The 144,179-nt window shown below is 41.9% G+C and overlaps 7 protein-coding genes and 1 long non-coding RNA gene across 11 annotated transcripts in view; 4 read left to right on the forward strand and 4 right to left on the reverse strand.

The window, feature by feature from the left end:
- Positions 1–5,292: 5,292 nt before the first annotated feature.
- On the reverse strand, positions 5,293–10,876 carry LOC121858622. Its single transcript, XR_006087473.1, has 4 exons — positions 10,466–10,876; positions 9,233–9,261; positions 6,448–6,577; positions 5,293–5,417 (listed from the first exon to the last, which is right to left on the reverse strand). It is a non-coding gene; the product is annotated as an uncharacterized LOC121858622 (long non-coding RNA).
- Positions 10,877–13,334: 2,458 nt separating this feature from the next.
- Positions 13,335–72,515, reverse strand: LOC121858623 (mucin-5AC-like). Its single transcript, XM_042355140.1, has 2 exons — positions 71,914–72,515; positions 13,335–18,141 (listed from the first exon to the last, which is right to left on the reverse strand). Exons 1-2 carry the CDS (start codon positions 71,941–71,943, stop codon positions 15,253–15,255), a joined length of 2,919 nt encoding a protein of 972 aa, XP_042211074.1. The 5' UTR covers positions 71,944–72,515; the 3' UTR covers positions 13,335–15,252.
- Positions 72,516–83,084: 10,569 nt separating this feature from the next.
- On the forward strand, positions 83,085–89,704 carry LOC121858624. Of its 3 annotated transcripts, none has more exons than XM_042355141.1 (6): positions 83,085–83,695; positions 85,660–85,796; positions 86,156–86,421; positions 87,657–87,862; positions 88,090–88,240; positions 88,857–89,704. In XM_042355141.1, the coding sequence occupies exons 1-6, from the start codon at positions 83,622–83,624 to the stop codon at positions 89,067–89,069; spliced, it is 1,047 nt and encodes a 348-aa protein (XP_042211075.1). In that variant the 5' UTR covers positions 83,085–83,621; the 3' UTR covers positions 89,070–89,704. The 3 variants fall into 3 exon arrangements, with proteins under 3 accessions (XP_042211075.1, XP_042211076.1, XP_042211077.1); XM_042355142.1 differs by having other exon boundaries at positions 86,159–86,421; XM_042355143.1 differs by having other exon boundaries at positions 83,085–83,181.
- Positions 89,705–90,436: 732 nt separating this feature from the next.
- On the forward strand, positions 90,437–97,982 carry LOC121858625 (glycerol-3-phosphate phosphatase-like). The gene is made up of 6 exons (XM_042355144.1): positions 90,437–90,657; positions 92,767–92,927; positions 93,717–93,854; positions 94,976–95,195; positions 96,023–96,164; positions 96,852–97,982. The coding sequence occupies exons 1-6, from the start codon at positions 90,495–90,497 to the stop codon at positions 97,045–97,047; spliced, it is 1,020 nt and encodes a 339-aa protein (XP_042211078.1). The 5' UTR covers positions 90,437–90,494; the 3' UTR covers positions 97,048–97,982.
- Positions 95,124–106,434, reverse strand: LOC121858626. Its single transcript, XM_042355145.1, has 4 exons — positions 105,936–106,434; positions 102,598–103,049; positions 101,652–101,868; positions 95,124–95,236 (listed from the first exon to the last, which is right to left on the reverse strand). The coding sequence occupies exons 1-4, from the start codon at positions 106,015–106,017 to the stop codon at positions 95,214–95,216; spliced, it is 774 nt and encodes a 257-aa protein (XP_042211079.1). The 5' UTR covers positions 106,018–106,434; the 3' UTR covers positions 95,124–95,213.
- A 21,518-nt stretch (positions 106,435–127,952) lies between these two features.
- LOC121858627 lies at positions 127,953–135,587 on the forward strand. The gene is made up of 6 exons (XM_042355146.1): positions 127,953–128,055; positions 128,975–129,125; positions 129,615–129,867; positions 130,626–130,745; positions 130,960–131,160; positions 131,399–135,587. Exons 2-6 carry the CDS (start codon positions 128,975–128,977, stop codon positions 131,604–131,606), a joined length of 933 nt encoding a protein of 310 aa, XP_042211080.1. The 5' UTR covers positions 127,953–128,055; the 3' UTR covers positions 131,607–135,587.
- Positions 135,588–136,869: 1,282 nt separating this feature from the next.
- On the forward strand, positions 136,870–139,570 carry LOC121858628 (oplophorus-luciferin 2-monooxygenase non-catalytic subunit-like). The gene is made up of 4 exons (XM_042355147.1): positions 136,870–137,645; positions 138,059–138,211; positions 138,424–138,528; positions 138,752–139,570. Exons 1-4 carry the CDS (start codon positions 137,018–137,020, stop codon positions 138,889–138,891), a joined length of 1,026 nt encoding a protein of 341 aa, XP_042211081.1. The 5' UTR covers positions 136,870–137,017; the 3' UTR covers positions 138,892–139,570.
- A 554-nt stretch (positions 139,571–140,124) lies between these two features.
- LOC121858629 (ELMO domain-containing protein 2-like) overlaps positions 140,125–144,179 on the reverse strand; it is a 10,609-nt gene continuing 6,554 nt past the window's right edge. For both annotated transcript variants that reach the window (XM_042355148.1, XM_042355149.1), the window contains exon 7: positions 140,125–144,179. This exon is cut by the window's right edge and continues 1,510 nt beyond it. The gene's annotated coding sequence lies outside the window, so the exon portion shown is untranslated.

A 144,179-nucleotide genomic window follows, 5' to 3' on the forward strand; every position in this document is an offset into this window, starting at 1 on the left:
CTGCAGCAGTATGATTTACAGGCTGGTGCTACTGTAGCATGTGGTCTGCAGGCTGGAGCTGCTATAGTATGTGGTCTGCAGAGCTGGAGCTACTAGCCTTTATGTGGTTGCAGAGCTGGAGCTACTGTGGTATGATTTAGGCTGGTGCTACTGTGGCATGTGGTCTACAGAGCTGGAGCTACTATAGTATGTGGTCTGCAGGCTGGGCTACTGTGCTATGTGGTCTACAGAGCCCTGGAGCTACTGTGAAACCCTTGATTTGCAAGAACTGGTGCTGCATGTGGTCTACAGAGCTGGAGCTACTACTTAATATGTGGTCTGCAAGTGCAGGTGCTACTGTAGCATGTGGTCTGCAGGCTGGTGCTGCTGTGGCATGGGGTCTGCAGGCTGGGCTTCTGCACTGTGATGTGGTCTGCAGGCTGGGGTGCTGCTGTGCTGTGTGGTCTGCAGAGCTGCAGACTGCTGTGTATGTGATATACAGGCTAGGTGTTGCTGTGGTATGTGGTCTGCAGGCTGGAGCTACTATGCGGTTTACAGAGCTGTGGCTTCTGTCATGTATACGGTCTACAGGCTGTTGGCTTCTTTAGTATGCAGTCTACCAGGCTGGAGCTACGGTATACAGTCTGCAGAGCTGGAGCTTCTGCCTATATGCAGTCTGCAGGCTGGAGCTACCTTAATATGCGGTCTACAGGGCTGGGCTTCTGTAATATGCGGTCTACAGGAGCTGGAGCCTGTAATATGCAGTCTGCAGGCTGGAGCTACCCATAATATACGGTCTACAGAGCTGGGCTTCTATATGTATGCAGTCTACAGAGCTGGAGCTTCTGTAATGTATGCAGTCCTATAGAGCTGGAGCTTCTATAATATGCAGTCTACAGAGCTGGGCTTCTATATTATGCAGTCTGCAGGGCTGGAGCTTCTGTAATATGCAGTCTCTGCAAGAGCTGGAGCTTCCTGTATGCAGTCTGGGCTGGGCTTCTATAATGTGCAGTCTATGAGGCTGGGCTTCTATAATATGCAGTCTACAAGAGCTGGAGCTTCTATAATATGCAGTCTACAGGCTGGGAGGGCTTCATAATATGCAGTCTACAGAGCCTAGAAGCTTCTATAATATGCGGTCTACAGAGCTGGAGCTTCTATAATATGCAGTCTACAGAGGCTGGAGCTTCTATAATATGCAGTCTACAGAGCTAGAAGCCTATATGGGTCTACCCAGGCTGGGCACCATATGGTATGCAGTCTGCAGAGCTGGGAGCTACATATTATGCAGTCTACAGAGCTGGGCTTCTATAATATGCAGTCTACAGAGCTGTTGCTTCTATAGTATGCAGTCTACAGAGCTGGGCTTCTATAATATGCAGTCTCTACAGAGCTGGAGCTTCTATAATATGCAGTCTGCAGAGCTGGAGCTTCTGCAATATGCAGTCTACAGGCTGGAGCTTCTGTAATATGCAGTCTGCAGGCTGGGCTTCTATAATATGCAGTCTACAGAGCTGGGCTTCTGTAGTATGCAGTCTACAGGCTGGAGCTTCTGATATATGCAGTCTAGAGCTGGGCTTCTGTAATATGCAGTCTGCAGAGCTGGAGCTACCAATATGCAGTCTACAGGCTGGAGCTTCTGTAATATGCAGTCTGCAAGAGCTGGAGCCTGTAGTATGCAGTCTCTGCAGAGCTGGGCTTCTATAATATGCAGTCTACAGGCTGGAGCTTCCTAGTACTGTATGCAGTCTACAGAGCTGGAGCTTCTATAATATACGGTCTACAGAGCTGGAGCTACTATAGCTATGCAGTCTACAGAGCTGGAGCTTCTATAGTATACGGTCTACAGGCTGGGCTTCTATAATATGCAGTCTACAGGCTGGGCTTCTGTATATGCAGTCTACAGAGCTGGAGCTTCTATAATATGCAGTCTACAGAGCTGGGCTTCTATAATATGCAGTCTACAGAGCTGGGCTTCTATAGTATGCAGGTACCACAGAGCTGGAGCTTCTATAATATGCAGTCTACAGAGCTGGGCTTCTATAATATGCAGTCTGCAGGCTGGAGCTTCTATAATATGCAGTCCTACAGAGCTGGAGCTTCTATAATATGCAGTCTACAGAGCTGGGCTTCTGCAGGTAGCCAAGTACAGAGCTGGAGCCTCTATAATATGCAGTCTACACAGCTGGGCTTCTGTGTATGCAGTCTACCCAGGCTGGGCTTCTAATATGCAGTCTACAGAGCTAGGCTTCTATTAGGTCTACAGGCTGGAGCTTCTGTAATATGCAGTCTACCCAGGCTGGAGCATCTATAATATGCAGTCTATAGGCTGGGCTTCTATAATATGCAGTCTACAGAGCTGGAGCTTCTATAATATGCAGTCTACAGAGCTGGGCTTCTGTAATATACAGTCAACAGAGCTGGAGCTTCTATAATATGCGGTCTACAGAGCTGGAGATTCCTATAATATGCAGTCTACAGAGCTGGAGCTACTTTATAGTATAGTATGCAGTCTACAGAGCTGGAGCTTCTATAGTATGCAGTCTACAGAGCTGGAGCTACTATAGTATAGTATGCAGTCTACAGAGCTAGGCTTCTATAATATGCAGTCTACAGGCTGGAGCTACTATGGTATGGTATGCAGTCTGCCACAGGGCTGGAGCTTCTGGTATGCGGTCTGCAGAGCTTGAGCTCTGTAATATGCAGTCTACAGGCTGGAGCTTCTATAGTATGCAGGCTACAGAGGCTCGAGCTTCTATAATATGCAGTCTACAGAGCTGGGTTTCTATATTATGCAGTCTACAGAGCTGGGCTTCTATAATATGCAGTCTACAGAGTTGGAGCTTCTATAATATGCAGTCTACAGAGGCTGGAGCTTCTATAATATGCAGTCTACAGAGCTGGGCTTCTATATTATACTGTCTACAGAGCTGGAGCTTCTATAATATGCAGTCTCTACAGGCTGGGCTTCTGTAATATGCAGTCTGGAGGCTGGGCTTCTGTAATAATACGGTCTACAGAATTGGGCTTCTATAATATGCAGTCTACAGGCTGGAGCTACTATAGTATAGTATGCAGTCTACAGAGCTGGAGCTACTATAGTATGTAATTCTGCAGAGCTGGGCTACTATAGTATAGTATGCAGTCTACAGAGGCTGGAGCTACTGTGGTATGTGGTCTCTACAGGCTGGAGCTGCTGTATGTGGTCTACAGGCTGGAATACTGTAGTATGTGGTCTACCACAGAGCTGGGCTACTGTAGTATGTGGTCTGAGGCTGGAGCTACTATAGTGTGTGGTCCACAGAGCTGGAGCTACAATGGTATGCAGGTCTGCAGAACTGGGTTTCCTATAATATGCAGTCTACAGAGTTGGAGCTTCTATAATAGCCGGTCTACAGGCTGGAGCTTCTATAATATGCAGTCTACAGGCTGGAGCTTATAATATGCTGTCTGCAGGCTGGAGCTTCTATAATAGCCAGTCTACAACAGAGCTGGAGCTTCTATAATATGCAGTCTACAGGGCTGGACTTCTATAATGCAGTCTACAGAGTGGAGCTTCTATAATATGCAGTCTACAGGCTGGAGCTACTATAGTATGGTATGCAGTCTACAGAGCTGGAGCTACTGTAGTATGTGGTCTGCAAGGCTGGAGCTATAGTATGTGATCTGCAGGCTGGGCTACTATATTATAGTATGCAGTCTACAGAGCTGCGGAGCTGCACTGGCAGTGTGTGGTCTGGGCTGGAGCTACTATGGTATGTGGTCTCTGGAGGCTGGAGCTACTATGGTATAGTATGCAGTCATTCTGGAGCTGGAGCTGCTGTAGTGTGTGGTCTCTCGGCTGGAGCTACTATGGTATGTGGTCACAGGCTGGAGCTACTGGCAGTGTGTGGTCTGGGGGCTGGAGCTTTACTGTGGTATGTGGTCTCACAGAGCTGGAGCTACTGTGGTATGTGGTTACAGGCTGGAGCTACTATAGTATGGTATGCAGTCTGCAAGGCTGGAGCTGCTGCCTTGGTATGTGGTCCACAGGCTGGAGCTACTGTAGTATGTGATGCACAGAGCTGGAGCTGCTGTAGTATGTGGTCTGGGGCTGGAGCTACTGCTGTGTGCAGTCTACAGGCTGGAGCTACTGTAGTATGTGGTCTACAGAGCTGGAGCTATAGTATGTGGTCTACAGAGCTGGGCTACTATAGTATAGTATGCAGTCTACAGAGCTGGAGCTGCTGTGTGTGGTCTGCAGAGCTGGAGCTGCTGTAGTATGTGGTCTACAGAGCTGGAGCTGCTATAGTATGCAGTCTGCAGGCTGGAGCTGCTGTGTGTGTGAGATGCAGAGCTGGAGCTGCTATGGTATGTGGGTCTGCAGGCTGGAGCTACTATAGTATAGTATGCAGTCTACAGAGCTAGACTGCTGTGGTATGTGGTCTACAGGCGTGGTCCCCGAGCCAGGTTGTGTCTTCAGGATATTTACACCACAGCATCCATGAACCTGCCTGGCCTGGGGTGTGTTATGTTGTGGATGGCACAATGTGCTGTCGTGAACCTGGCTCATACTGAGCCACATGCTACAGTGGCTCCAGCTCTGTGAACCACTCCAGCTCTGTAAACTCTCTATAGTGGCTCCAGCTCTGTGAACTACAGCTCACAACTCCTGACAACTCCCAGCTCGACAACCACATGACTGGATGGCTCCAGCCACAGTGAGCTCCCGGCTCTTGTAGACTCCAGTGAACAGTGTGAGCCAGGTGGATCACTACTCCCCAGCTCTGTAGACTACTCAGACTCCCAGCTCTGTAGACCACTACTACAGTAGCTCCAGCTCTGCTGGGCTACATACTACAGTAGCTCCAGCTCTGTAGACTCTAGTAGCTCCAGCTCTGTAGACCTACTACAATGGCTCCAGCTCTGTAGACTGCATACTATACTATAGTAGCTCCAGCTCTGTAGACCACATACTACAGTAGCTCCAGCTATCTGGTGTTGGTGGTGATGTAGCCCTCTGTCATCTGGTGCTGGTGGTGATGTAGCCTCAGTCATCTGGTGGTGGTGATGTAGCCTCTGTCATCTGATGGTGGTGATGTAGCCTCAGTCATCTGGTGGTGGTGATGTAGCCTCTGTCATCTGGTGGTGGTGATGTAGCCTCAGTCATCTGGTGGTGGTGATGTAGCCTCTGTCATCTGATGGTGGTGATGTAGCCTTCTGTCATCTGGTGCTGGTGGTGATGTAGCCTCAGTCATCTGGTGGTGGTGATGTAGCCTCAGTCATCTGGTGGTGGTGGTGATGTAGCCTCAGTCATCTGGTGGTGGTGGTGATGTAACCTCTGTCATCTGGTGCTGGTGGTGATGCAGCCTCTGTCATCTGGTGGTGGTGATGTAGCCTCTGTCATCTGGTGGTGATGATGTAGCCTCTGTCATCAGTCTGTCCCTTGTTCTTCACTTCTGTAAGGTTAGATGATTTAAATAGTTATATAGATTTAATGATAAATAGATAGATTCACAGACTTACTAATTGGCAAAGCCATCAGATACTTATTTATAGTAGGGTACTTTGCTTAAGCTAGGTCTCTCATCAGTAATAGTATGTCTACAGGAGAAATAGTGAAAGTTTTCTGATAAATTTAACAAGCAATACATTGCACTTGGACTAACCGAGGTTGGCAGATCAATTTAACAATATAATATATTGGGGTTAATACAGAAACAGCTTCATCTGTTATGTATTTTTGACGTTTAGCTATGAATTGTTTTACACTATTACTGGTTTTGATGTACTGTAGTTTGGTAGCTGTAAAGAAGAAAGTGTTTTTTGCTTGACTGCAAACACCAGGTACGGTACAGTACTGTATACAGCACCACAAGAAGGTACTGTATACTTTTTTTGAGGTATGGAGCCTCTAAATGTTGACATAGCTTAGGGCTTCAGCATGTCTTAATACAGCCCTTCGTCTTGCACTGATTGTAGTGATTATATAGTTAGTACAATACAGTACAGTACAGTACAGTACAGTACAGTACAGTACAGTACAGTACAGTACAGCACAGTACAGTACAGTACAATACACTACAGTACAGGTAAAGTAAAGTAAATTTAAGTTTAGTGTAATACTGTACAGTACTGTACATATTTCTACTTTAATGTTAAGAATGTCAGAGTAGCCAAAGTGCAGTGCCTCTCTCCACCCACCAAAGCTCCAGCAATCATATAGGAAAGTAAGTGTCCTGGAGTGTTCAGTTGTTATTATGCTTTTAAATGGTAATATCAAATGAAGACAAGTTTTTAAAAGGTACTGGATACAGGGAAGTGTACAGATGAGGTGTGTGTGTGTGTAAGATAGGTGTAAATATGGAGAGAATGTAGAGATGTCTAATAAATATGTTAAAGAAGAGGTACTGCATTTAACCAACCTTCTGGAAAACATGTAACAACACACAAGTGAACATACTGGACGTGGCATGGTATATGTTTTACCTTAATAAGAAATGAGTTTATCTTGGGCCACTGCAGGATGAGTGAAGGAAGTGGGTGAACTTTTGACAGTTTCTCTAATGCATCTTTGTTGGTCGGTCCACTCAGTCTACTTCCCCGACCTCGCCTTCATCTGTCACAATAAAAAGTGAGTTAGTGAAATACTGTACAGGCATCCCTCAAAGTACAGAAGCTTGAGTAATGAAATTCACATTGAAGGAACTAAAAAAATATGGAATATTCTTTGCGATACAGAGGAAAAACTTCCATTAGTTACTGGGACACTGCACAGTACAGTACTGGTATTGGTTTGCTCATATCCCATGAAGGATCTCCACTCCAACTTATTACACCTAAAGATTAACCACCTGAATGCTATTTGTGGGGATGAGGTTAGGTTAGGTTAGCATTGGGTGGTCAATGTTAAGGTGAAATAAACTAGGGTGGAGATTCATCAGGTGATCCCACTATTACAAGGTGCAGTAAACTTGGTGTGGGGGGGGTGGAGACCTTTCAGGCTTATACTGTGTTTTCCTTTTAATTTGTATACACGCTAAAAGTTTTATAAGGTAAGTTTAAAATTTAAAGACCAAAATATTTTGTGCACAGCAAAGTTAGCCACAGATCTGTAATGTGCAGTTAAGGGTCCAGGAATTTTGAGTGTATGTTTTAGGGCTGCAGTCCCATACTGTACCTTAAATTTACCATTGAAATACATAGAATGATTTAACATGATTCATCACCACCCACACCTGCTGTGCTGATAATGAAGTGAAAGAATTAAACATAAAACTTTGAGATGACTATCACAGATTCATATTATTCTTGATGGCAATCTTTTTTTTTTAGAAAAGGTAATACTGTACGAGTATTATAACTAATTAAGATGAAACACTTTCAAATATTATTGATAAAGGTGGAGGAGACAGTTACCAAAATTCCTGGAGATATTATTTGCATGACACTGAAAACGAAAATGGAAGCAAGATTATACAGAACCTATTTGAACCTGACCTAGCCTAATCTAACATCCTAACTTGTGGACATTTTCAGCAGATGCTATACAGAAGTTGGAGGCCTTTTAATAGTGGTGTTATAGGAGAATGCTTAGAAAAGGCTACACTGAGAGAAAAACAAATTAAGAACTTCAAGAGAAATACTTGAAATGTAGAGAAAAAGAAAAATGAGATACTTGGTCATATAATTAGGGATGAAGGAATAATGACAAATATTAATGGGCAAAGTTGAGGATAGGAGGGCCAAGGAAAGGCAGAGACTGGGATGGATGAAATAAATTACTAACTGGGTTCCCAGAGAGATACATAACCTCAGAGGATTGGTAAAAACAGCCCAAGAACCTTTAGTGTGGAGGAGTCCTCCACTCTAAAGGTTCTTGGGCTGTAGTCGCCAACCCACAGATATGAGGAGAGTACTCTGTATAATTGATCTTTAAATTCTGTCACAACTGCAGTTGAAAATGTATAATTACAAACACAAAGTAATTGTTCAAGCACGATATCAATTACTATGGAAGGAAAATGCAGGGGTAAAAAGGTATTTGCTCCCGTGTTGGCAGAGTGACAGTCCTGTAACTACTGTGTAACCTAAAGTTACCATAAATGTGTGTGGCTATGTGCTTTCAACTGACTGATTAAATTGTAGTTTAAGACACCATGACACATTAAGAAAGTTGCTTTTATTGGTACCAGATATCAAAGTAAGAACTTTCTGCTTAATATGGCAAGAAGTTCGGGGAACAGAGCTTCCCCAGCTAGAAGTTAGGTAAGGTTTGGTAGGTTTCTTTGGTTGGTTAGGTCAGGTTCTATTAGGTTCTAGTAAATGTAGCCTCGTTTAAAATACTTACTATAATAATTATAACATCTGTGGAAAAATTAATCAAATCGAACAACTCCTTCTGGTGGTGCTGTTCTCAGAAATGACCCCATTATTTTCATCTTCATAAACTCCTAACACAGGCTCACAATACATGACTTTTTTTTAACTGACCAAATCTAATAATATTGAAAAAATTATATCTCGGTTATCGTTAATTTACGGCGGAAATGTCATAGGAAAAAAGTTCTTAGAATTGTCTAAACATCACGAAAAACACATTAATAACAGCGAGAGAAAGACCGGTGCACGACTGAAATTTCACCCCAATTTTCACTGATTACATTAGGGAATATTGTATTATGTTGGGGGAAAAGATTAAAATGAGGGTAATCATGTACTAACCTAACCAAACCTAATATAACCTGACCTGACCTGACCTGACCTAACCTGACCTGACCTAACCTGACCTGACCTAACCTGACCTGACCTGACCTGACCTGACCTGACCTAACCTACCCTAACCTATATCTTAACTCGCCTATATCTAGAATACTAAGCATTTGCACAAGAAAATTAATAGAATGAAAAGCATAATCAGTGAACAAAACTGTGGTATAACCGCAGTTTCGCACAATATGGATCTCGAGTTGAGCAATGTGTTTTTCCGATTGTTTAGATAATTTTAAGACACTTCTTTTATAACGTATCCCTCGCAAATTACTTAAATGTACCGGAATCATCATCGAAGAAAAGTGTCTTAAAATTGTCTAAACAATCAGAAAAACACATTGCTCAACTACTAGGGGTATTGTCCAAAAGTGCAGTTTAACCAAAACTCTCTTTTAAAAAAACTCATAATTACTTAACCACTGACGGTCACCAGCCGTATATTTGCCTTTGCTGCTTTATTAACTTTAGAAAGTTAGTTACTAGAATTAAAATAAGCACATACCTGAATCTGCTGTTTCCCATACACAGCATCTGAAAGGAGTGCCATTTTCGTTCATATAAGGAACAATAATCATCCCATAGATTGGGAAAACAGTTTAGAAGTGTATAAATCAAAATGTGTCACAGCTGGTACGAGTTCTCTTATAATTGTTTACAACTTGACATGTTCTGTTGAGTACGAGTTGTCCAACACCTCGCCACTGCTATGCTTTGATGAAGTACAGGTGAATCATAAAACTAAAATTTGCAATAAAATTAAATCATTTCTACTGACAACTGCAGTCCTCATCAGTTAAATAAAATAGTATACTATAATATATAATCAGGTTTAAATGTAAAAATGTTCCAAACATGCCACCTCAGGATATTTAAATTACGGTTACTAAATAAAAGGAAATGACAACAGAAACACATAATGAAAATTTAAATGATCTTAAAAGAAAACACAAAACGCTGGAGAGCTTCAAACAACGTCAGCTAGAGAAGGTACAGAAAAGGGCCTGCAGAATCATGCTCGGCGCAGAGTCATGCTCGGCGCAGAATACTCCAGCTACACCAACGCTCTCTCCACCCTGGAAATGCCATCCCTCGGTGACCTCCACCACCAAGCACTGGAAAGGTTTGGCCGTGGACTACTGCACCACCCTCGCCATCGCCACCTCCTGCCACCTGCAGCCCCCCACCCACCTCGCGCAGTCCGCCACTACAACAAAATTCAGCCCATAAGAGCCCACACCGATAGAAATAAGAACAGCACCATCCCATCTATTGTTAAAATAATAAACAACTCCTGATTTATGTACTGTACAGCCCTGTAAATGTATTCAATGCATATTATATCATTATGTCTAAATCTAATGTAAGTCTGTATATTTTCAGCCAACGGCTGCAGCTCTATTAATAAACCGTTTATTATTATTATTATTATTATATGAGCAATAGGGGTTGGGTGTAAATGGGTCTGCCCTGTATGGGCCATGGGCCAATGGGCCCGCTGCATCTTCCTAATGTTCTTATGTTAAAGTTTTAACCAGAATGTCATTAATAAGGGGTCTAAATCGTAGTTGTCAGAATTCAAGTTGAAGTTAGGAATCTTCTGTATATACGTATACTGACTCAACTAATTTTGAAATAAAGTGTGTGTGTGGTCATTAAAGTACAGGATGTGGTCGTCATCAGCCACACAGTTGTCTATCACAACACCTTACCATAAACTAAGTAAACTTTCACTCACCTGTTGGTTCAAGTGTCCCAGGTAATGTCGTCTGCCATCCTCCATCACATTGACGTAAACACAACTTCATATTTTCTTGGCTGCATCGTTCCAGTGTTGGCCCATCATCAACAAATATATTTTAAATGATTCTAACACACAAAATCCTTATAAGTCTCACATTACCACTGTTTTCAGGAGCGTTGAAGATCTTCCATTATTCCCTTTAAACTGACGACAGCAACTTGGGTACGGTGAATATTTTGGCCATTATTAAGATGTCCTTAACGTAACAACTTGTTAATGTATGTATATTCTTAGAGGTTGTAGTCACTACACAGTCAACTTCCCGGGCCGTTCGTTAGAAGAGTATTAAATGTCTCTCACTCTTCATGTTGACGTCTGGTGTGTTGACCACCTCGGGTCATGTAATAGCGATATATCGTTGTTTAGTCTAAACGAATTATATTATAAGTTAATTAAATAGTTACTAATATAGTAATTGTATCATATTATATTTTTAGTATTGAACTCTTAATAAAGCCGAAATATTAATTATTACAAGCAAAGTTCTCAACAATGTTAGCAGTATATAACTCACAGCCCGACTACAGGCTGGCTACTCTGGTTCATTGTTGTCAGCAGATCGTAGAACACAACAGGTATACAAACACAACAGGTATACAAACACAACAGGTATACAAACACAACAGGTATACAAACACAACAGGTATACAAACACAACAGGTATACAAACACAACAGGTATACAAACACAACAGGTATACAAACACAACAGGTATACAAACACAACAGTAAATTAAACATTATGGTAGAATAAATCAAGTTTTGGTCAGCATTATAAACTACATGAAAAATACCAAATACCATTAGAGTTATTTATTAAGGAGCAGTTGAGTTCAGCTGTGAACTAAGAGGAGATAACTTTATCAGACGGTTATTGTCAACAATGTGATATAGAACAGACTGTGGGGAAGACATCAAGATGTCACCATCCTGTATATTGTATAACCTTTTTTGGGTTACCTACAGGATGGTCCTGTATATATCCTTGGTGTCTCCAGGGGTCCTAGGGCCCTCCAGGGGTCCTAGGGCCCTTGGTGTCTCCATGAGGCCCTAGGGGTCCTTGGTGTCTCCAGGGGCCCTTGGTGTCTCCCCTAGTCCTTGGTGTCTCCAGGGGCCCTAGGGGTCCTTGGTGTCTCCATGAGGCCCTAGGGGTCCTTGGTGTCTCCAGGGGCCCTAGGGGTCCTTGGTGTCTCCAGGGGCCCTAGGGGTCACAAAAGTCATATGGTGTCCCAGAGATCCTAGTCTCCCAAGTTAAGGGATTCTGAGTGGTGCCAGGTTCACTTAGCATTACTGTAGATGGTTCTTAGCCGGGTCATTTAAATGCTATACTGCATCATTTATAATTATTGATGGACTAGTGAAGGGAGTCCTAACCTTTTTCATATTATTTGCCACTTGACATGTCCATGGGGTAACATTTCTTCCACAAAAAGTTATTTAAGTCTTTTATAAACAAAGTCAGTATTATTGGTAATACATTAATAAAGAAAGAAGGAAAACACTTCTATAAGACTCAACAAATAAAACATCACATATTTATCATAATCATTTCATTATTATATTTCTCGTCATCAATTACATAATTATTATTTAAAACTTGATCTTTAATTAACTGTAAGTGATATGCATCTCTATGAAACTACAATATCAAGTGAACATACGAGCTAACAATACAAACTTTTCATCATCATCATCATCATCATCATCATCATCATCATCATCATCATCATCATCATCACAATTCTGGCTCTAAACTTAATATTTCCCACCAACGACACTGTATAAAACCAAGGCATCTAGGAAAAAAAAACCAAAACTTTGAGGAAGAAGAACCAAGAAACCAAATATTATGTGAGAGAGAAAAAAATACAGTTCTTAGTTAACTTAGGTAAGGTGGAATAAAATTATCTCGAAGACTCTGATAAATTTGATACTTAAATGTGATGTGAGAAATGATGAACGTGTGTGTGTGTGTGTGTGTGTGTGTGTGTCTTAACCCCACGGGGAGGAGGGAACTGTATTCTGTGTGTGTGTGTGTGTGTGTGTATCAACTGTGTCTGTGTAAATATGACCTGGAAAATATACCCAATAACAGGCATTTATTTGTGTCTGTGTATGTGTATATGTGACTACCACACAAGTGAGTCATTAGAAGGCAGGTGTATTCACATGAGATGCATTAAGCTAAGATAGTGATGTCTGAAATCTGAATTGAGAGACTTGGGTTGAACGTACGACGCTACAGGTAAATACTGTTTACAATGTAGTGACTCGTTAAAAGCAACTTATGAACGGGCGTGGGTGTCTTGTAGATACTAAATGTGCTGTAAATGTGTAGATGTCTCTTTTTTTATTTATTTTTTCTTGAAGAGGAGTATTTATCTTACTGTCTCGACCATGGAATAGAGAATGGTCTGAAAATATATCTCCCGGGCTGAGTTTTAGTTTTTAATGTCGATCAAGAGGTTTTAGGTGAGTATGTGAGTGTTGGTGAGAGGTTTTGGAGAGTCTCTGTGTGTTGGTGAAGGCATAAGTGAGTGTTTGTGTGTTGGTGAAGGCATAAGTGAGTGTTTGTGTGTTGGTGAAGGCATAAGTGAGTTTTTGTGTGTTGGTGAAGGCATAAGTGAGTGTTTGTGTGTTGGTGAAGGCATTAGTGAGGGCTGGTGTTAGTGAGGGCGTTGATGAATCTGTGTGTGTGTAAGGAGGTTAGTGAGTGAAGCGTGTCTGTAGGCATCACAAGGCTGTACTGTTGTGTGTATAAAACAAATCTCATATTCAGTACAGCTGCTGCATAACCTGAGAGAGAGAGAGAGTCAACAAAGACACACACACAGGTCTTCAAGTGTGGGCTGGAAGACACAGGCCGACACTGGGGGACAAGTTACTCTCATCCTTAAGGGAGGGGAGGGGGGGAGATATTAAGTGAGCCTTGAACAAATTTCTCCAGGCTGTGTTTACAAGACTCCTGCTGTATAATGATGTTGTTGTTAAGTCTCTTGAGGCTCTCGTTCAGGAGATACTGGTGTCGTCAGAGGCTGATGTGTCTACTGAACGTTGTGCAACATTTATCGTTAACACAGTAATGCCCAAACTTTCAGTGAGTTAAAATAAGTGAGACTCACTCTAGTACACACGTAACACACAATACAGCGTCCCGGGTTTTGTTCGTGTGTTAAGTTTCTCCCTAAAATGAAGACCATGGAATATTATTTCAGGGGCTCACCTGACCTACAGCACGCACAGTTGACGCCCCCAAAAGGTGTTGATATTAGACTTAAAAACTTTACCACATATCTAGTTTTTTATTGTATTATTTTAAGGGCGAAAAATATCATTACGAATCTTTTTGGTGACGTCGACCTCAGAAACTGAATTCATGTAAGAGTCGTAAGTTTTCCCTCTGGTGTTTTACAAATTTCACTGAGTTACGGTAGAATGTCGTCAAAAATGTCAATTACGTCCTGGCAGCTGTCTCTCTCTGTCTCGTTACTTTAATGAACCGGTAAAATACGACTCTCACTGTCTTAGAAAAGGAATTTAGCCAGTAAATTTGTAAGAACCGGACCCTGTTTTGTGGTCATTGAGGTGACCGTGATGTCATTGATAGTGGTCATGGCGTCAGTGATAGTCATGAGGTGGAGGTGACGTCAGTGATAGTCGTGAGGTGGCCGTGACGTTGGTGATGGTTATGACGTCAGTGATAATCGTGAGGTGGTCGTGACGTTGGTGATGGTTATGACGTCAGTGATAGTCGTGAGGTGGCCGTGACGTCAGTTCGTACCTCCTGAACGTGTCCACTGCAAGGCAAACATCATCTCAACACAGGCGATCATAAACACCAACTAAACACAACAGACCTTGGCAACTAACCATGAAGGAGTGAGCTTCTCGTAAACACACAGTACTACTATGAGTCACACACACACACTGTGGTAACGATATAGTGTCTTCTACATAGGCTGAGCATCACAATATATAAACATCACAGATAAGACGGTACGGTATAGGCAGCATCCGGCCACTATAACCGGAGTTTAGTGTATCCAACATCCGTATATATATATTTGTCGCTAACTAAACGATCTATGGCTTTAAGGATGGTCATTTTTATTATTAATCTAAATGAAGAGGATTATCTATAGATACCAATTATCTGTTAACATGAAATATGACTTAATTCAATAGAGTTTATTAATGTTACAGTGAGATGACTCTAGTGGAGGGGAAAAATGAGTTGACTCATAAATACCGTTCAAATAAATAGCGACAACCGATGCTACACGTACACACACACTCAGGTGACTCCCACACACAGCGCCACCTCCTCCCTCCCGCCGCCCCACCACCAACCCCTCCTAATTCACTCATATATTCTATTAAATGCCGCAGATTGTCAAAATATTTTGAAAGTTTATATTTTTTATGACGTATAATTCCAATATTATCTTTTTGTTATTTTTTAAGGATATAAATTAATATAGAATAAGATATAGAGCGTAAAGGTTCATTATATAGGAGGTGAGTGAGTGGTGAGGTGTCTTGGGGCAACTCTGGCGGATTTTTTTTAATGCGCGAATACTTTTGGGTTCAGCAGGTGTGTGAGTGTTGATTAACGGTGTGTGATATTGCAGGTGTGTCTGTGCGGAGGGTGGTGGGAGGCGAGGGTGTGGTGTCAGGTATAAGAACAAGCGGGCGGGCCAGGAGCACCTGTTACTTGTTACCTTACAACTCCAGGAACTTCATGAGAGTCTCGTAGATGAGGTGAGGGTCGGCGGTGCCGTCAGCAGTGTATCGGACACCGTTCACGTCGCCGGTGCTGTGATCCACCACGCGGTACTCCCCGATGATGAACCCGTCTGGAGTCTTCTCCTCCAGCCTGCTACGTCTCACGTTGGGCTCCTCAACCACGTATCCGACGGTGCTGTTGGCGTCTGCGCCTCCCTCCACTACCGTCGCGTCCACGAAGGTCAGGCCGGTACCGTTGTCCTGGGTGGCGGTGGTGTTGATGGCCGTCTTATTTTGGCTGGGCAATTTGGCTCCTCTTCCATAGCCTTGAGGAGACAGCCCGTGGGGGTGGAGGCCCCCTGGCACTACACCGTGGGGCGCCATGCCCGCCGGAGACTCGCCAAAAGGTCTTAGACCTTCTGGAGACTGACCGAAGGGTGCCAGGCCCAGCGGCGCCAGACCCTGCTGAGCTCTAGGGGTCCTCATGAACGGTAGTCGTATTCTAAGTCGTGAGCTGTTACTGGTGGCGTTGACGGCGACGATGTCCTGCGTGGTGATGGAGGGAGGAGGTGTGGTGGAGGGAGGTGTGGTGGAAGGGGGAGGTGTGGTGGAGGAGGAGGTTGGTTGTGGCAGACGCTCGTAGATCTTAATACTGGACACTCGTTCAGCAGTGCGCGCCTCTGTCCGCGACACTGACGTGCTCACACGCTGAGTCTGGAACTGTTCCCCTGGACCTGTGAGCTGGGCCTGTGGGGTCCCTCTGTCCCGAGAGAGACTCGCAGGAGAACCTCGTAGTCGAGTTGTTGGTGTTGTGTCTTTAGTGTCAAGCTGTGAGTCTGAACCTACCGAGCCAGACACCTCGACCACAGAAGTCTCGAACTGCACCTCGCTGTTCCCTCCTCTGTTGGCCCCAAGTTTATCAACTTTATTTGTTGTAAGTCTTTCTGCTTCATCCAGTTGTGCTTGTTGTTGTGGTGGTGATGGTGAAGTGGCTGCCTCTGTGGTAGTAGTGGTAGTAGGAGTAGTGGTAGTAGTGGTTGTAGTAGTAGTTGGAGGAGGAGTTGTGGTTGTAGTGGTTTTCTCGGCTGTGGCCACAGGTGGAGGACGACGGGGCAGAGGTACTTGAGGGTTCTGGTCGCTGGTTGTTGGTTCAGCGACAACATCCACCATCAGAGGATCACTGAGGAGGAAGCTGGAGGTGTGATGGTCTGGGTGGACAGTGTGTACTGTTTTGGTGGGCGCTGGTGTCGCCTTGCTGGGTCCTCCCGTGACGGTCTGGACAAGTGGAGTAGCTTCAGCAGCCGTCATCAAGCGCGGCTCTCGGTGGGGAGACTCAACACGCACCTCCACCACTACTGACGAGGATGAGGTGCTCCCGAGGCTCTTCTTCGGCGTGTTGTCTTGTTGGGCTGACGGGTCCTGGGTCCTGTCGACACTCACTACAGAATCTTCCTTCGGTATTGGTGTAGTGTAACGAAAATGTCGGGGCGAACCACCTCCTGTACCCTTAGGCCTCTGATCCTCTGGCTCTGGCAACTCACTTGTGATGACCGCTGAAGGCTTGGTGATGACCGGAGCCGTCGTCTTGGTGTCGACAGTCGGTGGTGTTTGTGTGGTGAGAGGTGGTGATGATCTTGCTGAGGTCTTAACAGTCACTGACGTCCTCGGCTTTGGTGTTGGATACGACTCTGTGGGTTTCTTCGTAGTAGTGGTGGTGGTCCTTGGCGCCTCCTGGTTGGTGGAGAGAGACTCGGAAGGTCTCTCTGTCGCCGTGGTTCGTCTTGTATTGTCAGGGTCTACCGTCGGTCTGGAGGTCGTTGCTGAAGGGTTGTCTAGTGACGTTTTGTCTCCTGGTGTCGTCTCTGTCGTGCTGCGATATCTATAAGTCGACCTCTTCGTTGTAGGTCTTTTAGTTGTGGTGGACACGACGGACGTTCTTTGTGGTGCGATTGTGGCTGTTGAGTCAATCTTAGCGATGGCGGGAGAGAGTGTTGGTGTGGCGGAGGTCGTCTGCCTTGCCTCCACTCCATGACTCTGTGAGGAAGACGCAGAAAGCGCAGAGGTCGCGGTAGACGCACTTTGGGTAACTCTTGTAGATGACCCAACACGTGGGATGGCTTCCGTAAACCTCAGACCAGACGGTTTTGTTGTGTCTTCCGTGTTGCTGGTTGCTCTAACAGTCTCTTCTGGACCTGAGCTGGTGAGAGGATACAGGTCGTCCAGGTAATAGTAGTAGTTGTAGTCGTAATCATCGTAGGGTAAGTTGAAGGTATTTTCAGGTCGGTTCGTGGCGGCGGGTGAAGTAGCAGGTCTGAGGGGGTCGCTGTTGTCACGGTGGGAGGAGGTGAGGGTGTTGGCTGGGCTGATGGTGGGCTTGACACTGTTACTCCTCGGCGTGGTGAACTTCCCGTCAGGTATAAGATAATTGGAAGCTGCTGCTGTCTGGGGCAGCCTCCTGGCGTGAGGTTTAACTGTTACTGAATCTATGTGTTGAGATACATTCTCTTTTGATGGTGAAGAAGAGGAAGAGAAAGACGAGGAGGAAGAGGAAGTAAATTGTGAGGAAGAAGAAGAAGAGGAAGAAGATACGACAGGGTCGAGTTTCCGTAAGTTACGAGAACTCAACTTGGAGGCCTCGTGCGTCCCCCGGGTGTCGGGAGTCTCGAGGAAGGTGGCGGTATCGTCCCTGAAGGCGTGACGGCCTCCTGGTGGTCGCTGCTGCGTCCTGATGCTGGTCGTTGCTGCTCGTAGCATGTCAGAAGGGTCGTTGTGGGCCGGGGGTCGTGCGCGGGGGTCCAGGATGCGGAGGAAGTCGCTGCCGAAGATGACCCCGCCATGAGCCCTCAGCGGCAACGCGCGGCTCTGACTGCTCGCCAGCAACACCATCTGTAAGAACGGAGGTGAGATTAGACAAGGTCACCTCCCTAACTTGTACTGAATAATATACGTCCTCCATGACACACACACACACACACACACCTATGTGATTCCAGACCATCTCATTCCTCCATTTTAATTCAACATCATACACCTGGCAGCTCACACGGTCGTCTTGCCAACACGTGATGGGACATAAATATGTATTCTTATAATTAATTATTGTGGTTATTGTTGTCGTGCAGTGTGTCTATACGCGAGGATAAACAACACTATATCCTTTGCGATATTTGGACAATATACGATAGTTTATTTGTTCGTATATACTGTAAAGCTGATATAAAGTTATGGTTATCATAACTATTATCATTATTATTAACATACGATAACTTACAGAAATGTTCGACTCATCTACGTCAATGTAAACAACAGTTTTATATCAGATGGTATTTACACTTAATATATATTTTATATAATTAATGGTCCTTATAGTGTCCTAGAGTATCAAGTTTGATAATTAATGATGATAATTGATATATTTACATTACAAATTTATCCAAAATTTAACACCCACACAGGCAGAGAACCACATCTTCGCAGTTAACAATAAAAACGATAATAACGAGAGAGAGAGAGAGAGAGAGAGAGAGAGAGAGAGAAGAACAGTGTCCTTGTCAGCGTTGCCTTGATAATTAGTTAACAAATTGGTAACGTCATCCATTACTACAGCGAACAGTACTAGCGAGGTCTGTGATGTGAGATGAATAGTGAGTAGCTTGTGTGCGTTCATCCCTTCCTCCCCACCCACCTGCCTGCCCACCTTCCTTGACCGCCCACTTCCCTCCCACCCACCTGCCTGCCCACCTTCCTTGACCGCCCACTTCCCTCCCACCCACCTGAACACAACCTCTTCACCATCATCACCACTTTCCACTGATCTACAGGTTAGGTGACGCTCCCGGATGACGGAAAGAATGTTATGTTTATTTCTGGTGAGGTGAGATCGTACGAGAATTAATGCAACTCATTTAAGATGAAATGATTAGTCGTAACTGTTCTGAGGAGAATCTACGTTAAATAATTTAAGATGAAATGATTAGTCGTAACTGTTCTGAGGAGAATCTACGTTAAATAAAGATATACAGCACAACACAACACAACACAATATAGCACAATACAACACCACACAACACACTATAACACAACATAACACCACTCTACTACAACACACCACACTACAACACACCACACTACAACACAACACACATCTCCGGGAAGCGTCAATGAAGTGCTGGACCACCAAGGTGTAGAAGGCAGTACACTACACCTTTACCTGTACTAATTAACACCAGCTGCCTTAATTACCTGTCTGTATGTACCTCACGTCTCCCACCACACCTGTCACTGTCTGCCTTCACCGCCTTCCTGGTATTGTTGCCGTCAGTGATCCTGCTACTGGCCAATCTGTCACTGTCTCTCTCACTGTGCCAAATACTGTCTTTTCTGCCGTTGTCATTGTCACTGTCTACTGCCGCTGATAATGTCTCCTTTATCACTGTCACTGTCAGCCACTCACCTCTGTCACTGCCTCCCTTATCACCGCTTGCATCACTGTATTCTATGTCTACTTATTCAGACAATATTAAATAGGACTACAGTAATTCACAAACTACAGAAATTACGAAATGCTTAACAATACCAAAAACCATAGGAGCATTACATCAATTACCTGGTCACTCCACAACACCTGTAATTAAGGTTCATACAGGTAAGGGAACATTGTGAAAATAAACATCAATTTACTTTGATTGTTTTGTGTTATAATGTTGTTGTTTTTTTAATGTTTATTCTGATTTAATTTAGACTGAAATATATCGTTCATTATTTATTGTTGAAATTGAGGGCGTCATTCCCGTAGACTTTATTACACAATTATACCACTTAAAAATGTATTATTATTATTATTATTATTATTATTATTATTATTATTATTATTATTATTATTATTATTATTATTATTATTATTATTATTATTATTATTATTATTATTATTATTATTATTATTATTATTATTATTTATTATTATTCAGTATCAGTAGTAGTAGAAGTAGTAGTAGTGAATGGTGGTAGTGTGGTGTTAGTAGTAGTGGTGGCAGCAGTAGAAGTAGTAGTAGTGGTGGTTGTGGTAGTAGTGGTTGTGGTAGTAGTGATGGTGGTAGCAGGTAACCGATACAACTACCCAACACCATACACATTCTTGGTCGGTCCAGCTGACAGAACCATATATCATTGAGCTCATCGTTGATATTCATGAGGAAGTTGTTACGTTAGAACCGACCAATCGGCTTTTGTTCTACTCATAGATTCAACTAGCCAATCAGAGACATCCCTAACTGGCTAAACCCACATCACGTGACCAACACTAACGAGTCTCTATCATCACTAAACACAGAGTAGTAAACTTATGACAGAATATAAGATTATCGTAAGAATCTTTGTGAATCTAGACTTTGAGAGATAAAATACAACCTGTACTTAGTGTGGCAGTTCAACCTTCAAACCTTACCTTGTTGTCGCTGATACATAACCAGTCGTTAACACCTACTAATTACGACCTATCTCCAGTTTACGAGAGAACAGCTAAATTAAAACTACGATGAACACAAGGGTTATTTTTAAGATTAATGACTTTGATGATTGTGGGGGATAATGGCTATACTTAGATAAAATAATAGTTTCCGTGACCGGTATTTATGACGTCCTCTCATCTACTTCTGCATTACGAGCCTAAACTAAAATCCCAGATACTTCCATTAAATAAAATTCGTCGGTTTAAGAGATTCGTATCCCTCATTAGAGTCGTTAAATGTGGATAATCGGATTGGATAACATTAAGAGGAGAATCAAGCATGGATAAGGGTGTTTAACGCTACTTACAAGAGACAGATGAAGATAATAGTATTCAATGGTGTTACTCGGCAGGACTCAGACGCCGTCATGTCGAAGAATGTAAACAAGACGAAAATGCCCACGAGACTAAAACATTTTCTCGATAATCTGTTTTTTCCTCAGAGTGAAGATGTGATGGTATGTAGCTGAGGTGTTTAAGAGGAGGTCACAGAATCGTAAAAAGCAACAAAAGAAGTAGAAGCAGAAGGAGGCAGCAGAAGTAGAAGCAGGAGTAGTAGCAGAAGTAGTAAAATATCGTAAAACAGTGATAATAATAATTAATAGTGGTGATATATAATGTGGCTATATTTTAGAGTATATTTTACACATACATGACCATACCCCAAGTCAGACCCAAAACCACACTCACATATACACTTCACACACCCAGCCACACCCACAATACACTACACACACCTAGCCACACCCTAAGCCACACCCACATCCACACTACACACACTTGACCAGCACACACAATTGTTCTCCTGGTGATGAACAAGACAGTGTGGTCTATGATGGCAGAGGAAATCTTTCTGTTGGTCTTGTACTGAATGTTGGTGACCTTGGTGTGTGTGTGTGTGTGTGTGTGTGTGTGTGTGTGTGTGTGTGTGTCCTATCATTCTCTCTGTATCTCTTTAAGTCATCTCTCTCTCTCTCTCTCTCTCTCTCTCTCTCTCTGTTTCCCTCCTTCATCACCTCCCCCATCTCCTCCATCGTGTCTTTTAAACAAATTCATTCATTTTTATCTCCGCTGCGTCATCATTACCAACATAAAACACCAGAGTCATTGTGATAATTCATCGTCTTGTGACAGGCTAAGGCATTGGTAACACTGTTTAGGAGTGCTGAATAGATTGTATTAATGGTGTGACGTAATAACAACAAAAAACAATAAGACGTCCTGTTGTAATTAAGAAAGGGATCAGTTTTCTATGTAAGGTAAAGTCTCAACGCTATTTGGACACCATTTAAATAACTTCTCTCATCTGCAAAGGGGTGAGGGGTGGGGGTGAGGATGGTGGGGTGTGAGGAGTGGGGAGGAAGTGAGAATGGTGGGGTGTGAGGAGGAAGTGAGGATGGTGGGGCGTGAGGAGTGGGGAGGAAGTGAGAATGATGGGGCGTGAGGAGGGGGCAGTGGTAGTGAGGAGAGTGGGAAGAAAAGAGGGGATTTTTTTAACGCTACATACATATATTTTTTACAGACAGCTGCACAATTTTTTTTTAAAACTCAAAGAACGAAACAAATTTTAACTCAGGGAATGTTTACCAAGAAGAAATTTCCTCCGCTATATACGGATTTTGTTTCAAGATATATTCCCAAATTTGCTATATTATAAGACGTGTTTTTCTTGTCATGTATACCATTATTTTTTGTTCTCAGTAGATAGCATGTGAGGTATGGATCTCAAATGGGCCCCAGACATAATGGGGCCCCAGACATAATGGTGCGTCAGACATAATGGTGCCCCAGACATAATGGTGCCCCAGACATAATGGTGCCCCAGACATAATGGTGACCAGACTTAATGGGGCCCCAGACCTAATGGGGCCCCAGACATAATGGGGCCCCAGACATAATGGTGCCCCAGACAATGGTACCCCAGACATAATGGTGCCCCCAAGACGTAAATGGTGCCTTAGACATGTTTACCCAGACATAATCAGTGCCCCAGACATAATGGTGCAGACTTAATGGGGCCCCAGACTTAATGGGGCCCCAGACCTAATAGGGCCCCAGACCTATGGGGCCCCAGACATAATAGGGCCCCAGATTAAACAAACTTAACCATAAGAACTGTGTGTGTTAGTAATGGTAGTAGTAGTAGTATTGTGTGTGTGTGTGTGTGTGTGTGTGTGTGTACAACAAACAGAGGCAGTTGTTGTCTTGTAGAAATTGTTCTGTGACATATTTGTCCACTGTACCTAAATAAATTTTCATCACTGGCATCACATTACACCTGCAGTAAGAATGCATACTCAGCTCTCTCTCTCTCTCTCTCTCCTCCTCCTCTCTCTCTCTCTCTCTCTCTCTCCCCCTACTACTTTTACTACTATACATACCGCCACCACTAATACCCACCACCACACCTACAATAATCACCACCTATCACAACCACCACCACACCTACAACAATCACCACCTATCTCAACCACCACCACACCTACAACAATCACCACCTACCACAACAACCACCTACTATCACTCCAGCTACCACAATCCCCACTTACCACCAACACATCAACAAGTATATTACAATGTAGCCAAACGAGTCTAGATCATGAGTGACTCTCCTACCACAAATACTACCCCTACTTTTAGCTACTACCCCACACCACTGCCCCACTACCCACAACTACTTTGCCTACTACCTGATTACCCCACTACCCTGACTACTGCCCCTACTGCCACAACTACTACCTACTACTACAACTACTACCAATGCTCATCACAACTACTAACCCCATTACCACAACTACTACCCCCACTACCACAACTACTACCCCATTACCACAATTACTACCCTCACTATCACAATGACCACCACTACTACCAATTACTACCACTACCCCATTACCACAATTACCACCACTACTACCACGACTACAACCAAAACGCAAACTCGGGAAATGTTTATAATACACAGAAAACAACGAAAACAAAACAAGTGACGTCACAATCAACCCTGGAATCTTGAAAATCAATCATAATAAACAAGACAGACCAAGACCTCGAGGAAGACTAATCAAGGAAGCAAGTTAGAGACGCATATATATATAAGCCAGCGGGGGGTAGGGGGTAGGGGGAGGTAGGGGGGTAGGGGAGGTAGGGGAAGGTAAGGAGGAGTGAGAGAGAGAGAGAGTGAAGGTTAACAAAGGTGAGGGTGTGGTGGGTGGGCGTTGTAGTGGTGGTGGAGAACAGTAGACGTCACACACATTCACAAAATATGTCACACCTAACTAACCTAAAAGTGATGACCTAAACTCAATCTTGTCGACACAGGAGGAGGAGGAGGAGGAGGAGGAGAAGACCAGCAGATATTAAGTGTGTGTGTGTGTGTGTGTCCACGCCCACCTGGCCGTACCTACACACCTGTCCTTAATTAAATTTCCCGCCAAGTCCTCACAGTTTCGTTGATTGGCTGCCTCTCTCCCCACCCTTCTCTCTCCCTTCCTCTCTCTATCTTCTCCCCTTCTCTATCTCTTCTCTCTCTTTCTCTCACCCCCTCAATGACCACGCCCTACGCCAACCCCTCAGGCGTTGGCAAGATGACCCTGACACACACACACACACACACACACACACACACACACACACACACACGACATACATACTGTACATACCAGCATATAGACAAGCACATACACACACACACACACACACACACGTATACAGTACACGTACACACATACCCACATGAATATCACCGCAAAGTTGGTGGCTCACATATAAAGTATATAGACAGTACACACACACACACACACACACACACACACACACACACACACACACACACACACACACACACACACACACACACACACAGTTGGTCTATGGCGGCAATGTTAACATGTCAGACTGCGTTGAGATCGTCAGCATCCTCTCTCTCTCTCTCTCTCTCTCTCTCCCCCTATCACCTCACCCATCTGCCGCCGCACCTATCATCTCAAGGTTAGGTTAAGACACACACTCGACCAAGGTGCTGTGTGAGCTGGGGTACCAGGTGTACTGCTACTTGTTAAACTAATCAACGCTCAGGTGTCGTAGGCGAGTGTGTGGTGATCCCAGGAGGAGGAGGAGGAGGAGGAGGAGGAGGAGGAGGAGGAGGAGGAGGAGAGGAGGAGGAGGGGAGGAGGAGGATGTACCAGTGCGCACGTCATGCTTCACTTGTTTTATTTTTGTCGTTCCATCCTTTAAAATATGACTCTCCTTTCTTCTCCCCTTCCTCCCTCCCCCTTCCCTTCTCTCTTCCCTTCCCAAATCCTCTCCCTTTCTTCTTCTCCTCCTCTCTTATCCTTTCTATTCACTCTCCCCATTCTTTTTCTAATCTTTCCTTCCCCGTTTCTCCCTTCCCTCTCCTCTTCTCCTCCTTCCTCTCCTTCCCTCCACCTTACCTACATCACTTGACACTTACAGCCTCAGTTCTAACCCAGAAAGCAATATGGCCACCAAATTGCACAGAGACTCGACCGTAAGTGGGTGAATTCTGTCAATATCTCGGGTCAGGAAGATGAGTTTTACGCCTTAATTGTTGTTTGAGAGTTACCAAGTGCTCGTCCTAACACCAATAGCGAGGATAGGTTAGGTTAGGTTAGGGGTGGTTAGGTTAGGCTAGGTTAGGGGTGGTTAGGTTAGGGGTGGTTAGGTTAGGTTAGGTGGTAATTGGTTAGATTAGGTTATGGTCCTTTCTCTTACAAGTAAACGGTCTCAGGTGAGCTTCAGTCAGTTGGTCTCGGTAGGGGGTTGACTTTAACTTTAACTTTATTTAACCTAATCTAATCTACAATCTCTCTTTACCAACCTAACCTAACCTAACCTAACGTGTAGGAGAGAATGTGTGTGTGCGTGTGTGTGTGTGTGTGGGTAGACGCGCGTGTGTCCTTATATTAGTGAACGTGTGTGACTGCGTGTGTGTACGTGTGTAAGAATATCAATACAATAATTTAGACACTCACTACCTTGGTCATGTACACACACACACACACACACACACACACACACACCTGCTGGTCGTGAGAGATACATCACCTGTACACGCCACTAATTAGAGGTTGCCAACGAGATATATTTCTGGTATAATAATCATCGCCTTCAGTATTACATCAAGACAAAGGTTCACAATAGTTTAAGTAATGTCTATTTATCATTTTAATGATTCTCAACCAATAACAACAATCCATCACTGCTGACGTCATAAATCTCAACCAATAACAACAATCCATCACTGTTGACGTCGTAACTCCCAACCAATAACAACAATCCATCAGTTGACGTCATAAATCTCAACCAATAACAACAATCCATCACTGTTGACGTCGTAACTCCCAACCAATAGCAACAATCCATCAGTTGACGTCATAAATCTCAACCAATAACAACAATCCATCACTGCTGACGTCGTAACTCTCAACCAATAACAACAATCCATCAGTTGACGTCATAAATCTCAACCAATAACAACAATCCATCACTGTTGACGTCGTAACTCCCAACCAATAGCAACAATCCATCAGTTGACGTCATAAATCTCAACCAATAACAACAATCCATCACTGCTGACGTCGTAACTCCCAACCAATAACAACAATCCATCAGTTGACGTCATAAATCCCAACCAATAACAACAATCCATCACTGCTGACGTCGTAACTCCCAACCAATCCCAATAAGAGTATATTTATTAGACGCGCTAATGACCTTAATGACACGAGAATGGAGTTACGACCAAGACATAAGGCAATTAATTCACCTGGTTATCAATCTAGACGTTGAGGGAATAGTTATCAGGTGCACAAGTCTTTCTATCTATCTATCTATCTATCTAATGTGTATGGTTAGCCGTAGTTTAAATGCCTTGAGTATGATGATTTAGAACAATAACAACCACGATAACAATAACAAAAACAACAAAATAATAATAATAATCCTTCTTTCCACCTCAGGACAAGAAGGGCATCTCCAAGTCGCACGTGATTGGCTGGCTCTCCCGAACGTCAACAAACATGGCGCCTCAGAGCCAACATGGCCTCCTCCTCCTCCTCCTCCTCCTCCCAGCCAGTCTTAAATTACTAACTCAATAAATATTACCTAATTAATATGTGAATAATTGATTAATTAAAAAAAAGTGATAAATATGCATGTTTAAATGAAGATATAATGAAATATAGAAATAATTTATAAAAACAGATGTATATTTAAGGGTACCGTTTTGGTGGTGGTTAACGGTAGAGACAGAGGTTGGCAACAAGTGAACTTAACGAGACATAAGTGATACTGTATTCAAATAATCGCCATTACTACAAGGTCACCAAATGTCAAAGTACTAGTTTTTGTGGCCGCTGAACCCTGATAGTTTAAGTTAGTAACCGCTGACATTAACGCTCTCCTCGTCTTCTGTGATGCCAAATTGAGGTTCTATTTTAGGCACCGAGTCTCTGCTGGTGTTAACATTATTCTTGTTTTCTTTGATGCTAAATAGTTCCCGTTTTCTTTTATGAGTTACAGTGCAGAAACGTTGTGTGAATTATAGAACTTGTTTTACAGCAGTTAAGAGTGAATTTGTGACAGCCAAGGAGGTGAATTATGCAAAAAATAAACGATAAAACGAATTTACTGGCTTTAAATATGATGAAAGTATCACTAATATAAAAATAAAACTGCTTTAAAAGATTTACCGAGTTCTGATTGGCTAAACTACATTCTGAGGCAACGATGACGACACCTACAGCCTAGCAACGTCAGGTATGTTCATTAAATACATATTCTTACACCAACGGTAGTGATCATCAAGAAAAAGACCAAATTATCATAAAAACATCGCCTGGAGACTAGCACCAGACGACTATAATCTTGTCCATCCTGACCAAACAAAGCCTCAGTATGGACGAAGGTGGGGGCGTTTTTTGTTGGGTTTGTGGTGACGGGGGAGATAGGTAGGAGGATTCACATTTGCTGAACGTTAGGGAAAAATCCGGATTCATAACATTAAAAACAAAATACATCTCTAGACGTATCTCAAATTAGCGTGTTGGTATTCGTCACCATCTCTCTTGGTGGCCAAGACCCGTGACTCCGACGTACCGCAAGGTCGTGTTTATGGTCCTACTCTATTTCCTTACATCATTAACTCTGCCTCGACATCCTTGTACACCAACTGAATATATATTTCATATGATGAGTCTATAAACACCTGATTTATATGCCGTGGGTTGTAGACAGTCCAAATAAAGTGATAATAATTTACGATAAGGTGACAGGAGGGAATTGGAGTGTGACTGAGGTCGACTACTGGTGATATATAGTGGGAAGTACGGTTTGGTGTGCGTGTGTTAAGGACGCCGGGAAGGAATGGTAGGAGGGCCTGGAGGCCACCCCTGTGAATCCCTCTGAGTCACTAAGGCAAGACACCATCCTTCTGGTCATAAAGAATGTCTGAAGGACTCTCTGTAGGATCTGGATGCCTCAAAAACTAGGACTCTGTGTTGCTGGACGTGTTGTTGACCTCTTAAGAGTCAAGTGCTTTTAAGAATTTAATTTTCCCCTCCAGAATAAACAGTTAACATCCTCTCCTCTCTGGGCGTCAAAAGAGATAAGAATATATAGGTTCCTCCAGGTGTCAAGGTTTAAAGGTCAACCTCCAGGCACAATCTTGCCCTTACTGTTGTTGTTACTTGAGATAAAATGAATAAAACTTTTGTAATAGACCTTTTTTTCCCTTCCAACAGCCACAGTCTACGCCACTCAACCCTCTAACAGTCAATCTAGCCCAGTAACTCTTTCAACAGTCATTTCCTTTTCTAGTCATCCCTCCAACAATCAATTTGTACCACAGTCAGAGCCTCCAACAGTCACAGTCACCCTAGTTAACCTTCCAACAGTCACAGTCCACCCTCCAACAGTCAAAATCTAGCCCAGTCAGCCCTCCAGTTACCAGTCAAGGGGGCGTCCTCAGCTACACACTCTGGACACGGCCATGACCTCTAACCCCATCGACGCTACCAGAGAAAGGCGCGCATACAAATGACCTTACTTGTGATCACCTGTGAATAGTGATATAGGGTGCCACACGTCACTCGTACAGGTGAGAGAGAGAGAGAGAGAGAGAGAGAGAGAGAGAGAGAGAGAGAGAAATGTCACCACGAAAGAGGAAGAAAGATACATACAAAGAGTGAGTGAGATGGTGTTCCATATGCAGGGAGACAGATAGGGAAGGGAAGGGAGGAGGGCACAGGAACAGGTCCCGAGCGCCCTTGTGACCCCCATAATGGCGCCCTATATCATAAGTGGTGCTAGAGGTGCATTAGGCATGAAGGAGGAAGTGATGTATGGGTGGGGAGGAGGGAGGGAAGTAGGGCATACGGGAAGTGATCTCTGTAGTGTAGGGGCGAGGGAAGTAGGGCATACGGGAAGTGATCTCTGAAGTGTAGGGGCGAGGGAAGTAGGGCATACGGGAAGTGATCTCTGTAGTGTAGGGGCGAGGGAAGTGACTTGTATTGGTAAGGGCAGTATATATATATGGAGGAAAGTAGTGGAAGAGAGTCACTGTATTAACACACACACACACACACACACACACACACACACACACACACACACACTTTATCTCATCTGACAGGCAAAATAATCTAAAACACTTGCAGTAACTCTACTACCTCACAAAAGTCACCTAAATCAACAACATCCATGGAAACGCGTCTTAGAAGAACGAAAACAAACAATGACATTATAATCCAGTGTGTGTGTATATATGTGTGTGTGTGTGTGTGTGTGTGTGTGTGTGTGTGTCGTGACCAGGAAAAACACTCAAGGATGACAACTTGTTTGAGAAAAATACTCCGAGTGATGATCGATACCTTCTCGGGGAGTGAGACCAAGAATCCGACTTCACTGCACCGTGTCAACAAACTCATCACGAACGTCAACAAATCCTGACGTCATAATACCTCAAGAGATAAGTTTATAAACATTTGTCCTCTTCCTTTTGCAGTTGGTTGCATGATATACTAAGAGAGAATTATTTTTCACTTTATTTTGCTTACAGTTTCTAATGGACGAACAGATATGGAAAATTGAAGTTGATTTATGATAGGTGTCGGACGCAGGTGACCCAGAGTGACACAGCTGTTTACCTGTGTTAGAGGGGCTGTGTTAAACTGGTTTACTTGTGCATCTTTCCTTGACGAGTTGAGATGATAACAGCAAACTAGTGTGTCTGTGTGTGTGTGTGTGTGTGTGTGTTTGTGTGTGTGTGTGTGTGTGTCTGTGTGTGTGTGTGTGTGTATTCAACAATGTTAACAGCATAACACCGGACATTTAGTGGACGGGTATAAACCAAACATGGGTCCTGACCACAACACAACAAGGCATCGCCGTGTTGGGTGATCAGTAAATCATTGTACAGTTATGGTCCCGTCCTGGCCTGGCCTGGCCTGGTGGGTCTTTGCCACATAAGATGTAATTTTCTGTATGTAATGAGGCAAAAAATAACTGAATGACTTATACATATAACTGAACTGCATGTAAGTAAGCATATAAATACAGTATACATATGAACAGGTTAACATATACATTATTAAGTAACCTGTATATATAAGTAACAATAACAACTAGATACGGATAAAAACAAACAAAATAATATTAACCAAATTGATAATAATAATAATAATAATAATAATAATAATAATAATAATAATAATAATAATAATAATAATAATAATAATAATAAAAGTAGGTTTATGTAAATTATTATTAGTTAAAAAAACGATACGTCCATTAATGATAATTTATAAGAATATTATGAAAGTTTTAACAGTAAATTATTAATACCTGTACTAGAAAACTTGTGTGATCTATCTATCTATCTATCTATCTGTCTATCTATCTATCTATCTATCTCTTCCTCTAACATCTCCCTCCAACACCACCTCCAACACCACCTCCAACACCACCTCCCATCATCAACAGATCAAAGAAGAATGGAACACCTCTCCTCCCTCCCTCCCTCCAACACTCTCCAACATTCACCAACCATGACATTAACTCTCCATCTTTTTTCCTTCCTCCCCACCCCTCCCCTCGTGTGTGTGTGTGTGTGTGTGTGTGTGTGTGTGTGTGTGTCCCTTTAACATTTGGGGTCTAACGGGCCTTGGTACTGCAGCCGCTTGACATTTCCCAATTTGCTAGGCTAGGCTGGGTTGGGCTAGGCTGGGTTGGGCTAGGCTGGGTTGGGCTAGGCTGGGTTGGGCTAGGCTGGGTTGGGCTAGGCTGGGTTGGGCTAGGCTGGGTTGGGCTAGGCTGGGTTGGGCTAGGCTGGTGTGTGTTGGATGGATGGAGGGATGGATACAGAGAGAGTGAAATAGAGACAGATAGGGAGAGATATGATACATGGATAGAGAATAAAAAAAGAAAATAAAGAGAAAAGGATAAAATATAAGACAGACAGACAGACAGACAGACACAGACAGACAGATAGACAGACAATTACCCTCCAAATCAAGACATACCACAAGACATTACCTGCAAGTCACCAGACAGACAAACAGGCTTAATCTAATCTATCACCTTTATGGCTAACAGGTGAGACGGGATCAGGTGAACAAGACACTCTCTTCCCCCCCCTTACTTACCCTCTGACACCCTTACACCCTCCCTCCCCCCTTACACACCCCCTGACATGTGTACAAGACGGGTGTCGATAAGATAATGAACTGATATATTACATAATTAGTCTCTCTCTCTCTCTCTCTCTCTCTCTCTCTCTCTCTCCCCGCTGCCAGGTGTATGGTTTATTGGCGCCCTGTTGTTATTACCCAAGTTATCATACGGTACAAGGAGGTTATTTAAATGGCTGCCAGAGAAATGTACTGTGTGTATGTTATGTTTCGTGTTACTTACTGTGTTAAGTACAAGGTTAAAAGGCGTATCTGTGTTAGCGTGATTTAAGTTATTTTTTTATGATTAAGCAGAAGGTTATTTTACTTATTTATTATTATAATTATTATTATTATTATCATCACTACATAAAAACAGCTTTGAACGGTACCTTAACAACAATAAACTCGGACCTTCTAAATGATAATGATAATAATAATAATAATAATAATAATAATAATAATAATAATAATAATAATAATAATAATAATAATAATAATAATAATAATAATAATCAACCAAACCAGAATTTTCAAGAGTGTAGGATTCCCAGGGCTGAGCTTAGTACTGGTGAATTGAAGCAGCAATATGAAGGGGATACACTCACATAATTTAATACCCTTATCTACTGTCTACATCTATGACCATGACCATACTAACCTGAATTTTACTAAGATTATATAAACATTGAGAAGAATACTCACACACGTCTAAATTGTGGGAAGGAAGGAGAGGATTGAACCCAGTTTACGTCTTCAAAAACAAACCCGAAAAAGGCCGGATATCTTAGGCTAATTAAAATAACTCAAGTGGGAGTAATTTCTGATATGTGGTGGTGGTGGTGCTGTGCTGCCTTGAACTAAATATACCCACCACACTACATCCTGTTCAACCACACACACACAGAGCAAGATACAGTACCAGTGATTCCTAATACAATTTTAATCTTATTTTACACTCGCCATCTTCATGTGGCAGCTTAAGTGAACCAGATTAGAGTTATCTTTACGCCATTACTCAGATGCTAAACTTCAATGTACGATCCTTTAAGTACTTGGAATCTGGGTTGAGTACAGTGAACCTGGACTCTGGGTGTATGGGAGGCTGTGGGAGGGGGTACCATTGTTCGTGAACCATAAGACATGAAGGTTGTGTTTAGCGGCCAGCCACTGTGTACCTGAGTGTTGACAGATCACACTCCCCGCTGGTGCATGGTGGAGTATACAGTATAGATGACAGAATAAGACTGTGGCCTGTAGGGTTATTGATGGTCACTTGTTTTGGGTAATGTATGAAGAAAAGGTGACATCACACACACACACACACACACAAAGGCTGACATTGGCCGGATACAAGCAAACACACACACAAAAATTAGTCTATTCAGTGGTTGAGATCTCGCTTGGTTACAGTATAAACGAAACAATATTACCGATGCTCTTTTGTCACTGATAACACAAACAAAAGAACAAGCCAGACCCCCAGGAGAAAGAGATCATAGACGATAGAATAAACCGCGTCAGGTAGATTGATGCAAACTTGCCGGTAATAATATATTGTACACACCGCAGTTGTCAGACCCCCATCACGATCCAGAATACACGGAACACCGAGGCGCACCAGTGACACAGATGCTCACTTGTCACTGATAACATGTACAGAGAATAAAACCAAGACCTCCATGTTACCCGAGTATAGACGATGGAATAAGACCCATCAAGGAGACTGATGCTCACTTGTCATGGATAAAGTAAACCCAAGATAAGTTTCACAGCATTACCAAACAGTTATATCTATCTATCTATCTATCTGGTAGGAGTGAAATAAATGAGTTGTATTGTGGCGCGTCTCCTGATTCATCAACAGCTGACCCCCTCCCTTCCATTGTGCCATGACAAGTGAACATCATACTATGGCTTAGATAACTATAAACGTTTAGGTTATGACAAATGAGCATCATACTATGGCTTAGATAACTATAAACGTTTAGCTTATGACAAGTGAGCATCATACTATGGCTTAGATAACTATAAACGTTTAGGTTATAACAAATGAGCATCATACTATGGCTTAGATAACTATAAACGTTTAGCTTATGACAAGTGAGCATCATACTATGGCTTAGATAACTATAAACGCGTTTAACTTATGACAAGTAGGCATCATACTATGGCTTAGATAACTATAAACGTTTAGGTTATGACAAATGAGCATCATACTATGGCTTAGATAACTATAAACGTTTAGCTTATGACAAGTGAGCATCATACTATGGCTTAGATAACTATAAACGTTTAGGTTATAACAAATGAGCATCATACTATGGCTTAGATAACTATAAACGTTTAGCTTATGACAAGTGAGCATCATACTATGGCTTAGATAACTACCCTGTATAAACGTTTAGGTTATGACAAGTGAGCATCGTCAAGAAATATGTCGCTTGATTCACGAACAAGAAAACGTCATTCAACATTAAGCTAACTCCCGTTTGTCTCCCTAATAACAGCTTCAAGGCAGATAAACATCAGTCATCCGTCAGTACTTTATTCTTTCGTCTATTATGTGGTTGTGGTGGGATGGGTCTGACGAGGCCTTTGTTTACGTAATCTCAAGACAAGAGAGCATCGGTCTTCCTGGTGCGAGTAATTATTCTGTCATCTATACTTTTACTTAGCGATACAATGATATAACCTTCCCTAACCTGACTTAATTAAAGAAAAAAAAATAAATTATCTATAAAAAATGTATCTATCATCAACTTGAGTCCAGATAATAAAGCAGTTAATGGATAGCCACTCACACTACAGTATTCATCAACCAATTAGCTGCCAGAGATAACAGCTAAAACATATGGTCAGAACACGACACACGCTCAACCGAGGTATCTGAGCATCACCAATAACACCTCCAGGTAAAGAATCCAACCCTCTTGAACCTGAGTGTTGGAGGAGTGTAAGGGATCGAACCTTCCTAAACTTATATTCTGCCAAAGATCAATAGATGAAAGACTCTATTTATCACCAGAGGGACTGCCTAGCCCTAGTACCTACGTCATACGGTCATTACAGTCGACAAAAACAAAAGAACGTCGGGAAGTGGTTATAAACGCTCGTCTGTTCAAGTCTATTAAATAAACGAAAAAAAAAGAAAAACAAATAAAACGGACGATGATAATGATGATGATGATGACGATGATAATGATGATGATGATGACGATAATGATGACGATGACGTGAAAGTAATAATATATGTACCCTATAAGTAAACAAACGAGACTGAAATGTTGCTTCCCATATTAAACTTTTGCGAAAGCTACTGGTGATCTTCATGGAACAGCCCTTATGGCATAATGAGAGAGCTGCAAGTAATGCAAGATGAGTGGACTGTGGAGTGCAGATGAGAGGAGATTGGAGGGTGTGCTGGTTGGAAGGTATGGAGGGTAGATGGGAGGTGATGAAGGGGTAGGGAGGGGGTAAATGGGGGAGTGGAGGGGTAGATGGGGGAAGTGGAGGGGTAGGTGGAGGCAAAAGAAGATGGGTTGCTGAGGTAGAAGGAGTGAGGGCAGGAATGTGCTCCAGTAGGCGGTCGTCCTTGAACCATCCTCCTCCACACACCTTCAACCTATCAATACCTCTCTAGCTTCAACCTAACCTAACCCAGCACTAACCTTACCCAACGTAACCCAGCACTAACCTTACCTACATCTAGTACTCTACCGATTACCTACATCTAGTACTCTACCTGTTACCTACAACATCCAGTACTCTACCGATTACCTACATCTAGTACTCTACCTGTTACCTACAACATCTAGTACTCTACCTGTTACCTACAACATCTAGTACTCTACCTGTTACCTACAACATCTAGTACTCTACCTGTACAGCATCTAGTACTCTACCTGTTACCTACAACATCTAGTACTCTACCTATTACCTACATCCTAGTACTCTACCTATTACCTACAACATCCAGTACTCTACCTGTTACCTACAACATCTAGTACTCTACCTGTTACCTACAACATCTAGTACTCTACCTGTTACCTACAACATCTAGTACTCTACCTGTTACCTACAACATCTAGTACTCTACCTGTTACCTACAACATCTAGTACTCTACCTGTTACCTACAACATCTAGTACTCTACCTGTTACCTACAACATCTAGTACTCTACCTGTTACCTACAACATCTAGTACTCTACCTGTTACCTACAACATCTAGTACTCTACCTGTTACCTACAACATCTAGTACTCTACCTGTTACCTACAACATCCAGTACTCTACCTGTTACCTACAACATCTAGTACTCTACCTGTTACCTACAACATCTAGTACTCTACCTGTTACCTACAACATCTAGTACTCTACCTGTTACCTACAACATCTAGTACTCTACCTGTTACCTACAACATCTAGTACTCTACCTGTTACCTACAACATCTAGTACTCTACCTGTTACCTACAACATCTAGTACTCTACCTGTTGCCTACAACATCTAGTACTCTACCTGTTACCTACAACATCTAGTACTCTACCTGTTACCTACAACATCTAGTACTCTACCTGTTACCTACAACATCTAGTACTCTACCTGTTACCTACAACATCTAGTACTCTACCTGTTACCTACAACATCTAGTACTCTACCTGTTACCTACAACATCCAGTACTCTACCTGTTACCTACAACATCCAGTACTCTACCTAGCGACAAGTTGCGGTAATTTATAAAAACTGGTTAAACCGCAGGGGATTTTTTTCCCAACTGATAATGCGACGATTTATTTAACCAGTCACAAGAGCAAGTATATGTCTCCTGTTTATGTTCTTATCTCGACTGTAAGTATCTGTCAATATTAACTATAATGCCATCTAGCGGCATAAGAGAGATAGTAACTAGCATTGTAAAATTTAGTCTCTGTCGTGGTGATGTTTCGCCTCTTGATAGCAACCTGATTTTGCAAGTAAATCTCTATATATTTTGTCTTTAAATAAGTAAATATTATCTGTTTTTGTCTGTATAATGAATAAATTTCGTCATTATCAGCCAAAAGTCTATATATATAAAACAATGAAGTACTGTATACGAGCTAGTTAACACCTCGGAGGGATTTATCGTATTCCCTACCTTTTAGCAAGCCAATAATCCTATGATAATAATTTTACCCATTAGGAAGAACCTTTATTTGTTTCTCTCCTCTGTGTATCGTAAGTTAATATCGTGGGTGGCGTCGAGGAGTCTTTATGTCTTTGGGGAAGGTAAAAGAACTTGTTCCTTACCACAGAGATTGTGATTTTTTTGGGGGGTGTGTTGGTGGTCACGCGGCTCATGGCCTCCCTCTTGTTATCATATTCCTCCGCCATGTTATTATAGAAACTTGATAGACTGATAAAGACTAGAGAAAATTAATAGACTGATAAAGACTAGAGAAAATTAATAGACTGATAAAGACTAGAGAAAATTAATAGACTGACAAAGACTAGAGAAAATTAATAGACTGATAAAGACTAGAGAAAATTAATAGACTGATAAAGACTAGAGAAAATTAATAGACTGACAAAGACTAGAGAAAATTAATAGACTGATAAAGACTAGAGAAACACTTTTAGAGAGCGAGAGAGAAACACAACAATAATCTCAATCTAACAATAACTAAAACATTAATTCAAGCTATAACAACAAACAAAGACATAAACAAAACACAAACAAATAAACAAACACTCATAAACCTGCAGTAAAACAAAAGATACAAAAGTTGACTTAATTAATACAATCAAAAGGTGTTAAGACAACAAAACACCTGTTAATTAATGAAGGTCAGGTGATTATACAACACAGCCGGAGCTAATGACACCTTGTTCACTGATAAAACGAGTATCTGTGAGTAACTGTGAGTGTTTGTGAGTAACTGTGAGTAGTGGGAGTGTTTGTGAGTATCTGTGAGTAACTGTGAGTGTTTGTGAGTAACTGTGAGAAGTGGGAGTGTTTGTGAGTATCTGTGAGTAGTGGGAGTGTTTGTGAGTATCTGTGAGTGTTTGTGAGTATAGAGTGTAGTATACTCCCTCATTCATAGTACCGAAGCTTAACGACAAATAAACGATGAGATATTGACAGGTTATACCAAGATTAATGATTCGCTTGATGCTTAATAATGATCTCTCTCTCTCTCTCTCTCTCTCTCTCTCTCTGTTATATAATGCCAGACACACACACACACACACACACACACACACATACATTGCCAAGGACATCAACTGCATCAATCCAGGACCTCTGATCTTTTGACCTGCTGCAGCAACTCCTTCAGGATAGCCTTGAGGTCCTCCTGTAATGCCTTTGACCTTAAAATATTTCACCGAGACGCCACCGTCATGAAGTCCCCCCCAGGTGGTTTATGACCCTGACCTCTGACCTATGACTGAGGTGCTGACAGTCACACGAGGGAGTAGGTCAAGGATAATGGAAGTCTGACCGTGTGTGTGTGTGTGTGTGTGTGTGTGTGTGACTGAAAGTATCTGTGAGTGTATGACTGATCATTTGACTGAGTGACTGTAAATCTCATAAACGTAACACTAAGACTGTATTGTTAGTGTCAGTCCATTAGAAGGTTAAAATAGATAACAGTCAGGCAACACACAGGCAACACACAGGCAACACTCAGGCAACACTCGGGCAACACACAGACAACACTCAGGCAACACTCGGGCAACACTCGGGCAACACACAGGCAACACTCAGGCAACACTCGGGCAACACACAGGCAACACACAGGCAACACTCAGGCAACACAGAGGCAACACTCCGGAAACAACCTCAGCTGTGCTCCACCTCCTAGTACCAGTTTTTTCTACACTTGTGGCCTCACTCATCAGCTCTACGTCTAATGACTCTTGGAAGTCTTGCGAGAACACTACTGGATCCTCTCAGTGACCAGGTAACCCTTCTCAAGACTCCCTCCTAGCGATGCTCTTCTGTCTTCCTGAGTCTCCCTCCTAGCGATGCTCTTCTCTCTTCCCGCGTCTCTCTACTAGCGATGCTCTTCTGTCTTCCTGAGTCTCCCTACTAGCAATGCTCTTCTGTCTTCCCGTGTCTCTCTACTAGCGATGCTCTTCTGTCTTCCCGTGTCTCCCTACTAGCAATGCTCTTCTGTCTTCCCGCGTCTCTCTACTAGCGATGCTCTTCTGTCTTCCCGCTCCCTCTTGTATATGTAAACACGACACTTTCCCGCGTCATAACCACCCATCTTTCCTCACACCTCTGCCAAGCTCCCCGCCTCCCACCGCTTTACTCCCCATTTGTCTGCCGGTGATAAATGGGGGAGAGTAGTCGGCCGCCACCTTTAAAATCCCTCAGCGTTGCCCTAACCAGTCTAACCAGGATGCTATTATCAGTTTTTACACCGCTAGTTTGGGCTCAAGAATTTGAACACTTAAGCCCACTATGAGTAGCAGTCGAGCGCGGTCCAGTCAAGTTCGGTCCAGACAAGTTCGGTCCAGACTGGATTATATATATTATGACGTGATTGTGTGGAGGGTTTCTCTTTTATCTGCCCATCCCTAAATCTCTCTCTCTCTCTCTCACACACTCTCCTTCGTTCTCTTTTGGTTTCTCCTCTCTCTCTCTTTTTCTCTCCCCTACGGTCTGTTTATGTCCCCCCCTTCTCTCTCTCTCTGATTTATACAAAGAAAGAGATCCTCCGCTTAGCCATTACCAGCAAGCGCCTCAGTCTCTATATACACTGGCACCCTGGAACTTGCACTACCAACCTGGAACATGTACACTACCAGCCTGGAACATGCACTACCAGCCTGGAACACGTACACTACCAGCCTGGAACATGTACACACCAGCTGTACTAACACACACTACCAGCCTGGTACACTACCAGCCTGGACACTACCAGCCTGTACCAGCCTGAACACACTACCAGCCTGAACACTACACATGCACTACCAGCCTGGAACATGTACACTACCAGCCTGGAACATGTACCCTACACTGGCACCCTGGAACATGTACACTACCAACCTGGAACACGTACACTACCAACCTGGAACACGTACACTACCAGCCTGAAACATGTACACTACCAGCCTGGAACATGTACACTACCAGCCTGGAACACGTACACTACCAGCCTGGAACACGTACACTACCAGCCTGGAACATGTACACTACCAGCCTGGAACATGTACACATCCCTCCTCTCGTGTCGTATTTGCTCCATGGTGCACAAAGAGAGGAACGGGTTCTTGTGCATTACCTCCGTCTGGCTTCTTGTAGTTCCTTGGGGTAACGTACAGGGTGAGACACAAGGCCACACCCAAACACAGAATTCTCTCTCTCTTTTTACATTTATCTCAACTAAGAGTTCAAATTATATGCTATTAACTTCCATACATGCATCAACTCTTATATGTAATCCTCTCTTAATCTTTCTCTGCTGCTGTGTTTATTTTTGTTATACATTTATTTCGAAAAGATACACTTCAGTTCGTCCATATAGGAATATAAACTTCTGGGACACCCTGTATATCAACATGGCCGGGAGAGACAGAGAGAGAGAGAAGGTGTCTGGGATTTATAGTTTTCTGAGCTCTCGTATATTTTGATGCTATTTTGTTTCACCAGACATAAGAGACAACAGTTTTTTGTTCATTTGGCGGAGTACGTTTGTTTTTCTCTTGTGTTCTGTGGGTAATCTATTTCGTTATGTAAATGAGTTTTAATTAAATTACAAGCGCCAGTATCCTTACGTGCTGGGAACTAATTGCTTCGATGCTCACAAGATGGAGTCTGGTACTTATTTATTACCAGTTACGTTCATTTTCTCTCGTGATGCTAATTTGTTTCGATGTACACAGAGGAATACTTATACTTATTTATTACAAGCGTTGCTCATCTGTTATCGGTGCTAATTGTCTTTTTCTTCTGCTAATGATACTTTGCATAACTGGTGTCTCGTTACTGATGCGGATTTGTTTTATTATGCAAAGGGAAAGAGTCTGGTACTTATAGGAATTGTGTTCCTTACGTTGTTGATACTCATTTGTCACGTTATGCAGAGGTGGAAGAGTCTGGTACTTATGGGTATTGTATTCCTTATGATCTTGAGTTTCATTTGTTATGTTACGCAGGGGAGATAGTTTGATTACTTATACATTATATCGTTTACTAATATGTCTGGTGCTCATTTGTTTCGTAAACCTCAAAAGGGAGTTCCATCCTTATTCGTCAATATTTATTTGCTGCCTCCTTCTACGCATCATGCAAATACGTTTCGTCACTGCAGCAGAGTTGGGTGATTATTCTTCACTGGCGCTGAGAGTGTTCTGATCCATATGTTAATTTCCTTTGTTATGTAAATGAGAGTTTTGATACAAGTACCTCAATGTCTTCTGTTCCCGATGCTAATTTGTTTTGTATGACAAGTAATGGAGTTTGGCGCTTATATTTTACAAGTGACTTGGTTCTTTAGTTGCTGATGATCATTTTTTGTTAGCTATGCATAGGAGAGATTCTGTTACTTATATTGTGTTCCTTATGTTCTTAATCGAGAGAGAAGAGTCTGGTACTTATAGGTATTGTGTTCCTTATGTTTTTTATGTTCATTTGTTATGCTATGGAAGAGAGGAGAGTCTGGTACTTATACATTTCTATCATGTCCCTTCTTCTATGCTCGATGTGAATTTGTTTCATTACGAGGAGGAAAGAAGTCTAGTATTTATACCCCACTAATATATCTTCTATTCCTTCCCCGATACTAAATCATTCCGTTATGCTAATGAGAGATTCTAGTACTTAAACATCACATGAGTCTTGTAACTTATGCACGATGTTAATTCGCCCTTGTTATGCCCGGCTCTGCTGCTTATATTTTTACTGTCGTCTCATTAATTCTCTTCGCGATTATAATATTTCTTTCTCGTCATGATGAGGAAGGAGTCTGGCATTTATAGGTATTTTATTTTACTGTCATGGCGTTCATAAATTCTGTAAACGATGCTATTTTGTCTCTTGTACGGTTGATGCTATTTTGTTTTAATTACGTATAATTCAGAGTCTGGTATTTATACATTTCTGAAAGTGTTGTGGTTTGACCTACATTTCCCAGTCGCAATGCTACTGACTTACAGAGACATTTACCTAATAATCAGACAAAATTCAAAGGAAATAACCTCACCAAAGAAATTACCCAAACAAAAATAAATCACCAGGAAAGAAAGAAATCACAATGAACATACAGACGACGAGCAATTTTACATCAATCAAAAACAATAAATGCAACAAAACAGTAACTTATCTATAGACAAACAACTTTCTAATATAGACAAAATATAAATAATAGAATCGAATCGTAAATAAGATGATTGAGACGTAAGCACCTTACAAATTAAAAGGTGTTTATGATTTAATTAACACAGGTAAAATATAATGAATAAATAATCATTTCTCAGTGACTCTATATCACCTACGTATACGATATATTAATCAGTAACCATTATAGAGGTATAATATTCAGAACTGATATGGCAACTCACCCCAAGTGTCCTCCTGGTAAGCCAATCATAACGCATCTAGGCCTTGACGTCATCACTTACCTGCCAATAAGAAACATTGTTATTGTTTATGTTAGAAAGATAATAAAAAAAAAAAATAATAATAATAATAATAATAATAATATCAGGTCACAGTGTTAAGTTACGTTAACTCAAACTAGGTGCAGGCTAAGTTATGTTAGGTTAACTTAATTTGATGAATGTTAAATTAGGTCAGGTTAGTTTAAACAAGGTCAAGTTAAACTTGAACAGAACACCTTCGGGCGGTATACACATCTCCCGTCAGGTCAAGACAACATGTTACTGAGCTCATTAACACAGGTAAGAACAATCCAGGTGATAATAACGTATAAATTACATTGCCTAACCTTTAATATATTGATTTTTATTATTTTTATTTAATTATTATTGATTACTAGAAACATCATGATTTTTATTTTAATACATACAGAAATAATAAAACAATTAAGACTGTTAAATCAAAATAATGCAACTTCTATTTAAAAAAGAGTTATAAAAAATATATTTAATACTAACAATAGCTAAATATTACACAATAATAATAATATTACAAATAACAATTACAAAATATATTAACAATAAGAGTAGATTAATAATATAAAAATCCTGAGTTACTTAGTAGGAAAGGTGAAGTAGCGAGACACACACACACACACACACACACACACACACACACACCTGTATGAACTGGTAATTAGTATTCAGGTAGCCGTTGCTGGCTCGCTCGTGATTGGCGCTACTGATGAAAACATTCTCTCTCTCTCTCTCTCTCTCTCTCTCTCTCTCTCTCTCTCTCTCTCCGCGTGTTGACATTAACAACGAACTTAAAATGTTTTTCTTTTAACCACACAATGATTGTCTAACACTAGAAAAGAAAAAAAATCGAATACTTTTACAAGGAAAATACACTTTATTCTACCTAACAACGACTTATAATTATAAACTCAAATTAACATAACCACACGTAATTATATACAAGAAAATTATATCAGAATTCTTGATAAATTTTCGTTTGAATTTTTCTGATAAAAAAAACGTATCTAGTAGAATGTCAATGAACTTCTGACGCCACGGTAACCAAGGTAGAGTCTCAGTGCTGTATCGACGCCATTTACTCACCATCACTCTCCATGAACATACCAGTCAAGTCAGTGTGTAAATGTGACGAGCTTTTTTGAGAACTGTGCATCGTAAGTTCAGTAAGTCAGACACGTACTTAAGGCTTTAATTAAGGTACAATTATGTAGTAAACTTACGATCAATTGAAAATCTTGACCCAGTTTGTCCCTTAAGTGAAAAAAAAACGAAAAAAATTAAGTATTGAAATAAATTCTTCAACAAAACAGACTTAATTTTATCTTCATAATATAACGCCATCTATTGTGTGTCATTAAAACAAGTACTTTACTTTTATTTACACGACTATTGTTATATTCAACATCATGTGGGAGACAAAACAACAGAAAGTTAAAACAAAAGAAAGAATAGAGACGATTTACACCTATTTTGTCGTAGAGGAAAAAATATTACATTACTTTTATGAATTTTATTTAAATTTTCATTGTTTATATAAAGAAATGTACTGACACACATAGATGCTTTTATTATTATTATTACTGTTGTTGTTGTTGCTACTGTTATTACGGCTATCATTATCATCCCTACCATTATCAATATTAACACCAAGTTAATATATATAAACATTTAACATTTGCATAACATTCCTCGTGTTAATTAACCTGGTATATATCATCCATTCTCACCTGTCACACCGTTCTCACCTTTCGTCTTATAATTGATGTAAATTACCGTCTTCCTGTTGCCTAGTGACCACAAAGCATTAATTACTCTGTCTCATTTATGTGGTGAGAGGTGTTGTGTTTTTTCTTATGGAGATAGTTATTATAGAGAGATATTGAGCTATCTCTTGTGCCGATTAAATGGATATTATAGAGCCACCAACCTTCGTATCCTGTGCCGATTAAACGATTTAGTGCTAATTATGACTCAGTGGGTATCCTGTGCCGATTATATTATTTTATGGAGACACTTATAGTTTTCCTTGTCCCTATAAACATAATCGGCTCGAGGTGGCGTACTGGTTTCAATTAGGTGATATTAGCAAGTTTAATCAGAGGTGTGCCAATAAATTACCTGTCCCGGTTACGTGTGTTACCTGCAAGTTTATTCAGGGCTGTGCCGAATAAATCGCCTGTATCGATTAAGCGTGTTCCCAGTAAGTTTATTCAGAGCTGTGCCGAATAAATCACCTGTCCCTATTAAGTGTTAGTACCGAGTATTTGTAAAGGTTTGTACCGAATAAATTAATCGTCTCGTTAAGTAACTTTTATAACACCTGGCAACAGTTTCTTAAGGAGCCGGATCCATTAAATTAATGTCCTTAATGTGTAGTGATATTTCCCCATTAAATGTTTATATTGTTATTTATATAAGAGGGAAGAAGAGGAAGAGGAGGAAGAGGAGGAGGGGGTCATGAATAGGAGGAGGGAAGAGGAAGAGGAGAAGGGAGGAAGAAGAAGACCAGCAGGAGGATAAGGAGGAGGAGGAGCAAGAGGGTGTGGTCAGCAGTCAGGTTGTAGATGACCTTGTGAGGGGTCATCGACTCAGAGGAGAGAGAGAGAGAGAGAGTCTTGGGTATTTTTTTCATATGATATTTTCCACCTGAAAATATAATATAGAAAATAGATCCCCTGTTTAAACTGTTAAAAAAAGACGAATTTATTTAGTATAAGCGACAAGACAGATAGATCGATGTAACCCTCCAAGTTACCTGTGATTTAATTAACCAGGTAACTAAAAAGTAATTAGCCATACTTCATATTATATAACTCGTTTACAAATTAGATATATTAACACTATTTTATCTCTATCGTAATTATCGTTCATTTTAATTTAACCTCAATTTGTAATAGAAAAGTATATGGTGATTTACGAAGTGTTTTTTTTTTCCATCAAGAAAACAAATGAGCATCGTTAATCTTTTTCAGACGACATAGGTTTCGATCCTCTATACTTCTTTGACGACCTAACTTACGACCTGATGCTATCTTAGTAGTCAAAATGGCGTCGTAAGTGTATTAAGACTATACTATGGTTTATAATACAATCCGCGTATATGGTCACAACAACCTACAAAGAATGTCTCACACCTTTCTTCTGAACGTCAAGGGACAAGGTTACACCACTGACCCGCCACCAACCATTACACAACAAGTATTTTCAGTTATTTTATTACATGGTCTAATTTACCCCAGCCAGTGATACCAACCCTCACCGGTATCTTTGTTGATGATTGATGACAGGAGTACCAACCTCCACAACATGCACGCAGACAGATGGACATTTACTCTCTCTCTCTCTCTCTCTCTCTCCTTTTCACAAACACTACTACTCTTAATAACAACAACAATAACAATTAACAACAGCTAACAACAGGACCACCTAACAAACACAACAGCCAAGTTAATCAGCAGTTAGAGGTCATCCAACATTAATGCCTTTAAACCCATTATACACAACAATGTCAAGTAAAAAAAAACATATTTCATTTTTTTTCCATGACTCTTCGTTAATTACTACTGGTGTGAGACCTCAACCTAGAAACGATACCCTGAGAGAGAAACCGTTTAGACTTCCGTGAATGGCAGTAGTAGTAGTAGTAGTAGTAGTAGTAGTAGTAGTAGTAGTAGTAGTAGTAGTAGTAGTGGTAGTAGTAGTGGTAGTAGTAGTGGTAGTAGTAGTGGTAGTAGTAGTAGTAGTGGTAGTAGTAGTAGTAATAGTAGTAATTTTGTATCCGTGTGTGTGTGTGTGTGTGTGTGTGTGTGTGTTGTACTAGTAGTAGTAGTAGTAACTTCCAAGGCTCAACACACACACACACAGGTACTGACAGGTAAGACAAAACACCTGCCTCTCTACCTGTCATCACTACACCATTAATAAATACAACTACAACTATCTTCTATCCAACTTCATTATAGACAATTATAATTAGGTGAGTATAGTTTACCTGCCAAGACGCACCTTAATTACTCAAGAGTCATTAGGAGTAATTAGTGTAGGTCATTTGCATAGTGTCATTAATCATTTGAGTCATAATTAGGTCAGTTTTGTTATTGTCTGTTATGTTTAATTATTTCGGTGTTATTCTCCCTGTCTGTCTGTCTGTCTGTCTGTCTGTCTCATCAACTTAAAGCTTCCTCATCAAACATCCACTGCCTAACTACAGTCACCCCTCACCATCACCCCCACCATTACACCCACACCCCCACTGTCACCCACCCCCACCACCCCCACCCCACCCCCACCACCACCCCCACACCCCCCACCGTCACAACGAAAGTAGGACCTGGTCTGGACAAGTGATCTTTACAAACTTCTTTAAAATTACAGACCCGGGCAGGCGAAGGTCGGCGGTGGGGCCCTGTTGTCTCTTGACCTTACGATACCTAGCCTAACCTAACCTAGCCTAGCCTAACCTAACCTAACCTAACCTAACCTAACCTAACCTAACCTAACCTAATATAACCTAACCTAATCTTAAGGTGAAATAAAGTGAAGGTTATATTAGGTTACGTTAATTAGTGTCAGGTTCGGTTACGTTAGCAATAGGGTGAGTTAGGTTAGGTTAGGTTAGGTTAAGGTGAATTAAACAGGTGAGTGTAATCTACAGGTTATCCCCCAATACCGTTATGTGGTCAGGTGCGCCAGGTAAGCAGGTAGACTCGTCCTCTGAATCATATATTAAGTTACAACAGAAGGTAAAATTTTCCTCTTCCCGACTCAGGTGACTCACTGACGAAGGCGTAGGTGGTGAAGGTTGGGTTGGGTTGGGTTGGGTTGGGTTGGGTTGGGTTGGATAAAACACAAATCACCAAAAATACCTGTTATTGTCCACAGGTAAAATACAAATTATCTCACCTAACTTTTACAAAATCACAGGTAAAGATACACAAAACGCTCTCTAATTACCTCTTTGAGCCCTCAGGTAAAGAGAGCTGTGTGAGGCAGCGTGATGTACAGGTGTTATATGGAACAGCTTCACGCGGTTACCTGGAGATCTTCCCGAGATGTATATGTAAATGGTGGGGTCTAGGTGATGAAGGTAGTGGGGGAGGTGTGGTGAGGGTAGTGGGGGGGTGTGGTGAGGGTAGTGGTGTGGTGAGGGTAGTGGTGTGGTGAGGGTAGTGGTGGCGGTAGTGAGGGTAAGTAAATCAGGCAGTCGTAGTAGTGAACACAACACCACATTACCCCTACACCATAACACAACAAACCATCACCACTATACCCTCAGGTAACTCAACACACAATACGAGACGTTCACCTGCCTAGCTTATCACCATCACCTGTGGGCATGGTGCTAACCTTACCATTATATTTCACCTCAATCCTTCCTACCTGCGCCCCTACCCCCTCCCCCCTCTTCCTACCCCTCCCTCCCTCTCCTCCTTACCACCTATCCATATCTCACCTGGAGAATAGGTTCCTTAGCACTGTAATGACTCCAGGTAAAGGTGTGTAGATAACGAGTAAGTGTGTGATTTAAATACATAGTTTCGAGAGAGAGAGAGATGATGAGGTGGCCATTTTTAGTTCAAGGTGTGTGTGTGTGTGTGTGTGTGTGTATTATCAAGAGGAGGAAATTATACATCAGTACAAGGAAATGTTTCACAAGAGATGCGCATGACGTAAACGACCTTCTGCTGTTTCCTCTTATACACTCGCTCAGTTTTCCTAGCTCTCTGGGGCATCAATCGCTTCACGCTCTGTATTGGTTTGTTTATGGCGTCTATACTGATTTTCTTTTGTTTTTTCTTATATCTACCAAAGACTTACAGGTTTAAGTTATCTATTACCGATCTTCTTTTGTTTTTTCTTATATCTACCAAAGACTTACAGGTTTATGTTATCTATTACCGATCTTCTTTTGTTTTTTCTTGCGAGTTTACATAAATATACCTAAACAAACATAAACTTAACGTGAAAGCTCTTATGCCAACTCAAAAAAGGGACGAGGCAATAATACAAATAAAAATACTCAGAAAAACGATTGATTAATGTTTCCAGGAATAATTCTGTCCACATCTGGAATTGACAACACCCGACCACCACCGACCTATTGACAACACCCGACCACCACCGACCTATTGACAACACCCGACCACCACCGACCTTCCCTCAGGGTTTTACCGTGTCTTGTGTGTCAATTAAAATCTACTAACCGAGCTGGACGCCTTGGTTTCTCAAAGCTTCGTAGGTTAATATTTCCTCCTAACTAATGATATATAAACGTAACTATATAAAACGTAAATTTTTCCTCCTAACTGTTCATATATCAATGTAAATACTCAAAATATCTTCCAAAATAGAGATATTATGAACGTAGAAGAGTTGCCAGAATCTCGGAGCAAATTTAAAGCCATATTTAGCCAGTTACTTCACTCTTACAGTACCCAGAGTCCATCCAACCATAAATGGCTACCTATCCTGACTCTTGGGGATATGAAGGCTGTCAACTGATGTACTGGCTATTACTTCCTAGTTTCTGAATGTCACAAAGTCTTAAGCTTGCAGTGTACTATATCCGAACTGCCTCTAAAACCACCCAAAACAAATGACAATCAAAAGTGTCAGAAATACATCATTAATATCCGTAGTCTTAAAAATAATGTTAATGAAGGATAGATTGAGACAAATAAATAAACATTAGTGAATAAGGATGACGGTAACATAATTGTTTTACCCTTGCTTGGGCCGGTAGTCGAAATTTTTTACAGTTTTTTTTTTTTAATAGAGAACTTGTGGTCGCCAGGTGGTTATACAGCCTTTACCTGCCGACATGATATTGCTGGTTGGTCACTGTGAGGATTTTTCTGTGAGTTTGCCACCAGTATCTCTCTCTCTCTCTCTCTCTCTCTCTCTCACATTCACTGTCACACACAACTAGTTTTCCTAAACAAGGTAAAAGAGATCGAGGAATTGACGAAGAACTTGTTCTGGGTCACTACCAGTCAGTATGTGTGTGTGTGTGTGTGTGTGTCAACCTGTCTGCCTTGTAGGGTACTTCTTGGTACGTACCCTTACCCAGATGGTACATTCACTCTAAAAATATTCCACTCCCCCAAAATAGTCACTCGAAAACTCTACTTTCAAGACACCCAAAACCTACACTCGCTGTCATCTTAGGCTATTACATCATTCACTCATAATTTCACTCAAGAAACACGTAGTACTACTAATAATAATAATAAAAATAATAATAATAATAATAATAACAACATTAACAATAACTACAACAATAACAACAACAACAACAATAACAACAATAAGTACACCAAACTCCAGCCTACAATAAAACCTTTACCAATAAATTACAAAAAACAAAAGAGCATCAGACAGGAAGAGAAAACACTTTACACGACTCATATTTAACCTATTCTTTATCTCCTCAAAACACCTATGATAACACAGCTAATTTCCTCGATGTTCTAAATACGGGTTAATTCAGCTTAAAAGTCCAATGTCACTTAACTCCTAAACAGATGTAGAGAGATAATGTTACCACTAATTACATAATATTATCTGTCTCTTAGGTTTTTTTTTAATGTGTGAAACTTGGGACAGCTTTCACTAACTCAAGGGCTGTTTATTACCTTGTGCCACCTCTAGGTTTGGTTAGGTTAGGTTAGGACCACCTGGGCGCTAGCGTTAAGAAATATCGTAAATAATAATAATAATAATAATAATAATAATAACAGTAATCCAAGGAGAACTCATTACATTACAGTTATGACATAATTACATCACCTCAAACAACTAAGGTATTTGGGTGTTACAGCAAGGCCAGTAATTACACCAACACAGTAACAATTAAATATAAGAAATAAAACAGCTTACAATTATCAAGTCATAGAACAAATATAAATTAATACGGTAAATAAGAAACACGGTAGCTGTCTCGTGTGTGTAAACCACGGGAACATAAAACCGTAAGCAAATCAACACAAAAAAAAACACGGGAATTAAACCACATCTCTAAACCACAAAACCGTATTCAAATCAAACTGAGATCAAAATCGAATCTAACATCACTGTCATCAGGACCTCCTCAAGAATGAGTTTATGTCGTCGTTTTTCACCCACATAGTCCACCAAAGTCTCCAAATGTGGCTTCTGTTGGTCTATCACGACAAAAACATCAATATATCGGCACAGAAACGGACAAAAACAAGAATATTGGAGATAAGGAAAGGAATGCGGAAGTTCATAAGCTGGCGTGTGGGGGAGGTCAGTCAGTGATAATGGCATAATACTGGAACAATGAGAGGCTTGAATTCCACCCTATAGCGTTGAAATCTTTTAAAATATTATAAAATGGCGTGGTTTATTATTATTTTTTATTTAGTATATTAATGTGTATTTATTCACCTATATATTGATATATTCATCTACCTGGTGTGTGTGTGTAGGTATAAGATAGTCATCAGTTGCATCATCATCATCAGTCAACTATTCACGATGGCGTCTCGTACCGTCAACTAGCTGATCTTCGGTATTTTTCTATCTCGTGGGATCCAACACAGGCTAGTAGAGGCTAGTAGGTAATAGTATTTTTATCTACCTACTTGAGTTGTTCCTTTCCTATCTCGTGGGATCAGCAACGGGCCGGTGTGAAAGGGTAAGGTGGAACGGTGACATTTTCAACACGATTACTGAAGTGACAATGTTATGAATCAACCCCGGGTGCAGTAGAGAGAAGGGGGGAGGGAGGAGGAATGGATCGTGTGCCAATTAACGTCAACTACCAGTATTATCTCTCTCACTCCTCGTGCCAATTACAGGTCATCCACACTTCCTCTTAATAGGTCATTATCGGCACGCTCTCTGTAATTATAGGTCAAGTCTTATTAGTAGTGTTTCTGTACTCGCTGTATTGAGCCTGACATTTCTGTATCTGTACTTGTACTTGAACCTGTATCAGTTTTTGTATCTTGGTCTATCCTTGTATCGGTACCAGGAGCTGTACTTGAATCTGCACACAAACACAAAATATTTCCTCCTTTTTTTAAAACTATTAATATATATCAACCATTTCTTTCAGCCTAACGAGTGAATGAAAACAGCAATAACCTTTCTTCTTTCAACATTCCTAATAAAGAACTAAATTCCTGCAACTTTTTCTATAGTTTCCCCTCACAAAGAAAATATTATTAACATATACTCTCGTTTTCTGTTGTCAAACTTTAATAAAAACACGAACAGAAATCTATGTAAATATTCCTTCTCTCTTTATTGACAAACTAATTTATTTTCTTCTACTTTTATATTATTTTATTTAGTAATTTGTGGTTAAGTTTCTCACACTAGAACAGTAAATAAAGCCCCTCTTAATTAACCATGATTAGGTGTCTAGTTCAGGATAGTTAGTGATGTTTATGACCTAACTACCAATTCGTTCCATGGCGGTGTTATGGCTGGGGTGAATTTAATTAGCGTCGGTAGGTGGTAGGTGGTGGTAGTGGTATGTAGTAATGGTGGTAGGTAAGATGTGGTAGTGGTGGTGGTAGATGATGGTGGTAGTAGTGGGTAATGGTGGTGGTAAGTGGTAGTAGTGGTGGTAGATGATGGTGGTAGTGGGTAATGGTGGTGGTAAGTGAACCTGTCTCACTTAAAAGGTTAGTTGGATGAACCTTTAGACAAAACACAACAGTACTGAAGCAGGCGACTGTTACCACCTACTACTACTACTACCACCACCACACTACTACTACCACCACCACCACCACCACCACCACCACCACCACCACCACCACCACCACTACTACCACCACCACCACCACTACTACTACTACTACTACTACTACTACTACTACTACTACCACCACCACCACACTACCACCACCACCACTTACTACTACGACTACTACTACTACCACCACCACCACCACACTACCACCACACTACTACCACCACCACCAACTACTATTAACTACTACTACTATCGTACACCCAGAATCCAGATACCGTACGCATATCAACACAATGGTAGGCCGAGAATGATGCCAAATATGCGAGCAGGAATTAGGACGAGGAAAGACGAGCGAGGTTACTAAGGGGGGCGGGGGGGGGATGACCCTCACCTCGGGGAGAAAGTCCGGAGCGGAAGCAGTACCCCGCGGGGCATGTCAGGGGCGGGTTTATTGTGGGGTTTGGACGGGCGGGGGCAAAATTGGGTAGAGAGAGAGAGAGACTGTTTAGGAGGGAGATAGGAAGAAACTGGTTCACAAATAGGGTGGTGGACGAGTGGAACAAGCTTAGCAACTGTGTAGTAAGTGCGGGAACTCTGGAAAGTTTCAAAAGGAGGCTGGATAGATTCATGGATGATAGAGAGTGGTAGTAACTCTCGACAGGAGCTGCCATGCACAGGCCAACCGGCCTATTGCAGACTCCTTATTTTCTTATGTTCTTATGTTCTTATATGTGTGTGTGTGTGTGTGTGTGTGTGTGTGTGTGTGTGTTTTTAGGGGTAAAGACATTGTACTCAAGGGTGTCAAGATTTCGTACTCAAGGGTGTCAAGCCATAGTACTCAATACTTCAAGACTCAAGGTATAAAAAACATCGTACTCAAGGTATCATCGTACACAAAGTTTTAAGGCGTACTCAAAGGTATAAAAGACATCGTACTCAAAGCATCATTGTACTCAAACGGGTTAAACGAAAGATCAAATCAAAACTATATACGAATATTACTCGAGAGTACCTCAGCAGCATACCTCAACAGCATACCTCAGCAGCATACCTCAGCAGCATACCTCAGCAGCATACCTCACCAGCATACCTCAGCAGCATACCTCAGCAGCATACCTCAACAGCATACCTCAGTAGCATACCTCAGCAGCAGCATACCTCACCAGCATACCTCAACAGCATACCTCAACAGCATACCTCAACAGCATACCTCAGCAGCATACCTCAGCAGCATAGCAGCAGCATACCTCCAGCAGCATACCTCACAGCATACCTCACCAGCATACCTCACCAGCATACCTCAACAGCATACCTCAACAGCATACCTCAACAGCATACCTCAGCAGCATACCTCAGCAGCATACCTCAGCAGCATACCTCAGCAGCATACCTCAGCAGCATACCTCACCAGCATACCTCAACAGCATACCTCAACAGCATACCTCAGCAGCATACCTTTACTACACTACACCTGCAATCTGATATACCCCAGCATACCATTACCACCTGAAGTACTACCCGCCTACCACACATACCACAGGCAAATGTTACAGCTTCTACAACATTAAAACAGATCATATTTAGGTAATTAGTAGAAAAATAAAGATATGAATACTGAGTCACCTGAAGATTATAGCCCCCCCCCCCTCAGTTTATTTCACCTGAAGATAAAACACCCAAACGTTACCTGTGGGGTGGGGTTAAGTTACGTTAGCCTTTGAGATTAAAACCCTTATTTTTAATGTGATTAAATAGTTTTGTTTTTAGTTCTATCTCAAAAGTTTTCATTCCGTTAATAAAAATTACATAGTGTTTTATTTTAAATACTTTGTGGTAGAGAGAGAAATAAGAGCACTGTACAACAACATTATTGGAACGGGATCTTGTTTATAACGTTTTCAAACACTTTATCGTCAAGGGAGAAATAAGAGCACTGTACAACAACATTATTGGAACCATAATTTATCAATTTTTCAAAGACTTTAATGACGGGGCAGAAATACCAGCACAACAACACTGGAACTAATATATACTGTACTAACATTCCTCAATAATGTCGTAATATCTTAGTCTATAAATAATTTACCGTTTATATGTCCCAGTCAGACTACTGCACTTGTAAACCACAGAAAACAACTCACTAAAACACCCCAAAATTAAGCCAGTATCGTAAAATAAATCAAGACAAAATTTAGCCATTAAACCTGATTCTTATCTGAAGGTTTGATTTGTCTCGTGAATGTTAAAAGAAGAAGTGGGGGTAGTTTTGTTAATTAACCTGTGTTTATTTATATGAAGGTCTTACGGTAGTGTTAATTCTGGTCTCTCTCTCTCTCTCTCTCTCTCTCTCTCGCAGCCAGCACCACCACTACTACTATCATCACCATCACAACTACTACTATGACTACTATCACCAATCACTAGTACTATCACCACCATCTACCAATACCACAACAAACCTCTAGCACCAACTCCTCTCCACCACAACCACCACATTACCACCACCACACTACCACCATAATCAGCACTACCAACACCACCACCACCATCACCTCCACTACCAACCAACATCAACCCTACCACCATCCCCTACCACCACCACCACACTACCACCATAATCAGCACTATCAACACCACCACCACCATCACTACCAACCAACATCAACCCTACCACCATCCCCTACCACCACCACCACACTACCACCATCAATCACTACCAACCACAATCACCACCACCACCATCGGCCTTCGCCAAATGTCAACACGGTGAGGCAAGAAGTCGACCTACTCGTGTCAACAAAAAATTAAGTTAGACGTTAGACGATGGTTTAATCCTTTAAGTACGATGGTTTAATCCTTTAAGTATGCTGGTTTAATCTTTTGAGTATGCTGGTTTAATCTTTTTGGAGATAATAACTTAATACCTCGTACTCAGAGGGCTAAGAAAGACAGACAAAAGGATAGACAGACAGACAGACAGACAGACAGACAGACAGACAGACAGATAGACAGACAGACAGACAGACAGACAGTAACAATTAATACTAGAGTCCTTATTGGCCAAAAGATTCTCCCTGACAGCCATTCACAGTTCCTAAATATGGCCAACCATTACCATATCGTGTTCCTCCGACCCTTGTCCCCCCCCCCCCTAGGACACGCTATACCTATCCTTCCCCCCCTCACCCCCCTTTTGGACATGTCACCAGTATGCACACTATTTTGTATATGTATTTGGGTTATGTTCTCTCTCTCTGTCTCTCTCTGTCTCTCTCTCTACGCTAACACAAGGTAAATATTAAGTAAACATCAGGTGTACGCAGGTAAACTTAAACATTGGTAAATATTTATTGAATTTCAGGTAAGCGTAACATAAATATCAGAGGTGTGTGTGTGTGTGTGTGTGTGTGTGTGTGTGTGTGTGTGTGTGTGTGTGTGTGTGTGTGTAACATCAGGAAACACTTGTGGTAGAGACAGTCATATGTGTGTACGGGAAGGTATGGCGTTAATAACTAAGATGTACATGTTAACAGAAACAGACAACACACACCCCGTTATACAACACATAATTACACAAAGACGTAAACGGATACGTCAGTCAGTAGTACAGTACAAACCTTGAATCACCATCCCTTTGTTTACGCATGACGTCACGGCCTACCACGAGAGATGTAGTGTGGTCCTCCTCGCTTAATTCCCCAAGCTCCTTTCCCCTTTACGTGGGAAGTATGTATGGGTACGGGGGTAGTATGTATGGTACAGGGTAGTATGTATGTACAGGGGTATGTATGTGCATGTATGGGTACAGGGGTGTATGTATGAGGGGGTGCAGGGGTGGTATGTATGTATGGGTGCAGGGGTATGTATATGGGGTGGTATGTATGGGTATGTATGTATGGGTGGGGGTGGTATGTATGGGTATGGGGGTGGTGTGTGTGGGTGCAGGGGGTGGTGTGTATGGGTGGTATGGGTGCAGGGGTATGTATGTGTATGGGTGCAGGGTGGTATGTATGGGTGCAGGGGTGGTGTGTATGGGTGCATGGTGCAGGGGTGAGTGGTGGTATGGGTGTGGGTAGTTGCAGGGTGGTGTGTATGGGTGCAGGTGGTGTGTGGGTATAGGGGTGGTGTGTATGGGTGCAGGGGTGGTATGTATGGGTGCAGAGTATGTATGGGTGTGGGTGGTATGTATGGGTGCAGGGGTGGTATGTATGGGTGGGGGTGAGTATGTATGGGTGCAGGGGTGGTATGTATGGGTGCAGGGGTGTGTGTGGGTGCAGGGTATGTATGGGTGCAGGGGTGGTGGGTGTATGTATGGGTTGAGTATGTATGGGTGCAGGTGGGTGCAGGGGGTGTATGTATGTGGTGCAGGGGTGGTGTGTATGGGTGCAGGGGGTATGTATGGGTGCAGGGTGCAGGGAGTGGGGGTGTATGTATGGGTGTGGTAGTGCAGGTTATGGGTGCAGGGGTGGTATGTATGGGTGCAGGGGGTGATGGGTGGGTGTATGTATGGGTGCAGGGGTGAGTATGTATGGGTGCAGGGGTGGTGTGGGTGTGGGTGCAGGGGTGTGTATGGGTGCAGTGTATGTGGTATGCAGGGTGGGTAGTGTATGGGTGGGGGTGAGTATGTATGGGTGCAGGGGTGTATGTATGGGTGGGTGGTAGTATGTATGGGTGCAGGGTATGTAGTGATGTATGTATGGGGGTGCAGGGATGAGTATGTATGGGTGCAGGGTGGTATGTGGTGGTTGCATGGTAGTGTGTGGGTGCAGGGGTATGTATGGTGCAGGTATGGGTGCAGGGGGTAGTGTGTATGGGTGCAGGGGTAGTATGGGTGCATGGGTGCAGGGTAGTGTGTATGGGTTGTATGTATGGGTACGTGGGTGGTATGTTTAGTATGTATGTATGGGTATGTATGGGTGCAGGGGTAGTATATGTACAGGAAGTATGTATTAGGAATGTATATGGGAAATGGGACCACAATGGGAACCAACATAATGATGATTAAATTTTATATTCTAACAGCTTAGTGTTAATCCATAATGGGAAACACATGTATGTACTTTGGTAATTTATAACATTTAGCAGAATCATCCGCTAGGCCATGGTAGGACGCCACCTTCCGGGAGGCTCCACATTATCACACTGTTCAGTCCCCAAAACTTGTTCTTCCATCAATAGTTCATTAACGGTGTATGTAAGTTCCATCATGTTTTTCACTACAACGGTACAGCAAAGTATATTTTTTTTAGCATTAAACTGTTATTATTTTATTGTCTAATCATCACTACATATAACACCACCCATCATCACTACATATAACACCACCCATCATCACTACATATAACACCATCCATCATCACTACATATAACACCATCCATCATCACTACAGATCGGTAAAATAGTTTCCGAGATTCTCGTGTGGACACACTAACAAATAAACAAGCAGACAGAAAGACTTATATATATATATATATATATATATATATATATATATATATATATATATATATATATATATATATATATATATATATATATATATATATATATATATATATATATATATATATATATATAGATTACAGCTTTTATACAAAAAATTAAATGAAGACAAATTTGCAAATGTAATAAGAACAACACACTGACTAATTTTATGACCTAATGACCTATTCGAATTTACTGGGATTTCTGCTGCTGGATTTTCCTTTCAAGTACTGTATATTAAATCTGGGCTCAACAGTTTCTGTGGCAGCGAGCCTTACACAAGCCTGGTGAAAGTTTTGCGCGCTTTTTTTTATGTTCAAAAGGTCTGATAAGGCTCGCACTGACATATATGTACGATGAAAGCCAACAAGAACTTTAAGGGCCAATAATGCCAAGCTTTGGTGATACTGATCTTTATAAACTGTGGCCCAAAAGTCTGAATGTGATTTCATTATGAATAATGATTTCATTTTTGCATCACAGTGAACTTCAAGGAGTTTCTCTTCTTCTAAATTCGCTGGAAAGAAAGGATTAATGATCCAGTTCTGTTCCTTCATGTTTTCCTCAGATCTTTGGGAAAATACCTCTCAAAGTTTTCTCCCAAGTGTTCAAGAATCAGTGACCTCATTTGATGTTCAACACTTTCATCAGAAGCCTCTGTTAGGGCTATTGACAGTTGACTGAAAGCAGACAGACCTTATTTAAAAAATAAATAACTTAAAAATTTACCCAAAATCCGTAAGGGCGAAATTTTTCCCCGTAATCCGAATTTATTGGTCGCAATTTACAAAATCGGTAAGAGCGAATTTCCGTAACCAGTTTCCATAACCCTGGGATGTTATATTACATATGTGTACAAGGTAAGTTACATATTGGGTTAAGTTAATTTATGTTAGGTAAAACAATAAATAATATTCATATTTCATTTTTATATTTTTTTATACAAAACTCAAATTTTAATGTTTTACATAGACGCAAAATAATCAGTGGCGACGGACCCACTTATTTGCAGGTGTTGGCCTCTGGCGCCTGTAGCTGGAACAGTTGCGACGGGGGCGTGGTGAGTCGTCCTCATCTTCATACTGTTCGCCTCTGTACCTCTTGGAGGAGTACTCCTCTGCCTGGTACCTTTTGCGGCAGTGGTAGTCCTCCTCCAGGCACCTCTTGTGGGAAGTTGTCCTGGACACTTGAGGATCCTTGAAGGACGCACGAGAGTAGCGGAGATGATTCACGTGGAGGAACCGACGAGAATTTTTATAGTGGTCTTCACCACCGACAGGGTAGCCGTCCAAGGTAAGGCCGAGCTTTCTGGAATACTCGTTGCAGTACCTGGCTACAGCTGTACCGCCGTGTTTGCGAGGCATATAGAAGTGCATCAGACCTCCGTGACGACCGAACAGAGATCGCAACTCGTGGTAGGTCACCCCGGGGGGAATATTTTTGATGAAGAGACCAAACTGGTCATATCTGTGGAAGTCTTGATTACCTTTAGAGTTGGGGCGTGGCTGGGAAGGTCGGGGCTGTGGTGGGCAGGGCTGTGGTGAGCAGGGCTGTGGTGGGCAGGGCTGTGGTGGGCAGGGCTGTGGTGGGCAGGGCTGGCGCTCATTGCGCACTATGAAGTTAACCTCGGCCGTTTCCACCTTGACCTTGTGCTTACATCGCTGCAGGAACTTAGCCTTGGTCACCTCATTGTCCCATTTTACAGCAGTTTTTTTGTTGGCGTCTTCTTCGGGTTCAACCTTAAGATTACCTAAAATAAGATTAAAGGCGTTTGGCTTAACTTCTGAAGACCGGCCCTCGCCATTGTCCAGGTGAAAGTTGTCCAAACGTGTGCAGATGATATCCATCTCTTTTGGGAAGTTTTCAAACCCCATTTTTATCATAAAATATGATTAATTCGTTGGATCCTTCAACTTGTAAACAGGAGGGTAAAAAATTATTCGGGTGGTTTTGACGATTTATGACTTTTATCATAGTTGGATTTGTGATAGTGCAGTGTTATAGTGTAGTGAGAGAGTGTTATAGTGCAGTGTTATATAGTGTAGTGAGGAAGTGTAGTAGTGAACATGTGGTAGTGTTATATAGTGTACTAGTGTAGTAGTGTTGTAATGAACATACGGTAGTGTTATAGTGCAGTGTGGTAGTGTGGTAGTGTTATAGTGTAGTGTGGTAGTGTTGTAGTGAACATGTGGTAGTGTTATAGTGTAGTGTGGTAGTGAGGTAGTGTGGTAGTGAACATGTGGTAGTGTTATAGTGTACATAGTGTGGCAGTGAGGTAGTGTGGTAGTGTGGTAGTGAACATGTGGTAGTGTTATAGTGTACGTAGTGTGGTAGTGAGGTAGTGTGGTAGTGAGTGGTAGTGTTATAGTGTACGTAGTGTGGTAGTGAGGTAGTGTGGTAGTGAGGTAGTGAAACATGTGGTAGTGTTATAGTGTACGTAGTGTGGTAGTGAGGTAGTGTGGTAGTGAGGTAGTGAACATGTGGTAGTGTTATAGTGTAGTGTGGTAGTGTTATAGTGCAGTGTGGTAGTGTTATAGTGTAGTGTGGTAGTGTTATAGTGTAGTGTGGTAGTGATATAGTGTAGTGTGGTAGTGATATAGTGTAGTGTGGTAGTTTTATAGTGTAGTGTGGTAGTGAACATGTGAAACTATACTGTACTGTAGGGGTTCTTGGCCTTTTTAATTCTTGGCCACAGTTTTAACTTTTAGGAAATTCGTGGCCACACTTGACCTAAGAGCAATGTGAGTCCTATTGTCTGTCTTTGCAAACGTTCCCAAGGATTCCAGGGAAACTAAAATGTGAAGGAAATTAATATTCTTTCTTTATTTACTTTCCAGTGATGTAACCATCATATAATTCTCTATTATCAATACAATGAAACCTTTCATAAAATAACAGGAAACATCAATATAAACTTCCATAGTTTCCATAATAATCATAAAAAATGTCAGAAATAAAAACAAGGAATCGATAGTTCACTACTCCTTAATTTCATTGCAATAACTACGTTACTATAGCAGTGGTTTTAAACATTCAGACTCATTTGTTATAGACCCAACCACGGGATCTTGTGGGCGTGGTTGAGTGGGTAGTTCTTGATAACAAAGCCGCTGGTGTACTATTGAGGGAGGAAGATCGTAAATTAAACAGGTGAGGCGGGAGGAGCGGTTCACCTGGGCAGCACCAATACACTTTGTTTACATTAAGCTCAGGTAACTTGGGGCGGTGGCGAGCGTTCCATTACTACACAGGGATGAGTAAAAAACCTCCAGTCTTCTACACAACAGGTATCCACAGGTAACCAATTTGCAAACTAAGAAACAACAAGAGGCTGTCAAAACAAACATGGCGCACGAGAGGTCAAAATTATTAATAGCAATAGATGCATCACACAAATGGCGACAATAGGAATAAAACCATCAAACTACCAAACAAATTAGCCAATCACACACCCGCATTAGGTCAGTGGATACCTGTTGGCAAGGGACCTAACAACAGGGAACCAGTTTGATATCAGACATGCACAGCAATTAATGACCTGCCACACCTGTTCAGGCTTAAGCAGGTAACTGACGCTAACAACCCAACAGGGAATTCCCGCAGGCAGTTGTACGAGTATAATGAGGATGAATAGTCGTTACCCGTCTGTACAGAGCCCCTACAAGAGTACCCCGTACCCAGGAGGGGGTGGGGGGTATGGAGGGGAGGGGGAGGAGGAGGGGATAGGAGAGGGATAGAAAGGGGTATGGAGGATAGGAGAAAGGGGTAGGAGGAGGGGATAGGAGAGGGATAGAAAGGGGTATGGAGGATAGGAGAAAGGGGTAGGAAGTGTGAAAGGGGGTATGGGAGGGTAGAAGGAGGGGAGGAGAGGGTAGAGGGGAGGGAGGGATAGGAGGAGGGGGTCGGGATGTGGAAGGGGGACGTATGGGTAACAAATCTAATCTTCGGTGAATATTGGTGCAAGATATCACTCAGAGACCTAACCTAACCTAACCTAACCAAACCTAACCTAACCTAACCTAACCTATCCTAACCACCCATAACATCAGTAGCCCATTAAATTAGCATCATTATGGAGACACTCACACATACACAAATGAGAATAAAACACAGAAACAAGTTAAAACAACACACATAATATCACCTCAACAAACAGTGCTCTTACATCAGACTTTTATCCCACCAGCTATCTTCCTCACAGCTTCAAACACGTACAGTAAATATGTCTTAATGACTTAATGTTTACTGATAACCTAACCTAACCTAACCTCACCTACGTAACTCCTTAAGCTGTAGTTGTTTGTAAAGTAAACAAGATGGCGGCTCTGTTTATAGTCGGTCAGCTGTAATTTATAGAGGAGTATAATGGGTGATATGGCGCACAGTGTTGCCATCTTGGTGATCTTTATTTTTTTCTTGTTTTGGAGGTGGTATAATATTTATTTCATGTCTCTCTCTCTCTCTCTCTCTCTCTCTCTCTCTCTCTCTCTCGTAGCCTCACCCTCAGATAACCCCATAAATTCAGCACAATTACCGACCAATCAGATTCCTGTAATGGTAACGTGTTTAAAACAGGTTCTCTCAGTCTATTAACAAGAGCTTATCGGTACTATGCGGTCTTGATGGTAATATTGAGATCACGACCGCGACTAATTTGCTTAATCTCACCTTAGTAACTTAAACAACCGGTCTCCTGCAGCCGTGACACAGCAGAAACAGCAACAACAGTTAATCGTGAGAAAGAAATAATTGCTTTTCCGGCGAGAAATAGCGTAGTAATGATCGTAGTCTTGATGCGTGTCAGGATATTCAGGGTTGGGGTCAAGTACATGGGAGCTTAGTCGGACAAATTCATACTTGGTCAATAATGATGATGATGAAACAATAAAGGTGCACAACAAGGATAAAACTTAATTAATTAACACATCACGTAAAGGTAGGGAAGGTAGGTATCTAGTTATCAGGAGACTCACACCACCAAATACTACTAATGGCTTGTAATACGATAATATCTCCACTTCCCCCCCCGAGACCTCATAACCGCCCCTCACCAAGGTTCTGTCGTGTGATGATGTTTCCTGTTGATATTGACACACACACACGCAATCAAACAGCCCCCCACACACTCAAAACACCACCACAGACACACAAACACCCCCGCCCCCACACACACACGCACTTAACATCCACTCACTCACACCCCTTCGCTCACATACACTTTTTCACCTGTTGCCCTCAAGCGATTCATAGTTAAAAGGTCAGGTGCATCGCGGTCTAGTGCAGAGCAGGAGCCGTGGGAGACATAACCAAGGCCAGGGGTATAGCGTGCTCTGCTTTGTTTAAATAGATCAGCTGATTATAACCACGCCATGTTTACCTCGATCAGCTGACTGTCATCTGGCATTGTTTACCTCGATCAGCTGACTGTCATCTCGCTTTGTTTACCTGGATCAGCTGACTGTCATCTCGCTTTGTTTACCTAGATCAGCTGACTGTCATCTGGCATTGTTTACCTCGATCAGCTGACTGTCATCTCGCTTTGTTTACCTAGATCAGCTGACTGTCATCTGGCATTGTTTACCTCGATCAGCTGACTGTCATCTCGCTTTGTTTACCTAGATCAGCTGACTGTCATCTGGCATTGTTTACCTCGATCAGCTGACTGTCATCTCGCTTTGTTTACCTGGATCAGCTGACTGTCATCTGGCATTGTTTATATCAGGCTATGAATATGGAGACACAGCTCTCACCTTCTGCCAGTTCCATATATGATAATCCGATACATCCGGCCTCTACAGATCTCTCTGTCTGACCTCTTACAGACAGATACCGAGAGAAAAAGAGACAGAAAGAGTAACGACAGAGAAGACAGGAAGAACGACACAGACAGGAGAGAGAGAGAGAGAGAGAGAGAGAGAGAGAGAGAGAGAGAGAGTCTCCATACAGACGAAGGTCGTGGTCAAGGAATGTATATTAAGGAATAATTCCTGTCCACTGGTCACTTAAGACGGTCACAGGAGGAGGAGGAGGAAGAAAATAATGATGGAGATGGAGGAGTTAGGGGATCAAAATTTTACTGATGTGGATTTTTGGACACACACACACACACACACACACACACACACACACACACACACACACACACACACACACACACACACACACATACACACATACACACACACACACACACACAAAATCATGGCTCTTCCGAATTCAAGAAATATCTCCACAAGGTCTAAGACTCTCTCTCTCTCTCTCTCTCTCTCTCTCTCGCGCGCGCCTTATGTAAGGGTAAAATATGTGAGGCGGGGACACTGTATTTATTAGATTACATCACACACACACACACACACACACACAGTATTCGTGTGTCTGTAGTCAACGTTGTCACATCTACACTGGGGCCACTGTAACACTACACTGTATCCCTGTGTGTGTGTGATAGGTCAGCCTCCCAGCATCCTCAAAAAGGAATTCTTTGATTGGCCTACCAGAAAACATATAATCAAAAAGCACATCTGTGATAGGTCAATGTATAACCGCCGAAATAAAAGGTGTACTGTGATAGGTCAGTCTATAACTGTCAAAAAACAGCTTCTCCGTGATAGGCCAATACAAGAGTCCCCCCCAAAAAAAAATCCGTCCAGTGATTGGTAGATATTAAACCGTAATGTGATAGGCTGTGTGTGAGAGGGTAACACGCACCGTCATAATATACCTGCTCGTGATTGGTAATTGTCTCTACCTGGTGTGTTAGGTTAGGTTGTCGAACATCAAGTGAAATACCCTCGGGTGTCTAATGTTCAGGTGATCCATCATTCCATTACTACAGCGTACGGGCGGGGAAGGTATGACGTAATACAAGTTTATAAACATCTCAGAGGTTACCACGAGAGGTCACCACCACAGGTCACCACCAGAGGTCACCATTAGAGGTCACAGCTTAAGGTTGAAGAAGCCACAGTATATTATGGTAATTAAATGGACGAATTGTTAATGTAATGTTACTTATAATTGTTAAAAACATTTCCTTGGATTGTAAGATCATTTATACGGGTTGTGTTAAGAGAAGACATCCCTCACGTAGTACAAATAATCTCCGTCAAGTCATAAAAAAAAGGTAGAAATTGGGTAGACTAAAGGAAGCAAAAACGGAAGGAATTTAATATAAAAAAAAATCCATTCACAAGACACAACCACCATCACTACTACCACAACCACCATCACTACTACCACAACCACCATCACTACTACCACAACCACCATCACTACTACCACAACCACCATCACTACTACCACAACCACCATCACTACTACCACAACCACCATCACTACTACCACAACCACCATCACTACTACCACAACCACCATCACTACTACCACAACCACCACTACTACTACCAAAACCACCACTACTACTACCACAACCACCATCACTACTACCTCAACCACCATCACTACTACCACCATTATCACCACCAACCACTATCAACCACCACCACAAACCACTACCACCTGCCACCTCCTCCCTCACCCAAGGCCATCTAAGCCACACACAAGAAGGAAGGGTGGAGTACCAACAGGAGCGATAGATAGATAGATAGATAGATAGATAGATAGATAGATAGATAGATAGATAGATAGATAGATAGATAGATAGATAAACAAGTGTAACAGTTAACAGAAATAAGTGATAATAACAACAAACAACAGTAAGCAACAGTAATCATCAGCAACAGAAGCACAAAGATCAACAGTAACTATGACCAAAACAGGACCGGAAGTTATGGACCAAAGCGAGTTTTTGGTCCTCACTTTTGATGAGTTGACCGACCCCCGTACTACCCCCGTACTACCCCCGTACGACCCCTGTTTAACGACCCCTGTTTAACGACCCCTGTTGGTGTATTCTTAGTTTAGTTTTGGACGTAAGGACATTGGTAACTCTCTCTCTCTCTCTCTCTCTCTCTCTCTCTCTGTTATTATGAAGGCTTAATATCCACCTACACTATATAAATGAACAGGTGTATTTCTTAATTAAACCATCATACTGAGTAAATCACCCTACCTGTATTTTAAGTATACCTAAATCACATCCGTAAATTATATATATATAGTTCTTAATGATGCAGTAATCCCTACATCACCTCCCTTGTTATTGTGCTGGGAAATGTTATATTGTACACACACACACACACACACACACACACACACACACACACACACACACAGCGGCCTTCAAAACATACGCTGTAAAACCTGTTAACGTGATCACATTTCTATACTCAACACTGACGCCATCTTCCCCGTTGCTAATTCTCCCACCTACCTGTATACCTGGGTCGGGCTGAGGTGTATGGAGGATAAACAAAGTGACAGGTAGAGGTTAAGTGAGAGAAGCGGGAGGTAATGTGAGGGGTTTGGGGGAGAGTAAACCCGTTTGACAGGACTTCCGTTGCTTTGCGGGGTGGGGCGCCTTGGACCACTGAATCTTGCAGTATCTCACACGCACGCACACACACACACACACACATGCACGCTCATTGGCACACGCTCACTCACACATTCACACATAAACACACTAATTCACCTACAAACACGCTCCACTCATTCACTCACTCCAAACACGCTCGCTGACACACACACACACACACACACACACACACACACACACACACACACACACACACGCTCGCTGACACACACACACACACACACACACACACACACACACACATATTTCGAATCTTGTCTCTAATATTAACTGATTGTTCTTGATGTTCAATTTACGTTTATAATAACTTAAAAAAAAACATGTTTCTTCCTCAAGGTCGAACTTAACACACACAGTCACTAGTCAACGTTTGGTTACCTGCTCCTGTTAACTTTATACAGTAACGCCAAAGAACTATCTATACCTCAGGTGATCGATGAATTTCATAATGAACACTGTGACTCCTCTTGTCTCGGTAGGGTTGTCAAAATCCTTCGTCGGTTGTGTCATATTTTATCAACACAATTTTGTATAGATAATTTTTTTTCAGTGACTACGTTAAGGAACTAGTTTACGAAGTTGTATATTACCAACAGAAACACGAAAGACATTAAAAAGAACTTATTTATTCTACTTCTTGATTAATTAATTTGTTAACTCAGCCACTTTACGGTTTGATTTAGCTTAACTAACCATGATAATCGTCTAATCCATCTGACAATATATCATCCCAATCCGTCAAACAACAAGGCCTATGATTGGCTACACCGCAACTCATTGACCAATCAGATATGTCATAATAAACATACGGCAACTCTACAGCCAATCACGTCAACCAGGATTACGTCATCATGGCACCTGTGAGAACTTCCGCGTACTCTATTTATTTGGTTAGTAATTAAGAAACCACTAAGGTCCCCAGACGGTGAATCTGATGGGCAGGTACACATTAATTTACGTGTCCCACAAGTGCTTCTGAGTGGCAATTAGGATGCCTCTTAATTAAGGCTTTTTAGTGGTTGGGTGTAAAAGGTGGTTGTTTACGTGCATACCTGAGTGTATTCTCTCTCTCTCTCTCTCTCTCTCTCTCTCTCTGTAAACCTGAGTTACCTCTTAATGACCAAACAGGTGCATCTGATGAACAAATCAAACTTTAAAAAATTCTACGGTAATTACCCTAATAAGTATAAATGTGTAAGTGAATCTCTTATTACCTGATGGGCAATTAAATATTCCTTTAATGGTCTATGTAATTAATTCCGTAAAACATAATCGTAAATAATTATCGAATATTTCTCTCTGGTGTGTGAGGTTATTGACACACACACACACACACACACACACACACACACACACACACACACACACACACACACGTTACCCCCGCCTCACCCTTTTATAAGTATACTTCTTGTTACATCTTTCTTCACCACCTGTTACCACCACCTGTTACCTGTTAATAATCCTGGGTGGTTCAACAGCTAATAACGGGGTGTGTCAGGTGGGTCTACAGTGAGAACATTACCGTGGTGTATTTCAAGGCTTTCTTCATACTAACTCATATATACATTAGATCTAACACACATAACAGAATAATTATTTACATATTTACAAACATTGACGTAAATAAGTACATCTAACAGTACCATATTTCTTCATATTATAGTATATTTTCCACATTCATACAACAGAATCACACAGGACTCTATTTACATATTTACAAATATTTACGTAAATTAGTACATCCCAGGTATTAGTTATTTCTTCATTAGCATTATGTATCGAGTATTTATTTTCACATACGTCACAGGTGAGCGCAGGTGTAATAGCCTCAAGACACAGGTATGCTCAGAAGGCTATTAGAGGAGCTATTTACTTCACATATTTCACCAGGGTTCCTAGTTGTTAGCGGCTATTGTGGCTATTTAAGAGAGAGGTTTATTTGCTAGTAATGTGTTGGTGGTCTTTCTGGGTGTCTAAATATCTGCTTATTCTCGTTCTCACTGTATTTGTCTGTCTGTCTGTTTTATAATTATGGTCGTTTGTGTCATTTAGTCTATGTTTGTTTTTGTCTTGTTTATGTGTTTGTGTGTTTGATTTTTTTTTATCTCTGTTTTTGTCTGTGTTTGTTTCTTTCATCTCCGTTTGTTTGTCTGTTTGTTTTTGTTCTGTTTTATCTCTCCGTCTGTTTGTATTGTCTGTAGGTATGTTTCAGTATCTGTCCATTTGCCTGTTTTTTTTTCTTCTAGTTCAAAACACACACACACACACACACACACACGGTCATTAGAACCCCTCAGTTATCTGTATTTAAGCGACATTCATATTCAGTAACGTGTAATAACCTTGTCAGTTTTCGTCACCTAAATTCCTTTTTTTTTTTTTTTTTTCCCTAAAGATGATTCACCTGTCAGAGAATTTACCTGAGCACTGATTATTATCTTTCTTCAACTCAAAGTTTTATAAAAATTACGACATTGAGTTAAGAATTCTTGTGTTTAGGAACCTGAGGTGATTTAAATAACCAAGGTCTTTTAGCGATGTCTGTTGTATGTTTAAAATGTTAAATATTTATCGTGAAAAACTAATATGGGAATTTGTTTTTTTCTCTGAGGTGCTGTTGAGTATGGATGCTTTTTTTTTGGAGGGGTCCCATTACTGTCAGCACACGAATGTCAGCATGTTTAGCATATTTGAAGGTAAGGATACGTAAGGATGTCAGGTAAATATATAGAGACAGGGCCACACAAACTCATATTGAAGTCTGTATAGCTGGTAAATAAAGCCTTTTGTAATTCTTCTGTTTTAGCTTTTCTAATTCTTCTGTTTTAGCTTTTTTTAATTGTGCTGTTTTAGTATATCTTGCTTTTTTGCTGTAGCTTTGTCTGTCTTTGTTATAATAGATGTTTACAATTGGGAAGATCATTATAAACCCAGTATATGAGAGAGAATTCTTCCACCTAAATCTTAACACGGATTTAAACTCATATATGACTGTAAACTCTGTCCTTCGTCTACACTAACTACTAATTAAGTCATTTTTCAAGCTGTTACACAAGGTTAACTTCCCTGTAATTATTTAATACCAAACTGCAGTGTTTTAAGCAGCAGTTTTGTTACTAAATGCTCATAATGTCGCGGTCACTTACAACCAACGATCAAATAACGTCGCTAATACTCAAGCGCTGTGGTAATACTGTAAATATTCCTAAATAAAGAAGCTATGTCCTCCAATAATGCTTAGTGTCCATAAAAAGGTAAAATGACTATAATTACTAGAAATAATGACACGTAACCCTCTTGTAAACAAGGCGTCAAGTGGGAGGACTACGAACATAAATTAATTACTGTATATATCGTACTATATATGCACCTGCACAATAAACATGAATAAATAAATAAAATTTTAAATAAAACTAACTTAAAATATACTTCGTTAGGTTAGATTAGTAAAGTTAGGATCATTAGTTAATATAAAAAAGTTATATATATTATTTACGCCCGCAGCACTCGCCCTTCTTCAGGTCTCCGAGTACTGGCCTTCTCTTCCGCATGTTATAAACTCCCTAAGACCATAAACGAATAAACAAAATACACAACAACGTTCATTTATCTTACATACGACAGTTATTACCTCCAGTTGTCTCTCTCGGCGGCTTTTATCTTATTTCCTGATGCTGCCAGATGACGGATGGTTGGCGGTGACCCACTCAAATTACATATCTTTCTTAAGTTGTAGGGGATGGAGTTAACTTTTACTATGATTTATCAATAATTTCCGTATAATTTAACTTTATTTCAATATTGTTATATAACCTGCATATACGTATACTTTTACCGCTAGTTATAGTTATAATTATCGTCATCAAAGGTTTGATCTTCCTTGATGGTAATTTTACTCACAGTTAAAACCAATTAGTTATTTAGCGGTTTATACTATAGACATGAGGTTTATTTAGCGGTTTATACTATAGACATGAGGTTTATTTAGCGGTTCATACTAGAAAGGAGGTTAATTTAGCGGTTTATACTAATTATTAGGTCTATTTAGCGGTTTATAATAGTCTTGGGGTTTATTAGCGGTTTATACTAATTCACACACGCATTCCTCTCTCTCTCTCTCTCTCTCTCTCTCTCTCTCTCTCTCTCTCTCTCTCTCTCTCAGCCAGTAGAGATATACAGGACACACATTATTCAATCCTGACTCTAAATACTCATAGTGATGCTGATAATGTCTGTAATCTCCTCAATGATCTGAATATTAAAGTGAGAGGGGGGGACAGGGGAGGGAGGGGGAGGGGGAGGGATGTGTCTGTATGTTTGGATGTAAGGCAGGCCGGTCTGTGTCCTGCTCCTTAACAGTTACAGGATACAATAAGGAGAAAGCAGGTTGTCGGAAATACTGCTCCTGTGGCCTGTCAAGAATCTTTAATGGTGGAGAGGATGATATTGTTATTTATTGCACTATCTATCTATCTCTTCTTGTCTTATATATGTATGTATGTGTGTGTGTGTGTGTGTGTGTGTGTGATATATTGACACGTGTACACCTCACTAAGTATAAGCTTATTTACTCCCGTCCTCCACCACGCGACACACGTGGTCCATTTCACGGGTTTTTACACCTTTTTTTTTTTACATATAATTCCCCACCAAGAATACCCTGACGTCACTAGTCCACAAACTTCATTGATTGGCTAATGACTAGACCCCAATGACGTCAATACACAATAAACCTCATTGATTGGCTAATGACTCGACTCCAGCAACGTCACCATTCCCTGCAACCAATAGGATCACAGATCTTGGCATGATCTCATATATCCGTCAGCCAATCAGAAAAAATTAGATATAAATCCCAACGGAAAATCAACTTTAAATCCCTTTACAAATAACACCAAGACGCTGATGACACCACATAACTTAGATAATTATAAGTTGTAAAGGAAATTGAGAAAGGATTTTGATTTAGTTAAGAGGATTAGTGATAAAATGAATAAAGAGCAGTGGATAAGCAGGGAGCAAGAGCCCGGACCTACCTGGCTGCCCACCTCAGGTTAACCTTTGTTATTTGTGGCCGCTAACGGGACCCTCAGCCACTTGTCCACACGAATTCCACGAGTGACATTTGAACCCTTTATATCAGGGCGGATCTGGCCTGCCTTATCTCCCACCTAACACGTTATTAACACTAGTTATTGAACCTAACCTAACCTAATCAAACCTAACCTAACCATATCTAACGTAATGTAACCTAGCCTGATCTAACCTAACCTAATCTAACCTAACCATATCTAACGTAATGTAACCTAGCCTGATCTAACCTAACCTAATCTAACCTAACCATATCTAACGTAATGTAACCTAGCCTGATCTAACCTAACCTAACCTAACCATATCTAACGTAATGTAACCTAGCCTGATCTAACCTTACCTTATCTAATCTAACCTAACCATATCTAACCTAACGTAACCTAACATTATTTGTAAGGGTTAGGTTAGGTTAGGTTGAGTCTCAGTGCAATATTGATTTCATTTCATTTTGGACGCCATATTTTCATTCAGTTTTGTTATGTGGTTTATTTTTCTCCTACTTTACTTTTGCATTTATGGATATTTTACATAATTTGTCGTTTGTATTTTTTGTTATGGCAAGACTCGAGGTAAAGGGCTTCTCTCTCTCTCTCTCTCTCTCTCTCTCTCTCTCTCTCTCTCTCTCTCTCTCTCTCTCTTTGCTCTTGTCATTCCTGGTACAAAAACGGTCTTGTACACACTTGTTCCTTGGCATAGTTCAAACTCTTAATAAAAACAGTCTTGCAGTATTGCTTCCTGTTGAATCTGTGTTGCGCAATACTTGTGTTACTGCGGCCTCCTGTGTTATGTATGTATGTATGTATGTATGTATGTATGTATGTATGTATGTATGTATGTATGTATGTATGTATGTATGTACTCGTATGTAGGTCCTCCCCCCAACACAGGTAGGTCCCGCAACACAGGTAAGCCACCCCTCAACACAGGTAAGTCCCCAACACAGGTAGGTCACCAACACAGGTACGTCACCCCTCAAAACTGGTAATTCCCCAACACAGGTAGGTCCCCCCAAGGTTCAACAGGTACTCACCAACGCTAGTATCACCGTAGCTCTTGTCATGTTGATGATCCACCGTGGTTGTTGACACGTGGGTACAGTAGTAGTGGTGGTGGTGGCTGTGGTAGCCGTCACCAGTCACACACACCCTACAGGTTCACACTCACTTACTGCCCCTAACACTCCCTCAAGTGCTAGGATACTCAACACTTCACTTGGAATATGAATCACAAGAGACGAAAAAGACACTTTTTAAAAACACTTTCGATTAATCTTTTCCTTTAGTTATAAACCAGAACAACTTGACGTTAACACACTGATGTGATGATAACTTTCTGTCGTCCGGGAGAGGTTTTCTGTGAGTTATTTCTTGTGGCTTATTTTTCCAAGATGTAAAAGTTGGCACTACACAAGGCACTATAGAGGGCTGGGAGGGGCCAGGCTGGCACTCCTCAACACAACAACACTGACCAGGCTCGCAAAGTCCGCTATAACGTCCAAGACGCCAAAACGGGACTTATTTTCTCCACCAATTGGCGACTCCTGATCAGAAGTAACTGGAGGGTTGTTGTGTGAGCGAGAGATAAGGATGATAGTGGTGAGTGTGGTGGTGGTGGTGGTGGTGATAGCCCGACCACGAGACGAGTGGGGGAGCAAGCGTCTCCTGACCAAGGCTCCAACCACCCAAGGACACCCGGGAACTGCCTGCTGGAGGGAGAGGCACGACGCTCGTCCACAACTCTACCCTCATTACAAACCACTATGACAACACTATACTACACTATACCCTCAGCAGAATGATAACGAATACATCTATAAACACCATACAACAAGATGAGAGTAATTAGTACCGTAATAGAGCCGTAGTGAAGATGTTACATATGTTATGCTCGGTGGGTGGCCCAGGGTGCAAGTGGAGCAGCGGTATAGATGAGGGAGGGCGTGGTGAGGCCGTCAAGGATATGTGAACCACTACACATCCTTCACCCTTATGGGTACCTACCATAAGGCCCATGACCACACCTACACACGCGCAACACTTTAATACCCTTTAGAATTGAAAAGCACTAACACAAGATGGCGCCTGTTTATAGTTTGGAAATTAAAAACTATTATGTAGAACAACAACAACAACAACAACTACAGCCACAATACAGCAACACAAACTTCAAAATACAGGAAGATTCAGCAGCTACAGTGGATTCAGTCGCTTTAAACGAAGAGAAGATAGTATATACGGTAGTTTGGTCTTTAACGAAACTAACGGAACTACCTTGTTAATGAATATGTTTACCTACTAATTAAGACACAGGTAATGAGGTTTGGAATAACTTTGAAATATATACTTAATCATTACCTAAGTGAATCCCAATAATAACAATAACAATAATAATAACACTAACAATAAAGAAGGAAAAAATAAAGAATAAACAAAAGTATGAAACAAAATAAATTAATTACTTTCTTCACCTGTATCGTCTACCTTGCTCACCTGACCAATTAAACACATAGTTAATTTACCCAAGTTAATATACTGTTAATATTAAAAACACTCATTGAATAACATAATTTTACTCGTATTTTTTTTTATATAGGGAAGATTTTTACTGTTATTTTTATATTATTTTTTAATACTATTAGATGAGACAAATTTATATAGTAATATTTAATTCCTTAGTATAACATAACGTATTGGGGAGATGGGGGGTGAGGGAAAAGAGATAAGGAAGAGGAAGACGAGGGAGGGGGGAGGGGGAGGAGAGAGAAGGGTAAGGCAGAGTTCACCCTGAGAAAGTCGGGGAGGGGGGGGACGCGAGAGGGAGAGGTAAGACACTAGAGGGGAGTGGCTTTGTAAACCCCCTCTCTCTCTCTCTCTCTCTCTCTCTCTCTCTCGTGATTCGTAATGAGATAATGTCGCATTGTCTCTTTCTCTTGTATGTTTGTCTGTTGTTCTCACCGTACTTATATACACTAAGAGACAAGTTGTATGTTTCTCTGTATTAAACTAATGTATTATGTGTATGACCTGTATGGTCTATGTATACTGTATGTAGTGTGGTGTAGTGTAGTGTGGTGTAGTGAAGTCAGTATTGCTTCACTATAAGGCTTGTAAAATAAAAATCTATAAATTATAATAACTAACAGACTATTATGCTTGTGACAGTGTTCGTCTTGCCATGAATTAGTGTTCGGGTATACCTGTGTGTGTGTGTGTGTGTGTGTGTGTGTGTGTGTGTGTGTGTGTGTGTGTGTGTGTGTGTGTGTGTGTGTGTGTAAAGTTCAACTCACTGATTTTATTTATTTTTTTATCCAAGTATATTATTCCTCACCGGTGGCAGCCTCTGAACAGGTAGGTAGGTAGAAGTCCAATCAGGTAAGTAGGTAGACAGCCAGGTAAGTAGGTAGGTAGAGACAGGTAAGTAGGTAGACAGCAGGTAAGTAGTTAGGTAAAGAGACAGGTAAGTAGGTAGACAGTGAGCCAACCAGGTATTACAGTCCAGGTATAAACAGCAATATTTCCTCACCACTACCACCACCTTGTCCCTGCCAAGGCCGAAGTCTTGTGCTGCCGTCATGAGAGGTGAGATCGGCCGGGTGTGTTGGCCCCTGTCTTCAAGGTCACCACACCACCCCGGGCAACTCTATATACCGTTTTCCTTACGTGTTAGTATTATCATTACCATTAACCTAATTTTATATCAATATTTCCTCATTTATTATTATTACTAACTAACACCATTTATTACAGTTTCCTATCTTACTATTTTTTATACAAGTTTTCATATAATCTTAACATATAACTTTTAGATATTTAATATTACAGTTTTTACGTCAAGTTCTTAGAAAAAAATTATTTACTCTTGAGCAGTGGTGAGTGATACAGCCTTGCCTCCTGTACTAAGAGTCTTGTTGATTTTACTGTAATATAAAATCAACTGTAACTAAGGTTTAACATAGAGTTTACTTAGTGTTGTATTAGACTACAGACTTACAGAACCTCAGTAATTGAAATACAGTATTACGTATTTTATTATTATTATTATTATTACTACTTTTTTAATTGCTCTTATTACGTATTTTTCTCTTATTTACTATTCTGTATGTCTTATTTATTCCGTATTTCTATCCTTATTATTAGTTTGTCTAAATGTTATGTTATATAAGGAAATACTGAAACAATACATATATAACAAATTAAACCATAAAAGATCCCTATAATCTTGAAGACGAAAGAGACAAAAACAAAAACAGGTTAATAAAAGCGTGTAAGGTCAGACAAATACAAAAAAACAAAAGCCAAGAGAGTAAAAGACAATAACTCATTTCACACACACCAAAAAGAATTCAAATGAGAAGTTATTACAAAAGCAGCTTCAATAAAAGACAAAATTACTAAGAGGTCATATGAAGATTAGTCAAGATTGTGTGTGTGTTTTCTGATGGTGTGGTCACGTTAGGTTAGTTAGCTCACTATCTCTCCTCCAGTTGAAGTCTCTGAGAGCTTGTGTTTACCTCACTCACTCACTCACTCACCCACACCCACTCACTCTCACTCGCCCACACCCACTCTCACTCACTCACTCACTCTCACTCACTCACTCACTCACTCACACTCACTCACTCACACTCACTGACACTCACTCATCCACCCAAAATATACCTTTATTAACCCTTTGAGTATTACCTGTGTATCGTAAGTGAAATAACACACACGATAGGTACAAAATTTACCTTAATTGATCCTCTGTATCGTAGCTTAAGTAGATACGTCCTCACCCTTGCACACCACGATAGTTACAATAGCTATCAAAAAAAAAAAATCGTAATTACCCTTTGAGAATCCGGGTCACCTGCGCAGGATATTCCCTTAACGATAAGATCACCTGTTCATTACGCACCTGGGAAATTGACGTAGTTATTATAGCAATATTTCCCAATTACACCTGATGACAAGATTTGATTTTGAGCCGTAATTAATAGGGATATAAGACCGTGATTCACTCGTGAGTATTGAGATCACCTTAAGATTAGCCAACCTCACCCCCCCCCCCCCTTCCCATCCCCAGCATATTTCAACTAATTAAATGACCTTGGTGGGGTTAGGTTAGGTTAGGTTAGGTTAATGCAAATAATAACCTTTAAACCCACAAATAAATAAATAAATAGATAAGAGACATGAAAAAAAAAATTAATTCCAACGAAAATTATACTGTTTGTTTACATACTGGTGGCGCCACGGTGGGCAAAACTCGCAACTCTGGGATAATAACTCCAACCTCTGAATACCATATTAACATACTGTATATTTAACCTCTCTATTCATGTCCAGGTGATCCCGTGCATGTTCTTGGTAATCACACCTTTCACACCTGGGACACCGTATAATTGTATTAACATCAATGAGTAATATGAGGAGAGTCTTATAAGGTAAGGTGTTGGATTATGCGTTCCGCGTACCTGAACCATCTGGGTGGAGGGGCCACTGGTTGATGATCTCTCTCTCTCTCTCTCTCTCTCTCTCTCTCTCTCTCTCTCTCTCTCTCTCTCTCTCTCCTCTTCTCCCTTCTCTTCCTCTCTCTCCCTCCCTCCTCCTCACTGGTCTTCCATCACCGCAGCAGTCAGTCAGTCAGTGGCTCCTACAAGTGACCTTTGCAGGGTGCTGACCTTCGCCTGGTGACCTTTCAGCTCCACATGTCTGGTTCACCGTGTTGCTGTGCCCCTCCAACCCCCTCTAGCCCTCACCATTATCCCTAGCCCTTACCTCTACCCCCAGCCCTCGTCCTAAGACCTCACCCTTACCTCCAGCCCTCACTCCTCTCACCTGTCCAATAAGTTAAAACCTGTAGTCGCTCTCTCTCTCTCTCTCTCTCTCTCTCTCTCTCTCTCTCTCTCTCCTCATCTCCCCTGCTCCGTCCTTCACTCCCTCCATCTCCTCTCTCTTTCTCACCCTCCCTCCCTCCCTCCTTCTCCTCCTCACTCCCTTCTCTCCCTCCCCTTCCCCCCCCTTAGGGTCAACCTTCCCCTACAGTAGACACAATAGACGACTTCCTGTGGGATAGGTGAAAGGTCAAGTGGGAGGGGGAAGAGGGGGAGAGGAGGTGGTAGGGAAGAAAGGGGGGAGGGAGGGGGAGAGAAGGTGAGAGAAATGATTATAATAGAGAAGACGAAGAGAAGTGAAGGAGGAAGAGGTGATGAAAGAGGAAATAGAAGACATGTGTAGACAACTAGCAGACAAGATTACGCAGCAGACAGCACCAAACAGCAGACAAGATTACACAGCAGACAGCACCAAACAGCAGACAAGATTACACAGCAGACAGCACCAAACAGCAGACAAGATTACACAGCAGACAGCACCAAACAGCAGACAAGATTACACAGCAGACAGCCCAAACAGACAAGATTACGCAGCAGACAGCACCAAACAGCAGACAAGATTACACAGCAGACAGCACCAAACAGCAGACAAGATTACGCAGCAGACAGCACCAAACAGCAGACAAGAATACACAGCAAACAGCACAGAAGATTACGCAGCAAACAACAGAGAAGATTAAGCAGCAGACAGCAGACAAGCAGTAGGCGACCTTGAGAATAACGGGCTCAGTGAGGGTACATTACTAACCCCAGCGTGACCACTCCCCCTCCTAATACTCCCACACTCCTCCCCCTCCTCCTCCTACTCCCTGTGCCTCTTCTCCCCCTCTCCCCCTCTCCTCCCACCCCACTCAACTGTACCTCTCCCCTTCCTGTCTCCTCCTCCTCCTACGCCCCCCCACTCACCTGCACCTCTTCCCCTCCTCTCTCCCTACTCCTCCCCCTCCCACACTCTTCCCCCTCCTCTCTCCCTGCACCTCCCCACCTCCCCATCCACTCAATTCTCATCCCTCTTCCCTTCCTCCCACTCATCATTTTATCCAACTCCTTCCTCTATTTTGCCTCCCTAATAAAAATAATAATAGGGACAGTCAGGTGTGTAGGAGAGAGAGAGAGAGAGAGAGAGAGAGAGTCACCAGTCCGGGGAGTACCTCAAGGTAGGTATTTCCCTCACCTATTTTTTTGTCACCTCTGATGTAAGTTGTCGTTCAAGTCACATTATAATGGATACATTTTCTTGGTACTTGAGATGACCAAATCAAAACTGTAGCCACGGTTAGGATACAGTTTAAAATACTAGTTGGGTGACTGTATCGAGGGTAGAAGTACAGTTTACTTGCTTTTTGGTTCACTGTATCGAGGGTAAATGTAAAGTTTATTGCTTTTTGGTTCACTGTATCGAGGGTAAAGGTACAGTTTATTGCTTTTTGGTTCACTGTATCGAGGGTAAAGGTACAGTTTCTTGGTAGCTCGAGTCCTGTATCAACACTGTATCAAGGTAAATTACAAGTTCTCAGTAGAGCGTGTACAGTAAACCTAACCAACGGAGGCAAGACAAGGCTGTACGTGTGAAGAAATGTTGTACAGTACACTTCACACACACACACACACACACACACACACACACACACACACACACACACACACACACTATTACAATAGATATGATAATAATAACTGATCAATAAATAGTCTATAGCTGAAGGCTGTTGAATAAATAATAGATATAACAATACAGGAATTTAAACAGAAATTATAAAAAGATAACAGGAAAATTCAATTAAGAATTCTTACTTAAATAAACAAGTTTGTGAGGCATTGAACATAAAAGTGTGGAAGACAAATATGTAAAGTGAAGCTCCATGTGAGGTGGTCTGTTTATGTACACTAGTGACAAGTAACATTCAAATTAGTATCATCAATGTATACTGTTGTCTAATTTTTCTCCCAATAATAGACCATTTTCTTTGTCTTCCGTCACCAGAGAAAACGATGAGTTGAGAGTCTAAAACAGCGGTAACTATGATAATTTTAATTCACTATCAGAGAGTATGGAGGCTTCACACACACACACTGATATGAAGGCGAGAAGTTTGATAATTTATGGATGTCTCTTGTCGCATCCGTAAAGTTCTGAGACTTGCTTGACCTGTATTCATGAGGGTGGAGGATGGAGGGTGGTAGGTGGAGGGTGGAGGGTGGTAGGTGGAGGGTGGTAGGTGGAGGGTGGTAGGTGGAGGGTGGAGGGTGGTAGGTGGAGGTGGAGGTGGAGGTGGAGGTGGTAGGTGGAGGGAGGTGGAGGTGGAGGGGAGGTGGTAGGTGGTGGTGGGTGGGTAGGGTGGAGGTGGAGGTGTGGAGGTGTGGAGGAGGTGGAGGGTGGAGGTGTGGTAGGTGGAGGGTGGAGGAGGTGGAGGGTGGAGGGTGGTAGGTGGAGGGTGGAGGGTGGTAGGTGGAGGGTGGAGGGTGGAGGGTGGAGGATGAGTAGCTTGGAGGACGAGATCTTAACAGTTCCGTGTAAGGCAAGAGCAACAGGTGGCCTTGTCTGCGCCTTGTCTGTCTCCAAACACAGGTGTGGTCTAGATAGATAGATAGATAGATATTCTGATAGATAGGTAGATAGATAGATATTCTGATAGATATCCTGAAAGATTCATCATGCAAGTTATTCAATTGATTCAGCATGTAAATAGACAGTGCAGGTAAATAACAATGAACGAACACACACACACACACACACACACACACACACACACACACACACACACACACACACACACACACACACTCTCTCTCTTCCTGTAATACATAATAGCACAAGGATACCCCCCCCGCCCACATGTCCTTGATCAATGGTACTCTATGGGCCCCGGGGGAGTCCTACAAAATGAGTCCTTCAAGACCTTCGCCAGAGTCCTGAGGTTATCCGAGGCATATAAAGGTCACTACTCACGCCACCGCCACCGGATATGTAACCTGACGGGCCACCATTTTGCCTATCTGTTCAGACCGCCGGCACCGGATATAAACTGCCTTTAAACTTTCAATTAAACCACAGTCCACAAAGGGTTAAACCATCGTCTTCCTAGAGTTAAACCATCGTCTTCAAACCTTAAGTTAATCGGGCACCAAGAATGACATCAAAAACTCTACGGTATTTAAACACCTTCTTCCTCCTGCTAATTCCCGTCCGTGGGTTCGTTTGGTTAGGTTAAGATTGGGTAAGATAGGGTAGGGTAGGGTAGGTTGCCCTCACGCCTGTCATAATAATAATAATAATAAACTCTTTTCAGCGTACTATTCATCTCCACAAACATATCAGAGAGACAGTGGGAAGGAGGAACCAAGACATCAGAACCTATGAATAGCGCGCTAAGTGGAATGTAAACACTCTATCTCCATCACATATTACGACATACATTTCTCACCCCGCCAGAGAGGAAGTTAATCTCTCTGTAAATATAACCCAGTAAGATGTAACACTATGTAGATGTCATAAATGCTAAAAAGAAACGTTTATCTTTATTTAATACAGACTTGGGGAGCATTTGTCTTCAGTGAGGTGGCGCACACAGCTTTATATACAGTATATACCCAACCATGTTGCTATCAAGGAAGAAATATAGACGCCATGAATCACACTCATAAAACGGGTGAGCATAGCGGCGGGGGGGCTTTGTTGTGCTGACCTAGCGGGTATCTGATGCTCTTTAGATGATCATAAAATTTAATGATAGAGAATCCAACCTTTTTTTGTTTCATCCCTGGCATAATTGATTCGAGTCTATTACGTATAAAATCCATTCCTTGTTGTCAGAGTAAAATACGAGGATTAGAAATAGGATTGACGATGTTACTGATACATATACGCCATTTCTGTACCCTGACCAGTATATATAGCCGTATATATAACACACGTATATGACTGGCTATTTATTGTTGCTTATCATCAATGGTGTCCATACATTTAAGGCTGTACACTACACTACACTAATAGTAATAATCGACAATAAAAAGTAATAAGAAAAACAATTAACAAATATCATACAGAAATAACTGAAAAAAATTGATTAAATTACCTACAACCGTTTAAACTTTTGTAACGGTCAAATTTTCTATCCCTAAAAATACGCAACTTTACGTTTAAACACATCCTTAATCCTGATGTTGATATTGAACCCTGATAATTAAATACAAAAACGTTATAAATCAATTATATCCATGACATACTCTATAAGATAAATCCGTAGAAGTCAATCAATAAGAGAAAACAAGTAATTGGTAGGGGTAACTAAAGCAAACTAAAATTCCTTAATAATCTGTCGCAGTCAAGTGAAGCGTGACGCACCCGAGGGACGCGGACATTCCTTGGGCCAACAGGTCAAGGGTATAATGAAAATAAGAGATATGACTGGGTGTGGAGTTGCAGGGGGTGAGGTACAGGGTGTGGTGATGAAGAGTGTGGTAAAGGGTGTATGGAGGTGAAGGGTGTGGCAAAGGGAGTGTGGGGCAGTTGGTCTGTTCTTTGTTACTTTTTTATGATTTTTATTGTTAATACAAGAGGGAATTGGAGTACCTGGAGAAAACCTGCCATGTTTGGTAGTGTTCCACTGATTAACACCCTTCTCATATCTGCCCCGCCCTGGGGGTTGAACCGAGGAACCTGAGTTTTAGTTTTGCTCTGCAGTAAACTATCAGTGAATCACCTACCACAGTGTTGAGACAAACTTTTTATTAACCAATAAAAATGTTAAGAAGATGAACGACCTCAACGGCGCCATGTTTATTACGGTGTCGCTGCCAGTGTACGAGGTCTTTAATTACATTGATTTTTTATTAATTATACCATAATTAATATACACAACCCTTCTTTTTATTTCGGATAAGTCAGCCATGAAGACTAATAAAATAATTATATATAATACGGTACAACAATACTACCTTAAGTTTTTACATCACCAAACACAAAAATAAAAATTACTCACTGTAAACTTGTTATATATAAAATGGAAAAGAAGACAATCAAGACTAAATCATTCTGGTACCAATCATCTGATATATATATATATATATATATATACTAGGGAATATTTATGAATAAAATAACGAAATCTAGTGACAAAACGTTCGGAATATTGAATTAAAATAAATGTACAGAGTACTGTTGAACACCGGGCGGCAGCGACGGCTATTGGTTACTGGAGACAACAACGGTGACCAGTGACGCGCGGAAGTTGTTCTATGGAAAAAATAGCCACAAAAAGTTGTCTACTCTACCACTGATTCTTAAAAGTTCATGTCTTAAAATTACCAGCCCAACAGATGCTTTAAAACCCTATCTCTCTCTCACTCAAGCTGCAGAGATAAAGATGACTGGCCAGAATGAAATCCACAACATTACGCTAAAACTCTTTTCGTAAATAGATTGTTTTCTTGTACATAATTACACTAACGTACGAATTAATGAGGAGGTGAGCTCCAGTTAAGGACACACTGCCTCAAGGATAATGTTTATTCTGGCCATAAAGGTTTTTAACACACACACCCACACAAGAAACATTTTTGGGGTGAAGTATTTCGTGTTTGTGTGATGAGTCGACAGTTGTTGACACTAGTTTAGTATATTAAGTAGTTTATACCAAGAGTTTATTCCAAGAGTTTATACCAAGAATTTATACCAAGGGGTCACAAGTATACACACAATATTCATAATTCCTTCCAATGTTTTAAAACAGTTTGGTTAGGAAGGCGAGTCCAGTAAAAAAAATCACCCCCTCCAGCATGTAACACCTGATGCCACTGGGGCGACAAACACACGCAAGCTCCTTTTTTACACAGGTGTGACAGATGCTCGGACACACGACACCCTCATGCCAGGTGTTTTATTACTGCATGTACCTTTTTATCAGCAAGTTAAACCTGTAAAGTCAGGTAACTCCAACTATTTTTCAGTAATTATATTTTAACACAGGTTAGGTTAGGTTAGGCTCCAGTTACATTATATTACATCTATTATCATTATTTTCTAACGTACTTTCTCACTTAGTTCAACCTCTCCATCTTCTGACACACATTTACAGTACATTGATATATACTATATATATTTTTTACCTTAATGTATATAACATCAGTAAACAGGTGTACACTATTATTTAACTCGGAAGCAGCTGCAGAGTTATTTTAGGATGATGATTAAGTTTGGCTGTCAGTCTCTCTATCACGCACACACACACACACACACACGTGTACACACACACACACACACGTACACACACACGTGTACACACACACACACACACACACACACACACTCATTAAGAGACAACCACTCCTGGGTGACGGAAGCTCAGAATACTTAGCGGTGGACCACCACTGGACCACCACCGGACCATCATATTGGGACGCAAGAGGCTTTTAACACTAATGGTGGGCCACTACTGAACCACAAGAGGCTCTCAACACTACCGGTGGACCACTACTGGACCACAAGAGGCTCTCAACACTACCGGTGGACCACTACTGGACCACAAGAGGCTCTCAACATTACTGGTGGACCACTACTGGACCACAAGAGGCTCTCAACACTACTGGTGGACCACTACTGGACCACAAGAGGCTCTCAACACTACTGGTGGACCACTACTGGACCACAAGAGACTCTCAACACTACTGGTGGACCACTACTGGACCACAAGAGACTCTCAACACTACTGGTGGACCACTACTGGACCACAAGAGACTCTCAACACTACTGGTGGACCACTACTGGACCACAAGAGGCTCTCAACACTACTGGTGGACCACTACTGGACCACAAGAGACTCTCAACACTACTGGTGGACCACTACTGGACCACAACACTAATAATGGACCACTCAGGACCACAGGACTCCCGAAACACTAACAAAGACTTTAACTTTTCGTTTCAGCAGCTCATCAGGTGTTTACTGCTGAGTGTTGTTGAAGCCTCAGTGTATCCCTCCCAGTGTTGTTGAAGCCTCAGTGTATCCCTCCTAGTGTTGTTGAAGCCTCAGTGTATCCCTCCCAGTGTTGTTGAAGCCTCAGTGTATCCCTCCCAGTGTTGTTGAAGCCTCAGTGTATCCCTCCCAGTGTTGTTGAAGCCTCAGTGTATCCCTCCCAGTGTTGTTGAAACCCTCCTAGTGTTGTTGAAGCCTCAGTGTATCCCTCCCAGTGTTGTTGAAGCCTCAGTGTATCCCTCCCAGTGTTGTTGAAGCCTCAGTGTATCCCTCCCAGTGTTGTTGAAGCCTCAGTGTATCCCTCCCAGTGTTGTTGAAGCCTCAGTGTATCCCTCCCAGTGTTGTTGAAGCCTCAGTGTATCCCTCCCAGTGTTGTTGAAGCCTCAGTGTATCCCTCCCAGTGTTGTTGAAGCCTCAGTGTATCCCTCCCAGTGTTGTTGAAGCCTCAGTGTATCCCTCCCAGTGTTGTTGAGCCTCAGTGTATCCTCCAGTGTTGTTGAAGCCTCAGTGTATCCCCTCCCAGTGTTGTTGAAGCCTCAGTGTATCCCTCCCAGTGTTGTTGAAGCCTCAGTGTAGCCCTCCCAGTGTTGTTGAAGCCTCAGTGTATCCTCAGTGTTGTTGAAGCCTCAGTGTATCCCTCCCTGTTGTTGAGCCTCAGTGTGTATCCCTCCTAGTGTTGTTGAAGCCTCAGTGTATCCTCCTAGTGTTGTTGAAGCCTCAGTGTATCCCTCCTCAGTGTTGTTGAAGCCTCAGTGTATCCCTCCCAGTGTTGTTGAAGCCTCAGTGTATCCTCCCAGTGTTGTTGAAGCCTCAGTGTATCCCTCCCAGTGTTGTTGAAGCCTCAGTGTATCCCTCCTAGTGTTGTTGAAGCCTCAGTGTATCCTCCCAGTGTTGTTGAAACCTTCCTCCCAGTGTATCCTAGTGTTCCCAGTGTGAAGTTGAAGCCTCAGTGTATCCCACCAGTGTTGTTGAAGCCTCAGTATATCCCTCCTAGTGTTAATGTTGAAGCCTCAGTGTATCCCTCCTAGTGTTGTTGAAGCCTCAGTGTAACCCTCCCAGTGTTGTTGAAGCCTCAGTGTAACCCTCCCAGTGTTGTTGAAGCCTCAGTGTATCCCTCCTAGTGTTGTTGAAGCCTCAGTGTAACCCTCCCAGTGTTGTTGAAGCCTCAGTGTATCTCTCCTAGTGTTGTTGAAGCCTCAGTGTATCCCTCCTAGTGTTGTTGTTGTTATAACATTAATGTGCTTTAACAACTAAGGTTTTTAAGTGTGTTCTCTAAGTTAGTTTAGGTTAAGCTAATTTAAGTTAGGCACAGTTAAATTCGGTGAGATTAAGTTAATTCAAGTTAGGTTTGGTTAAGTTAGGTTCAGATACATTAGCTTAGTTTAGATTTGGTTAAATTCGGTGAAGTAAGTTAGCGTCAGATTAGGTTAAGTTATGGTTAGTTTAGATTAGCATTAGGTTAGGGTGGTTTAATCTTCAGGTGAGGTGTTCCGAGAGAAGGAACACTTAAAACATAAACAACAGTCAAGTCAGACATCCAACTGTGAGGAACATTGAGACCAACGTGTGCTGAACCCTCCCTTCGCGTGTCTACCAGCACACACACACACACACACACACACACACACACACACACACACACACACACACACACACACACACACACACACACACACACACACACACACACACACACACACACACACACACACACACACATTATGATGTCTATTAATAAAAAAATCTTCCAACTACCACTAGAAGCGACACACACACACACACTGGCGCCACACTTTACCCTCCAACTTAAAAGAATATCAACAATAATGGTGGGTTCCTACACTGGCCTCCTTCCCTCAGTATAACCGCCTCGATTATTTACCCTCCATTTTATTTCTGAATATAATAGACTTATTTTATCTTTCAGGATAATATGGAAACGTTGTGCACTGTTGAGGGTGTTTCAGTTAATGTTATTCGGGTTACTTGTCGTCAACATTGTGTATTTCTCCAGGAACAATTACAACACTACCAGCCAACACACAAACCCAGTCACCAGGAAAGGTAAAGCCTCAGAGGTGTGCCAAGTTCCATCCACCTTAACTACTGCTGGTTAACATTTGTCCCGATACTATTATAATTGTTTGATAAATGTGCCGTAGTGTGTTTGTGTGTGTGTGTGTGTGTGTGTGTGTGTGTGTGTGTGTGTGTGTGTGTGTGTGTTCAATAGTAAACAGTACTAAAGAAGGAGAGCCTTAGAGGAATCCCAGGAGATAGGAAGCTATCAATGAAAAGATGTGAAAAGATAAATAATAATAACTGATGATGATTAATAATAATAATAATAATAATAATAATAATAATGATGATGATGATGATGATGATGATGATGATGATGATGATGATGATGATAATCCTCTTAGCAGGTCCTCTACACCGCCCACGCAGCTACTACCACCAACTACAACACCAGCCCAAGATAACATCAACAACTTGGAACGAGAAAAAGTTTCCGGTGGAGACCTTTCTGAGAGTGCCGCAGGAGGACGACGATCTTGCCGAGTTCATACGTCGCGAATTACTTGTGGCTCCCTCCAAGGAGTCTTACAGCCTCACCCACCCGGAGAAATTAGACTTCTCACAATACAGACAGAGCATCTTCCTAATCACCAAAATCTTGCCTGGTATGGTAAGTGAATGTCTGTCCTTCATAATTACAAAACCAATTGCACGAACGGCTTGTAAACTGATAAGTAGTTTTTTTTTTTTTATTGGGCACTCCCCTACATCCTCGTGTAAGGTGAAGCGCAGAGGCGTTTATAGCGCCCAACAGGGAAGCATGCTAAGTTCATGCTTGCCTTAATGTCTCATGAGTTAAGGGCGTAGAAGCCTGAAGAGTCAAGGGCGTAGAAGCCTGAAGAGTCAAGGGCGTAGAAGCCTGAAGAGTCAGTGGTTTATGTCATCAAGTTATTGGAAGCTCCAACAACTTGTCCCTGAATACGAATTCGCAACTTTCGACTTACAACAGGTACCTACTTTACTGCTAGGTGAACAGGGACTTCCACCGGCCCGGGAATCGAATCCGTGACATCTCGCTTGCGAGGCAAGAACGGTACCGCTTCTACCACCGGTCCCCCCTGATAAGTAGTGAAATAAATAAATAAATAAATAAATAAATAAATAAATAAATACGCGTCACTGCAAGCAGATTAGACTAGGAATTTGTTAATATCGCCATACAAGTTTACAGTTAATAATAGTAATTAAATAAGGCATACAATTCAACAGGTACAGTATATTACAGATAATACAGATATCTACTGCATAATTACGAAGTTTATGGATAACGGTTTTCTTTATCCATCAGCTGTTACTTACAAAGAAAACTTTAACAAATATCAAGGGCTAACTTACATATATAAGGCCCTCGGACATTAATTTCAACTTCGTGTTACTCTGCCCATATGTAAATTATTTCAAGTCATCTTCCTTTTCTTGCCTCTTATTGTATTATTGGTAAAAGTAAAGAACAATTGCTGGCCTTAACTACCTACTGAATCAAATTTCATTACAGAAACAAAAATAATTTCTTACCTCGGGACAACGGCGAAAAGTGACAATTTATTCATTCACAATCATTTCTCTCGTTCAATGGCTCATCCGAATTGCAGGGTTGTCACTTATTACTGCAAAACAAAACAAAACTACTACAGATACTGCTGCATTACACAAGCAATGTACTGTACACAGAGACAGTGCAGGTATACAAATACACAGGGCAGGTGTATGCAAACAATCTACATAAACAATGAAGGTATAAAATGATCCATAGACAGTACATAGTGCAGGTACAATGGTAAACAGTAAGTCAATTCAAACAATGATAGACAAAGCCATCTTAAACTTACCTCCATTACACCACAGAAAGGAGGATTCTTCGTGGAGGTTGGAGCTATGGACGGAGAGTTGTACAGCAACACGCTTTATCTCGAGAGAGAACTGGGCTGGACAGGGCTGCTCATTGAGGCCAATCCTTCCGCCTTCCAGCAGCTCCTCAGCAAGCACCGGAAGGCTTGGGCCATCAACGCCGCTGCAGCAGTCAACACCTACACCTCAATCGTCAGTTATCTGTGAGATGATATTACCAGTTCACATTGTTTCAAAAAGTAAAGCATATGGAGACTACAAGTATAAAAACAATGGCAGAAAAGAACAGTACTGTATTATTGACAAGGAAACACACGAGACTGTAAAATCATAACATCTCCTAACATTACATAAAAATCCTAACTTGCTTGTGACTTTTCTGTACGATTTCATTAATAATTGTGATATTTCACCACTTCTTATTTTACAGTTCAACTGGAGATAAGGAAGAGGCAGGAGAAATCTCAGAAGATCTACACATTGGTATTAAAATCAAGGCTATTCCTCTATATTCCATTCTTAAGTCTATGGATCGGGTCATTGACTTCCTCTCCCTCGATATTCAGGGCCAGGAGCTGAAGGTGGGTGACGGGTGGCCTTTAAGTGTGTCGAGTGATGTACAGTCGTCTGCACTTATACCTGGTACAGTGGCTGGAGCGTTTTGTGAGATGTGGCAACTTTGTGGAATGCACATTCTCATTCTGGCTACTATTGCAAGGTTTCTTTGAGCCATTCTGGGAGTTTTTATACGATGTAGACAAACACAGACGTACCATATCTCACAAAATGCGCCCGTCACTGTACCAGGTATAAATGCAGGCGATTGTACATATACAAAATGATTTGCATGTGTAGTGATGTAAAGTACATATGAACCATTACTGTGCGTACAAGATGATGTGTTTGAACCATTAGGTTGTCCACATTTTTTTGGTTCTCCATATTCTAAACAACGTAGTTTCATAATTTTTTATACAGTATAAAATTTCTGTTAATTCTCTCAAAAAACAAGTAAGAAATTTATAGGAGAAATGAATGTTAATTTAGGACTTTGATCTTGTTTACAAGTAAATATATTATTATTATATTTTACTATACTACAGTACTTTCATTATTATCAGTAAGAGCAGTAGCAATTGCTTCATTTTTTTTATTTTGTCAAACTTTCGTTATTATTATTACCTCGCTCACCACCAGGTACTGCAGACATTGCCATGGAATATAGTCAAAATTCGAGTCATGTGTATAAGGGCGGAGAGGCAGGAACTCCTCTCCTTAAACGGACTTCTCATCAACAATGGTTACAAGTTTCTTACTGCTATGAACAACCACTCCTGGTACAAATGGGATAAAGTGTGGTTTATGGACGCTGACGAAGAACACGAAGAAATTAAGCCAGGTCATATGTGATGGCTCTTGTCAAAAATTTGTATCACCTGTGGATTAGACACCCTCCCTAGCTTATTTCAACTGATGATTAACTACCCTAATACTACCTTAAGTTAGGTTAATCTTCAGGTGATACAAGCAGGGGTGTCTAATCGTCAAGTTATATAGGAATTCTTTAAATGCAGTTTATATGTTGTTTACAAATTCTATGCACATTGTATATAAATTCTTGCTTTATTAGTTAGTATTATATTGGCTCACTAATTAATATAGGTTGTATAACACAGAATTTGATGTTTTAGTTAATTTAATTGTTGGTATTAATGTACAGTATTTTAGATTTTAATGACCTTAGCTGTTAGAGCGCAGTAATACATTATATCACCAATAACAACAATAATACAATATAACATCATCATACACACTGCAATGCTAAATTAAAAATAATAACAACTTCAAAGTCAACAATATGTTTGTCTCGAGACTTATGTTATTTCTTATCTGTTCTCTATACTAAGATGCACATTAATTTTAGTATAATTCGCACGACATAAGAATGGGTTCATTATTATATATTTTTCTCTTATTCATCTAATTTTTAGTGTTTATAATGTGTAATAAACAATAAATACTGTAACCTCCTGGGTATTAATAGATATTGTAACTCCTTGGGTACCACATCCTTATTCTAACTAACTCTTAATTGTGAAACTGTAACGGTACATGAAATTTGAGGGAATTAAACTATTGTACTGGTGCCAGATACGCAAATAAGGTTATATTGATTCATCGTGTGGATAGAATAGATCTTGCAGGATAAATACAACTTGCATGGTGATAGAGTACATTCGATCAATCAGTTTTTGTTCCCACTACTAACAAAATAGATAAAAAATATAGATATTATATAAAATCATCAAACAATTATACAAACAATCGGATCAGTATATATATATATATATATATATATATATATATATATATATATATATATATATATATATATATATATATATATATATATATATATATATATATATAGACAATGCAAGTATATATTTCACTATATGTAAACTGTATAGGGACAAAAAAGATATTCATTACTGATAAAGTCATCCCGTGTACTAGATAAAAACGTCAGGTAATAGACCTTATCAGTGGTGGCAAAGTGAGGTCTGTGGGGGGTGGTACGTCATCGTGATTCATGAGAGATGGGGGAGTGACTTACCTGAAACCCTTCCCCACCCTTACACCCTCCCACCTGTTACTCTACCTCACCCTGGCACCCTTCCCCACCCTGGCACCCTTCCCCACCCTTACACCCTCCCACCTGTTACTCTACCTCACCCTGGCACCCTTCCCCACCCTGGCACTCTTCTACCTAGCCACCCTCCCACCTAGCACCCCCTCCTATAGCAGCTATCAACATAATGCCGACAGTCATGCATGGTCCCCAGACCGGGCCAGCCAGAGTCCAGAATCCAGACTCATCACTCGTCAGTATCAACACCTACCTGGAGGAGGATGGCTGCGTTACCTAAGCTCCTCGATAAGAGTAACATCAAACACTTTCTTGATAGTTTTGACACTGTCCTTACTGATTGTGATGGTAAGTTAATGTTTTCGTTTTGTAAGGAATGTGGTTAATATACGGGCAAGCACTGAGGCAGGTTCAGGTACATTCAGGAACCAGTGCCTGCCCAGTACTTGCCAACAGGGCGTGACAGAGACGTGACCAATCGCCCAAGAGGCTAACGAGCAGATCAGTGGTTAAGAGGATAAAAGTAAAAAAGTACTACCAGGTATTATTAATCTGTGTAGTTTTTTATCTCTTATTCCTTGACATGTTAAGTTCAGTACAGGGATTATATAAGTATACATAAAGCACAGAGAAAAGTATTAGTCAACGTTTTTACAATATGGTTTTATTTTGGTTGTGATGCATATTTATAGCTAAAATTTATACAGCATAAAGAACTGGTGGTAATAAGAACACCTACTGAGGGTGACGTATGGTGACCTGTGTAAGGGTAACTGTTGTTATTTCTTCTTTGTAATGGTGAAGAATAGAGGCGCCTCTGAACTAGTGGTTTATAGGGATTTTATCCATAGAAAATTTGTTAGAAGCTATTTTGTATGGGTAAAATTTCATAAACTGGTAAGTGGTGAAATGATAAATAAATAAGACCCCTGCCACTTATTTGTAAATATGCTGGAAAAGTTGTAGATTTGCTTTAGGAAATTTTTGTGTTGATATAAAGATCCATATCCTGTGGCAAATCTAATAAAAAAATTACTTTGAGCATACTACTTATGATGTTACAACATAGGAACATGAGAATGGAGTAAACTGGAGCTATAATTGGACAGCACTGTTTACACCCAACCCATAGCTCATATATCTGTCCAACCTATGCATGAAGCTTCTCAGTGAGCTTATATTAATAATGTTTGGTAAGTTGTTCCATTCATCCACTAATCTAGTATTACCAAACTAGTGTTTTTCTATTTCACGCCTAAATCTAAACCTGTTCAATTTAAAACCATTGTTACGTGTTCCTCATTAGATAGTTTAAGTACCTTTGTTATATCACCTTTGTTTAACCCTGACTTCTATTTATACACCTCAATCATATCGCGGTTAGATTAAGTTTGTAAGTGACTGAATTGAGTAACATAGGTTCAGTGTCATGAGCCTCAACGAATTAGAATGAATATTGAACAAATGGCGGAAGTAAGTAAATGTCCCTCACCAGACAAATAACAACTGCGAAAGATTAAACTGTTTTGCTGATAAAAAAAAATAATCTCGTGTATCTGATTGTTGAGGTACAGTACAGGAACCAGTGCCAAGATATTTGTGTTTGCTAAAATCATAGTTCATAAAACACACTCAGATCAGTAGGTTTGGATACCTTGTGTAGTGTCTTCAACTGCCTTACATATAACAGCATCACAGCTTCTCAGAATTTAACCTGAATTTAACAAGGGCAAATACTCACATGAGGGGAGGCGGCACAGTACCTTTGTACAGTATTACAGTACAGTACAGTACAGTACTGGTGATATAGGCAGATGAGTCAATGAAATATTGTACATTAATGTTCTGGGTTAATTGGTGTTTACATTAGATGTAATCTGACACATCTAATAGTTATAATGTTGTCACCAAACATAACCTAGTTTAGAGAATTGTCAGTAAGATAACATCACTATTGATCTTTTATGAAAATATGATAGGTTAGGGACCCAATGGACTGACTCATGGGTAGTACCCTAGTGGGGAACCGAGACAAAATTCTTCTGAAGGTCGTCTAATATCATCTTGTGACCTGGCTGGAAATAAAATAGTCGGTCCAATAGGAATATTAACTGACCATTATCTATATTTGACTATTACAGTATTAACAATCTTGACTAAGGGAGGTGAAAGTGGCTACAGTGTATGTCTATTGTTATGTATAATGTTATTATCTTAGTGTTTTCCAAAGACACAGAAATGTGCAACATTGACTTAGATATGTATAATACCTTAAAAGAATTGATCAGGTAAGTTTTATATTGTACACAGGTGCAATTATTATTATATACTATACAGTACAGTTATGTATGCAATTTTATACTTTCTTTGATGTTGTGTAGTTTATGGTCACCTCACTGACTGAATTAAATCACAGTATGCTGTGATACATTTCTTTACTGTATTTGCTATTTACAGGTGTTTTGTGGAATGGGGACTATATAATAGGACAGGCTAATGATGCCCTGAACCAGCTGCGAGCCCTGGGAAAGAAAGTCTTCTTTATAACTAACAACTCTACAAAGTCACGTGACACATACCTGGCCAAGTTTGAGCGTCTAGACATTATTGGTAGTAAGGTAATGCTGTTCTGCTCATCATTTATAGATATAAGTTCATCCTTTCTTTAGTATTGCCTTTGTACAATGAACTGCTTCAACCAGTATGCACACTGCTGCAAAATTAAAATGGGAGGGGGAGATCAGATAAGGTTAGATTAGCATTAACATGTTAAATCATCAGGTGAAATTAACGAGGGTTCATAATCTTCATGAGGTCCGTAATATGGCTTTCATCCCTGAGAAAAGAGGACACAATAAAGAAATAATTAAAGAAATTTGAAGTTGGGAAATGGTAACTGAAGAACACAGGATAGTTGAGGACTAAGTGTAGAGGGATAATACGTTCTGTATTATCTCTGTAGCTCTTGTTTCTGTTACTGTACTGTAGCTCTTGTTTCTGTTACTGTACTGTAGCTCTTGTTTCTGTTACTGTACTGTAGCTCTTGTTTCTGTTACTGTACTGTAGCTCTTGTTTCTGTTACTGTACTGTAGCTCTTGTTTCTATTACTGTACTGTACTGTACTGTACTGGGTATCTAAAAAATATGCATAGTACACTAATTTGCCTCACAGTTTTTCATAGAGATCTCATGAATACTTGCCCTCATTTATGGGAGACTTCACACATCAACAAAGTAGGACAATGTTGCTGTTGTAATAAAAGCATTCACACAATCGCTACAAAAATCTGTAAGGCAATGTGTATACAGTACAGTAGGTACAGTACCGGGTACATTTTTCAGAGACATACTGCAGAATGGAATATATACCTTATGTGTTTATGTTTATACTTCCATTTTTTTCCCAGGAAGAGATTGTCAGCTCCTCCTATGTTATGGCCCAGTATCTCAAGCAACAGAACTTCAACAAAAAAGTATATGTGGTGGGCAACAAAGGAATGTCTGATGAGTTGGATAACGTTGGCATCGCTCACATGGGAGTTGAAGTAAGTGATCCGTGCATTTCTCGTGTTCTGTCCTCTATAAGGAATACAATACAGTACTTAATCGCCAAGAGTCAGGTGTTAACATCCTCTTGTGATAAAGGAAAGGTAATTCCCATATATAATACAAGGGTATAGGGATGTGGAACTGAAGAATCCCATTAAGAAAATGGCATAAATGCACAATAACCTTCAGTTTTATAAAGACAGTATTGTGTGTGCCGCCTAAATCCAAGTAGCAATGCAAGGAAATATAATACAGAATGATGAACAGACCTAAAAGTTATTCACTTTTAATCAACAGAACCAAACGAGAGAATCCACCAGGTCGGACGTTAATGTTGTAATGTTTGTCGGCATAAATTTACACCAATTGTGAACCAATCCACATCGTGTAGCACTGTACAGTCTCTTGTGTGTTGTTTGAATAACTGAAGACTAATTTACTGCACTATAATATAGTTTATATCAGTATGCACAGGTAATTATTATAAAGCACTGTGGATCAGTGTTGAAGCTTAAGTTTTACACTGTTTATATAAGTTTAGGATATAGGCTAATGTGTGTGTGAGCGTATTTCTCTCTTCTCTCACTGCTATTACTCTTCTGTACCTTTCTTCAACTTCACACAGAAGTGAGACAAAAGTAAATATAATATATGTACAGTAGCTAAAACAACTGTCTGTGCAGGTGAGGGTCGATATGCTCCAAAATTTTAAGTGTGACTAGTGACAGCCCTCATATACCAAAATTTATTGTCCATGGTCTCATATTGTTTCCCACAAAGTATGCACAGATAGTTGTTTTAGCTACTCTACACTTACTTCACACGCTGCCCATAAATGGTCTGACTCATTGTAAATCTCAATAACCTCAAAAATTTTAATAAATAGAACATGGCCCTCATGTGGAAGCTAGTAAGACAAAAAACTTAGGAGTTGTGCCCAATCTTTAATATTTTTAAGGTTAAGCATTAAAATTGGACATAATTTATGGACACCCTGTACTGAACATCTTTAGTCACTTTTAAAAACTGCTGATCATAGACGTGATTACATAGTCCACTTTAATAATATATATACAGTAGTAAATAGTTATAAATAATATTTCAATGATTTCAACAGCCGGATCCGCTGGTGGGATGCGTCTTTGATTTGAAAGATATAAAAGACGTAGTGGAGTTAGACCCAGAGGTGGGGGCCGTCGCTGTGGGATTTGACGGCACCTTCAGCTTTCCCAAGATCCTGAGAGCTGCCTCCTACCTCAACAAACCTGGCTGTCTGTTCATTGCCACAAACACTGATGAAAGATTTCCCATTCAAAGTAGCAAACTTATATTTCCGGGTAAGATTGTAGTTGTTTTCATCCGAGGATTTTTTTGCATTCTGTAAGTGAAAATGTAAGCATGGGAGTTCTGGTTTTGTCAGCCATATGCTGAAACTATAAATAGCTTTGAAGTCATCAATTTTGTTTGTATGTCATGTTTTTAGGCAATGAATGTGAAACATCTACTGATGATGACAGTCATTTAAGGGTTAATTTAAACTAAAGAGATATTTTACAGCCTTCGTATTTGAAACGAACGTCATACCAGACCACAGAGAGTAAGGCAAGTCAAGGAATGAATGACAGCAAGTGAAGGAACACAGGTCAGCTCACACCATATTTGGATAATTTTCAATGTGTCCTTAATCAGCATGTTCAGGAGTACCGCCTATATTGAGATTTTGAACAAAATCAATGAGATCAAGATTATGGCCAAAACGGGGTTTTGGACCGAAAAAACTTTTCACTCAGAACAGAATTTAATGTATCTAACTACTTAAGTACATCCAAAAAACACACAAACACCAAAAAGTTACCTTGAAAAACCACAGTTGGCGAGTAATTAGCATCGCATTAGTAATTACAAATTTCCAGGAGTCATTTATGCAAGTAATAATCCAGATACATGTACAGGTTCCCTGTATTGAAATGTAAACAACAGATGCTTAAAACACAGAAGGTGTTTGTGAACTTTATTAATGGGATGATAATGAAGAAGAGTTTAGTGGTCCGGTGTCTCTCCATGATCTCATTACACTTTTGATTTGATGCTCTTCTGCTGATGTTCTTTTTTGGCATAAATATTGAAAACAACAACTAATAGAATTCTTCCTGGATAATTACAGGTACTGGATGTATGGTGAGGTGTGTAGAGACAGTTGCCATGCGTCCACCTACCATCATGGGCAAACCTTCCAAGATGATGTTTTCAGTCATAAGTGAACAGCATCAATTACAGCCTTCACGTACCATCGTGATCGGAGACAAGTTAGTACAGTAATGTACACTACAGCTACACTATAAATAACATGAATTAAATTTTTTATATTTGTGTCACTGGTCTTTGTTATTATTACCATTATGTCTCGTTTTTATTACAGTATTACAGTCCATCATCTTGACAAAACAAAAACAAAAAATAGGAATAATACACTGAAGAAATTTAAACTTTTATCTGAAACATACACTGGTAAAACCTGAATACAAAACATGAGTGAGAAAAAAATCAGATATTAAGAGTTACTGAGACATCATTACAATACAGTCCTGGCTTATATAAACTTATTAAAGACTTTCTCTTGTAGCAAATTCCAATTAGCCTGTGTATGGCATATATCTTGATTCTGTGACATACAGTACTGTATAACATCTTGTGTCAAAAAAGAAAGAGGTCTGCACTATTATATGTATTCTTAGTAAGTATAATCAGTTATGTAAGAAGATATGAGATGATTAACATACAGTACAGTACTTCAATTAGACTTGTAAAGCACAGAGAGAGAGGAATTTGTTGTCAACTTTTTCAGGGTACAGGAACCTAACAGAGGTCTTCTCATTCTTATTCATGGCTTAACAGTTTCTGTGGGAAATCTTTAAAAATAATAAAGGTTTAAGTTTTAAACCCAAGGTACTGCAGGTTATCCAACACTGTAATAATCCTGTACTTTGTTTCAGCTGCAAGACAGACATTGTGTTTGGTAAGAACTGCGGCCTTCACACAATGATGGTGCTGAGTGGCATAACACAGATGAAAGAATTGGAAGAATATGCTGCCAACCAAGATGAAGAGAAGCACAAGAGGCTGCCAGACTATTACCTGCCACAACTTGAAGATCTTATCCCTCTGCTGAATGATGAAAATTGTAAATAGGTTTTAAAGTCAGTACAATAAGTCTTACTGATTATGTGGATAGTACAGTACTGTATATTAACATGAGGATGGTACAGTACAGTACTCTATAGAAGAGATGAATGATGTGGCTTTACTATGTTGAAGTGTCTGATAGTACAGTGCAGTATTGTTATGTATTTAAACAGTCTTAATATGAGTCATTCCAGTAGCATGTGGGTCCATACTATCACTGTCTAAGCATACTAGTGTGTGTGTGCCCTCTATGTTGATCTCACACAGATTAATTTTATTTTTGAGCAATGTGTACAGTATATGTTAATCCCATGGAAATATACTTTATAGTTAAATACAATGTTTAAAAGTTGGTGAAGTTCATGAGCTGGAAGTGCAACTTTAGATTTGGAAAGTTTGAAATTTTATTGATTTTTAATCAGGCAAATTCAGTCATAAATTTCCCAATATCAAATGATAATTTACAGAATCAACAAACAGTACATTGTGTTTTAAGCTAAGGTATAAACTTTCTTATACAATCTTATGGTACCTTTAGTTCAGGTAACTTGAGTGTTATAAATAAGAACCTTTGACTAGAGAATACTTAATTAGGACATCATAAAACTGCCACCTATACTACATACAGAAGCTATGACAGCATAACATAGGTTCACATACAGAATACAATTCGTCAAACTTAATGATACTATGCCATGGTATGATAATTATATAACACAGTTATAATCTATAACATAAATATCTACAGTACTATATTTGAATTTTTACCATTATTTTAAACCTGTGTACTTGTAGTTACTGTACATAGATTTTTAATGACAATATTTTATGAAAAACAAATTTATATCTATTAATATAAAATATGTATACAAAATTTAATTAATATATACATTATTTGATAAATATGGTGGTGTTACTTGAAGTAAAATTTGTTATACAGATAGTTCTTTTCATTACCCTGAGATACTGTATATAATGTATAGGTTCAGATATGCTTGTGTACCTTCTCACAGGATTCCATAAATCACATTCCCATCAAAGTGTATAATTTACAGTCCTATCTAAGTTCAATACACAAACATTTAGTACACAAAAACAGGGTAACGGCCAAAAAAGAAAATGGCGTAGAATATGACGGTCAACTTTGAACTAAGAAAATATAATACTGTACACTACAGGTAAAGCCAGAAGAGAAAGACCAGTGTACAGTAGAGTAACTAATACAGATGATAAAAGAGAGAGAGAGATGCACAAAGTTGGTATTATAAGAGAGACTTCAAGAGATCATGGGAAAACTGTAAGGGATGAAGGCCTGAATTTAGATCCAGTGGCTTTGTAGTTCCTTGAGGTAACACCAATAAATGGGAAGATATATGTCAAAGTTATTTTCATGACACAAACTCTATCACTTGTATATTGAAGATACCATTGGTCTTTACTTCTGGAAATGTAAGGGTAGACTCTGAGAGTTCCAACAGTTAAATACTCCTTGACATACTGACTAAGAATCTGATGTCAAATAATTGGACATGTGTTAATATCTTCACTTAATGACTTATAATAATCTTAAGAGTTTTCTAACCATAATCACTAGCCTCTTATAATACTTCAATGATGATTTATGGTGTTATTCTCTTATTCTTGATGTATGAAAGTAATTATAAAAAACATTAATTTCCAATTCTGAAAGAAAAATAGTTTTTGCTCCAAAAAATCAGCAAGTCTTACGTCACCATTACTGACTTTATCTTAAGATGGTGATAAACCCTTTAAGATGATGATGATGGCAACTGTTGTCATTACCACTAGTCTAACCTAACCTAACCTAACCTAACCTAACCTAACCTAACCTAACCTAACCTAACCTAACCTAACCTAACCTAACCTAACCTAACCTAACCTAACCTCTTTAAGATGATGATGGCAACTGTTGTCATTACCACTAGTCTAACCTAACCTCTACGACACTAGTGGTGCTCAACAGACACACACAATATCAAGTAATAGTCGGGAAACACAAAACAACACCCCGGCTTATGTGATTCTGTCTATGGAGTATATGTGTCCCACTGAGGAAGGGATCAAGAGCTGTGTGTGTTTGATGAGGATGTTTGTTTCTTTCTTCATCCAACATGTAAAATAAATGTGGATTACTTGAAGATTAGGCACCCTAACTTCCACCACCTGAAGATTAACCACCCTAACACAAACCTAACTTAACCCAACTCTAATACTAAAACTAACTAAACCTGACCTAGCATTACACATTAATTAACTTCAGGTTCACACTAAATTACCCAAAGAAATATCTGAAAATAAAATATATAGGTGAAGTTAATCATCATAAGTCAATGTTACTAAATCCTTGGCTTAATTCACCTAATGATTAGCTTAAGTTTGGTTAGGTTATGTTAGATTAGGTTAGGTTAGCTTAAGTTTGGTTAGGTTATGTTAAATTAGGTTAGATCTTGTTAGGTTACTTGAGGTTTGGTTACAATAAGTTAGATTTAGGTCTGGTTAAGTTACATTAAGTTGGATTAGGTTACATTAAGTTAGGTTTAGGTCTGATTAGGTTACATTAGTTAGGCTCAGGTTACAAGAAGTTAGGTTTAGGTCTGGTTAAGTTATATCAGGTTACACTAGTCGTCATCAACATCACTCGCCATCATTATCATCAATAGCACATGAATTAATTATCAAAAACAGACTTTACTCTATATCACCTCTTCTTAACTATATTATAAACACATATATAAGATTCAAGAGTTCCTAAATCAACAATGAAACCAGGATTGTGGCTAAAAGCAGAACCGAACTATTTTTATGGCTATTTTCATGACTATGGCTATTTTTATGACTACAGTATATTGGCTATTTTTTATGGCTAATTCATGACTACAACATTCTCAATAGACAAATGGGTGACTGGAGGTACAATAGTGTGTGTGTCCTCTTAACAGCCCCTTAAATGACTTCAAGTTGTTGTTCTACGTAATCCAAATATGTATACCCCACCAAGGAGCTATAAATCTCCTTGATACAAACAACCTTAACAGATTATCATGGCAATTGCATGAATGTTTATAGGACAAGAGTAACATTCTCCACACTGATGTTGATGGGAGACCTTTAATATCAACAAGTGTGGGACAATGTTGGTTGTTGCATTATAAACATTGATGTGATTGCACCAAGAAAAAATTAAAGTAGTTTGTTTACTGTATATATTTTTTAGACTACTTTATATATGTTGATAATAGCTGTTGAGTATCTTGGTACATGTTAAGAGGTATGACCCTTAACTTAACATGCTGGGAGGAGAGTGTGAGGCAGTGCTGGGAGGAGAGTGTGTGAGGCAGTGCTGGGAGGAGAGAGTGTGAGGCAGTGCTGGGAGGAGAGTGTGTGAGGCAGTGCTGGGAGGAGAGTGTGAGGCAGTGCTGGGAGGAGAGAGTGAGGAGGCACTGCTGGGAGTGGGAAGTGTGAGCAGTGCTGGGAGGAGTGTGAGGCAGTGCTGGGAGGAGAAGTGTGAGAGCAGTGCTGGAGGAGAGTGTGAGGCAGTGCTGGGAGGAGAGTGTGAGAGCGTGCTGGGAGGAAGTGTGAGGCAGTGCTGGGAGGAGAGTGTGAGGCAGTGCTGGGAGGAGAGTGTGAGGAGCAGTGCTGGGAGGAAGTGTGAGGCAGTATACTGGAGGAAGTGTGAGCAGTGCTGGGAGGAAGGTGTGAAGAGGCAGTGCTGGGAGGAGAGTGTGAGGCAGTGCTGGGAGGAGAGTGTGAGACAGTGCTGGGAGGAGAGTGTGAGGCAGTGCTGGGGGAGGGTGTGTGAGGCAGTGCTGGGAGGAGGAAGATGTGAGAGGCAGTGCTGGGAGGAGAGTGTGAGGCACTGCTGGGAGGGAGAGTGTGAGGCAGTGCTGGGAGGAGAGTGTGAGGCAGTGCTGGGGAGGGAGTGTGGGGAGGCAGTGCTGGGAGGAGAGAGTGTGAGGCAGTGCTGGGAGGAGAGTGTGAAGGCAGTATACAGAGGAGAGTGTGAGGCAGTGCTGGGAGGGAGGGAGTGTGAGGCAGTGCTGGGAGGAAAGGGAGTGTGAGGCAGTGCTGGGAGGGAGAGTGTGAGGCAGTGCTGGGAGGAGAGGAAGTGTGAGGCAGTGCTGGGGGAGAGTGTGAGGCAGTGCTGGGAGGTATGAGGCAGTGCTGGGAGGAGTGTGAGGCAGTGCTGGGAGGGAGGAGGAGTCAATGTGAGGCAGTGCTGGGAGGTGTGAGAGGCAGTGCTGGGAGGAAGTGTGAGGCAGTGCTGGGAGGAGAGTGTGAGGCAGTGCTGGGAGGAGAGTGTGAGGCAGTGCTGGGAGGAGAGTGTGTGAGGCAGTGTTGGGAGGAGAGTGTGAGGCAGTGCTGGGAGGACAGTGTGAGGCAGTGCTGGGAGGAGTGTGAGAGGCAGTGCTGGGAGGTATAATGTCAGGAGACGAAGTGCAAGAGGCATTGATCCACTACTCTCGATTAGGTTAGGTTATGTTTGGTTACGTTTGGTTATGTTAGGTTACGTTATGTTTGGTTACGTTTGGTTATGTTAGACTAAAAATGGTTAGGTTAGGTTAGGTTGGCGAAGGCTGCGAGACACCAACCCAGGATTATTGCTGTAGTAACCGATGGAGTAGTGGCTGTGGTGATGGTCGGGGCGCTGCTGGGCGGGTACATATCATTACAGGCGTTCGAGCTGCAACACTTGGCACATGACTCCGAGCTTATCCCGAAGCCTTTTGGTCTACAGCCGAAGTAACAGATGTCAGTACACTCCCGAGTCAGAGAGATGAGCACACCGTTCACCTCCGTCCTCTCAGCCTGCCGGAAAAAGGTCAATGAATCACAACTAATGTAATTTATTAACTTGAGTTAGTTCATCTCACTCACTCTAAATTAGGAACTATTATGAAGCAATTTCTACTGTTTTAGATGTTCATATTTCTCAAATTGTTTACGGGAACACACACATACACACACACGGTAATCGTTAACTCATTAACCTCTAAATTAATTCAGGTTATTAGGAGATAAAACAGCCGAGAGAGATCTTATAAATACGAGGAGACTGTTTATCAAAATAGGGCCATATAGCCGTGTGTGTGATTGGTTCGGCAGTCTTGTTCGTGGAAAGTTTCTAGCAGTGACCATCAACCATCAGTATGTACTACGTGCTGAGGGCCACTAAGGGCCGCGCCTGACACGCGAACAACCCGACCACCTGCCACCCTCCCGCTGTACCTCATGTTAAACACTGTACACCCTCCCCCTCCTCACACGCAACCACCACACATAAAACACTACTTACCTACATTTTTACTCTAGTCTAAGTTTTAATCAATTCCTAAAGAAAAATTAGATGTGTCATTTTGTTCTAAGAATATATTTTGGGAGGTCACGTGTACCTGTGAAGTATAACATACATGGATTTAAATTTATTAATTAAACTTTTGTAAATATTCTTCAAATCTGCCTGGAGTAGATATTAAGACTTTGTGAAGAGGTTACCTGGGAGGACAGCCAGGTGAGGCGCGGTGTAGCAGTACTTACCCTGCAGTATAGATCGTTGGGGCCACAGCGGACCAGGTAGTCCCTACTGACGTTAAGGCCGTTGTGTCGCCCCAGGCAGGGATGACTCCACTCATACGGTGACTTCCTGAAGTCTAGTTTACACGAGAAACAGGTCAGGTTGCCCGGACGACCACCCAGCTCCTCCACCACCCTGAAGGAGCTGTCTGGACACACTCCTGGTGACCCCACCTTCGGAGAATCGACCCTGGGGCCTTGGAAACCAGGAGGCAGGATACCACTGCTCCCCCTGCGAGGGTCTAGAGAATCACGACCTTGGCTCCCGGCACCTTGAAAGTCATTACTCTGTCTGTTGGGGTTTTGCGAATCGAAGCGACGGTCTTGGATTCCTGTAGCCTGGAAGCCTTGGTTGTTGAAGTCCTCGGGTGACTGAAGCCCCAAGTTGTTGATCCCACGAGACGACTGACCGGGGACTGACGGAGAGAAGACCACAGGAGAGTTAGAACAAGAGAAGGGTGATGGTAAGAGAGGTAATGATGGTATAGCACAACAAGAACAATCCCTGCACCGAGTGAGTTACATAGACAAAAGACCACTATGATGGTATGGACAGCTGACGAAGTTGTGTTGGAGGCAAGATTGTGGAAGAGAACAACAGGAAAAATAAATGTCTTTTTTTGGGGGGAAGGGGTGAGGGGTAAGGGGGGTGAGGGGGAAGAGGGGTCTTCAAACATCAAGCCAGAAGGATGGCGGGGGCGGGGCAGGGTGTGTACAGGCGTCAGGTTCTTCCAGGTAGTGTCCGTCCACATTAAGGAACCAAACGAATCGAACAACAAATCAGACCCAAGATCACGTTCTATTACATTCAGCGCTATAATAACGTTTCCAATGAACTTAAAACACACTTAAACTTAACCTTACGTTCATGAATTATTGTTATATTTAAGGAAACATTTATCTTTAGTGTATTATATAGACTTCCTCTCATCTCGAGTTTGAGGATCGCGGATGTTCACGAACCAATTCTTGATAATCCGGATTCAGATGGTCGTTTTTGCGCCACGATAATACATCCAGACGTCAGCCTCGACCTTGTCATTACCTGCAGCGATGATAAACGTTCAGGGAAAAACAAAAACAAGGTGATATTTAGGGGGAGAGAGAGAGAGAAATCCCCCTCTCTACCCTGGTGACCCCCGCCCCCCCCATTTTAGTTTCGCTTCCCCCATGCTAACAGCCAAGACATAGAGTAGGGGGTGCAGGGCAACAGGTACGGAAGAGCCCAGTAACCCAACCCCCTAACCTAAACCCCAGACCCCCCCAAACCTTACCCCACAACCCCCAAACCTTCCCCCAAACCACCTAACCCCAGCACCTACGCCCCAGCCACTTCCATCATATAAAAATTCATCATCAATTTCTACTGTAAAACGTTTATCTTATTTCCTTAATTCAGAATAGATAACAAGGCTTAATTTTGTGACCTGTGGCCCCCCAGCGGCTTAATTAGTCACTTCTGAGACTAATTCTGGGTCGACGCAAGACTTATAAGGAGCCGTGTGTGTGTGTGTGTGTGTGTGTGTGTGTGTGTGTGTGTGTGTGATGGAGGGGTCGGGGCAGTACGGCTCCTCCTCCTACATGTACCACTATAAAGGGGTCAGGCGACAAGTGTGGCCTCGAGGGACACACACACACACATTATGGGTGAGTGTGCCTTCTAGATTAAGGACTCGAAGAAATATACAACACGCCAGGGACCTATGCTAGTGGAGTGAGTCACAGCCTGGAGGAGGAGGAGGAGGACGGAGAAGGAGGAGGAGGACGGAGGAGGGAGGGAGGACCCGGAGAAGGAGGGAGGACGGAGGAGGAGGAGGATGGAGAAGGAGGAGGACAGAGGAGGACGGAGAAGGAGGAGGACGGAGAAGGAGGAGGACGGAGGAGGAGGAGGATGGGAGGAGGACGGAGAAGGAGGAGGACGGAGGAGGAGGACGGAGGAGGACAGCGGAGAAGGAGGAGACGGAGGAGAGGAGGACGGAGAAGGAGGAGGACGGAGGAGGAGGAGGACGGAGGAGGAGGACGGAGAAGGAGGAAAGGAGGAAGACGGAGAGAAAAGAGGAGAGGTGGAGAAGAGGAGGAGGACGGAGAGAATACTATCGGACTTAACAGAAGAGGAGGAGGAGGAGGAGGAAGAACAAGACTATGGTCTTGACACAGAAGAAAGAAAGAAGAGGGAAGAGGAGGAGGACGGAGAAGGAGGAGGAGGACGGAGAAGGAGGAGGGAGGAGGAGGAGGAGGAGGAGGAATGCTACAGTCAAGTGTTGAACTATTTCTGACAAATACAGTTAGCTGCCCCACGCTCTACCTCACTTGATTTACAGCACCGATACAGTTATAGGCCACAACTGTACCTAACTCAACCTCACCTAACCTCACCTCAATCCAACCTCACCTAACCCCACCTCAGACTAACCAAACCAAACCTAACCCCACCTCAGACTAACCAAACCTAACCTAACCCCACCTAACCTAACCTAACCCCACCTCAGACTAACCAAACCTAACCTAACCCAAAGAACACCGCGCGGCAGCCACCACACAGTCACACATAACACCACATATTCTACCTGGTAAATATGACACCTTGTTCATTAATCAAGACCACCTGGCCTCACCTGTACCTTCCATCATAATTAGACCAATAACGCGGGAAATACGTAAAGGTAATCATAATTTAACGGATTACATAATTATACTTCAGAAGATAGACATACAAAAATGTAACAATAATTTAGGTTACAGAATGGAAGACTTAGAAGCAGAGGATTACAGATTACATGAGATGAAAGGGAAAGAAGGAGGGAGAAAGGCAGGTGTGGAGGTGAAGGAAGTACGGAGAGAAGGAGGTAGACGGCAGGTGTGGAGATGAGGGAAGTAGGGAGAGAAGGAGGTAGACGGCAGGTGTGGAGATGAGGGAGGTAGGGAGAGAAGGAGGGAGACGGCAGGTGTGGAGATGAGGGAAGTAGGGAGGGAAGGAGGAAAATGTATAAGTGTGGAGGCACGTGAAGGAAGGAAGCAGATGAGGGAAGGAGAGACGCAACTGAGGGAGGCGAAGGAAGGGCATCACCAACATCAACACCAGTGAAAACGTGACGTGTGACGCCCCCCCCCCCCTCCTTCACCACCTGTTACGGGAGTTAGGGAAATATTAGGTGGTGTAAGGGGCTGTCTGGGTGTACCTGGGCACCTAATTAGGGGTTGGAAAGGTATATGTTAGACAGTAAACCAATCATACCTTTATACCTAAGCTCTGAGGGTGGAGGGTGGAGACGTGTAGAGGGTGGAGGGGGTGAGGCACTTACACTGGGGATGGACGACGTGTGGGCAGGAGGTGACGATGATGGTAAGGACGAGGAAGGAAGTGGATGGTGGTATAGTGGTCATGATTCTTCACTCTGGCTGTAGGTAGAGTACGATGGACTCAGTCGTGATGGCCTGAGTGCAAGATTCTATCCCCAACACTGAGTACAAGATCTTCTAGAATACAAGTGTTAAGTTAGGGTGACACGGTGTTAAGTTAGGGTGACACGGTGTTAAGTTAGGGTGACATGGTGTTAAGTTAGGGTGACACGGTGTTAAGTTAGGGTGACACGGTGTTAAGTTAAGGTGACACAGTGTTAAGTTAAGATGACACGGTGTTAAGTTAAGGTGACACGGTGTTAAGTTAGGGTGACACGGTGTTAAGTTAAGGTGACACGGTGTTAAGTTAGGGTGACGCGGTGTTAAGTTCTGAAACACTTATGATAATCTACTTGGAAACACTTGAGCAGGATGGCGGAGGAGGAGTGACCTGCACGAGTGACTGCCCGACCTATACTGTCCTGCCCTCTCCATCCCCGACCTGCCAGGACTCTCCCCTCACCACTAACCCCCCCCCTCCCCCTCCACCTTACTTCCCTCCCCCGTCCCCTCACTCCATCCCCCTATTCCCTTATTCCGACTTCCACCTTCTCTCTCTCTCGCCTCACTTCGCTACTCCCTCTCTCCCCTCACCACTCCCCTCACCCCTCATCCCCCTCTGTTTCCCTCACTCTTTCCCCTCACCCTCGTTACTTCTTTATTTGTTTACTTGCTTAGTTGTTCTTTCTCCCCTCAGATTCTTTATGTGGTTTCCCCTCGTCCACCCCTCACCTTGCATGCTTGGCACTCTCGCTTATTCTCACTCTCACCCCTCATCTGTCCCCTCACCCCTCACTATTGTTCTCTCACCCCTCATTTTGTTACCTCATACCCTCACTCTGTCCCCTCACCTCTCACATTCTCCCCTTTGTAGTGAATGTTACGTATCATGACGACTGTTATGTGACCCTCCAGCTTGGAATCCTAACCTAACCTGACCTGAACCGAATCTAACCTAACCTAACCTGAACCTAACCTGAACCTAACCAAATCTAACCTGAACCTAACGTAACCTAACCTCAAGAAACAACAGCGAGTTAGTTTCTTCTTTATATTTAATCTTTGTGGTGGCAGAAATAAGGTGATTCCTAGTGAGGTTATTGGTAATTGAAGGACTAATGACATTGATATTAGTAGTTGATATACCAGGGTTGATGAGTGGTAATTAGAGGTTGTAAATGACCTTGTGTTTAATGCTTCCAGAATTTGATAATATAGTTTGATTGTTATTGAGTTAATTATGTTGATTAAACAGAGTAACGTCAAGTGTCTGGTAAAGTTTGTCATTGTCAGAGACGCTTTATAGTGGGGTAAATTTGTGTGGCCAATAGTGAATAAGAGACCCATAGCAAGAGCCAATAGCGAGCCAGCATTAGTTGGTCGTCATAGTAACGGAGACAGGTGACTCCGCCCATAACTCATTAATCTCTTGCTTTACGGAAATGATTTAGTGAGACTCGGACACCCGGCCAGGTGCTTCACGCCCATACCCAGACAGGTGCTTCACGCCCACACCCAGACAGGTGCTTCACGCCCACACCCAGACAGGTGCTTCACGCCCACACCCAGATAGGTGCTTCACGCCCACACCCAGCCAGGTGCTTCACGCCCACACCCAGGCAGGTGCTTCACGCCACCCAGCCAGGTGCTTCACGCCCACACCCAGCCAGGTGCTTCACGCCCACACCCAGACAGGTGCTTCACCCCACCAGCCAGGTGCTGCCCCACCCAGCCAGGTGCTTCACGCCCACACAGGTGCTTCACGCCACAGACCACGCCCACAGGCAGTGGTGGTAGTGGTCTTGGGCAGAAATTATTAAGCTTAGCTTAATTCTAAATAAAAAAAAATATTCACCATAATTAGGAAGTCGTAAAAATTGGCTCCAAACTTTCTCACATATTACTGCTCTCTCTCTCTCTCTCTCTCTCTCTCTCTCTCTCTCTCTCTCTCACTAACCTAAATCTAAACTTATCCCAATGCATCTTAACCTAACATAACATAACGTAACGTAACGTAACGTAACGTAACGTAACCCAAGATGACTTAGAGTAATAGGTCTGGTTCCTCACAGGTGACCAACGAAGGTTCATTACTTTATGCACACACACACACACACACACACACACACACACACACACACACACACACACACACACACACACACACACACACACACACACACACACACACACACACACACACACACACACACACACACACACACACACACACACACACACACACACACACACACACACACACTCACACACACACACACACACCTGTATACACTCATCACCTATATACTTTGTCTAGCTTAGCCTTTAATTACAAGATTGTTAATTAGCTAGTCTTGAGCACCTCCTCCCTGTCACCCCCTTTCTCTCCCTCCTACCTTCCCTCCCTCCCTCCCTGTCACCCCTTTCTCTACCCCTACCCCTGTCACCCCCTTTCTCTCCCTCCCTACCCCTTCCCTACCTCCCCTCCCTCCCTGTCACCCCCCTTTCTCCCTCCCCTCCCCTACCCCTCCTCCCTCCCTCCCTGTCCTCCCCCCTTTCTCTCCCCCCCCCCTTCCCCCCTCCCTCCCCTCCCTGTCACCCCTTTCTCCCTCTTTTCCCTACCCTCCCTCCTGTCACCCCTTCTCTACCCCTTCCCTACTTCCTTCCCTTTCATTCTCCATTCCTTCCTCACCCATCTTCCTTCCCTCCACCACATACAACTAAATTATATTTCTAATTTACTTTTATTACCTCTGTACATGTTGAGGTACCTACGACAGGGTGTGTGTGTGTGTGTGTGTGTGTGTGTGTGTGTGTGTGTGTGTGTGTGTGTGTGTGTGTGTGTGTGTGTGTGTGTGTGTGTGTGTGTGTGTGTGTGTGTGTGTGTGTGTGTGTGTGTGTGTGTGTGTGTGTGTGTGTGTGTGTGTGTGTGTGTGTGTGACAGACAGACTAGACCCTCATGTCAAGTGATGAATGCCCCCCCCAGCTTAAGACAGGAGGGGTCACACTTGAGGCAGTTCGAGTAATCACAGTCCGCAACCATTCCTCCTCCTCCTCTTCTTCCTTCTCCTCCTCCTTTCCCTCACCCCTACACCTACACCCTCTCCCCCCACACACACCAGGCTTTCTGTGTCTTACTATTGACACTATCACCATTGCCACTATACTATCACCATGAACACTACACTACCACCATTACCACCACACTACCACCCCATGAGGCTTAAAACCACTAAGGATAATGATGACGTTAGGTTAGGTTAGGTTAACAAGCTGTCGTCCTCAAAGGGTTATTATGGTAATGTACTGCCTTTATTGCACTCAGGAGATATAATTACAGAACTACAAACCAGGTCAATGTTGGGTCAATACGGTACAGAGGTCACCACACTGTAATATAGGTTAATACAGTGTTACATGGAGGAGGTTAGGCTAGGTGAAAGAGTTAATTACAAGTGAGGTCGGGCAGGTGAGCTCGGGTAAATGGATGTCGGGTAAGGGAGGTCGGGTAGGTAAGGTCGGGTAGGTGAGGTCGGGTAGGTGAGGTCGGGCAGGTGAGGTCGGGCAGGTGAGGTCGGGTCCCTTGGAATCTGGAACAGGACCCTTGCTAGTGACAGTATGGATCGACCCCCCCCCCCTCTCACCCCACCTCATTATACAGAGGGGGGAGGTGTACTTATGTCACCCCCCCCTCATTCCGTCTTCCCCTTCCTCCCTCCTCACCCCACCCCCCTTCCCCTCTCCATTGACCAATGACCTAGCTTATACACTTACCCTCTCACCCTTCACACCAAGTGGGAGGAGGGAGGGGGGTGTACGTTTTGCACACACACACACACACACACACACACACACACACACACACACACCTGTTAAACACACCTGTTACACACCTGGACTGGACACTGATTGCCCTCCGTCACGAATGATGTTTATAGCTGTTGACGGCCAGACAGGTGTGATGAACCTGCTGACGGCTGCCACACTTGACGTAGGAGAGTGAGAGTGGCGTGACACCCTAGTTATGACAGTGTGACACCCTAGTTATGACAGTGTGACACCCTAGTTATGACAGTGTGACACCCAAGTTATGACAGTGTGACACCCTAGTTATGACAGTGTGACACCCTTCATCTAACAGCGTGACAGTGAGTGACACAGTGGCTATGACAGCGTGACATACTCCATAAGGCCGCGTGAGTGACGTGGTACAGAGGGTAAACTAACAAAAACACTAATATCAATAATAATAATAATAATAACAATAACAACAACAACAACAATGATAATAATAATAATAAAAATAATGAAAATAAAGATATTATAAGAAAAATAAATATAATAAGTAATAGAAAAATAAAGAAAATCCTCACTAAAACAAGTTGAAGGTCACACACACACACACACACACACTTACATATTGCAGCTCATTGCGGGTTTTGAGGGAGTACAATGCTATACCCTCCTTCTTTCCTTCCCTCCCTCCCTTCTTCCTTCTACCCTCCTTATCTCTTTCTCTCTCTATCTATCTGTCTCTCTCTGTCTCTAACAATAAGGTCGACAATTATCGGTATAGCTGTGGGGATTCTAGACCTCAATGCCCTTCAATTTATCCTTCTATCTGAGACAAGACAATGCGATTCCCTTAGCCTTATGACAGTTAGGTTGATGACTCGGTGTTAAATTAAGGAGGACATGGACCTTATGGCCTAGAACCTGGCTATTTATTCCTCTCGTTTGGGACAAGAAAGGGCTACAACCGAGCACAGGGCTGTGGGCAAGATCAGGTTATCCCGGGTGGTGGTAAGGTCGAGAATCACAAAGAAAGGCGATGGGACTTTAGACCTCAAAAGCATTCACAGTACTACACTATGACACAAGGCATGACAACACACACACACACACACACACACACACACACACACACACACACACACACACACACACACACACACACACACACACACACGAAGGCTTAAAACACACTAGCACACACTTAAGAGGTCAGGTGTAAGTGTAACTGAAGCTTCCCCAGAGAAGTAAGTGTCGTGATTACTGTGTTGGAGCGAGTATATGAGAGTGTGTCCCGTCAGTGTTGGCGATGGAGTGGTGGAGTGGTGGTGGTGGAGTGGTGTGGTGGTGGTGGTGGTGGTAGTAGTAGTGGTGGTGGTGGTAGTGGTGGTGTAGTGGTGGTGATGGTGTGGTGGTGAAGGACGTGGGGTAGTGGTGGTGATGGTAGTAGTAGTGGTGGTGATGATGGTGGTGGTAGTGGTGTGGTAGTGGTAGTATTGGTTTGGTTAGGTTAGGTAAGCATTACTATCTTTTTAATCAAGTAAATTATGCTAGGGTGTCTAATCTTCAGGTAACTCCCCCCCAAAAATATTCAAATCACCCACAAGTTTAACGTTACCTAAAAGCAGACATTACCTGGAGCCGTAAACATGATCAAGTAACACAGAAAAAAAAGTTCACAGTGAAATTTAATTTGGTGAGTGCAGGTAAGTCGACCACCTTTGGGAGTCACCCGCTGTTATTGTTTGGTGGTGAAATTCAACCTACACGGTGAGAATAACTTAGTCAGTTTAGTATGGTCTTGCCCCCACCACTCACCCTCTCCATCCCCTCCCTGGCTGATATTCTTCCTCTATTCCTGATTATTCACTCCCTTCCTTCCTTCCTTCCTTCCCAAATTCATTCCTTCCTTTCTTAACTAATCCCCCTTCCATCCGTGACTCATTCTCTCCCTTCCTTCCATTCTGAACTAACCCTCCTTCCTTCACTCCTCCCTCTCTCCCTTCCTACCTGCCTTCCACACTCACTCCCTCCTTCCTCCCTTTCTGTAACACCCTCCTTCCCTTCCTCTCCCTTAAACTCCAGGCGACTAGAAAAAAAATACCCGTGTTTCTTTTGTTTACCTGTGATTTACCTGTGATTACCCTCATTAATGTCTCCCTTCCCAGGTAACCCACACAGCCTGCAGGTAACGCCTCGGAGCCAACTGATTATAGCCTTGTGTTCCTCCTCTCGTCCCTTTAGTTAGCAAGACGCAGGCAAAGATAGCTACTGATTATATTAGGTATTAGTAAAATAGCCGTGTGTGTGTGTGTGTGTGTGTGTGTGTGTGTGTGTGTGTGTGTGTGTGTGTGTAACGTGTAATTTACCCACTTATACCAGTTTCTGCAATGCGTATGATGGAATTTAGCACAAGCGACTGTAGTGTGGTGGGTGTAGTGTGTTCAGTGTGGTGTAGGGTGTGGCGGTGGGTGTGGTAGAGGGTGTGGTGTTAATGGTTGTGTCTGATCCACCCATTAATCATTTCCCTGGTTACCGCTTTGGCTAGCCACACCCATCCTCCTGACGCCCACACGCCCACACGCACACACACACGCCCACACGCACGCCCACACGCACACACACACGCCCACACACACACACACACACACACAGACACACTACCGCAGCACCAACTCAATTATCTCTCCGCATTAATAATTACAACGGGTAATTTGACCCAAACGAGCCAATTAAGGTCATCAGTCATCCTGGGAATTATCGATGCTCTAACGATAGTAAGTCATATTTATTATCTTTAAACAGATCTCCGTCCTCAAGGGGTTAAGTCATCGTCCTCAAGGGGTTAAGTCATCGTCCTCAAGGGGTTAAGTCATCGTCCTCAAGGGGTTAAGTCATCATCCTCAAGGGGTTAAGTCATCATCCTCAAGGGGTTAAGTCATCATCCTCAAGGGGTTAAGTCATCTTCCTCAAGGGGTTAAGTCATCATCCTCAAGGGGTTAAGTCACGTCCTCAAGGGGTTAAGTCATCGTATCCAAGGGGCTAAGTCAACGTAATTACAGTACCAAGTCATCATACTCAAGGGGGGTTAAGAGTTAGTGAAATATGGGTGGCAATGACCGTAGACTTCAACACACAAATACAAACCTTTGACAATAACTACAGGGTGTTCATAAATGATTCCCCTGATTAAAACATGAGAGCATACTGTTTTAGGGTAATCATTTATGGACACCCTGTACAGTATATTACCCAGCTGGGGACCACAAACACACACCTAATTACAGTCTCAATACAAAATTCGACGCCATTTTTCATCGACGTATTTGTATCGCAGTGACTCAAAGAGGACTGACTCGCAACCACATCTGACATTAATTCTGAATCGTGAATTTTCTTTTAATATGAGTTAAATCAACCTTAACATCTAAACTTTTAATAAAATCTGAGCTAAATAATAAAATCTGAGCTAAATAACAATCCTATTTTATCAAGACTAAAATCTGTTATAAAAATCTGAATGTATTAGCCCAAGCGTGAAGACTATGACCCGTGACAAGGCAGCATATGACAGCAACTATTTTTACACACTGTTGATAAAATACCTGTCGAAATCTTTCCCTCAGGTGTGCTCAGGTATGCTAATGAACTATATAATTAGTTGGTGATCTTAACCTGTACACCTAGAAGATAATTTTACCTGTAGTTCATTACTTTTCTGGTAATTTATTGATTAGTTACCTGTACACACCTGAGTTTCTATGCCTACCAACCACCTACCGCATACCAGTGATACAAAGAACACCTGCGATGATTTATTAACAAGGTGGTGGTGTGGTACTAACTCACCTGAAGCTACAACCCACCTACCATCACCACCTACCACTATTCTGCCACCAAATACTGTACCTCTATCACCACCCACCCACCATCACCCACCTCACCTACCACCACCCACCATCACGATTTGGAAAACCAGTCTGCATGAAGAGAAAAAACCATTGCGTGGTTTTTGTTATGGTTTCTAATCCGGATATAGACAGTGTTCGTGTCAGACTCGAATCCGTTCTTTTAGTCAGGATTTTCAAAGGGTTCGTACACATGATCTTAGTCCTTATCTGAGTGTGAAAGATACGGGAATGTATTTAGTTTCTGGTATATTTTATCGTCATCAAGAGTCTCAGAGTAACTTTGACGTCGTTATTGCCAATATTACGATCGTTTTTGTTTTGTTTTACAGATACCAAGATGATCGTGTTTTGTTTTATAGATACCATGATGATCGTGTTTTGTTTTATAGATACCAAGATGATCGTGTTTTGTTTTATAGATACCAAGATGACTGTGTTTTGTTTTATAGATAACATAATAATGCCCACACTTTGTTATAAATAAGCACTATATATAATAATGATGGTGTTTTAAATTTACAGATACCTTAATAACGACCGTACTTTGTTTTATAGACACCATGACAGCCTGTATAAGTACCAGAACTCGACAGGAACAACACCACCACATTAAAGTTTTTGTGGATGAAAGAAAACCAGAAATTTATATAACTTTCTCCCGCTTTTTTCTCATACAAAACTTGGCCGACATCAAACGCAGCCGAGGTTGACAATAATGAAAGAGAAAGCAGTTTAATGGAGAGAGAGAGAGAGAGAGAGAGAGAGAGAGAGAGAGAGAGAGAGAGTATAAGACAAATACCTCAATGATTACTGAAAAATAATCCTCGCGGCAGTAAACAGACTCAAAGAGGATTTAACTTACAATATTTTCCCTCAAATTACATAAATTACAATATATCTCTCCTTTTGTTATTATATATTTATACTGCTGACGTGTATAATAACATGTTCCGTATATTTAGAATTATAATCAGTGTCGTTATATATTTCTACAAGTGGCTGTATCAACGAACAAACTTTCTTGTTATCTAAACGAGCATTGTGTCACATGGCGAGTCACTGGGGAAACTTTCTCGCGTCTCCAACAAGGTGAGAAGGTCATCTAATACACAAGACTTGAAGAATCCTGCCTGACCACTTCACATAAAGGCTCGCTGAATGGAGAGAGAGAGAGAGAGAGAGAGAGAGAGAGAGAGAGAGAGGTGAATATGAGGAGAGAAGGAAGAAAGACAAAAAGGCTTTACTGGAGGAAATGAAGAGGTGACGGGTTGAGGTAGACTAAACAGGAGGAAGAGAAAACAGGTCATCAACGAGGGAGGGAGAGAGGGAGGGAAGGAAGGAGGGAGGATGAAATTTCCTACCTGTCCCCACCTTTACCTGTGATGACCCACCTACCTGTACTACCCGGACACATAACACATTTAAAACACTTTCTCTCTGCCCACCATCTCGCTTCAGTGTCGATTTCTCACCTAACCTAACCTAACCTCATCACAATCCGCCTAACTTAACCTCACCTCACCTCACCTCACCTCACCTCACCTCACCTCACCCATGTAAGTGAGTGAGTGAGTCAGGGACCAGATGGGCGGCGTCACCTCTGAAGAAAAAAAAACGCGCGCATCTCTTTTGTTTACAAGGGTGGTGACGTCATCAAGGAGCGACCAGGTGGATGAGGGGTGAGGGGGAGGGTAACCTTACCTTTACAGAGGTTGAGTGACGCAGCTCTCTCTCTCTCTCTCTCTCTCTCTCTCTCTCTCTCTCTCTCTCTCTCTCTCTCGTGCGTGTAAGATTATTTAGGCGATATTAAAGAGAGGAAATGAAAGTTACCGGGTGTTTCCTCCCTCTCTCTCTCTCTCTCTCTCTCTCGGGTACGGTGATCGTCCCGTACCCGAAACTCGTACCCGATTTAGTATAACGGACATACGAATATATATCCACATCATTTATTTAATATATAGTGGGTCTGGTGTGTCGGCAATATATCAGTCCCCCATCATACCTCGTCACAGATGCGATCATATCAACCAGATAACGCACACACACACACACACACACACACACACACACACACACACACACACACACATACCCTATTGCACCTACCACATACCTCAAGAGCAGCCGGATCTAGCCAGTGCATCCCCCCCTCAGGTACTTTCAAATCCGGCTGCCCTACTTTCTTGTCCAACAACCAAGAAGGATAAAAAAAGACCAGGTAATTCGAGTGAGTATTAAGAGAAAGTGGGAGAAAGTGTGTGTGTGTGTGTGTGTGTGTGTGTGTGTGTGTGTGTGTTTCTGAGCAGTTAACATGTTAATACTCTACCATAAACTGGCTTATAACATCAACAAGACCAGCCTGGCTTTAATTAACACCTAAGGTACAGATTAATTACAGCTAACACCCCACCCCCTCCAGCGTACCACTGTAACTGTACTTGTGTTCGTGTTGTACATGAATTAAGTTGACGAGTACAGTACAGTAATCAGTGAGTACGAGGTATATTGAGTACATTCGTTGGGTATATATATATAACGCACGGAGGGTAAAACATGCATGGTAGCAATGTGGATGAGTCATGAGACGAGGAGATGGTGGTGGTGGTGGTGATGGAGCTTGCCTGGTGACCCTCTGATGGTAATGTGTGGTGGTGAGGTAGGCATGGTGATGACACACACACACACACATCATGGGAAGCAGTGTCGTGCCATGACTCCAAAACACTGTGGTAGTTTTGGAGTTATATTTTCTAAACGCCCTTCTATCCATCCTACTTTACCCTTATCTATCCTTCTGTCTTATTCTACCCTTGTCTATTCTATTATTCGTCCCTGTGACTGCTTGGGTGTTCGGCGGATTAGGAAAACGACGGACCACTGGAACGACGGACCACGGGAACGACGGATCATGGGGACGACGGACCACGGGGACGACGGACCACGGGGACGACGGACCACGGGGACGACGGACCACGGGGACGACGGACCACGGGGACGACGGACCACGGGGACGACGGACCACGGGAACGACGGATCACGGGGACAAGGGATCACGGGGACAAGGGATCACAGGGGGCGATGGACCCACGGGAACGACGGACCACGGAGGCGAAGGACCACGGGGACGACGGACCACGGGGACGACGGACCACAGGACGACGGACCACAGGGAACGACAGATCACGGGGACAAGGGGATCTGGGGCAGCAGGAAGCGGATCAGGAGAAAGCAGGTCTGGGCAGCCCTCTTGACCCTCATACCAGTACCTGAACTCTGGCTAGTATATACTGGCACCTCGACACTCCACCACCACCACCAGCACCCAACAGCGTCTGGCGGAACATGGAATCTAAACATTGGTGGGGGAGGGGGACTAATCTAATGAAGAATCTCTCAGTAACAACGCCAGCACGAGCAGCCATCAGTGCCTGCCGTTCACACACACACACACACACACACACACACACAAACACACACAGGGTCTAGGGCAGTGACCTTCATGCCGACCTTGGCACCCCAGCCATCGTATATCTTCAATTAAAGCCAGACAGATACACAGACACAAAACAAAGAAGTATTAACATCTACAGCACCATCAACACCATTACCATCATCATTAACACCATTACAACACCATCAACAGATTCTCTATATAGGGATGCAACCATACAGACAGGCACACAAACATGAAGTTTATCATTCTAACAGAGGATAATAATAGCAACGACACCTGTACCATCATCATCACCATCATCATTAACACCATCATCATCACCATCATCATTAACACCATCATCATCACCATCATCATTAACACCATCATCATCACCATCATCATTAACACCATCATCATCACCATCATCATTAACACCATCATCATCACCATCATTAACACCATCATCATCACCATCATCATTAACACCATCATCATCACCATCATCATTAACACCATCATCATCACCATCATCATTAACACCATCATCATCACCATCATCGTATATCATCATCACCATCATGTTCGCACCATCAACACATCATTAACACCATCATCATCACCATCATCATTAACACCATCATCATCACCATCATCATTAACACCATCATCATCACCATCATCATTAACACCATCATCATCACCATCATCATTAACACCATCATCATCACCATCATCATTAACACCATCATCATCACCATCATCATTAACACCATCATCATCACCATCATCATTAACACCATCATCATCACCATCATCATTAACACCATCATCATCACCATCATCATTAACACCATCATCATCACCATCATCATTAACACCATCATCATCACCATCATCAATCAACAGGTCCTCTACAGAGTGACTCAACCATTAAAAAAAAACAACAACTGTCCCATCACGACTCCTCCTGGAAGACTGCGAGTAAAGATGCTGTCAACACCTCACACATTCCTTCCTTAACTGTCTGTGTTCTATATCTCAAGGCCGGGGAGGAGGAGGAGGAGGAGGAGGAGGAGGAGGAGGAGGAGGGAGGAGGAGGAGGAGGAGGGAGGAGGAGGAGGAGGAGGAGGAGGAGGAGGAGGAGGAGGAGGAGGAGGAGGAGGAGGAGTGATTGGGAAGGTCACGGGAGGTTATAATCAAGTATGGAGTGTTAGCCATAGCAAGCCAACCTCTCCATCTTACCTGAGTTTAACCTCCCTCCTCCCCCCTCACACTGGGGTCAGTGACTGCCTCCTCTCAGTCACTCTCTCACTCTGTTCTGGGTCTCTACAAGTACGAGACAATATACGGATAAGGTAGATACAGTTAACAGTACAGGTAGATATGAATACATTTACAGGTACAGACTACAAAAATAACGAAAACACACACACACACACACACACACACACACACACACACACACAGACACACACACACACACACACACACACACAGACACACACACACACACACACACACACACACACACACACACACACACCACACACACACACACACACGGATCAATTGAAGATTATACTCCTCAGCAAATATTCACTCATTCTTTAATCTATTTCAACTAAACCTAATCTACGAGGCAGGAGTCAGGTATGTACAGGTGTAGGGAGGTGTAGGAGGCAGGAGGAGAAGTCAGTTGTGTACAGGTGTGGGGAGACAGGTGTGTACAGGTGTAATCATTACCGTGATGGTCGGAGAGGTCATTGTCACCTCGACCAATCGTGGGAACATTGGCTGTTGCACCTGATCTCTCTCTCTCTCTCTCTCTCTCTCTCTCTCTCTCTCTCTCTCTCTCGTTCGCTGCGCTTCCCTTCGTTCATGTTTGTTCGATTTCACGTATTCCTCTCTCGGTTCAATTTTACTCTCTCTCTCTCTCTCTCTCTCTCTCTCTCTCTCTCTCTCTCAGACAGACAGGCACCACCAGTTCCGGGTCAGTCAGGCAAGCACTTTCTAAAATGTATATGATCCTTCCTCAGTAACCCACCATCTCCCTCCTCTCTCCTCCTCCTAACACAACACTAACCTAATCTAACCCCTCCAGTATCATTAGAGTGTTTAATCATCAGGTAAACAGAAAATAGTGGGGGGGGGTGGCTAATCTTCAGGTCATCCATGAACTCCTGGGACTTGTCATTGTCTACGAGGACGACCGTTAACGGAGGTGAAACTCGAGGCACCTTAAGTCTTACCTCGTATAGTAAAGAGTTCTCGATCACCTCTGAGCCAACAGGTGTGTTCTAGTGTTTATTATTGACCTGTGATTGTCACCTGTTCAACTCCTCAATTACTATGACAGAATCTTGATGGCTGGTCGCATTAGTGATCGGACAGGTGTGAGAGAAAGCTTAATTACAGGTGAGAGAAAGCTTAATTACAGGTATGAGAGAAAGCTTAATTACAGGTGTGAGAGAAAGCTTAATTACAGGTGTGAGAACGCTTAAATACAGGTGTGAGAACGCTTAAATACAGGTGTGAGAGAAAGCTTAATTACAGGTATGAGAGAAAGCTTAATTACAGGTGTGAGAGAAAGCTTAATGAGGAAAAATTGCTGAGGGTTATATATTTACCTTGGCTTTCTATGTAATCAATATGGGTCACAGTCACTACACACTGACCCAGAGTAGCCTTTGTGTTTTGTAACTCAACCTGTAACTGTATTTATACCTGTAATTGCATATATACCTGTACCTGTAAATGAGCTTGGACACACACACACACACACACACTCTACTTGACTGAATTTGATGAAAAACTCCGAACAGTAACTTAGTGTGTGTGTGTGTGTCGCTCTTAGTACACAAAACCTCCACCTCACAACAACGGAGCCACCAGAGTTACAACCGGGGATTCAGTGGCACTCATAGACACCCTGGCATCCTGGGGTACACTGGCACTCTCTTCCACTACGAGGGATGAAACGTTCCCATCACGTCTATGGCCATACAAGGGGAGACACAGCCCTCCTTCCCTCTCTCTCCCCCTCCCTTCCCTCCCAGCATATATGGACTGCTTCCTTCCTCCTTCCTTCCCAGCACAAATAAATTCCCTTCCTCCTTCCCCCCATCCTTCTCTCCCTCCCTCCTTCCCCTCCTCCTTCTCTCCCTCCCTCCTTCCCCTCCTCCTTCTCTCCCTCCCTCCTTCCCCTCCTCCTTCCCTCCTCCCTCCTTCCCCCCATCCTTCCCTCCTATCCTCTCGCGTCTTTTTGTTTTATTTACCTGAGTGGAAGAAATGCCCCACTAAGGGATCTCACTGAAAGAATCCATGGGAGGTTGGGGTCACTTCCGTGGTACAAGTGTGTGTGTGTGTGTGTGTGTGAAACAGACAGAGAGAGAGAGAGAGAGAGAGAGTACGTGCTTGTGTGGTGTGAAAAAAAGATGAGAGAGAGAGAAATCGAAAGTTGAAGAGAGAGAGAGAAGAGAGAAGAGAGAGAATACTTAGAAAGCTGAGATATTCAATGAAGAAAAGTAGTAAGAGAAAAGGTATTTGAAAGTTGGGGAAATAAAGAAGCAGAGAGAGAGAGAGAGAGAGAGAGAGAGAGAGAGAGAGAGAGAGAGAGAGAGAGAGAGAGAGAGAGAGAGAGAAGAGAGAGAGAAATTTTAAAAATATTCTTAACAAAAGGAAAAAACAGCAAAAACCCAAAACCTAACCAACCAACCAAGATGCAGGTCCTTACCTAGCAGCGTCTCGACACAGATTCTCATTTACATGCCAGATTCTCACACACACACACACACACACACACACACACACACACACACACACACACACACCACACACACACACACACAGCCATATAAGTCCAGGTAAAAGTAGACACACAAGCAAGGTACCCACAACCATTATTATTATCTTAGATATACGCTAGAGGGACGGAGGGAGGGGTTGGGGGAAGGGGTGGGGAGAAGGGTGGTGGGGAGAGGGGGTGGTGGGGAGAGGTGGGGGAGGGTGGTGGAGAGGGTGGTGGGGAAGAGGGTGGAGATAACGGTCCTGGACTTGAGGAAGGGGTTTGGGATGGGCGGAAGGGATGTCCTAGGCTGGGGAGGAGAGGGGTGATTAGGAAGGGGGTCGTACTGATGTGGTGGTGAGGGAGGGAGGGGAAGGAGGGAGGGAGGGAGGAGGGAGGGAAGGAGGGAGGAGGGAGGGAGGAAGGAGGAGGAGATGGAAGGGTTTATGAGATTATGCTCGTTGGTGTGGAGGTCCGTTGGGTACACTAGCTTGTCTCTCCGTTAGGTTAGGTTAGGTTTGGTTAGGTTTGGTTAGGTTAGGTTTGCGTTAGGTGTCTAATCTTCAGGTGCTCAAAAACAAACACTAACTGCATAACATATACAAACAAACAAACAAACAGATACACTCGGGCACTGAGTCTGACACAATGTTAAACGAGGCGAAGTGGCTAAGTGGGCCAGACCCTTAGTGTGACATAGAGAGGGGCGAGTGACCTACATGGGGTGACGTGGGCGGCTCTGTGTCAGGGAGGACGGGGGGGGTAAGGTCAGGTTCAGGGTCACATCTGTTGACCTCCAGGGGGCGTGCCAGTCATACCAGTCACCAGGTCAGGTATATATATATATGCTATGACACCGATGACCAGTCCACACGCCCACACGCCTCCCACGCCCACACGCCCACACACACCTAGCCCAACGCTCTCTTTATATCAGATTAATAACACAAATATCAACAATATCAATAATAATACTACAAATAATAATAATAATACTATCATCATCATCATCATCATCACCATCATCATCACCATCATCACCATAACCCTAAATACCTACACTACATCACCACATCGAAGGGTTACATCACCAGGCCTCACAACTTTCTTCATATTTCTGATTTTTCACGTAGAGTCAAACAAGTTTTACCACCAACCAGGACCACAAGTTGCCTGTTTATATCGCAATGTCGTGTTTTACTTATTAAATTCCAATATAAATTTCAAGTATGGTGGTTAGGTTAGGTTAGTTTGGTCGAGCAAGGTTAATTCATGTAATGTTAGTTAAGGAGGTTAGGTTAGGTTAAGTAAGGTTAGGTTAGGTTAGGTTAGGTTAGGTGTAATACTGTTACATCTATAACCTTACCTGAGACCAAAACAACAACAATATTCATATCAACATCCTTCTGATAATAATAATAATAATAATAATAATACTATAAAGTTTCACGAATACCTTAACAGAGTTGCTAAGACTTGTACACCCGCTGGAGTCGACCATCACAAGCTGCTCCTCTGTGTGTGTTGACGTCACCACCAGGCACTCCTGGTCACAGATACATCGAGTCTGTGAACGAATGGGAAAAGTTCTCTCTAAAAAAATGTATTCGACTGTACACAAAATAATGGTAAACTGTATTATCATATTTTTCATTATTCTGTCACTGAAAAGACAAAACATAATAATAATGGCGCTATAAACAGTTTTTCTTATATATCACTTAAAATAATGGTATACTATTGTAGATAATTAAACACCATAATCCCATAACCTAACCCCTAGATAGCGTTAAGTTGTTTACAGATCATAAGGAAAAATAAACCATGATGCCTAATCTTCCTCAGCTCCAATATTTTCACTAGATTTTGATATATACCTAACCTAACCTAACCTAACCTAACCTAACCTAACCTAACCTAACGTTGTGCTCTACTTCCTTACGTTTTTGTGTGCATTAAGTTACGTGCTTCAGTTCTTCCAAAAGTTTCTAATTAGTAAACAAAAAATACCATGACATATACCTTGTTTTCCCCGGGTAGTTATTTAGTAGAGGGAGAGGGAGAGGGAGGAGGGAGAGAGGGGGGAGGGAGAGGGAGGGGAAAGAGGAGGAGGGGGTCTTTCTTAGGCCGTGCTATTCAACCAAGACAACTTTTTATCTACTTTATCGCCAGACTTTCTCCACAAGCGCTTCATAGGTCAGCTCTTGTGGTGGCCTCTTCTCTCTCTCTCACGGTAGTAACTCCTTCAACCAATCAGAGTACCATCCCCATATCTGAGGGTTGGCGACCACAGTCCTCCACTCCAAACGTCTCTCGGGCTGGGTCTTTTTTTATCCCAATCCTTCGAGATTTTATGTTATTGGACGCAGTTTACAATTTCATTCATCCATCCCTCAAATGTACGTGTGTGTGTGTGTGTGTGTGTGTGTGTGTGTGTGTGTGTGTGTGTGTGTGTGTGTGCTTGCTTTCCACTTATTTCTGACATAGATTTAACAACGGTAAGTAAGTACACAGTTTCCATTGTTTCACGGTATAAATCATGTCAGCGCCTCCAGACAACTTAACATTGTTCCTCAGACTTATTGTTTCCGTGTGTAGAGAAGTCATCTTCCTCCCGTGTGTAAATAATAAGTGTTATATTTAGCTTTGGTTGTATGCTTCGCTGACTTCACCCTCAGGTTCTTTGTTTATGGGTGAGGGGCGGCGGCCTCCTGCAGAAGTATTATCACGTCAGGAGCTTTACTTAACTACACACGGTTAAAAGATTAGTCCCTTGAAGATTCGCCCCACCAGTCCCCGACCCTCTAACATATTTTTTAACCTCATGACTAAATTCCCTAATGTTACCTCAGAGGGGGTTAGGTTAGGTTAGGCTAGGCTGTTTAATCATCAGGTGAAATGAGCAGAGGTGCCTAAGTTTGGTACACACACACACACACACACACACACACACACACACTGGCCTTGATATTAAGTCGGCGAAAAGCTGCAAGATATAGTTTTAGCCGTTCAGTAAGATAAATAAAGGGCAGCCAAGCGGACGGGTTAACGACAACTCATCCATAACAGTATTAAAACTAGCAAGTCATGGTGATCCTGATGCTCTTTTTGTTTGTTCCTCACCATCACTCACAACCCTTCACTATAACTCACAACCAGCACTATAACAACCCTTACAACCACTTTACCCCCACACACCCCCACACACTCACACACTCCCCACACACACACATTACTTCACCTAATCTTATCTTCCTAAATAATAAAATAAATAAATTATCACCATCACCTGTCTGGGTCACAGGTAGCGATGGTATGTCTTGTGATAGTGAGTCATGGTGATTATAGCCGCAGGTGAGGGTGATTGACATAGGGTAACATGACGGGTAGAAAGCGGTGATGATGATGATGAATTGAAAGTCTGAGGCTGGAAGTTGATAATAAAATGTAATTAATTGGTCTGAGAGAGAGAGAGAGAGAGAGAGAGAGAGAGAGAGAGAGAGAGAGATTATATATAGACAATACAACACCAAAGGACGAACAATTATGACAACCCAAACAAGACAAGAGATGATCAGGTGTTCATTTTGTAATTCATCGATGACCGTGAAGATATTTTTTGGCTGCGACACAAGGGGTGGGGGAGGGTGGAGGGAGTGGGAGGAGGAGGGAGGAGGAGGGAGAGTGGGGGGTCACACACAGATAGGCGTGAAGACATCCATTTGTCTTGTTAACACGAAAAATAAGGTCAGGGAATGCATATGTAGTCGTAGGTGTAGTAATGGCCGATGACCTAGCAGTGGATGACCCTAGCAGTGGATGACCTAGCAGTGGATGACCTAGCAGTGGATGACCTAGCAGTGGATGACCAGCAGGGATGACCAACAGGATGACCTAGCGTGGATGACCTAGCAGGGATGACCTAGCAGGGATGACCTAGCAGTGGATGACCTAGCAGTGGATGACCAAACAGTAGATGACCTAGCAGTGGATGACCTAGCAGTGGATGACCTAGCAGTGGATGACCTAGCAGTGGATGACCTAGCAGTGGATGACCAACGTAGATGACCTAGCAGGATGACCTACAACAGCAGATGACCAAACAGTAGATGACCTAGCAGGATGACCTAGCGATGACCTAGCAACCCAACCCAACCCTGATGACCAGCAGTGGATGACCTAGCAGTGATGACCAAGCAGTGGATGACCTAGCAGTGGATGACTAGCGGATGACCTAGCAGTGGATGACCTAGCAGGGATGACCTAGCAGTGGATGACCTAGCAGTGGATGACCTAGCAGTGGATGACCTAGCAGTGGATGAAACAGTAGATGACCTAGCAGTGGATGACCTAGCAGTGGATGACCTAGCAGTGGATGACCTAGCAGTGGATGACCTAGCAGTGGATGACCAAACAGTAGATGACCTAGCAGTGGATGACCTAGCAGTGGATGACCTAGCAGTGGATGACCTAGCAGTGGATGACCAAACAGTAGATGACCCAGCTGATGACCTAGCAGTGATGACCTAGCAGTGGATGACCTAGCTGGATGACCTAGCAGTGGATGACCTAGCAGTGGATGACCAAACAGTAGATGACCTAGCAGTAACCACACCCAACCACAACCAAAAGATGACCTAGCAGTGATGACCTAGCAGTGGATGACCTAGCAGTGGATGACCTAGCAGTGGAAGAATGCAGTGACCTAGAGAACAGTATTTACAGGTGGAAATTTAGTCACTGGAGGGCAGCAGGTAAGTAACGGTTTTAGTGGCCGGGGTCTCCAACACACGTAAATAACAATACCCACAACCTTCCTCACAACACTACCCACAACCTTCCCTCACAACACACCCACAACCTTCCTCCCAACACTACCTCCCCTCACAACACTACCCACAACCTTCCCTCACAACACTACCCCAACCTTCCCTCACAACACTACCCACAACCTTCCCTCACAACAATACCCACAACCTTCCCTCACAACACTACCCAACCTTCCCTCACAACACTACCCACAACCTTCCTCACAACAATACCCACAACCTTCCCTCACAACAATACCCCAACCTTCCCTCACAACACTACCCACAACCTTCCCTCACAACACTACCCACAACCTTCCTCACAACACTACCCCAACCTTCCCTCACAACAATACCCAACCTTCCCTCACAACACTACCCACAACCTTCCCTCACAACAATACCCACAACAACAACAATAACCCAATAACACAGAAAATGTATATAGGCGTAACAGATATAAAAAATGAGATAGAAAATAATAACAAGAAAAGAAAAGAATTAAGTCAGATTCCAGATAAAATAAGATAATACGATACGATCAAGACAACATACATCTGGCAACGAGCAACATATACACAGCTGCCAAACCTTTACTGTACGTTACTCCACAATGCCGGGGTCAAGAATTTTCCTGCTTTTCTGATAGTCGAATAAGAACTAAAGCAAAAAAAAAAAAAAGAAGAAATATTTGAGGTTTAAGATAAGACTTTGATGTTACCAGAAATAAATGATAGCTGTTTATTCTTGTGCTTGGAGAGGGAGGGGGAGGAGGGCAGGATGTTAACACTACTTTCTATTGTAATGTGCTCTCTCTCTCTCTCTCTCTCTCTCTCTCTCTCTCTCTCTCCCCTACACCATAAAAATTTAATCCCACCTTACATGGTCACACACACACACACACACACACACACACACAACACAAACACAACAACAACACACACACACACACACACACACACACACACACACACACACACACACACACACACACACACACATCTGAGGCAGCAACATCTAATGAATGATTTACCTGTAACTTGGTCCACAGGTTTAAGTAGTCCACGGTGACCTCCTGCTGAAGGTCACCGTGTGTGTGTGTGTGTGTGTGTGTGTGTGTGTGTGTGTGTGTGTGTGTGTGTGTGTGTGTGTGTGTGTGTGTGTGTGTGTGTGTGTGTGTGTGTGTGTGTGTGTGTGTGTGTGTGTGTGTGGTGTGTGTGTGTGGGAGGCTGTATCAACACTATAATGTTTATGTCTTCTTCACACATGGTACTAATGTGTACAGAGGTTGCCAACTTTCCTGGGCGGGTGGCTGTCCAGCTGATACCACACACACACACACACACACACACACACACACACACACACACACACACACACCCAGGTTTTGTTCAGCTATACAAAAATATAAACCAAAACTTAAAAGTCGGTCGATGAGCAAAAACTCTCCTGATAACTGGACCTTCATAAATTCCTAGTCTCCCTCTCTCTCTCTCTTTCTCTCTCTTGACTTGGGTTACAAAAGCGACTCATTTCCTAACCGTTAAAACCACAGTGGAATTCTTAGGCTATCATGACTCGTGTGTGTGAAAGGAATAAACCCAATTATATTCGTTATTACATTACCAATTTACTGGGAACCAATTTGCGTGAGGGAAAAAATTACAATAGGAACACTTTACAATCTTTGGTTTATCTCTCGTAGGCAACTAGGGCCATCACGCATACCTAAGAATGGTGGTTCTGACCGAGGTACACAAGAAAAAGGAAAAAAGTGAGACTAACGCTTATAAAAACTTGTCCAGGTTCATGAAATAGCCACAACACCTCCCTCTCCTAGGCACAGTGACCCGGTGCCCTCGATCACCACCACGTCGCCGGCCTGCGCAGGTGACCCTTGTGTGGTGAACGAATAACACCTCTCTAGTATTTACAGTGTTTAACATTCGAGTTGTTTTAATCTCTACGTTACATTAATCATCTTTCTGTTCGTTTATTTACCTAGATTGATTTTTCTTTCATTTTTCACTTGTTACGGTCGGGTTGTTGACACACATATTGCACATGCTCTTCCTGGACCATCAAGTGATTGTTTTTGTAAGAGCGAGGTGGCAGGAACCCGCACCGAGCGTAGTGGCTGTAGGTAGGGGGCCCGGCATCGAGCGTGAGGAAGTATTAAAGAGCTGCGGTCCAGAGTCTTGTCGTCACTAGTGAATATAATCCTGTCGTGTTAAGTGCTCACAAGACCAGTGAAACAGACGACCAGTTAGAAACATTTTTAAGTGTCTCAGAGTAAGTTGGGAGAGGCGCCAGTGCTGATATTTTAACTGTATTCAAAAGGACATTACAACACAATACCGTTTTAGCATCCACATAAAATCAATTCATCTTTTCCGACATAAAGAATAAGAATCTATCTCATCAATACGTCGAAATATTTATCGTAATTTATATATATTTCACCGATAACTGGAGGCTCAGTGAAAGCGAGAGGAGGCGCTGTGGCTCATGGATCATAGTCTGCCCCAATGTTGAAGTCTCCTCATGCAGTCTACAGTCTTGGTGGTGTAAACGACCGATGGGGACATATAAACAAATATATATTCCTGTAAAGCTTTATATATCATGTACAACAATCACTTACGGGATATAACTAATGATTGAGTACGATAACGATTCACCTATGATTGAGTACGATAACGATTCACCTATGACTGAGTACGATTCACCTACGTACAACAATAGTTCACTATGTACGATAATTTTAAGTCCACATGATAAATTATAATAAAGTGAATAATTTACTAGGATAACTTTAAGAATAAATTACGATAACTTAAATAACTTGAGTACGATAACTTGAATCACCAATAACAATAGCTAGTCCTTGTCTTTGCAATCTGACCGTACATCCCTAGAAGTTTTCCTTATATTAGTATAATAAAACACCAGCCACATATTGTAGGCTAATTTAAGGGTATATTTAATATATTATTTGTTTATATATCACAAGACCCTAATCTAAAGCTTCACTACCTCGTACAACGCTAATCACATGACTCTAGAGGATAATTGATCTAAAAATTGGTGGTACTGTTTGAAGATGAATTGGCTTGTGTGGAGAGGAACTACTGGGAGGAGATGAGATAACTATACTCCTCCTCCTGCAGAAGGTGTGTAAAACGAGTGTCGTTCCTCTTTCCCCCTTCAGATGCAGGAGTTACGAGTGGTTGTGATAGCGGTGGTGGGAGCCGTCTTGTGCCAGGGGGCTGCGGTCGTCGACACAATAGACGTAGATGTGGTGGACGTCTTACCTGAGAGTCCTAAGTCACAAATTAAACCCTTAATTGACGGAATCACAGGTATGTTTATGTCACCTGTTGATTAGGAACCCCCAGCTTATATCACCTGTTGATTAGGAACCCCCAGCTTATATCACCTGTTGATTAGGAACCCCCAGCTTACTTCACCTGATGATTAGGAACCCCCAGCTTATTTCACCTGTTGATTAGGAACCCCCAGCTTATTTCACCTGATGATTAGGACCCCCCAGCTTATTTCACCTGATGATTAGGAACCCCCAGCTTATTTCACCTGATGATTAGGAACCCCCAGCTTATTTCACCTGATGATTAGGAACCCCCAACTTATTTCACCTGTTGATTAGGAACCCCTAGCGTTAGTAATGTTATGATGGTAGAGTAGCAGCCTATTGAAGTTGTAATAATAGGAACATTCCTATTAACCTAACCTAACCCAACCCAATAACACCAACCAATTTACCTGATCTAACTCGAACCTTTGACCCCTATTATAGCCAACCTCACCTTACCTCTCGCCCACCACCACAGGTCGCACCTTCTCTGACTGGGGTAAGTCAATCATGGAATGGATGGGCTACGACTATGACGACTACGAGGACTACGACTACCAGTCCGTCTATTACTACGCCCCGAGCGCTTCTGCACAGGCGGGATACGGGCTACCCTTGGTGGGCTACGAGTCGCCGTCGGCAGGAGGTCAACAATCCTCCTACAGTAGCTATGCGCCCGTGCAGGTCGTCCACCGCCCACAATACTTCCAACATCCTGCCCGTGATGACAGGTGAGTTGTGGGCGTGATGGCTGGTGGTGAATCACACACACACACACACACACACACACACACACACACACACCGTTATATACCTGTATATAGATATAAGAGTGCGGGAAACAACACCCAACTCACGCCCTGCGATCATGACTATAGAAAGGTTCCGCCCATCCATCTCCCTCACGTTACACTTATGAACCAATAGCTATACCTGCTACACCCCGCCCACCCACCTACCCCAGCAGGCACTTCTCCCTCTCTCAGGCGTGTTAGGTAGCTGTTGATATCGGGTTTAACAGTTTGTGAAATTGCAATCACGAGGGTAGGTGCACACACACACACACACACACACAGTTACACACGGCTGGAATATCGTGTCAATTATAGGTGATGGCAGCTGCACTTAATTATAGGTGAAATTTAGAAACCAATATATGTACAGTACGGTTCAATTTCACGAGGAAATCTCTCAAACTTTTCACCAATCTCAGTGAAAGTGACACACACCCGTAGCTCTAACAGTCTGTCATGCAATTATAGTTGAGGTCAGGTTAAGGTCACGACTCAAGGTCAAAAGTAGCAGAGAGAGTCAGAGGTACAACGACTAGCCATGGGATAGACACACAGGGTTTTGGTACAGCGATAACGTGCACACCTCTCAATATTGTGTCCTGGGTTCAGTCCCCGGCCAGGTACAGATGTGAGAAGGGTGTTATCCAGAGGTCTTCCTATACAGCCAGATGTATAATAATAATCGTTTTTTTCAGCTTCGACGATGATGAATGGTCGTTCACGGACATGATGTACAACGTGGCTGTTACCGTCATCCCCGTCGGCCTCCTCCTCTCCGCCCTCCCCACTGGGCTCTTCACCCTCGCCGTCAGGAGGTCAGTAAGCCCTACAGGTCCTCATCCTGGTTTCATATTTACGGTCTTTACATCCAGGCTGGCAGCTTATTACAAAATATAACTTTATTTATTTAAATTATATGTGTGTAACGATGACGATATATACAGTAGAGTATACAGGAGCAGAGAACTTTAAGCCGTTGCCAAATAAGACTTGAGGAAGTGAATGTTAAGGTGTGACTATATGTGACAGACGGAGCCTGGACGACACCAACCTCCTGCAGGATCAGTTCGACCCGTCTGAGCTGCCGTTGTTGAACACCCTGGTGGAGAACAACTTCCTCTCCCTCACCTCCCGCCAGTGTCAGGAGAAACTGTTCTGTGAGCTGTCCCTCCTGGGGGAGCACGAGGACGCCTCCTTCCTCCAGAAGACATTCTACTACCTCGCTACACTGTAAGTTGATCCTCTTGTGTACACAGAAGTAACTTTTTGACGTAATGTTGTGTTACTCATCAAGATACTGTAGTAATGTATTTTGGTGGTTATTTGGCCAATAAGGTCTGAATAACGTCTAAGATACGTCAGCTTGCAGGAAAGAGATTATATGCCTGGTCCACACCCGTGACGGGGCATAACTATCCTCATATTCAGTGTTTACTTCCTTAGTCTGAGTCATATCTTGTGTTTCCAGGACCCCAGACTTCGTGGCGCGCAAAGCAGGTTTGGCTCGACTGTTTAGGACGTCCCGCGCCGGCAGCTGCAGCATGTTACGCTGTTCCGCCACGCCAGATCAAAGACCTCCCCCTCTGGCGTCGCATCAGCCACCCACCGACACTAACCGTATCTCTGAGGCAGTAACCAGCCCCGAGACGGAGACCACAGAGACGGCTAAAGAATGATAACATACCGTTGTTGTCGCCCGCCTGGGTCTTGGTTAACAACAACTGTCCTTCCTCAGCTGACTCTCCCGTGTAAACATTGCTTGTTTTGTTGTGAACATTCCACCTTACTGACTATGGTTGTGTTGCACGCGTACACAGCCACGGTGGCGGGAGAGTCACTTCCTCCAGACGATAAAAACAGAAGAAAGCAAATGCGTGTATAACGAAATTAGTCGTGTTTATCATGGCACATCAGCTGACAGGGCTATAGGTTGTGGGGACGCCGCGTGCCACTCACCCCTCCCATTACCAGAGTATTAGTAGAAACTTCTCCCATATTTATCTCTAATCAGGAGTAAAAAAAAAATGACTTGTCCTACTCTAGATGGGCTCCGTTCTTAACTTCCATAATGAACAGGTAACCGAAATGTTTAGTGACCACAAGACCGAACATCCGGACCGACCTGGAGACCTCTGACCTATTTCTAACTGTGCCATACGCGCCAGGCATTCTTAAACAACACTTGAGTACCGTAACATCACGCTCAAGCTTGCATGAAACTATACGTCGCTCAATAATAGAGCAGATGATCGCTAGAGAACCTCAAGTTGTGTTTGAGAATCCCGGCTAGACTCTTACGACTGTGATACTGTACCACTGACCAGCTCCCTCCAACACTACATTATTTATTTAGCGTTTCCTTCTTCAAGCACACGTTCATTTCTTATTTACATTACGTATCAAGTTACAATATGTAATAAGTAACTAAATATTGGCTGTGTTAGAGAAATGTATACACACCTTGCCTTACAGGTTGTCAAGATGGCGTGAACGCTTATATTGTACACCACCAACACAGTCCTCCCTTGTTGATGTGATGCAAGTAGTCCCGCGATCTCCACGAAAACATGTATGGAAGTTACATTTTTTGACATACCCTATATTTTGTTCTCATATAAATCATTAAAGTTCAGATATGAACGTGTGTAACTCCTTGAGACGTTAATAGACTAGTTACTGTATGTTGTTAAAGCCTCTTCACGACAGACGCTCTGCTCGTGTAGCTCACCCACTAGATTTATACGTTAACTGTAGATAGAATATTTATTTTTATATGACACTTTCTTCGACTTTTTTTGAGGCTGGACCTCAGCGTATTGAAACTCAGGCTCTTCTTCCTTAACTTGGTTTACATTTTTAAGGTTGCTCAAGGACAATGAACGCAGGGTGAGGCGAGGGCCCAGTACCGCGTCTCCAGGGAGGAAAATAGCCTTCAAAGAAAAAGAAAATTTCACTAAATTCACTCTGTAAACTATTCACTTGCATTACCGCAAATAAGTAAATATAACCCGGCTGTAGCTATTGTAGTAATGGTTGAAAGAAGATATAACCCAGTGCTTTAAGAGTGTAAACGTTTGTGACAGTTGTCCCTGGCAGCCCTCGTACTTGACCTCCGCCCGCCCGCACGACCACTTGACCACCACCTACGGGTAGACGCGCCGCCAAAGACTTAATTTTAACCCAGGACTCTCTGTGTATATGACACATACTTCCGGTTGAGCTAACTTGACCTAATGTATCTAATTTGCTCATAACTTTTCATATAGTTAACCATAGGAAAATAACCAAATTAACTTTTGAATTATCAAAACACCTCTGGTTAACGTGTTTTCATGACAGTGAATCTGTAACTGTTCTTTACAATAACGTATCATCAGCATATCTGGGTGCTGTTATTTTAGACAGACTCGTTAATAATCAAGTTAGCTCTCCTGGATACAGTTCACCTAGACGGACGCTGAGTTAGCGCAGAAATAATGTTGGCGTCATCTTCTAGTCCCTCCAACTTCTCGCTAGTCTTCCTTTAACGACAAAGACCGCACAAGAAACTTTATTATACAGACTGCGGACCAAAGACTCACTTCCTAATTTTAAGTAATGTTCACAATATAATTATAACTAACCATTTACATAGGTTATTCCTTATTTTTCGTTATTTCGTGTATACTAAACCGACAAGAATGAGGCGTCGCCTCTATTCTTCACTGACTTCGATACTCCAGGATTTAACAGACAAACATTTCTGACCCTTTACACTGCATAAGAATCAGCCTATGGCATACAGTGACAAGCAGTTTGACCCAGACAGTAAACATGTCACAACGTTTAACCTAACACAAGACAAATCGTTGTTAACATTCTGCTGTCACAAATTGTTTTAGTTTATTGCTAACTATACACAGTAATCAAAAGATGCTGCTTTGGCGTAACAGACAAAATTCTCAATATGCTTTAATTTTACAATAACGCCTCTGACATTTTCTGACCTTACAATCATTACAACAATTTTGATCGTAATATAGAGTTTTGACTTAACATACAATACTGACAGTGTTTCCACCTTCAACACAGTATAATCCCAATCTTTAACTTACAAATAATTCTTCACTTATATCAATTAATTCTACAGACAAATCCCAGACAATTTTTACCCAAAGACAATACTAATAATGTTTAAACCTTTGATATATAGTTCTGACTTAACAATATTATCTCCTTGAGTATAAACCTGACATTATAGTACTTTAGGATATCGTTTGGACTGTATAAAGACACGTGACATGTGTTGGCTAACGCTCACATCAACTAAGACATATTAACTACTAAGCCGATTTACCAAGTAACCTTAAGCACAGTACAGTTACCAACTACTTAACAATACAGACTCCAGTTTTTTTTCTTTCTCAAAAATATATAACTGACTATTAAAGACGACCTCATACCAATAGCGACAGTCTATCGCTCCGTGCCCATAGAGACGTTCTACACAACCAATCACCACTGACAAAACCATACATAGGACTAAAATAATTACTGAATGTTTATTGAGAATAATCCAAGTAGTTTAGACTTAAAAGACACTCAGTGATAATTGGCAATTTCTTCGTGGTGAAGAAGTATTGCCATTATTAACTTGGGCCGCCCGCAAAGGGAAATCCACATGGACTACAATGGCAGACAGACATAATGGATGAAATAAACAGACAATGACCAAACTTAAAGACGTCAGACACAAGACCATCGACCTTACAGTGTGGCGATGACATTACTGCTGTTAGTGATAATGACGGAAAAAACCTGACCACGGAAGAATAAATGACTAACCTCACCATAACCTTCCCGGGACATGATACAGTACCAGGCTTTTTAAGTTTTTAATCATCGTTGTACTTGACGATTATGTTAGATTCCATGAATTACATATCTAACAGTTTACGAGGAATTTAACATAACTCATAGCTGTCATCTGAACTGTTTTACCGAACCACAATACCAACGACTAACTAGATTTCCACTAACTGGCCGAAAACCACATCACAAGATCAACTTACCCGATTGACTAACTGACTCATTCTCACATCTTACCTGACCAAGTGATGACTGTACCTGAATTAATTACCTGTATCTAACATGGACCTGACTCAATAATGTTTCCAAAGACAAAACTAAACTGAACCAACTAATGATTTATGACACAAGTTTGGATTTTTTTTTCAAAGGTTATGACGTTAATATTATCCCCAAATTATATGTGTAAAGTCATCTGATTCTCTCATTTGGAAGTGGTTTACTGATGACGAAAGTGGTCTCGACATTGCTGTACTGAAGTTACCGTAATATACCGTACACACAAGAGGGGGATAATGGCGTATAATCATTGAGAATCTGATCTTTGATGCTTGGCTAGTGGACGACTGTACCTCACCCTCAAAATGAGAAAGACGTGAACTGACCTCCTCGGCTGGTGTGACGGCTTCGGCTGACTTGGCATCCTCCGTTGACGTGACATCCTCAGCTGACGTGACTTCCTTGGCTGACATGACCTCCTTGGCTGGAGACAAGAGCTGCAGGCAGTTCTTGTGTTCCTGTTATATGTTGTATTTATTAAGAAATATTTATTTTTTTGTTTTGTTAGTGAAATAAATGCAGTATTTTAATTTGTCTTTTTGATGTCCTCAATTCACAATTAAGGTACTGTATACACATTATAAAACGAGGCGAGGATTTGTTGTGATTCAAAGAAGTCCAGAGTAAGCATCAACATTTTGGCTTTATAAAGCAGTTTCCAATGATATGAATAAAACAAAATGATAGGTTAAAGCTACTGATAAATCCTGCAGCTTGAGTAAACAGCAGCTAGTGAAGTTGTAAATTCAACTATTTACTTGGGTAAAAATATATACCAGCGCTGATACGGACAGTTTATGCCCTCATTAACTCACCAGATATGTACAAATTATATTTCAGGAGGTCTTACCTGGCAACAATGCACAGATCTATTCTTAAACTTCGATTTCGAGGAGGAGACGAGCTGCCATGACCGTGTGGCGCCGTGTGTACAAACAACTGACGAATGACGACGAAAACCTAAAAAGTAAATGACTAAAATGAGGGATAAAATTTGGTACAATAAGTATAATCTACAGTGAAATATAAACAAATGACTACCGAGGCAAGAGAAATTATAGAATATGATGAAAAATAATGTACTGTAACCTAAACAAACTTTACCTTCTATTCTGGCCATTGGTGCTTCCCAGGTGCCTCCATCCACACGACAATGTAAAGAAGCACGAGATGTTACGCCTAATGGGAGAAATAACTACTGCATTATTCATTATTTTACTATGATGAATAGATAATTATAAAAAAATATTAGTAGGTGAGTTGTATGTCAGCCAGGTATTGATACACAAATAACAATAACTGCAATGCAAAAACTTCGATAAGTTTACATGAATTTTTTTTAGCTTGCCAGTAGTTATCATTGTGGAATTTAAGTGCTATGTGGGTAAACCTGTGCATACTGTATAGGCATTGTACAGTCTACCAAGCTTAAGCTGTGTAACTGAGAAAGGTGTTATCCAGTGTGACCCTACCAAACTTCACGCAGGCTTCCTGGTCTCCGGTTTCCTCCTGCCCAAACGGCTAGTAAGCTGATAAGTGGCGAAAAGGATTAAAAAATTAGCTCTAGACATTCAATCAAGAACAATGGATGGATTCGACACTGGCCACTGACTCCCTCCTCTCGGCATGGCCACCTCTAGTTTGGGTGGCCATTAAATAGGTGAGGTAAGATAAGAAATATGTATTGAATATAATGTTGTCTTTTACACACACGCACACACTGCCAGCTGACAGTTCTCAGGATGATATCTGGCATCATTATCATCTATCAACGTCCTGTAACAGGTGGTCGTTTTTCCGGCCTCAAAATTCGGAGTACAAGTACGACTTTGTGACAGTCCGTTCCGTGGTTGACGTGAGACTAGCAACCCTGTGCCCACCTGACCGCTTGTTATACCTACTAATAGCATTGTAACCTGCATCACTCAACAAACTATTAGCACTGTCCACCTCCACCAACATGGCGATGATTATGTTGTCTCTCTTGACCTTTGCCTTAGTTGGGGTTCTCACTGAGGGTGTAAAAGCAGAGGACATGTGGGCCTCGACCTGCCCCGACGCAGGGCTCATCACACCCTGCGTGTGTACCGTGATCGATAAAACCCTCACTGAGATGAACTGTTCGGCTATAGCCAGCGAAGAGGAACTGGCGAAAGTTTTCAGCCAAAAATTCACAGAAACTGGGTTCTTTACCCTTCACATCGAGGCCAACCATCACCTGAAGGTTCTGAGGGAGGGCGCCCTGGGGAACACCACTTTCCAGCACATCAGAATGTATAATGGTGCCCTGGAGAAGGTTGAGGAAGGAGCCCTGTCTGCCAGCACCTCTACGGTAACCCACCTTGACTTCTTCAACAATAACCTCAAATCTTTCCCCTACCACACCCTCCCGTCACTCACTAGGCTCGAGTACCTAGACCTACAGATGAACAGCCTGCAGGGTTTCCCAGTGTTATCGTCGGCAACTCTAACTACGCTGTATCTCTCCTTCAACCCCCTCGGTGAACTGCCTGGAGACGCCTTCATCAACACACCTGCTCTCTCTTATATCAACCTGAGAAAGACGGGGATCAAGGAAGTACCTGCAGGTATGTCTAAGACACTGTACAGTAAAAAAAAAATATTCTAAAAATTACTTGTCATAAAAATATATTCCTCATTACAAATAATGTGAAGAAAATAGTGAAAATCTTGTTTTGAAAACCAATATCACAAAACCTAAGTAACTGTACTCATATAACTAAGATACAGCCTGTGTAATCTCCCAGACTTATCTTAACTGTGTTGTGCCTCTAATTAACACACTTGTCTTACCTGTGTTGTGCCTCTAATTAACACACTTGTCTTACCCGTGTTGTACCTCTAATTAACACACTTGTCTTACCTGTGTTGTGCCTCTAATTAACACACTTGTCTTACCTGTGTTGTGCCTCTAATTAACACACTTGTCTTACCTGTGTCATACCACCAGTGCACCTGACTTACCTGTGCTCTCCTTCAGGAACTTTCACTGGTCTGCCAATGTTATCTGAGGTGGACTTATGGGCCAACGAGGTGCATGAACTGGTGGAAGGCGTCCTGGAAACCTCCTCACAGTCCTGGATCTACTTAGCCAACAACAATATCTCCTCCATTGCTCCTAATTTCATCACAGGTAAAAACTTCATCATGAGAGTACTGTACTATATATAATTGTGTACATTACTTAAGAGAACCATGTAACTTTATTCACTGATATTGTTTTTTATCCTCAAATTAGTGACATTAATTCATCCTCTTCCATTGTACTGTAACCATGAATGAGGACTTGTATTGTGGTTTAACTCCCATGTTTATCATTACAGTTAGGATTGTTTATTTCAACAGGTATAACTTACGGTTTCATAGACGTTAGCAGCAACAGACTGAGGGAGTTGAAAGAGAAGGTGTGGCATCCGCTTCTGGACCAAGCTATTAAACTGGATGCTTCAAGTGAGTACTGTTCATCCACTCCTCCCTAAATACACTAAAATTCTCCAGTAAACATTCCTCCCCATATACACTAATATTCCCCAGGAAACATTTCTCCCCATGTTGCAACACCTCAGTACTGTATATACAGTACTGTGTATGTGTACACCCTTACCATTTTTATATCTCTCTTCTTCCTAAGATAATAGTCTTCTCTAGGTAATTCCTTCTTTTCCCATGGCAGATAATCCTCTCATCTGTAAATGTGACATTGCTTGGATCATCAGGAACTTCACCATCTTGAGCTTCATCGACCCGTACACCTCCTGTGATGACGGCACGTACCTGGTGTACCTCGAGCCAAATGATTATGCTCAGTGTTAACCCCTTCACCAATTGTGATGTATATTTGGTTACCGACAGATGATTTTCTTCAGCTGAGAGAGGAACCGAAACACTAGGGGCTAAATAGACTATGTTAACTAACCCCTTCACCATAGGAATGCCACTTCTGACATTTTATTTCGTAACGACAGATGATTTTCTTCGGCTCAGAGGGAAGCCTTTACACAAGGGGTTGTGGTCAATTGTTTTCTCACTCACAACTTTCACTTGTTTTCTAAAGTACATCCACTTTCTTTAGGTGTTTGGTGTTGGTGTGTAACAATGGGTTTGGGAGATAGTCTTAGAATGTATGTGTAATTGATTTAATTTTAAGATCTCATGAAGACTAGGAACCTCTGCCTATTTCACGTCATTAAACAAACTCCCGTTAACCTAATCACACCTAATTTAACTAACTAAATCCAACCTATTATCACTTAATCTCATATAGTGTCCAATTGGCATGAGGATGTTTAATCATCAGATGCAATAACTGGGGCCCCTAACCTTCATGAGATCTAAATTTGACTTCTTTACATGATATACTATAATTGCTTTGTTATTTGAGGATCACGATTAAATGTTGTACAGTATTCAATGTATCTTCCATATGATACATAGTCCTTAAGGATTAATTATACTGTACCTTGTAAATTCATTAGTAACCTACACTCCCTTCCTTCATTAGTCTTACTCCACTTCCTAGAATACTTTAAATAAAATGGAAAGGGAGACAAGAATGCAAAACATGTCCCAGAAAATAACTTCATGAAAATGCAGATCAGAAATATTGTAGAAGCAAATATGAATCACACTAATTAATATCAAGCATTGATGGTACAATGTTTACCTCTCACTATTGCTGTCATGGTTTCAAGTCCCTAGTATAGATATGAGAAGGGTATTATAAAGTGTGACACTACCAAACATGGCAGGTTTTCTCCAGTACTAACACTGGACAATGAAGGCAGTACAGACTGTCTAATAAGCTGATAAGTGATGAAAATATTAAAGCAGTATATATAAATTACTTAAATACAACAACAGAACTGCTAGGGCACATGAAGGGTTGTCAACATCAGTCACAAGACAAGCTTTAGTGTTTAATCTTAACCAATCAGATGAATGTTCCTGATTTATGAACTCAGTACATATATGATTAAGAGAGATTATCACACAAACTAAAACACTGGAATCTAATACAAAATTTAAATGTGGATAATAACAAAATAGTCATTGTTCACGAGGACAATTGGAGTATTGAACCCGTTTATTTACAAATAAATAGAACCTGAAAGAACATGGTCGCCTCTGTATGACGTACAACATAACCCAAACAAAGTTGACCATATGTATTGAGGGAGTAATTCATCCTTCAGTCAGGCACAGAAATATTTTACATAATATGAACTTGTTGTGGATCTGAGGATGGTTGCTATTGAGTATAATTGTTTGGTTGCTATGGAGAATAATTATACCTGGTTGCTATGGGGAATAATTATATTTGATTATGGAGAATAATTATGTTTGTTTACCATGAAGTATAATTAAATTTGGTTGTTATGGAAAACAATTAAGTTTGGTAACTAAGAACAATAATTATGAATAGAAGCAAAAAATGAATAAATAAGAATATGTTGGTAAAACAACACATACAGTAATAGTTGTATAATATGATTCCTTGGGGGGTATTAGTACTGTAGTCATAAGAGAGTAGCGAGTAGCAGCGAGCGTTGACAACACAGACTCATGTTGCGTCTTATATAACACAATGTGTGCAAAATCTGGACTAGGAGACTCCATTTTATCCAAATCCCAACACTTAAGATCTATAAGGAAAAAATACTGTAATACGGAAATCTTCATAAATAAGAACATTCTTGAGCATAAAAATAATTAAAAAATACAATATCTAATTGATTATTTAGGCATTCATGCAAATTAAATACTAAAGAGATTACAATTAAAGAAAACATTTCCAACGACAGAGAAGTTAAATCACCTGTTTCCCTGTCGATGGATTACTGGGTATGAGACTTTGGAATTATTTTTCAGACACAAGGTAACAGGATCGCTTCCGTATGAGTCACTCCAGGCAAGATCAAGACAAGTGATACAATGCCTTGAGATGTGTTTACTGCACCATTACTTATAACCTTCGAATGTCCCTCGAAACTTGAACTGCATTTTGTCACCTGTCTCCTTCTTGCCTGGAACACCTTATATTGTATATGCATTGTGCCATACTATACCAATTACAATTAATAAACCAATGCATAGAATGAATGAAAATAAAAATATTGTATGAACTAACAAAATCTCTTACATTTCAGGGCCACAAACAATGTAGCTGTTAGTATTGTATAGGAATGGTATAAAATAGTTACTTTTGGACTGACCTGTTAGGAAAAAACTCCCATATTTTAACAATTCCAAACACTTCTTAGCATAATGGAGGGGACTGGTATCACAAAACTGGGATGACTGTACTGTACCCATGTTCATAATAAGAGTTTTCTGAATGATATAAGACAATAAAATACACTTATCTCTTAACAACATTTGAGGTTGTAAGAAATGACTACTAATCTTTTTCTTGTCATATCTACAGTTTCTTAATATAACACAACCATCTTTACCTGCTCTTCCTCCACAAGTCTTCCCCTTTAAAACCTAAGCTAAACTTTCCACAATATACCTGGACTGTGTATAACATCTAGATCATCATAAAGTTTTCAATAAGTGCTACAAGCTCGATGTATCTACGGCGAGAGACTGTACAGAGAAGACCAAGTACATAATTATGGCAATCTCTATGTGAAATATCTTTATTATATTTGCCAGGGAAAGACAATGTGATTATTGAAAAAAAGCCCAATCTTACATACACCGCAATTTGTGCAAACATGATTAGATTACCAATAGCGTGTGCAAAGTGAGGTACATGAGAATTTTTTTTAGGGATCATGTCAGAGGTTCAGTGGTGGTACAATACTTTTTTTCATTACCTGTGTGTGTGGGGGGGGGTTAAGAAACAGTTTCGTGCCAACGTTGAACCTTAGAATTTGCACAAGAAATTTAGACACACTCGGGAGAGTTCGTATCATATTAAAGTATCGTACCTGAATTTTTGTACACGTTTCAGTTCAGGGCTGGCATACCACTGATTTTTAAGCCAGGTGATGGACTATAAATGTCTTCTTAACACACACAGAGGATCCCAAAAACATAACTTAGCAAACAATGAATCCCAGACATAACCCTCTAATTGCTTCATTTTCTTATGTTTAACACAAAAAATTAAGCTTAGGATACTTATGATAAAAACAGTGATCTCTTAAAAGTCAATACAAGATTAGTTTACATAATACAACCTTACTAGTGAGTGAGAATACACTGGGCAAGGTTCTCAATACCATGTGCATGTCAGTTTACCATATACAGTATCACTATCATGGTTAATTTCATGTAAACGTGTAGATTGTTGTTAACCCCTTCACTACGCAAGGTAACTTTATTCAGCAGAGAGGGGATCCCATACACAAGTGGTTAAACCTGATATTAAATACCTTATTTGTATGGAGGATTATTCTCTACTCATAACTATAGATCACAGCGCTGATCTTTCATTTTATACTTCTGAGGACCCTGTATGGCACTTAAAAGTGAAGAAAAAATATATAAAGCTAAAAATAAGAAATATATCTAGACTATACTGGCTCTGTAGCTCAGTTGACAAGAGCATTTATCCCACAAGAGAATGGTCATCTACTCCAGACCAAATTGGAGAGTTGGGTTCTCTCCTTGTTCACTCCACAATAAATAAGAACACTATCTGGTGCATTTGTCACTGGTGGAACCCTTCAGTGGACCATCATGGGTGGAGTACGTGTAACTTAGTTACTGAATACTAACCACCAGGAGACCATCACCTGCTCAGCCATCATACACTAGAGCAGGTAAAGGCTTTTGTGAATCAACACCTTACAAAATGGCACAATTCACAACAACCTTACTTGAAAATCAAACAATGTTACATTTACCAATATGTTTCCTTTCACATTTTCCACCCAAATTACATAAAAAATCCATTATCATATACTTTTTAAATGTGAATTAGGATTAAACACACAAGTGCTTTTTATGTGGTACAATAATAGTGTCTTTCAAGGTGAAAAAATTTAAAATTTTCTTTATGAGTCTCACAGCTGAGAGTTTGAAATACTCTATACAGGCACCAAATTCAGACAAAGTACAGTACCTGTTGTCATCTAATATACAATATACAACTGTTACAATTTATCACTGGAAAATCTATCAGAGAAAAAAATATAGCCAGTGTGAAGAGGCATCAGGAAGAACATACCTGCTCTGTCCAGCCAGCTTCACACCTCTCAGCTGCCACAATTATATATAAACATATCTTTACCATATTAATGAACAAAGAATGCAAATGAAAATGTACGTAATGACCAATAAAGTGATTCAGACTTTAGATGCTAAATGGAAATTTAACGTACCATGTTACCGAGAGAGATTTTTAAGATGTGGCCTAATATCATTAATAACTTAAATATTTTTATTTTTTGCTCCTCCACTTCCCTTCTGAAGGATACTAACCATCTTCCTATACTCTAGATGTCTTCACCTCCCTTATACACTGTTTTTATCCTTATAAAACTTTTTTCTCTTATCCAAACCAGCTCAAGATAATTTACAGACCAACCAAGAAGTTTCTATAAAAATGGAAGCATTATAAGAACAGCTCACTGAAGCAATATATATTTGTTGTGAGTCAACTTATGTAGCATTAAGCTCTGCTCACTTATTTCAAGTATTTAGCTTATACTGTACTGCAGTATGATGCCAGGATGCTTCCAGAAACCCAGGAACCATTTTATCCTACTCTTGTAGCTGCCTAGAGGGCTTCCTTGACTTTCCCCTTCCTTTAGTCTGTTCATATTTCATTTGTTTAATATTATTTCTTCCCTTCTCTTTCTGTTTATGCGGATCTTTTAACACTAATATACCATAATTGTCACCACCCACATGTGGCCACACTTTGGTAGCACAGAGTATCCCCCAGTCACCGGGGCAGCTGGTCATACAGCCACACAGGATGTCTAGCACTAACAAATGTCTTACAGATCATAAAAATACTTGGTATTTTAAAACTATATTTTGACACAACAAACACAAGTAATAACACAAAGGTTTCAAACCTTAAAAGAACCTAGAAGAAAATTAATGGATAATTGAAGGATGAAATCTCATTTTAGGGTGAAGAA

Source organism: Homarus americanus, unplaced genomic scaffold (genome assembly GCF_018991925.1).
Source record: "Homarus americanus isolate GMGI-L3 unplaced genomic scaffold, GMGI_Hamer_2.0 scaffold74, whole genome shotgun sequence".
In the NCBI taxonomy this organism is placed as follows: Eukaryota; Metazoa; Arthropoda; class Malacostraca; order Decapoda; family Nephropidae; genus Homarus; species Homarus americanus.

Coding starts and splice junctions, on each gene's coding strand:
- LOC121858623 (XM_042355140.1), bottom strand. CDS start 71,943: ATGACAAGAGCTACGGTGATACTAGCGTTG. Junction 18,142..71,913: donor CTACGGTGATACTAGCGTTG/GTGAGTACCTGT, acceptor CCGTTCTTACAG/ATGGTGTTGCTGGCGAGCAG.
- LOC121858624 (XM_042355141.1), top strand. CDS start 83,622: ATGGACCACTCAGGACCACAGGACTCCCGAAACACTAACAAAGACTTT. Junction 83,696..85,659: donor TCGTTTCAGCAGCTCATCAG/GTGTTTACTGCT, acceptor TTTATCTTTCAG/GATAATATGGAAACGTTGTG. Junction 87,863..88,089: donor ACCTCAATCGTCAGTTATCT/GTGAGATGATAT, acceptor CTTATTTTACAG/TTCAACTGGAGATAAGGAAG.
- LOC121858625 (XM_042355144.1), top strand. CDS start 90,495: ATGGTCCCCAGACCGGGCCAGCCAGAGTCCAGAATCCAGACTCATCAC. Junction 93,855..94,975: donor TCGCTCACATGGGAGTTGAA/GTAAGTGATCCG, acceptor TGATTTCAACAG/CCGGATCCGCTGGTGGGATG. Junction 95,196..96,022: donor TAGCAAACTTATATTTCCGG/GTAAGATTGTAG, acceptor GGATAATTACAG/GTACTGGATGTATGGTGAGG.
- LOC121858627 (XM_042355146.1), top strand. CDS start 128,975: ATGCAGGAGTTACGAGTGGTTGTGATAGCGGTGGTGGGAGCCGTCTTG. Junction 129,868..130,625: donor CATCCTGCCCGTGATGACAG/GTGAGTTGTGGG, acceptor CGTTTTTTTCAG/CTTCGACGATGATGAATGGT. Junction 131,161..131,398: donor TTCTACTACCTCGCTACACT/GTAAGTTGATCC, acceptor TTGTGTTTCCAG/GACCCCAGACTTCGTGGCGC.
- LOC121858628 (XM_042355147.1), top strand. CDS start 137,018: ATGGCGATGATTATGTTGTCTCTCTTGACCTTTGCCTTAGTTGGGGTT. Junction 137,646..138,058: donor GATCAAGGAAGTACCTGCAG/GTATGTCTAAGA, acceptor GCTCTCCTTCAG/GAACTTTCACTGGTCTGCCA. Junction 138,529..138,751: donor TATTAAACTGGATGCTTCAA/GTGAGTACTGTT, acceptor TTCCCATGGCAG/ATAATCCTCTCATCTGTAAA.
- LOC121858626 (XM_042355145.1), bottom strand. CDS start 106,017: ATGACCACTATACCACCATCCACTTCCTTCCTCGTCCTTACCATCATC. Junction 101,869..102,597: donor CCAACGATCTATACTGCAGG/GTAAGTACTGCT, acceptor TTTTTCCGGCAG/GCTGAGAGGACGGAGGTGAA. Junction 95,237..101,651: donor TACTACAGCAATAATCCTGG/GTTGGTGTCTCG, acceptor TTTCACTTACAG/AATGCAAAAAAATCCTCGGA.